This window comes from Anoplophora glabripennis, unplaced genomic scaffold (assembly GCF_000390285.2).
Source record: "Anoplophora glabripennis isolate ALB-LARVAE unplaced genomic scaffold, Agla_2.0 scaffold71, whole genome shotgun sequence".
Classification (NCBI taxonomy): domain Eukaryota; kingdom Metazoa; phylum Arthropoda; class Insecta; order Coleoptera; family Cerambycidae; genus Anoplophora; species Anoplophora glabripennis.
In genome coordinates, this window is record NW_019416239.1 from 1,412,801 (window position 1) to 1,553,038 (window position 140,238).

The 140,238-nt window shown below is 31.6% G+C and overlaps 2 protein-coding genes and 1 non-coding gene across 3 annotated transcripts; 1 reads left to right on the forward strand and 2 right to left on the reverse strand.

Moving 5' to 3' along the window:
* Positions 1-42,047: 42,047 nt before the first annotated feature.
* On the reverse strand, positions 42,048-50,106 carry LOC108917621. Its single transcript, XM_018724327.1, has 2 exons — positions 49,978-50,106; positions 42,048-42,965 (listed from the first exon to the last, which is right to left on the reverse strand). The coding sequence occupies exons 1-2, from the start codon at positions 50,104-50,106 to the stop codon at positions 42,048-42,050; spliced, it is 1,047 nt and encodes a 348-aa protein (XP_018579843.1).
* Positions 50,107-50,344: 238 nt separating this feature from the next.
* Positions 50,345-119,699, forward strand: LOC111692097 (piggyBac transposable element-derived protein 4-like). Its single transcript, XM_023455820.1, has 2 exons — positions 50,345-51,767; positions 119,611-119,699. The coding sequence occupies exons 1-2, from the start codon at positions 50,345-50,347 to the stop codon at positions 119,697-119,699; spliced, it is 1,512 nt and encodes a 503-aa protein (XP_023311588.1).
* Positions 100,970-101,041, reverse strand: Trnae-uuc. Its single transcript has one exon. It is a non-coding gene; the product is annotated as a tRNA-Glu (tRNA).
* Positions 119,700-140,238: the final 20,539 nt, after the last annotated feature.

The window sequence follows — 140,238 nt, forward strand, 5'->3', positions numbered from 1 at the left end:
CAACCATAAGCTTTCTTCTAGAAAATCTACTAAATCGTTTGGAGGCAATTGTAAACAATGGAGGGCAATATATCCTTGACTAGTTCATGTATTTTGTTTATCAAAAAGAAATATACTTTGAACTCAATATAAACGCTACGAATGTATGCGTCTACACAATAATCAAATTCACTGAGAGTGCAAAGCCGTGTGTAAAATCAACAATAATCAAAATTGTTAAAACTGATTGAGAACTTCTGGAATCGTTTCAAACACAAATAGAAGTACATAGCTGTGACCGTAGATAGTATGCCTGTTTTTGCAGTAAACTGAAAAAATGTTTAAGTGAAGTCTTTATGAATGAATTAATTAATCTTTATATATTACAATTTGAGTAAGCACTTGTAAAAACAGCCACCTGAATTTTCTATGGAGTGGTTCCGAAAATGTTTCTTCATATTATTGTCAGTCAGTAGGAATTAACGGAAACATAATTCTGCTTGCAAAAAATATTTCTGCCAATTCAGATTTCGCATCTTAATTTATTTACACTTCAAATATTCTCTTCAGTGTAAATACCCTGTACCTATAACTAAAAAAAATTAACATGCATTTGAGTCACCGTCACTAAAAATACAACACCATCTTCGAAGTGTTATTATCATCGGAAATTTTGAAGAGAAACGCATTTCTAGTATTTTTTTTTAGAGGTATAGTCTGTGTGAAACAAAGCACTGAAATGAAATTTATTAGACAAATTAACGATATGGTAAGATGTAAAATGAGGACCGATTTTCACGAATTACAAACTCGAACAACTTTTTATACGGTTAGATGTAGCTGGCGAGACAGGCGTTGCCCTACTTTCATGGGTGAGTAAATCTAAGACAATTGAAATAAGACTTAATTTGACGGTATCTGTCAACCGGTTGATAAAAAATTGAGAAGGTTTGTCGCTGGCGAGAATAATTACCGCTGTGATATAAGTTCGATGATTGGCGGTAAAAAAAATATGTATTTAGATTTGGTGTAATTCGTGAAATCAGAAGTTTACCACAAACTTGACTGATTATTTCCACAGTGGCCAAATAAACTACTTATCTCAAAAAAAATATAGGTTGATTGTAGCAATAAGCGGAATTGGGAAAGTTTATTTAAGAAATTTACGTCTGCAACTGCAAACTTCTTCTTTACGAGGGATTCGGAAATAACGTCAGAAAAAATAAATAATATTCCTTTCTTCGAAACAAGGTAAAAACTTCTTGCTTCTAAGAAGAAGATTTCTGAAGGATGACTGAGTTTGAGGAATAGTACCACCCAAATGAGGCCCACATAGATACACTTGGAAGTAACCAATATTCTTTTAATTGCAGCATATTGTATAGACAACTTAATTCTATACGGATGGTTTGCAAATTTAATAAGAATTAAGAATACAGTAATAATAAACATAATAAATAATCAAAACTGTGTTTAAAATTAATAATAATAGTCAAGATTGTTAAAACTTATTGAAAACCTCTAGAGTCGACCCTTACATAAAAAAGTTGAATAGTAGAGACTGCGGATGACACACCGTCCACTTCTTTGTTCCCTATTTTATAGAAAATAAAAAAAATGTTATTTCAATTGTATGTTATCATCATATATTTTTTAGCATTCAATGCAGATCTGTGTCTTTTATTGTTTAAGTTTTTTAAGACTTTTTGTTTCGTTAAGCACTATAGATGCTAAATGTTATGTACAATAACATATTAGTTTCAACAGTCATAAAAATGGGGCGAAGATTGCTTACAGGGTGGTTAATTGTATAATTTTATAAATTTATATATAATTTTTTTTATAATTGTATAAAACAGTAAAGTACTTTTTTTTTCGTTTTCAAAAGAACTACGAAACTAGCCCTTGAGCGTCAAAAATTATTGATTAGATCAAAAGTTATAAACAGAAGAAGTTTATTTATGACTTTTGAATTAAACATTTATAAACTGCGTTATTATTACCAGAACTTTTTGGCATCGCATCCTTATTACTGTCTAATAACTCACACGAAATCTGGATTTTTTTCATGGTAGATTTCATAATAATACATTGAAATCTATATATTTTTTTTATTTCAAATTTGCGTGCGTCGTATATTTCATTTTGCAACTAAGGCTAAAAAATTAAAAAAAATTCCAGAATGCAAATTTGAAATTAAAAAAAAAATGATAGATTTTAATGTATTATTATAAAATCTACCACTAAAAAAATCAGTGCGATTGTGGAAGATGCTCGGGATCGTCCAGACTAATAATAATTAGATAATTTGTTTATAAGGCCATATCTTGTAAACTATTCAACTTACCGATTCCAGATTTCTTGTGAGTTATTAGACAGTTATAAGGAATGAGAGCATGCGATGCCAAAACGTTCTGGTAATAATAACGCAGTTTATAAATAATGTTTAATTCAAAAGTCATAAATAAACTTCTTCTGTTTATAACTTTTGATCTAATCAATATTTTTTAAGGCTCAAGGGCTAGTTTTGTAGGTCTTTTGAAGGCGAAAAAAAGTACTTTACTGTTTTTTCCTGGAAATGAACGGAAAAATTATACAATTAACCACCCTGTAAACAATCTTCCCCCATTTTTATGACTGTGGAAACTGAAATTGTTGTACATAATATTTAGCATCTACAGTGATAAATTCAGCTTGCCTAAACGAAAAGTCGCGAAATGGTTTCCCAGCTCTTTTTCCTGGCCTATGTTAGTAAATGTCAGTCATATATTTTTCTGGATTTTTAGTTTTGTTAAAACTAAAAATCCAGAAAAATATATGACTGACATTGAAAACACTGACTGAAATATGACTGAAAACACTGTTGTGTTTTCTGCTTGCAAAGAAAAACAATATATCCGGGATATTTGTCTCTGTGTTAATAAGTGCGAATAAACATACAAAATGGATGAAAATTGTGAGTTTCCTGCACATTTGTATGTACAACGATTTGTGTAAAGACTTGTAAATATATACCTATATAACCGAGCTATCGATGGAGTCAGAGGTTCCAAAACTTCTTCTTTGTATTATTGTGGTAAGTCTGTAAATATTAAGAAAAATATTCTATTAGCAAAAAATATTTCTGCAAATCGACTTTTCGGCGACGTCAAAATATCTATTTATTACGTTGACCAAACATTGTTTTCTTGTATATTTTTAAATAAAAACAATCGAAAATGAAAGAAAAAGGGTTAAAGATCGGACGCTGTTCATTTTATCCATTAACTACTGCAACAAGTTTTAAGCACATGTCTTTAACTAATTCTTCAGTAATTAATTGTTTAAAAACTGTTATCACTGAAGAACCGCAGGATACTTAGGAATCTTCGTGGGAAAAAATGTTATACTTGTCTGTTTTTTCCAAATAAAATACACACAAATAAACAATTTTGGGTAAATGTTATAAAAACGTCGTTTTTATCTTACATTAACTTTTTCCATGTACAAACACTATCATTTCCATATTTAGTTTATACATGTCAATTTCTTTGGAAAAAAATTGCATACTCGTATGTAAAGAGTTATTTCTAGTTTGTAATTAAACTATTTTAAGGTACATCGTCACATCACTGCAAATACCGCCTGGTGAAAATATTCTATTTATATAACAATATAATCAAAGAAAAGAAAATGATTGTGTGTATGTGTCAACGCTAGAGTATTTATGCAAAATCGTTTTTATTACTAGTGTTTCCTAATTGTTTAAGTTTTAGAAGTGTGTAATCGGTTGTACTAAATATAAGTTGCGTTAAATTTCCATTATCACATGTAATAATTGATACAAAATGTGCTGTGAAAACAAACAGAAATAACGAACTTTTCTCACACAATTAGTCCGTCAGTAATTTCTTGGAAATAGCGATCTGGCGGTAAATTTTGTGATAAAACAAAGCGCGTACACAAGCTAAGTAATATTTTTGATACTAATGTGTTTGCAGCGAAAATATTAACGGCTTCATTAAAATAAATATTATTTACTGAAATTTACTTTGACCCTGTTTATTCTGGGAGAATTTGCATAGGTATTATTTTTAGGCAATTTAAAAGTATACATACGTATGCAAAGTCTGTTTCCTATACTTTATATGTTAATGGTAACGAAAAAACTTAGATTTAGTTCACAATTCGCAATGCATCATGACTGTATATTTGAAAAAGAAACAAGCTTTAACAAAGAGCAAGCAGAGTTAGTAATTTTTACTGCAAAGCAGATAGCTTCTCAAAAGAATTTTAACAAACGGTCTCAATGATGTGATTGGATATTTTTATTACTGTATATTTTAAATATCTTCGTCTCTACTCGCATCCGCGCCTCAGAGTGTCGAGGCGAAATGTTTAGTTTTTATGTACTTAAGGATATGAAATATTCATAAATTTAATTACACTTCCATTTATATAAAAATTAATTCCTTTAAACATAAGGTAGTAAGTGCATTCTGTGATATGAATAATTAATAGAATGGGAAACTACAATACACTCAAGCGTGTGGCTACAAATGAAGTATAATTTTGAAGTTGAAGAAAAAATAATTAAATAATTAAAATATTTACGTAGGGTGGTATTACAAAATAGTCTCTATAGTCACAAAAATTATGTTGTAGTTACGAAATAAAACTTTGTTGAATTACCGAAAAGCGATATAAAGTTCAAAAATGTCTCTTTGGTATGTCTTTTCTCAGTGTAGGTAAAATATAGGGTGGCCAAATGAAAACGAAACAGAGCCATTTTCAGGAACTGCGTCAAGATTGTAGAAAAACGCTCGGACCCATCGATTTTATATTAAAGGGGGACATTCTTTGCTGGTATTTTTGACTCCGCCACTTTCACCCCCAACCAAGGGTAAGCATCACCCCAAAATATTTAAATGGCATTGGGGGTTGAGTAATATTTCTTTTGAAAGCTCTTACAATTCTCTTTACAACAGACTTTAAATTTTATAATTCCGCCCAATACTTATTAAGAATTTTGATTTTAAAGTTGAAACTTATGTACAAACAATTAGTAACGGTAAAAATGTCAGTCATTCGAGTTAAGTACGCCAATGGTATAAATTTAGTATTTCTTGCGTTACATTGGTTTTTGGCGATTTGTTATCACTTTCGTAAAAAAAACACAATTGTAAAAAACAGAAATGAATGCTATACACACACAATGAACGTAAAATTAGTGGATTCCAAATTATTTTCTAGTATTATTTGGAAGCGTTGGTTGGTAGTTTATTTAATTGTGTTTTTGAAAATTAAACACTATGGTTTATTCCATTGCGGAAAGGGTAGATATCATTTCGCTTTACTTTATGAACAATAAATGTGCGAATAGAACAGCTCAGCTATTTAATGAACAACATCAAGATCGACATGTCAGGAGGAAGTATGTTCTAGAGTTAGTAAAAAAATTTCAAGAGACAGGGAACGTAGCCAATAAAAAACGAGAAATTGAAAAACCTATAGTTAATGAAGCTAGTGAAGTTGCAGTTTTGGGACAAGTTCATCTTGATCCTACATTAAGTACGAGGCAGCTGGCATCTGTGTCTGGGATCAATCGAACTAGCATACAAACCATTTTGAAGAAGAATAAATTCCATCCATACAAAATACATTTAGTCCAGGAACTTCATGAGGATGATTATGACCGCCGTTTGCAATTTTGCGAAATAATGAGTGAGCGAGCAGGGAACGATCCACAGTTCCTTTTTAACATCTGTTTTTCTGATGAATGCAGTTTTTTCTTGAACGGGACGGTAAATCGTCACAATTGCCGCTATTGGTCCGATTCAAACCCAAGAGTTTTTCACGAGGTGCATACACAGCAACCGGAAAAATTAAATGTATGGGCTGGAATTTTCGGTGACCGGCTGGTGGGTCCTTTTTTTCTACCTGGTAATTTGACTGGCCAAATGTATTTGCAATTACTGGAAGACGCTATTGACCCTGCCTTGACTGATATTATTGAAAATGTTCCAGAGTATGATGAAGATCATTTGATTTTTCAACAGGACGGTGCTCCTCCGCATTATGCGTTAATTGTCCGTCAGTATTTGGACCAACGTTTTCTACGGAATTGGATTGGGAGAAGAGGCAGCATTGGGTGGCCTCCACGATCACCGGATTTATCGCCCCTTGATTTCTTTTTGTGGGGATACCTAAAAAGTAAAATCTATAAAACACAGCCAGCGTCGCTGGAAGATTTGCGTCAAAGAATCGTCGAACATTTCGAGTAAAATATTTATTCTTGTATGGAAGCAGGCGGTCATCAGTTTGAACATTTAATCAACTAAATAGTAAGTAAGCAACTAAACATAATTTAAATTTTAAAACGTAATTTTTTTTTTCAAAGTATTGGGCGAAATTATAAAATTTAAAGTCTGTTGTAAAGAGAATTGTAAGAGTTTTCAAAAGAAATATTACTCAACCACCAATGCCATTTAAATATTTTGGTGTGATGCTTACCCTTGCTTAGGGGTGAAAGTGGCGGAGTCAAAAATACCAGCAAAGAATGTACCGCTAATCTAAAATCGACGGGTCTGAGCGTTTTTCTACCATCTTGACACAGTTCCTGAAAATGACTCTGTTTCGTTTTCATTTGGCCACCCTGTATAATAGAAGTTTAAACATGGCCTAATCCTGGCTAACATTTTGTGATATACGGTTTCCAACGGTGATGAAAGAGTGAATAGTTTTAAAACTGTTCAATATTTTTTCAATTACAGGTGAGTCTAAAAATAAAAAGATATATGTATATTTTTTCTCATTAGGGCAAAATACTCATTTACAAATTTCTGGTGGATGTTTATCTGGCTCGCTTTTTGATTTTTTCATTGCGGTGAAAGATCCATTTGCAAGTACAGGATCACCTATCTACATATTTTTCCGCAACTAAATCGTGATGAAAATTCGACGTTATTACAAATAATTCACTGCAAGATCAAACTAACGACATTCACATTGGCTTTTATTAATGCATATCACATCGTGTGTAGGTTACACACCCGTATTATTAGCGCCTCAAGGAATTCGGAAAATCTAATACAGATTATTTTTCTATCGGCTTAAAAATAGCAGCAATAAAATAGATGTAGTTAAAATGTAGAGATGTAATCAAATATTGCGAGTTGTGGGTACGATATGTTAATAAAAATTCCTTAAATATTTCGAACTACAAACTATTTGTTTTGATTGGCCAAAATCTTAAACCTACAGCTTTATTTTAGATGTCAAGTTTAATTATAATTTTATTTCGAATTTTTCCTCTCAGTAAAACTATAACTCCAGATTAAAGCAGGGTAACAAATAGTAGGAAAAAATGGCTCCTCAGCGACCCCAAGTCAATTTTCTAGAATATATATTACACTGAGAAAAAAATAACTAGCAGTAAATTCACTTGCCTCAGCAAAATTGTTGTATACAACAGAGGACAGATAAATAATTCAAATTTCAGTAGCTGAAACAGGAGTATGTACAGGCTGTTTGTTAAAATAACTATAGCATGTGATATATTGCTGAAAAGCAAACAAAAATCTACATTTTTTTAGGTCATGACCAGCTACGATTTCCATTTAAAAAATTATGACTTAGAGTCATAACTCTGGAATCTTAAGACCTACTAAAAATCTAATACTGGCATTGAATTCTACGCCAAAGAATTAGTCTTGAGCAGGTTTGACTTCAATTCTAACTTATTTAACAGCTAAGATACAGACACGTTAAAAATTGTGACAATAACAAGAAACACCCTGTAACTCAGAAACAATTGAAGATAGCTAATTTCCGATCTGACAATCGAGTTTGCCATGAAAATCGAGCTCGAGAACGTGGTGTCAGATTTATCATATCTTTAGTACACACATTTTGAGAAAAAAAAAACATATACCTTTGTGAGTAAAATATAAATAAAAAACACAAATATACAAATTAAAAACCTTTAGCCACTAGGTCTAAAGTGAGTTTTTAAATTATTATCGTATAAGACATTGGATATGTTAGTACTGTTTTCCTGAGTTCTCGAACAACTTTGTTAAATACAGTTTTTAACGAAAACAAAAATTAAAGGCACTTTGCTTAGGGAAAATTTCACATTTTGAAATTCTTTGGAGGCCCTGTATGTTTTATTACATTAATTAGTGCCCATGACTTCCCAAGATCAGCAAAACTTTTTATCAAGAACAACTTTTTCTCGAAAAATCAACAATAAAAAAGTTTATAAAAGTACGGTACCCCATCAGGGGACACACTGTATAAATAAAAATAAATATAGCAGTGCAAAAAGGTATTTTGTAGCGCATTCGATGTTTTTGAGTTGACATGTCTGAGATATCTAATCTACGAAGAGTGAACAACCGTATTGCCACACTAAAATAAATAATAATAACAGGAAGCTGTTGTTAATATTAAGACCATCTTTTCTAAAAAATACATAAACCTTCTCAACTATTAACCCATTACTTATCTTTTTTACGACTGCTGAAGTGGTGACATTTATGAACACCTCCTGTTTCAAGTACCTTCCGAGATATAATTACTACTATTTCTGTTTTTTTATGATCGGCTCATTAGTGTCAAGGATGCAGAAGTGGTGCTGATATATTGATTACGCCCTGTAAGTGATCTTTCTGATATAACACATATATTTTGAAAGCAGAACACATAAAAGCGGAAGGATAAATATTTTTGTTTAATATTACCTAATATTTGTGTACATGGGAAACATTTTGAAAGTTATCATCAATGTAGTTAGGACTAAGTCTTTACTATAAAACTAATGTTCAGCATATGGTTAAAAACTATGGGCATTCTATGCAAGTTAGAATATAAAAACCAACTTGTTTGCGGATTTTACGCCAATATATTTATTTCAGCCTTTGTTTAAGAGCCAGTACTAATAGTTAGAAAATAGACATGCCTAATCCGGCTCAATTGATGTCTAGAGTTATTTGTTTTATGCTATATTAATTATAGTGCGAATTTCAGTGAAATTTATAGGTAAACGTTTATTTTCAGTTTACATTTACCTACTGTCGACGCCTTGGTATTTCCTTATTCTAAATCATAATAAATATTGTTCTAGATATACTTACTCTATGTATATACGTATTAACTTATGTTGAGGATTTAATTCATTCTACGATGAATTCTATTTTTAAAAAATTTTAGTTTCCTTTTTCAGTTTCACACGTGAAAAATACGTATCTGTAGAGTTGTACTTACTTTACTATATCATAAGTACTCTTTCAATGAGTTTTTACTTTCATTTAAATTCAAAATATATGAAATCAAGTTAAATTTACTTAAGTAGTATTTTAAAAGTTCAAATTCCATTTTTTGAATGCAAATATACATCACAATTATTAATAGTTGATATGATACTGCATTTATTATGACACAATGTAAATTGAATGTATAGGTTTTGAAATACATAAGAAGTTATTTTTAAACACAAAATTTTTCAATTTTGATATGAAATTTCTGCACCTTCGGCTCTAATATAGGGTGTAAGAAGTTTGACTGCCATTACTTCAGCATAAGATTTTTCAATCATAAATGAAGAAAAAAGTTGTGTATTAGAGAGCCGTAAGATTAACAGTTTTCAAAATACAGCGAGTATTAATATTGGGGAGTTTCATTACAACGTGACAATTGCGCTTAACCTGCTGATGTACATCACGTGTACACGCGGCAGACTTGTCCTACGGAAAAAATGTAAACAACTATTATTGTGAAACATTTAGTAAATTTCAAGACAATTGTTTTCCAGTTTTTAAATAAATAAAATAAAATGTATCGATTTTGTAGTACGAAAATAGTGTTGTGCTTAAATTTTAGTCCGAATTTTAGTAATTATGAGTCTCTTAAAACAGGAACTTAACTTAATCAAATTACGTATTTGAAAAATATGAAATTATACCCAAAGATTCACGTCCTCCAAATAATCATACGTATTAAAAATAATTTAGGTACTTACCAAAACGCAAAATTCAGTAATTTTTAAGCGCACGACTACAAAACAATCTGCAACATATGCTCAAAATGTCCACCACAATTTTCGATAGATGCACGACACCTTCGAATCCAATTTTCCGGCACTCGGAAAACACCACAAGGAAAGGAAATAGTGGTACGCAAAAAACACTCCGACACAGTCGAATCCAGATACCAACTGAACTGCATATTGGTGGTTGCTGGACACCTTAGTACCTCGTGTTAATAAACCGCCGCGCCGTTGTCACATTGCTCGATATGAATTTTATCGAATTTTAAATTTATTACAACGCTAATTATTTTTTAGAATTAAGCATAAATAAGTTAAAAAAAGTGATAATCATTGTATTTTGTGGTATTCTATGCACGCAGTTATGTCAATATTCCTTAATTAATCGAACTTTTGTACATCAAGTTGGAGATTTTGATACTTTTTTTCTTGGAAATGGTTGAGTTTAGGGCCCATGTCATATAAAGTTTTTTGTATATTTTGGGCCCGGTACTATGAGTCTCGGTTAAAGCTTGATTAACTGAGACTGTACATACTGAGTTATTTTATAAAAGATAATCATAGTCTAATCGCCTGATTAGTTAATCAAGCCTTAACCGTAACTCAAAGTACCGGGCCTTAATATATTCTATCGTCTGTTAAAAGTAAGGCAGCCAAACTTTTAACACCCTGTATATCACGTTTACATAAAAAGTGGGCTTCTCAAGATTTTAAACTTATTACAAGTTATTTCTAAAAATATGTATGCTAGACTGTATTCAAACTAAAGTTTAGGACAAATGGAAATGATTTACCGCAAACTAATGTTTCTCTCAGTGTAACTATAAAATTACTTAGGTAAACATTTAGTAATAACTACATATTAGATATTAATTCTGCTTACTGTAGCTATATATTAACAACATACATGTAATGATAATTAAACTTTATAATTTCTTTGTTTATAAATAAATACGTATTGATGACAATACGCATAAATATATCTAGATGTCATCCTTTGAATTTTAAACATTCATTTCATTACTTAAAATATGATTTATTTGATTAAATTAATGTCCTGTTATATTACTTCTAAGTTACTTACTACTACTACTACTTACTACTAAGTCAATTACTTAGTAATTGAAAATATATCAATGTAATTACTAAAAAATTGGGGGAATCGATAAATGATATTGATTTAGTCGACGGTAGATATTATTTTTTGGGGTTATATGAAAGATTTGAGTAGTTATTTATTTCAATTCATTGAATAAATGGAAATAATCAGCGATATTTAATTTGAGATAAATCTAACATCTCTAAAAATGTTGCAATAACAGCAAGCCCCAAATCAAAATTTTACACGAGTAAAAAAAAATAGAATAAAATGCCGCTTTATCTAAAAAAATATTTTCAAAGCATAGGTGTACTAAAAAAATAGGGGTTCCATGGATACTGCAACCCCCCTCCCCTCTGTTCGCGCTTTGATATTTTAAACCAAAATTACACAAGTGTGCCGACTTAAGATAAAAATTTGTGCTAAATTTCAAATAAATATCTCTACACTGGAGTTATCAATAAAAATCATTTTTGACACCCTGTGACATAGGAAAAATCCCATTATTTTAGACCAAATAATATGTGGTTAACTAACCTACTAATTTGTAACAACCTGTATATCGTATAATTGTTTCAAATTATTCTTGCAGTTGCCAATGTTTTCTTTATTATTTTTCTATTCTATTTACAAAAAAATACACAACTTTTTCCAGAATTATCATATTTTTAATATTCTCTATTTCCTTATATTATTTTATTTTTGTTTTACATTGATGGCAATTCCTTCCTAAATAATGAATAAGTTGGAACTAACATAACATTGTCTGAAGTTATTTATTTTTGTCAAAGTTTTAGGTTTTCTTTTACTGTTTTTTGAAAAACTGTCAAAACTAATTAAAAACGAAAGTAGACTGATTTCGAAATATTGACAACTTATTGAGAATTATTCCAATGACCTTTTGGCACGAAGGTTTGTCATTAACTTTTTTTCACAGGTGGAAAAATACCCAATTAAATAGATAATTAAACTAAATATTGTTTACCAAAATAGTACATTCTATAAATCCACTTCAAATATTAAATGCCTGTGAGCCATTTCCATATATCGGGCCAAGCATTATGTAAAATTCAATGATCTAGGTCGTGGAATATGTTGGAAAAATATTCTATTCAATTGGAATCCTGTTTTGCAACGTATCTATTAACATCAACATACACCTATTTTAAGAGAGTCTGGTGGGACTCACAAACATTAATCTTACTGCATAATCTGAAACCTGATCGAAACTGGGAAATCTTATCACCATCCAACGTTTTGAGATGTTAGTGATGTTTCCGTTTATCTAAAATGTGTTATAAACACACTTTTTCTTCGTCGTCCTTATTTGAAGTTAAAATAGGGTCCAATTGATTTTGCTTTGCATATCCCTTAATTTTGTTAAATGTTGTGAAGGACCAGTTTCAATTTCCTTGCTCCGACATCAGTATTACACAGCCTACTAAACTTGGGGTTGAATTATTGGGAATCTCGAGAGGATTCGATGTAGCACGGAGAAAAAAGCAGCCGCTTGGCCTTGTGCCCATCCCAGCTGCCAGCCAACAGAGATCATCGATGTGTGTCGCATTATGTGCAAATCCAATGATGATTGGGACCATTATCCTAGATCGACGTACGTAAATATTGCGGACATAACATGAAAGACCAAAAGGTTTTCGGTGATGTACCGAATAAAAACACTACAGTAAATAATACGATTTAAAATTGAAAAGAAGACGCTTCTACACAAATAATGTTCCAGCAGATATAGACGCAAAATACTGTTTATACATTTATTAATTCAATATAAACATTTATTTACTACTATTTTCAGCTACTATTCCATCATCAGAGAAAGAAAAAAAATGACAATTATTAGAGTTAAGACATTGTCGAGACTACGCATTCGTGAATCTAAAGGATGCTCGTTATTTTCGAGGACACGTAAGTGCCAATAGAACCAATGAATCGCATTTTCGCGTACAAATTTACTTCAAAGTTTGCTGACCCATAAAAACGTCGAGTCGTCTCGTTTTAATGAGGTCGCGCCCTTAATAGTGTTTAAGTGAGCATTGAAAATTAGAATAGTAGATTGTAAATTGTGTCGTACAATGGTGATGAGTGTACAACTTTTGAACGACATAAAATTGAAACAATAAAATGCCTGTCTGGGTCCTAACGTCTAATTATCTTTACGTTGAACTTTTCTCGGTTATTTTAGGTCTGACGTAACAAAATCGTGATTTTCCTAAAAAATTAGGTGATTTAATTTATAACTAATGGAAATATTTTTTTATATTTGACAAATTTGCAATGTTTTGCACATAAACTAACTGTACACCGAAATGTAAGTTTTTTAATAAAATCATGTTTTATTTGTAATAAACACCCTACAGAATTCTAAAGATGGTAAATTTTCACAAAATTTTGATAAATTATATTTCCATAGTAGGTACATCCATAATAAATGCGATGCAAATAATCCATAAAAATGTTATTTATTAATTAGGGTATAATTTTATGCAACCAGTCATACTTAAATCGATCGAGATACATTTTTTAATATCTTGCTATGTATATAAATTTCGTTTCATTTTAATTCTTGTTTTAAGAAAATATTTAAATGTAGTGTTTCATAATTAGAAAATTGATGACATTTGTCCATTAAAACTTTTTTGTTTAATACACCGGATACCTACTACAAGAAAATATGTACAGGGTGTCTAGTGCTGGCGGTAAAAAATGAAATGGTGAATTCTACAACCGAAAATGTTACTTTTTTCTCTCTAAACACGGACCCTAAAAGCACTCCTTCCAAGCTACAGTTTTTTAAATAAAAAAAGGAATAATTTTTACTAGTCGTTACTAATTCTTGAATTATTTCGCTATCGAGTTACCATGTAAAATTATCAGTGATTAAATAACACTTTCTTATTTCAATTATGTTTATTTCCTTTCATTGAGGCATTTTTGAGGCAAATGGCTCTTGAGGCTACGTGGAAACTCTTTAAAATGCTTTGTCAGAATATCTCAACTGTTGGTATTTATTCGGATAAATAAGTGACTTTAAATAACACCAAAAATATAGGTCAAGTGGATTACGTTCCGGATATCGAGGGTATCCAAGCTACCGGGCCCCTTCTATTAATCGGAATATCGTTTATCAATTTATTATCGATATTCCCTAACATTATTCCTAAAATCTGCTGGGCACCACGTACCTAGTCCAGTCCATACATGTCTTTAATGAAGGTATTAACAAATTTAAAAACAATTTTATTCTTACCAAAAAGTAAAAAAATATTACTCCATATCAAAAAGTAAAAATGTGAGCTAATGATAAAACAAATGTTTTTAAAAATCTTTTTAATTACTTATCTTTGAGTGACATTTTAAATGGGACGCCCGTGATTGCAAATTTTGAAAATTTATATCTGGAAAGTACTAGGAATGACAAACTTATTAGTTCAAAAAACAACCCTCATACCCTTATAGTTTTTTTTTAAACATTCAATTATTGCAATTGTTTATAAGCGTGAAAATTGCGAAAATGTTTAAACAGTCACCACGGCTCACCTAAGCGTCCGATTTGAATTTTTCAAACACCATTTTAAAGCTTGAGAGCTCTTCTTTTTGTGGTGAAATTTTCAAGTATTCAAAGGCTTTAGATTTTTAGAAATTTGATTTTAAAAATTTTTGAATTAAAAAAAATTAATTAGGCATTATGTAAAAACTATAGAACCGAATTGGATGAAATTTGGTGTGATGATTCTATGCACTAAGAAGTTTAATTGGGAAAAGTATGAAGATCCTAGGTATTATTCAAGTGTCTGAAAAAAATTGACAAATAAACTAGCATTTTTTGCAATTTTTTAAATGATTTTTCCGATTTTTGCAATAACAATAATTATTTTTTCGAATTGCAACTAACTCTATCTTGTTCAAAATTTAATTACAAACCTTTCTTTCCCTTTCATTTTTGTCTAAAATGAATAGTTGCTAAGTTGTCGACGAGAAATCCAAGAAAAAAATTTGCTATTTTGTTATACTTTTTTTAAATAACAATCAATCCCACGTTTTTTTTATTTGCATAGAAAAATTATAATTTCTGATGTTATTTAGAAATCGTTAGAGCAAAAATCTCCGATCATATGCGTTTTACCCAACCCGAAACAGATACCGCCTGGACTATTAATGTTGTTCTCAACAAAAATAAATTATATTCATATATTTTTCTGTTAAGGGCTAATATTATTTTAGGTAAACCCTATAAGTTGGTTATACATATTTTGCAGTTACTAAAATTAAAAACAAAAATAACTTAACTTTGTAAACTTTTATTTAAATGTTTGAATAAAATGTTAGTAAGATTAAACACTATTTTGAAGACGAAAAATTACTCCACCTAGCGGTAGAACTGTTGCACATATTTTGCAGTTGAAATTGATATTTTCCACAGGATTTAATATTTCAATTACATACTGCGCACTTACAGAATGGTCATTTATTTCACTTAAACCGATAGCATTAACAACTATGGTCAAATGTGCCGTACTGGAAATGTATGTCATCTGTGGAGTGTTCTCTCCTCCGTACACACTTTGAACACGATTATTTGACCTAGGCATTGAAGCGCGAACGACACGGCATTATTGTCTGAGCATTATATGCCATTTTGTCTTAAAGGCAAATTGATTCGTCTTAATACATCCGTTAGTTAACAAAAACGATTACATAAATTTTAAATACTTACACTCGTTTTCCCACGTGCATTAGAGCCGGTTTAATTTTGGATTACCGACAATTATGGTGCAGAAAGTGAAGAGGTAATCAACCTGTCGGTGTTTTATTCATTTCAAAAAATGTCATTTTTATTTGATGCCGCTCCACTGCAGTGCAGTCCATACTTGTATTTATGAATGAAAAAATTCAACGACCTTTTGAAATAAATTATTTAATTTTTAATAATGTATCAGTAAAACTTTTGGTTTTGTACAACTCGAATATAGTAAAAATATGTACATTTTTGATTTTTAATACAGAGTTTTAATTGTACACTTTTTAATTTCCGAGGAAGTGTTTTGGATAATTTTTTATCAAATAGATTCAAATGTTTAAATTAAAAGCAAAAATTTGAAACAAATATGTAAACCAGGGTCAGAGCTCTGTTATTAAGCACACTGAATTTCTACTTGACTGATTATTTTAGAATTTAGAAAAGGATCATTATTTCTAAGAGGAAAGAAGGAAAGGAGCTATTTTCGAGTTACTTTCTGAAGCAGAAGTATTGTATAGTTAAAATTCAAGTAATCTAGTTAATACATAAAGTTCCAAGACTGTGGTTTGCAAAATAAATAAATAATCAATTTAATATATGTTGGTTGGTATCAAAAAATACAAATATTCCTCATATTTTGTCCCTACAGAATGTTTTGTACAAAGTTTAATTTCTTAACAAATATATGTATGTATTTTTTGACATAGCATAACGCTATGTCAAAAGTAATGGTTAAATCAAATAATGAATTAAGTATTGAATTTATGAACAATGTATACAGGGTGTCCCGTTCAGGTTTCAAAAAAACTTGTGTGCAAGTTCCTCATGGGGAAATTGGGGTAGTTCATGTAAAGTTTTTTTCTTAGATGCCCTGTTTTCGAGATAGTGTGTGAAATTTGTACACGAGTAAACATCTACTGTGCGTTAAGAATAATGTGCAAACGGTTTCTTTCTGAAAATCAGTGTCACCGATACAGGTAATTGGAGGGCTACAATCGAAAAAAAATTTTAAAAGTCAAAATTTATTACATTTCTAAATGGTTCTGTAAACTCTAAAGCATAGGTACTACAAAAAATGGTATACTTGTCGAAATTCGGTTTTTATTTAACTTTTTTTCGTGGATCGTATTTATTTATCGTCGTGAATATGCAGTCAAACGTTGTCGGTGAAATTTGCGGACACCCTGTATAATAATATATTAGAAACGTATTTAATATTATCTCCTTTTTATATAAATTAGGCGCATACTCTTGTATGCATTTACTCTACCTTCCCCTTTTTTAACATATATCTTTTTGGACTTTTCCATTTTTCCTTTGATTATGTTTGTCAATCACGATTATTGTTGAACGGTGATGCCTTTCTACAGCAGATTTGTTTTTATAACAAAATATAGATATTTGACTACTAGACAGCTTACGCCATATTCGGACCTACCTCCATTTTTCCCTATGTTCCTCAATTATTATTATAGCGATTAATTATTATGAAAGGAAAACAATACCTTTTATAAGTTTACAAGTAATTCCTATAAGATCTCAAACACATGTTCACAGGTTAATAATTTTATATCAGTGACGTAGGCATCATATTTTTAAAGAACAATAATCTGATTTTAATTTATATAGGTAGTTGAATAAATTCTGAGAAAAATAACTCGGGGAAATTCCTTCTGATTGAGCTATTGACACTATAAGGCGCCGGTAAGTGGAATTTCACGATTTAATTGATAAATTGCATTTCACACGATAAAGCCTATATGCAGTTTACTAGGTGACGCCAGGATTCCTGTAAAAAATGCATTTGGTATAGAAACAAAGCTAATTAATGATAAATGTAGGTATAATATAAAGTTATCATAGTAAGTTAAGATGTCGGCGATAAGGTACTATTAATTCGGCGCCTATACCGATCGAAAAAAACAACTGATAAATAATTCCGGCTATTCTATAAATATTATTATATAAAAATATTTATATCAGTGCTAATCTAAGTATGAATACAAATAAATTATTGGAGTTTTACGTAATGTCAAATAACAAGAGATCAATAATTATTACACGTGAACGAAATCGTGGAATCACCTACTAGATATTATCTTTTATTGTATTTAATTGTCAAATACAGAGTGATCCAAGTATAGCTCAGACTGACTGCATTGGAACTCGATGATTCAGTAATATTTTTAATAGGTTTAAGATCAGGGTAATCCATACATTACTGAGTATGCTGTCAATTTGTCACCCCTATCACCAAACCACCACCTGTTTTAATATAATGATTTCTCCTAAGGTATTCAGTCGGAAAAAGACAGCTTTTGCATTAATAAATTTCAGTTTCATTCCTCCTATCTCTTGTATTCTGTCAAAATAATATCAGGTACATGTCAAAACACAATGTATTCAATTAATTATCAAAATTTACTTTGACTCCTTCATTTGAAGCAGTACACTTTTTTCAAGGAACAATCCAGTCGTCAAAGCACTTTTTAAACGCATGTTTCGGTAAGGACCTGTTCCACGAAGTGGTAATTTGAGTTTGGGAAAGAGGAAATGTCAGCAAGAGTTTTATGCGGCAAATATAATGGCTAGCTGATGAAATTCGTCGAGCTTTTGGTCAAAAATAAATTCACAGTTATCCGTTTGTGTAATGGTGCCGTAAAATCCGAGAATCGTCTTTCCATCCTCTCTGATCTTTTGCGGTGGGTACTCTATCTCAAACGCCTAATAATGCTCAGATAATATTCTTTGTTGACTGTTTCGCCATCCACTATGGTCACAGAAAACAGTTAACACGACTTTGATTTTTGAACGACCTTGACGTGTTTTTTTTGGTTTCAGCTCATTAGAAAAGCAGCATTCGGAAGCTGGTTGGTTTGTTTGTATATCAATCTCGCAACCCTATGTCTCGTCATCCGTTACGATGCGTTGTATGAATGTAGAAGTCGAATTAGCTTGTTCAGGCATGTATTCAACAACTTGTTTGGATGCACTTTTTGAAAAAAAGTCGGCTCTTTTGGAATCAGCCGTGTTGGGATCCGTTTTATACCCAAAACATCAACTAAAATGGTGCGAACTGATTCGTGAGATATGTTTTAGTTGATATGCCAGCTATAATAATGGCACCATTTCCTTCGCTTTATTGATGTTTTCTTCAGTTGAAGATATTGGAGGAAGACCAGAACGTGGCAAATCATCAACCACTTCTCGACCATGTTTGAATGCTTTGTACTATTCGTATGCTTGAGTTTTCGATAACTCTGAATTACCGTACGTCTTTCCCAACATTTTCAAAGATTCAGTACAAGAAATTTCATTGGTAATTTTAGGCAAACTCTTTGTTCAATAACATTATCCATAGTAAAAACCGCGGAACACACTTTAGGTGGAATAACAAAACCAACAGCTGTAGACAAACTACTTGACAGATCGCGCTCAAACTTCGCGTCAAAGTCATAGACCCTATAAACTACACTAAGGTCTATGGTCAGAGAAGAGTAGTACAGTGCTACCAACTTTCCATTAAAAAAGAAATTTAAGTCTACTTTACGCGGAATTTTTAAATGACAAATACCGGATATCTTTCTGATAGAATGTAAAGCGATTGTTGAAAGAGACAAGTTGGTAAAATATGACCTTATGAGATCTACTTTGTTTATGAAACAAAACTTGCTAATATTTCAAATTTGCAAAATTTAGCAAAGCTTGAAAATTTAGAAAGATCTGAATTCTTCACTACAACAGTAGAAAATGTTATTAAGAAAAATCAAAAATTAAGAATGAAGTGAAGAATGGATTTTACGGATTTGAATTTGAAGTTGAGTCACAAACAAGCAGAGACTCAAAAGACTTTTGCGAGAACACTGTATTTTCATATAATATTACATTCAATTGTACTTTACACTCTTATAAATTGGAAATGTAAATTTAGATGGAAACATAATTGGTTTTATAAAAAAAATCATATACAGGGTGGTTCAAATTTTATGCAGGAAACTTCGAGGACAGATAGATCTCTTTAAAATAATAGGTGTTTGCCTTATAAACATTTTAAAGATACAGGGTGTTGAAGTTGTTACAAAAATGGATTTATTGATTAGGTCTCAGGAATCTATTAACCGATCTCAATAAAATTTGGTACAGATAATGTATGATAGCAGGCCTTACATTCTCTAAAATATGAGCTTTAAAGGTTCAATCAGTGGTGTGCAGCAAAATGAAAAACAGATAGGATTAATACATTTTAATATATTATTATGTATAACAATACAAGTGAAGTGTAACAATACCCCGCAAGAAATAAATAAATATATTTAAAAATACGAACTGGTATTTTTAACTGATGATATTGCAATAAAAAAACTACTTTGTGGACTAATGCCTCTACCAGTATTAAACTCAATATCTAATAAATATCTAGGATTATTCGTCAGCAAAACCACCAGACACGTACATATATGTAGCACGAAATTGTGTATTCGAACGCTGAATAATTTAAGTGCGTATCTACACTTTATTTACAATTTCTATGTAAAAACTATTTCAAAAATGTAAAATTTAGTCATTCATAACTTTTATTATCGTATCTTTAGCATGTAGCTAAACTAGTTCCTTTAAAGACCGAATATGAATAAATTACATTACAAATTACACACGATCGAAATCATCGCCAAGTACATACCAATTAAACATTAAATTTTATAGTTGTTAATTTACATTTGTGCAATTAATACTACAGATGTTTTATTTATTGAAACACGTAGCATAATTTGCAATAAAATGTCCATTATAAGCTTTATTTTACATTCGAGTTTAATAATACGCACAAGAAAATGATTAACACTGAAAAGAGAGAATTTCTAATTAAAAAGAATGAAAATATTGTCAGGACGCACGAAGTACAAAACGCAAATAAGTCGAAAATGCTGTCTTCGTGTATATTCACACTCAAAAGTGTAATAAGTACTGCGCTTAAAAGTAGTAAAAAATGAAACTAATTTAACCTATTTCTCATTATAATGCTGCAGTAATATTTTATTTTTTAGGACGAAAAATTATTTTAAACCAGTTAGGAGATTATAGTATATATCTATAGAATTACAGGCATCAATTTTAGTTTATTTTATTTTGTGAAAATGATGTTTATAGACTAGATGTTAATTTTAGTTATTCATTTTATTCGTGAGATTATCAGGACGCACGAAGTACAAAACGCAAATAAGTCGAAAATGCTGTCTTCGTGTATATTCACACTCATAAGTGTAATAAGTACTGCGCTTAAAAGTAGTTAAAAATGAAACTAATTTAACCTATTTCTCATTATAATGCTGCAGTAATATTTTATTAATACATTTAGGACGAAAAATTATTTTAAACAAGTTAGGAGATTATAGTATATATCTATAGAATTACAGGCATCAATTTTAGTTTATTTTTTTTGTGAAAATGATGTTTATAGACTATATGTTAATTTTAGTTATTAATTTTATTCGTGAGAGTGTAAAATCTTACGAATTGAATAATTTCACCGGTAAATTGCCCCACCATCTAATAATAGGTGTTTGTTTATTGTCATAAAAACAAACTAATTAAATAAACCGTGGAACACTTAGCCTGCACTTCATAAAGTTCGTATAAATATTGTGTTTGAGTGTTAAAATATGATTTATTAGTAGGTGCGTTAACCTTAAAGCTTGAATATTTAGCTCTTCATTTTTGCATAACTATACTTACTACTAAGCCGATATGATCTGCCAAATAAAATGTTGCCAAAATTACCACAAATAAATCAATCTCCTTTACGAGATAAGTTTGGTGCGATGTTATCGCTCGATGATTGTCTCAAAATTAAATGGTTTTTGTCTTTCAATATTCACCAAGACTGTCAAGAACGAAGACTATGCACAAAATTGAATTGTAATAAATGTAGCTGAGTTGGGAAAATTAGTGACTGTACCTACTGTATTTCTTAAACTTCCTGAAAATTATTTAAATTTAAAATCATCTGAGCTGTTATTCAAAGTGCAATATTGTACTATCAGTCGTCCTTTATTTTCTAATTATAGGAACATAATATATCTTTTAATTGACTTTTTTTATATCTAAACGTCTTATACACATAGGCAACTTTTAAAAATTTAAAATGTATCTTTCTTCAAGAGAGACATGTATTTCATTAGTATTTGTAGTAGTTTGAACCAAGTAATCGGTATTTCATAAATACCCATATATCTATTCAAAATTTTAGACCCATAAATATCTTGACAGGAAAATAAAAAGCTGGCTAATAGTCCCGCTGACACCCAGTACATGACCCAAATTTCCTTTGATGGTATCAATTTTAAACATAAGATAATCCAATTTTGAGATATTTTATTTGGAATTATATTATAGATGATTAGAAATATGTTACAATTCAAATACGCGTAACAATCCTAAATACAGATTAAGTTCTTAAATTCCTACAGGATTTCTAAAAAATACTTAAAAAAATACACAGAATCACACAATCAATCACACAATCAGACAATCTTCACAGAACTATGATTTTCCGGTTCCCTTCTGTAAAACCCCCAAGTTCGGCTCCGTATTGATGAAGATAAGATTAAAATTAATTAACAAAATTTCAATCTCAGTTTAATCAATCCATTTCTGTAGAGGCATGCTGAATTGTTTTATTGTAATGTTTGTGTGAGTCTAGAATGTTGAAAATTAAAATTATCTGCACACGTTTTTACATACGTCACTTTGCGAAAAAACTGATGACCTAAAACAGCACCGTTATTGAGATAAAATTATTATCTATTGGAAAATGATACAAATTGATTAATATAAATACACAAATACTCGTTAGTAATTGGTATTTTTTTCATACTTCGTACGAACTAATTAAAGACATGCAAAACCTGCTGAAGTCTGTTACAAGTTTATTTCTTTAAGCTATGGTAAATTTCATAATGTTGGTACCAGAAGACAATTCAATAAACATTAACACTTTTAAGGTTATTTATCTGGTTATTTTAAGTGGCCGCTCACTTGGAAGCAAAATTCAGATAAAGTCTCGAATAAGCAAGGTGTTAGACGTTTGACTGAATTAATTTTAACAGACTATAGAATATATTAAAATAAACAAAAAAGCCTTATATGACATGGGTCCTAAACTCAATAATTTCCGAGAAAAAAATTGTCAAAATCTCCAACTTGATGTATAAAAGTCCGATTAATTAAGGAATATTGACATAACTGCGTGCATAGAATACCATATATACAGTGTTTATCACTTTTTTGAACTTCTTTATGTTTAATTCTAAAAAACAATTAGCGTTGTAATAAATTTAAAATTCAATAAAATTCATATCGAGCAATGTGAGAACGGCGCGGCGATTAACACGAGGTACTAAGCTATCCAGCAATAAGCAATTCAGTTGGTGTTGGTATCTGGAATTGGATCGTGTCGGAGTGTTTTTTGCGTACCACTATTTTCTTTTCTTTAGTGCGAGAAAATTGGATTCGAAGGTGTCGTGCGTGCATAGAAAGTGGTGGTGGACATTTTGAGCATATGTTGTAGTTTGTTTTGTATTTGTGCCATTAAAAATTACTGAATTTTGCATTTTGGTATATAGGACCTAAATTATTTTTAATACGTAGGATTATTTGGACGACGTGAATCTTTGGGTACTTACTTTAATTACATGTTTTTCAAATTTATAATCTGATTAAAAGTTAAGTTCCTGTTTTAAGAGACTCATAATTACTAAAATTCGAGTTAAAATTTAAGCACAACACTATCTTCGTACTACAAAATCGATACATTTTATTTTATTTATTTAAAAACTGGAAAACAATTATCTTGAAATTTATTAAATGTTTCACAATAATAGTTGTTTACATTCTTTCTGTAGGACAAGTCTGCTGCATGCCCACGTGGTGTGCATCAGCTGTGTAGCGCTGTTGTCACGTTGTGCTGAAACTCCCCAATATTAATACTCGCTGTATTTTAAAAACTGTTAATCTTACGCCCCTGTAATATACAACTTTTTTGTTCATTTATGATTACTTTATCTCATGCTGAAGTTATAGCAGTCGTACTTCTTATACCCTGTATTTAGTCATTGCATCAAATTTTACCATTTAAGCCATATAAGTTTATTGTTGTAGTAATGAAAAAGTATTGTAATTGTATAACTAAAATTTTTATATATTTAGGAATTTCTTTACTACATTCTATGGTAAATTTGCAAAAATAGTGCAAAATAATAATAACAACATCTACATAGGTTTTGGTGATTATTAGCAAAATTCTAAGGGCACAATGATTATTATAAAATGTTCTTTACTAAAAACGATGGCAAAAGTATCAGCACATATGCCAGTATACTTCAAAACATGAGGATATTGTTTGTTATGGATTAAAATAATAACACTTCATGGTATTGTTGTAGTAAATTTTACTAAACAATAAATAATGATATGTGGACAGTTTTGTCAATTATGTCTTTGTAGAATTATATAATATTTATTATTTATTTATACATACTGGCGCTCTAGTTTTACTTGTTGAACCAATTACAATGATCTAGTTGGTGTTCTATGACTTGCTGCAATTTCTTTTTATGGCAAACCTCCTAGGTTTTTCTTTTTTATAAATGTTCAGGATATGTTGTCAATTTATGATGTAGGATGATTTTTAATATAGACCTAAACTTTATCAAGTTTATTCTTAAATATCCAGGAGGCTTTAGAAATGCCTGAAAATGAAAAATATCCAGTTTTTGGCAGGTTCCATTTTACAGACAAATTTTGTGAAACGTATTCACAAGCGTTATGATATAAACAAAAGAAAACAAATCAGTACTTTAATTAATTGAGATTAAAATAATTTTTTACCAGCGTTCTCTTAATTTTCAGAGCGTTCAAGTGCTGTAATTTTTGTTTGTTGGAATGTCACAGCAGAAAAATTCTTTCCGCCGGTTATTACGTATTATTAGAACCATCCTTGAAACCATATATCAATCAAGTCACCATTTTAATTTGCAATTGTTTTAACTTTGTGACAGCTGACATTCGTTTGTCATTCATAGCGTCTATTAGTTTGCATACACACCTACGTAGCGAGGCATTTAAAGCATTTATGTAGATCAAAGCCTTGTATGCATTTTGATTGTTTACGTTGGACATAATGCCGGATTCTAAGGGAAATGCACGCGAGGCGGTGCACAAAAGACGCTTTTATATCGTCTAATCTATAGTTTTTCGAATGCATCTGTACTGCTTCATTTGCACTCGCACCGCGCTTGTCGGTGGAATATTTTGCGACGAAATGTTGAGAGCGCGCGTTATTCGTGTTACACTAAATAGTCATAAAACAGACATAAAAAGTGTCATTGTGGGATCTACTCTATTTTATTCGTGGAGGAACTTATTTTAGTGTCCCCATATAAGTGACTTTGTTCAGACGTTAAAATTAAATGTTTTACTTGATGTGGTGCATAAAATTGTAACTGTAACGTTTATAATATTACAAATTTATTGTCTTTAGCAATACAGTAGTAGATGGTTTCTATTTTGAAGATTATCCGTTTTAATTATTACCAAATAACCTATGAAAAATATTGATGGCGTTGGTAAGATACATAATTTCAGTTGTTCCTCAAGGAAGCCTACTGAGCCCGATCATATTTTCTAGGTACATTTTAACGTATAGGTATTTGAATCCATGTTTGCTAATGACCTAAAATGAATTAACAAAAGATTGTTAAAAATAATTATAACTAAAATGCTTGCTAACATTTTAGTTATAATTATTTTTTGAAAGTGCTTATGTTTGACAATAGTTAAATAGTTTTTCTATTCACCGCACTGTAAATTAAAAACAAATTGTAGAAATCAAGAATTAGTATCAAGGATCAAGGATAGTAAAACCTGGTTCTAACAAACTTATTTTTCAGTATTTTTAATAGTCAATTTTCCTTTTTAATGGACAATGTTCGAAAGGTTTTTTTCTTCTACATAATATTTTTTTCATTTATAGATTCGTTTTAAGTTACTATTGAATTTCCTTATGTAACCCTATGCGTAGACGTTCGTGTATATACATTTTTGTCTGTCTATCCGTCTGTCTTTACACATGGTGGGTCCTAAGTAGGTCTAAAAATTTTAGCCAAAGCTTCCTTCGATCAAGACAAAGCAATTAACCTAACAAACCTCAGTTTTCCAATATATTTTTTTTAACGCGGCAATTTTTTTGGGATCAGTGACAACTATTTTTTCATATGAAATTGCTAACTAAACTTCACTTTTTTGATAAGTTTGCAAGTAAATTAAATACATACTTTCTAGAATTTACACCAACTTACTGTTATTAAATAGTCATGTTTATTAAGATACGAAGGAAAGGGGGTCGATGTAACTCCCTTAATTTAATTTTTCTAAAGCACGCCTATGATTATGGATATTATTTTGTTAAACGCCCATTCAGTTCTTTAATCTTTCTTTTCCTTCTTGCAAAATTTTGATTTAGGGCCTGGATTTCGAGATACCTATATATGATTGGAATATTGGAATTTTATTTTATGTCGCTCTTAAGCTAAGCATTGTTAAAAAAATTAACAAACGTTTCGGTCAAACGTTCATTAATTTCACTTGGAAATTCAAAAAACAGTACAACCATAAGAATTTTAATATTAATAATTAAGATCAAAATTAATTTACGATCTCTACCATTTCCACAAATCAACACTATCGATTAACGTTAGAGAACAAATATGCTAGGAATTTCATTGTTTTAGCTTTGTACGATTTGTTTTGTTGACATTGTCAAATTGAGTCACATATTTTGTGATAGACAAATTAATAACAAAAAACAGCTAGGATACAAGGGAATACAAAGATAATCTGGCTTTATACGATAACAGGAACATATGCCAGTCCATCTCAGTATAAAGCAACAAGAAAAGTGTTGCAAAGTTTTCAATTCTTCTTGAGCATTGCTTAAAAGAAATTGAAAAATTAAAAGATAGTAGATGACACATTTAAAGAAGCTGTGACATCTCATAAGTTAAACCTTGTATCAAAATTTTACAAGAGTGAAAAGTGCAAGAAAGAAACACAATAAATACGTCTGCATAATAGGCGTGTGCAAAAAGGGAGATAATGAAAACTGCCCCCATTCAATCAGTTCACGTTTCGATCCTATGTTATTCAAAATTGCACAGAACTATGCCAGCATTGGATAAAAGTCCATACCAAGCTTCAACTAAATATCTTAAAGAACATAGTTATTAAAATACTCTTTTTTATTATATTGTTGACGAAAAAGTGACGTCTTAATGGAAAATGTCACAAAGAAAGTCTCATTACTTCCAGCCAAAGACTTGTGGTTAACGAGTTGATGTGCTTTCTGTACCATCATCTAATTTATACTGGAGTTTTATAAAGATTACTTGGAAGGTTAATCAAATCTGGCTAATATCTGTATTAGGTCAGTTCTTAGTAAATGTTTACTTAATTAAAGTTAGAAGAATTTGGATTGTCAACTTATCAGAAGTAGGTATATCTATCTACTATCTACTACTAGTACTATCTTCATTAAATTATCTTCAGTCATATAGCCGCATATTAAAGAACATTAATTTAAAAAAACAATCAATTAAGAATAACGCCAAACATATTTTAGAAATTTACAATACAGTACAATATACATATAGAGGCAGATGTTAGGATGTACACAAGTGTTTTATTTTAATATTACATTAAAATATATTAATTATATGTATATTAATCTAATCTCGGAAAATGAAAACTAGTACAATCTGGTACGCCTATGGACAGAATCATGTCTAGGTTAATGTGTGAAGTTTGAAATCGAGGTTCTCTTTTTACGATTTTTTGAAAATATTTCGCACAAAGCACTCTTGAAGACAATTTAAAATAATCTAATAATATAATATCTCCTGATATATTTAATTTCACAAAACCAAATTTACTGTATTCTGCTATAAATTACTTATGAAACAGTACTGAACCGTTTAAAATCCGATATCACGTCAAGAACATACCCTTGTCCTTTGAGTGATGGATTTATTAGTTCCGAAACGTGTGTTCAATAAAACTCTAAACAGTTAAGCAGCGTTCAACGTACCCAATAAAAATTAAAATACAACGATTTCGACGATTAGGTAAGTATAAAAATTCCGACATGAGATAAGTATATATTTTTCATCGGTTCGTCTAATTGATAAGCAAAATTTCTGTGGCGCTCATTGTTATTCCGCTGGCTATGACAAGCCAAGACTTGTTGCCATCGTTTCGGCGACCCAGATGAAAAAATAATATATTCAATATGAGTAATAAACTAGGTGTAAACGACTACAACAGATAAATTAAATCTAATGAATCACGACGAGCATCGCACCTGTTTATCGTGACATTGCCATATTATGTGCTACTCCAGAAATATCTCCGTCTGATTTAATTTTAAGCTATTTGTCAATTTTTATTAGTAAAACACAATTAACTCGTTCGCTATTACAACTACTACCATGGCCTTGACGCATTCAAAACTTGTACGAAAAGGAACCACAGCGGCTGGGTTTCTATAAATGCAGCTAACAGGTACTGTCTAGATAATTACAGTTGATTTCACAAAATCCTACCAAAATATTTCTAAGAGTTTAAGATTTTAATTACTGTGCTTTCGTGATCTTATCACTGCCTGATATTAGGGATAAATCGTTAAAGATGAAGTATTGTAATTGAAGCTTACAGAAAATATCGTATCATCACTATTTAAAAATAGACTTGAGTGATGTAGCTTTAGAATTAGCTATAGGTATCATGAAGTTTTAAGTACGTATACCAGGTGTCCCGTTTAAATGGAAAGACTTAATACACAGAAATTGTTCATTACACAGGGTGTTGTTAATTAAGTATGTCAAATTTTAAGGAGTAATTCTTGTGTACCGTTCATGTTTCAAAAAAACTTGTGTGCAAGTTCTTCATGGGAAAATAACGTGACATGTAACGTTTTTTTCTTGTTTTCGAGATACAGGGTGTTGAAGTTGTTACTTTCCAAATGGTTTTCCTAAATTATCTTTAAATCGTCTACAGATAAAATTCTCAAAATTTGTACACGAGTAAACATCAACTGTGTGTTAAGAATAATGTGCAAATGGTTTCATTCTGAAAACCAGTGTCGCCGATACAGGTAATTGGAGGAGCACGATCGAAAAAAAATGTTAAAAGTCAAAATTTGTTACATTGCTAAACGGTTTTATGAAGTCGCATTTTTTTTGCTAACATAAAGCGGCACAAGTACATTAATAGAATATTAAATTGAAAGAGAACGTCGCCACTGAATGAGCTGAAGACATTTAACTACCAATAGTCTTTGCATTTAAGAATATAAGTTAAATTTCTTACATATTACATAAAACAGTTAAATTGTAAAAATGTTTATTAACTAAAATAAATAAAAAAATTAAATTTTATTTAAGTTTAAGCTTGTTGTAAAGTAACATTTAAAATTGTAAATCTAAATAACAAATTATGATAATTAATTATCTATTAATAACTAATTTTAGATTTTGTAAAATACTACGCGACCACTATTAAAATAAACAATTGTTGATGGACATGAATGCTTAAAAAAGTGATAAGAACAGAAAAATATTAGGAAACAGACTCGGAGACAGACAGGTACAGTTAAATAAATGAGCAAATCTCGAAATACTACAGTAGATGCTGAATTGTCCCCCATTTACTTCTCTGCAACTTAATTTTTCTCTTTTGTTGTATGCTTTGGAGTTTATAAAACTGTTTAGAAATGTAACAAATTTTGACTTTTAACATTTTTTTTTTCGATTGTACCCCTCCAACTACCTGTAACGGCGACACTGCTTTTCAAAAATAAACTATTTGCATATTATTCTTAACGTCCAGTTGATGTTTACAGGTGTACAATTTTCGACATTTTTATCTTTAGCCGATTTAAAGATAATTAAGAAAAACCATTTGGAAAATAACAACTTCATCACACTGTATCTCGAAAACAGGGCGTCTAAGAATAAAACGTTATATGAACTACCCTCATTATTTTCCAATGAGAATCTTGCACACAAGTTTTTTTGAAATATGAACGAAACACCCTGTATAGTGTGTTGAAATTTTAAATAAATTTCATCTTTCCTAATATGTCTTAAGACAGTTAGTAGAGAATGACGAAACTTAGGTTAATAATTTATCTAATTAAAATTAAAAAATACATTAAATTTATACACTAGAAGTTCGACGGCACTGAATATTTTTAAAACTTTATCACCTCTAATGTCCAAGAAAAAGGATATTTTTCATTTTATTTGAAAAACGAACTATTTTTAATTGAGTAAGTAGATACTTTTTTAACTTTCATTAACACTTCATAGAACTTGACTTAACTTTAGAACTATTTCTTTTACACAAATGGTTGGCATTTATGAGTTTTTTTTATAAAACAAGTTTAAATACAATATAGTCGTGAAATGTCTAGGAAACTATTTACCCCTTCTTACCTTTAACAAAAATTCAAAATTTTGCACCTCTGATTTTTTTTTGGTACTTGTCACAATTAGTTTGTATGTAAAATTGTACTTCTAGTAAAACAAAAATCCCATGAACTTTTTTTAAGAATCGAATAACTAGTATTGTTTGACTTTTTGTGGAGTATTAGAAAAGGTTAAAGAAAATAGAAAAATAAATGTAATAAATCGAAAATGGTTTGTTTTTCGAATAAAACTGACACACATATATTTATACTCGTATTCGAATTCAGTGAATACATATTTACATTTAATTAGATAAGTCACTACCCTAGGTTTCATCATTCTTAATCCAATGTCTTCAAAGATATTTTAATTTCGAAAACTATTAATTTTTGAACTCATTTTTATAACTCTTCGGCTTAAAAGCACGTTTAGAAGATTAATCTTCAAATTCAATCTTATGTAGTACGGACAGAAATGAGTTTTTAGAATCGTGCGTTACATATCTTGGAATCAACTAGCGTTTTTTTATATATTCTTAATTCACAAAGTAATGTCAGTAACGTGTAAACGTTGCAGGTTAAAAAAATTAAGTAATTCAGTAAAACACTTTTTTAATAAAGATTTCAAACTTAATATTCCGAAATTAAATATAGCTATTGCTACTTGAAAAAGCGCAATTGCATTTAGATTGTTTATTTATTTATTTATTTAGTTTGCACCATCCAACAGTACTGAAAGCATTTATAGGATAGGAAAAAACAAACATAATTGTCCAGATATGAGAAGTTGTGAGTTTTTAAGAAAATTACGTACCATACTTTCTTGTCCTGACGAACGCTGCAACATTTATTTGAAACATTTTTTTATGTACAGAATAATAATCTCAGATATAAGCTGTTTCCACTAAAATGAAACACCTGGTGTCTATTTTTAAAGCGTAATTTCAATGTCCCTAATTTTTTAAAATGATCTATTTATATTTTATTAAAACAACACACTTGAGAAAAAAATATTGTCGCAATTATTTGCTTATTTTAGACTTAAATGCTTAATAATTACCACATTTTCTTTTTGTTTGATAATACAAAATAGTTAAGAAAATAAAATGAAAGATAATAATAATAAGTATTGTAAGTTTTTTTCTAATATGTTCATTTGTTCGTAGTATAACACTATTAAACTATGTTTACATATTTTTTAAATTTATCTCCTCATATTGCTTATTTCCTTGTGTCAGCCCATTTAAACTTATTTTGAAAAATTGTTATTCTACTGTAAAACAAAAAGAAAGTGGAGTGATCATTATGCAATTTTACTCAAAAACTTTATAGGGATAACTTTTTTGCAAATGCGTTATTTTAGCTAGGTATATTTCAAATAAAGTCATAGGTGTAGAAGGCTTACTGAAATGCAAAACCATTAGATTGCTTTTTCACATAAAAACTAAATATAAGAACAACAGTATCAAATTTTAAGAACCTATTATTGGGCATTTTTGAAATATTTTTATTCCAAACAACTTCTTTGTGTGGTTTTATTTGAGACATGTTTGCTTAAACTTTAGTTTTCCTGCATACTGAAATGAATTTACTCAGTTGTAAGTGTGCTGGAAGGTAGCTACCTTAGAAAAGAGACACAGACAAGTATTTGTATGTATATCCGTATACCATGTTTCCAATTTCAAATTTCACAATATTGTTTCTTGTTAAACAATAGTACGACATATTAGTCTCAAATTCTAATCAAATGTATTTCACATCTCTTTAATATAAATAATTAAAATATGTAGACAAATACAAGGTAGTATAGCGATAAATGGTAAGATAAAGGGAAAAAGGCGAGGATTAAAATATTAATTGTTATTACATATAGGTACAAAAATTAGTGTTATCTGGAATTCTTGCAAATACTTATTCGTTGGTTTAACAATAATATATTGTAGCTTTGTGCCAAATCTCAAGTGTTTTCAGTAATAACTTAATTTTGAACCAAATATCAGATGAAATAGTAAAAATAAAAATGTTTATTTAATAGAATTTCTTCATCAGATGATCACATTTTGATAAATTTATATATAAAATCAACTTATTCATATTTTTGTTTTGCAATACTTTTATCTTTAACATTTTTAAGATTATTATGAATGAATTTTTCCTGTTTTTCTTATTTACAACACTGATGACATAAGTAAAACATTTCTACCGTATTTCTGAAAAATATAGTAGTTGATAAACCTGGGTATTTTTTGAAAAGGAAAGGTACTTACCGAATTTTGTTTTGCAAACTCTCTTAATGACCTTCTCAATCTTCGCTCTCTTAATTGGTCTAATCATTTTGGGAACGTCTACCGACCAATAGGTATGGGCATTAGATGCGTTGAGGAAGAGAATGTAACTCTTCCCCAACTGGATTTTGTTTCTGACTAGGTTTTTGGACTTGGGAGACTTTTCGTCTTTATCGCAGGGGATTTTCAGCAGGATCCGATCGTTGACCGGAAACTGCTTGGTATTTTTAAAAGTCGTGTTGACTTTGAAAAAGCATTCGCATGTGGAACCGCTCTCAGCCTGGGCGAGGACGACGATTTCGGCTCTGAAGGCCTTCCTGGAAATGTCTTCCTCTTGGCTGTGCTGCCATTGATGGCGCTTGTTGTCGGAGGACCGCTGGGAGCGGGTCACGATGGGTCTGGTCGGGAATAGGGGATGGTGGATGTCGGTAGATGGAATCTGGGCAAAGTGTTCGCTGGGATGTGTGGTCGGAGGGAAGCCGGCCGCACGAGGCGGGAAGACCTGGACATCTATGTGGCCTGTGGGCGGCTTCTGCGGGTCGTAACGTCGGTGCGAGTTGTGAGCTTGTGCCCTCAACTGCCTGTGGTGTCTGATCTTGTGACGATACGTTGGAGTAATTGTATCAACACTTGGTGAACTACGAACGTTAAAAATCCTATCGAAAAACTCATCAGAATTTGAAAAACTACTTGAGGTATGGAAATTTCTTTTGCTAATGTCCGTCATGGCTAAATTATCTATGCGGAAACCAGAACAACTTAAAACGGCTAAAATCACTAGAAATATAAAACATACACATTTTTCGTACGATATTCTATACATGTCTAGCGCGAAAATGAGTTCCTCAAGAAGACTTCACGGCCCTGAATCTGCGGAGCAATGATATCTGGTGTCCAGGTGCCGAATCTTTAACTGCTTCACCGTCTGGTGATTCTTCATCTTCCCAGCTAAGGCAGCTGGTCAAAACTCCTTTACGAACAGACATCCCTCACTCACATTATCACCAAGAGCGTTGAGCACTTCATCATATCCTCGAGGAACTGACACTGCGACTCGACCTCACTAGATAGATGGGAATCGCGTCGCGGGGTTTCCGCACCAATATCACTGGCTGCACGGCTACGCAACAGAAGAGACAGACAGATCGGGAGAGTACTAAACCAAGTACTAGCTAGGCACCGTACAGGCCACTCGAACGCCGTTGAGGGCGATGTTGACGGCTGAGAAGTTCAAGCTACACTGAAGCCGACCCCCACCAGACCATCTGCCGGCAGACGCCTGAACCGCGCTGTCGACGGTGACGGCGAGCGATACGGGAGGATCTGAGACCGACGTCCGTCGCTGGTGCAAGGAATCGCGCTATGGACGACGTCTTGGGCACCGGCGTCCGCGCTTTCATTATGTTATTTTGTGTGCTGTCTCGCCGTTTATAACCACTTGGGGCACACGAGCACTCAACCACTCGCCGGCGCGTCGCGCCTAACTTTGTTGCTCGCATATCGCCTTGCTGATTATCTCCGTCGCTTATCGCACCTACCTTCAATTTTTATATATCACGATAAAGCGAATCATTTCGCGAATACTTGTCGCTGCAAGTAGAAATTGAAACAATCACCGAAGTAAAATCCGGATACGATTTTGATTTTATAATTCATAGAACCAGATTAATGATAATAATACAAATAATAATAATAATAACAGTAATTGTTAGTAGCCAGTAAATTTTTATTTATCGACGTTTTATCACCCTAATAATCAAAACACATACATTAATTACGATACGATGACAAAAACCATTTAGTTTGTTTGTCACGCTTCCGTCAACTTTCGAGTTAACAGCGAAATTACAGTTTTTTTAATCTGTTTGTCTATATTTGTTTAACAACGAAAACAGTTAGAATTAATATGTTCAGTATTAATTATCATATCGGCATTTCCTATGTAATTCTATCCAAAAATTAAAAGATGTTAGGTTATAAAAAAACTTTTGTTCACTTTTATTCACGTCATAGCGGAAGCACTTTGTAAAATTTCCATAAGATAAACAAATTGGTTTTAGTTAAGAAGTCTATAAAATAGTCCAATTAAATGGGCATTTAGATCACAATTTTGTCATTTGAGGTATATAATAACAATACAGTAATATTTTTAGTATATTTTAATAAAGGTTCTTTTCAAACTCAAAAGGGGTAAGAGGTAAGAGCTAGAAAAAAATTCATATAAAAGTTGTACAGCACAAAATTCTACATAATAATGGACTTTTTTTTATACTATTAAAATGAACAGAGTTAGGGTACCTTGAATTCAAGGGATGATTTAGCACGTGAAAGAGCATAAGAAACTGTGTTTGGCTGTCAAATAAACCCATTTGCGTAAAAAATGGAGTTAATACAGTTTAGCTCTGAGGTACAGATATATTTTTTCATTTTTAAAAAAAAAGTTATAACAATTTCACAAGGCGAACGTTTTTTATCTTTGTCGTAAAACAAAATTTTGAAAGCAACTTTTCATTATTTTAAATATAATCAACCGAGTGGAATAAAAAAAATTGTTTTAGTGTTAAATCATAAAAACTAAAGATTATAAAATTGAAAGATAGTTTACATTTTTTAGAGTAAATTAAAAAAATATATGTAAAATTCATTCATTTTTCTGCTTGTTCTGATTTTCTAAATTCCTGAAATCATCCCTTAACTTCTAGTCTCCCTAACTCTGTTAATTTTAATAGTACATACAAGAAAAAGCTATAAAAACAATTACTGTCACTTATCGTTATTATATACCTCAAACTAACTTATATAAAAAATTCAGGCAAGTTGACCAAAATTGCGATTTAAAAGCCCATTTAATTGGACTATTATAGACATTATTAAATTTTTTGAGATTAAAAAAAAACTCACAAATATTTTTCTTCTCTATTTTAAATGTTAATTCGAGTTCCAAATGTTTCTTTTCTAAAAGATCTTATAGAATGAAGTCGAACAATACTCTTCGATACCAGTAACTTTGGTAAGCAGAAGATATCTAAATGTAATCCCACAGACAAGAACCCTAAGTGCTGAACAACTATTCTATGGACTACGTGCCTCAAACGCCATTGAATTATACCAACAATATCGAAAAACATTCTTTGTCTTCATTAAAAAAAAATAGTGAATTTGAATTAATAATAATATTTATTCAACTACAAAAAATACGTCCATACAAAGCCAAATGTTTTGTAGTATATTGTAATATTATACTGTAGTACAACAATAGCAACAAAAATAAGAGGTAATACAATTTGTATTACAATCAGCTTAATATTTTTAAAACAGTGTACATAATACGTAAGCTAACAATAAGTTTTAAAAAATTAAATTCAGTAAAAAGGACAAATATTGGTTTATTAAAAAGAAACAATTCACATCTAGTCACATTTAGCGCTTTTGTCATTTCGAAATGTCGTTTTTTCTAAAAGTTCAATATTTATATATTAATATTATCTATTAATTACATACGAAAGGGGTCTATCTGATGAAACGATCCTAAGTAAAATGTATAAACAAAATGATCTGTTTTTAGAAACTGTTTTTTTACGTGCTCATATGCACCCTTGTTAAAGGTGATCAGAGAATAACGAAAATACGAAATGCATATTTCAATTATTCAACAATTTCAGTATATCTGATATGAGTTTTTATATTAATTATACAGGGTGGTTTCTTGAAAACGAAACAAAGAGAATAACTTTTAGGAAAATTATTTAGATAAGATAAGAGATAGGTCGATTTTTGATCTAAAGGGGACATCTTTTCACATACGTTTCTTGTTACAGACTCTACCCCCTAGGGGGGGAGGACCCTCCAAAAAATCTTAATAGGGAAGTTTGAAAGCTATTCTAATTCTCTACACAACAGTGTTTTATTTTTTAAAGTGAGTTAGATATCTTTTCCATACCTAAATTTCAGATTCGACTTCATTTGATACGATTTAAAAATATATACATATATGATTTTTGGTAACATATTCTTTTTCACTAAAAAGTGGATGACAAAATTGTTTTTTTAGAATTTCTTATGTTAATTCAAAGTTTAAATATGAAAGTTTTTATCATTGGTTCAAATCCCTTCAATAAGCAGAATGAAATAATGGAAAAAATATACAGGGTGAACTCTTTAGTGGTGGGAATTTTAGAATTTGTATCTTCAATAGCGTATTACCTTTCAAAGGTACATATCCTGTCCAAAAAAATTATTTATTTCCACAACTGATGTAATTACCTACATACATTTTCTCCTAGGTTTTTTAAATGGTTACTCTTATTCTTCTGGTTATACTCTGACATCAGAGTATGTACGTACTTTTTGTCGTAAATTACCCTATATTGGTGATAATTCAAGTTTTAGTACAAAAAGGTAATCAGACAATTTACATGTGCAATAATTATAAAATAAATGGTGACTCAGTACAATTCCTATTTCTCCATACTAAGAATCTCATCAAAATAAAAACGTAAATCATCAAGTAATGCAGAACTGCATACTAAGTGCATAATTTGAAAGTATATCGGCATATAAATGCACGAAGTGGGATTCATTCTATTATAAATCAATTTTTATCTAGATATTTTTTCTTTACTGTACTTTTTCGAATAGCTTTCATGTACCGCACAAAATGAATAGTAGGTATAATAATTTTCACACAATTTGCAATTTAAATGAAAAAATACTAATATGGTGTCATATCTTTATCAATAAACACCTACCACTTATTCTCCTTACTACAATAAGTATGATTTCATACGTTGGTATATTTCAAGATTCAGATGATTTGTAGATAATTTTTTAAAGATAAATATGGTTTATTTATGTGAATTTGTTCAAATAAACTGAAATGAAAGACGTTTACTATGATATTAACACTGTAACCGACTTGTAGCATATATGAAAACTTTTAATGCCTCTAACGAGTTCTTAGTTTCATTTAAATATACTCCTAAGAAATAACTTTAGATAATTCGTAGAATATCATCTACTTCAGACTTAGACCCATTTATTTGTTGAACATGTAATGTCAATGTTCCAGTTAAATCAGACGTGGGTGTAGTGTAGGGAATTAACTAACCATCTTTAATTTTTGTTAATTTAGTTCAATACAAAATTACTTGGTCTAATTACGTTGCTTCCCGCAAGTAATGAAATTTTAAGAGCAGTCGTTGAAACATATGGCGAGATATCTTTAGAAGTTTTACAAAAATTATGATTAAGGTTCGAAAGATAAGACTAGGATATCTATACGTTTTTGGGGGCGCTGAATCCGAATGCGGTGTCCGTTTGTCCCGATTAACTTAAGGTCAGTTCTAAGGTCAAATGTAGAGAATCAATTGCCAACAAAGTAAACCCATAGATTTATACGTTTTTGGGGTAGCTGAATCCAAATCCGGTGTCCGTTTTTCCCGATCAGGTCTGGGTTAAGATCAGTTCAAGGTCAAATGTATGGAATCAATTGCCAGCTAAGTAAACCAATTTATCTGTACGTTTTTGGGATCGCTGAATTCGATTCCGGGGTCCTTTTGACCCGATCAGGTTTGCTAAATACTCTCAAGTTGTAAACTGAAAGGACTCAAGTTAAGCAATTATACATATTAAACATTGAGTAACAAATAAGATTAAAGAAAGAAATCTTTAACTCTGAGCACGTGACTCTCGATTTAATTGTTTAGACATGACAAAATTCTAGTATCAATAAGCCTAGTTCAGTAAGTTTTAAATCAATGTATCCGTTAATGCTTCAATGCTTCATACACATTTAAACAGTGAGTCCATGTCGATTGAGATTCTTGAAACCATTTTTGCAAGATAAGTGGTCGTTTGCCTTGATGAATTACTTGAAATCACTATATCTCAATGTTATGGTATCAAGACTACTACTTACACTTGCCGTATCCAACTATTTTGTTGTCAAAAGATCTGCGAAGTGAATGTCTTTGACGTTTTCTCGATTTCACTGGTAAATCTCGTTTTACCGTCCAGCAATAATCGGCTCACAAGTTTAAATCCCATCTGCCTTGGTACGATGCTCCATTTACTTAATATCTTTGTGAAAACTTTCACCCTACTCCTCAAACTCAATCAAATTCTCCACTTTGTGGTTCAAAACCAAATAAATTTTTACATGCATCTTTCGTATGTTGATTGATCTTTCTCCTAATTTTGCATCTTGATCACATAAAGTGTCTGCCACCTCTACGTGATGACGGCGGGCAACGACTTTTTGTGCATTATTTTCTCAATTAACTCGAGAGTCATGTCAAGGTTAAAGTTTTTTTTTTATACATCTTTAGTAGATATTTGAATTTTCTCAAAAAAACGTGCTAATACAGAATCCTTGCATCTAAGATGAATATAATCATTTTAACACTAGTTTAATTTAAAATGCATTATTATTTATTTATCCTTAATATCAGGCGCCTGTTCACTTCAAGAGTTCAGCTAACAAGGTCTTCTTTTTATCTCAGACCGCTACTTAGAACAGTTACACTATTTGTATAAATTTATCAGGGCTTACTAAACAATAAAATAGATTACCTTAAGATTATTTCCTAGTTTTAAATCTTGTAATATTTCAAATCAAGATAATTGGGAAAACTGAGGCGTCCAGGATTTTCTTTTGTCCCTAGTACGTGTACTATCACTTCAAATGAAGGTGACCGAGAATAATTATCAATTCAGTAATTAAAACAGTGTAATCAGACTCGTGACGCACTTTGGCGCATTTAGATTTAATTATTAAAAATATACCTTTGGATCTTTTCTAAATATATTTTCATCTTTATCAGCTTTATCTGGAAATACTAGCATTTTGTTATAATTATTATATTGGTGTTCACATAATATCTGCTCATTCAGTATTGTTTATCATGTACCTGTACCCGTACTAGTACGTATGGATAAATTGCTTTTTATTTTATATACTAACGGAATATTACTTCAGTCGCCCAAAGCGAAATGATATAGTGCCACAGACTTCCAAATTTGCCATTTTTTCTGTTTTTAATTTTCCAGATTTAGACACGTTTCCTCAAGTTCAGACGTATTTTTTTTATAGTGTACAAAATAAATAATTTTTTCAAATGCCATTTTTCAAAATACTTAGGAAATAAAATTACCTTATTAATTTTGAGAACGGCATGACCATGGTCTATGTAAACAAAGTTGAGCGCGACGTAGAGTCTATGTCCAATTTTTTGTCTAGCAATTTAGAAAATCTAAGCAAGTTAGAAACAATATCTCTTTACTGTAACAGTTATACAAGTGTTCTTCAAGGTATAAAGCAACTGATAATACATTCAAAATAAGTAAAAAAGGCATATTTTTACCTCATATGTTTATTTTACGTTTCCTGAATTCTTCACGCCTGTTGAACATACAGAAAATCGCATACAGTACTATAAACATAATCACACCCTGCAGAATGCTTTTAGGAAACTATTAACAGAAGCATTTATCACGATTATTTAACATCTTTACAAATTTGCTTGACAAAATAGGAAAGGTACATTTTCTGATATTTTCATTTCTCCGTGATCTTTCAATGTGAACAATCAAAGGAAGTTTTATAGCGATATGCTTCGTTACTTCCTAGATCTATTTGTTCTATCATTGTCTTACTAAAAGTGCGATTTCTTGTCCATGAAACGCCAGCCTCTTAAGGATAAATATTTTTCCCAAATGAGGTGTTTGCTAGCTTTTCAGATATTAACAGAAAATGAAATAATGTGATATCTATTAATAGGAAGCTCAACTCAAACCTCACACCACTGTCATCCCTTTATTTTGTAATAGAGATACAGAGAGGACTTACTTAAATAAGATGTCCTCTGTAATGTACGCTTTCAATTAAAGTTTTTAAAAGCATTAGCATTTTGGCGACACTCAAGCGAAATTATCATCATAAGTGAAATTATTTAGTGAAAATACAAATACGAAAATTGAAACATCCGCAAAGAAAAGCGATAGACATTAGGTTTCTGCACCGTTTACGTTGAATTGACTTACTTGCTTAAATTTTTTGCAAGGAACAGCTTGAGTTTTATTACAGCTATGGAAAACTGTAACTGCCTTATTGCGGAGTTATTTGAAAATATAAATTGAAAAAAATCTTGTGTTGAGTATACACGCTGCTAAAAAAACAAGAGTCAACTTCGAAATCACCCTGTATGATATGTAAGTAAAAGTAATAATTACAATTAAATGCCGCCAATAGTTCTAGGAAGGAAACATCATCGATTTAATCTTTCAAAAAATATATTAGTATAGTCAGTACAACTGTGGATTAGTCTTATCAAAAATATTATATGAAAAACGTGCTACCTTAAAATTATATACAGGGTGATTCCGTCATAATTTCATTAACTTTAAAAATTCTTAAAAAATTAATATTTATTTGCTGTTTAAAAGATTTAAATTTCTAAACTGGAATAATGTATTGACTTAAATGTAACTAGAAATATATTGAAAAGCATACTGAAAAATAGTAGACACTCAGTAATTAAAGATATTGTGAATATATTTACTTACGCAGGTTATTAAACCAAAGCTTCCTTCAAACACCTTCTCTAATTTAGCTGAAAATTCGTTACGTTGCACTCGTTTTTCGATAAATATTTCTTGTTAGTAGTAATTCAATCGTTAATTTTAATACGTGGAAGTGTATAAATATAAAACGCCTCCGACAAGGTAAGAACAATAAATAATTTAAATTGAACGGCGCCGCAGAGCGCACAAATACCTGGCGACTTGATTTTCAACTCTGTTTAATCCGGAATTCTTGGTGGGAAATTTTCTTTCCGAAATATTGGAAAATTTTAATATGTTTATTTGACGCTTATGTAGAAGCTTCATATTAGATATTCTACCGTTTCAGAGAAATAAAAATATTATACACGAATATATATAGTTTCCCCAGATGGGGCTAGAAAAGCGTCAAAAAATATTTCAAATTTATTAAATGAATTGCGGCTAGAAGTCGATGATTACAGAACTTAATCTCCCAATGAGAAAATGAGAACACATAAATTGAATTACTAGGTTTAGTAACTTCTTTAATAGAAAAAGAACATAAGATAATGAGCAAAGCCCCATGAGAGGCTGTCAACGACATTAAAGTTTCTAGATACTGGTCAAAGTTTTAATGTTTTAAAATTGTTACTTTTATCCATGTATTTTTTACTTTTGACACCACTTTGATGCTGAATAACTATTTGACAGGTAAAATCTACTTATGCCACACGCTCTGGATTCTGGAATAATTTGGAGGGTAACTCATATTGAGTTACAGCACTTAGATCCCATTGGGCTCCTTGTGCATCCTCCCAGCGAGAGATCAGCTCTCCTGGTCGTCAACCAACCAAGGAGAAAAAGGTGATGACGTTGCTCGGTGGGATCTCTCTGATGGAGGCCATAGAAGGCCACCCTAGCACGGATTCTCTCGTTGATGAGCCACCAGTGCACTCGGAGAGTACATGGAAAACTGTCGCGTCTTCCTGTTCACTACTTCTTTCCTTAGCCAACAGTGTCCGGTCTGAATACGCTTCACCAGGAAGGCTTACCCTGACCATAGCCAGGTATTTTTTGGCTGTGTCTGCTAGGTATCCTAAGAACTCTTTAGCAAATCGTAAGCTGTTTATTTCATCCCATCGTGTTCTAAACTCTTTGTGGGTGTTTTCCTTAATCATTTCAAAAAGTGTTGACAACGAGAGCACACTGGAGGGACCGTGTCCAAATATAGTAAGATCCGATTTCCTCCTCGCTAGCTTGTCAGTTTTTTTATTGCCATTGCACCGGTCGTGTCCCTTGACCCAGCATACAGATATGATGTTGGTATTTGAGGCCACCACCAGCGTTTGGTGGCATTCCCAGACCGATCTGGACATTATGTTTCTACTATGCAAGATCAGTATTGATTGTCTACTATCTGTGTAGATTCTAATACTTTTGCCCATTATCTGCCTACGGGCAATTTCTTTAGTAGCTATGGTTATACCTGCCAGTTCCGCTTGTATCACGGTGGCACGTCCATTCATAGCCCACTGATATCGGATATGTAGAGATCTAAAATAGATGCCACATCCTGTACTTTCTTTCCTTTTTGATCCGTCAGTGAAGATGTTAATTACACCCTCACTGGCGGCATCTTCCTCATTTTTAATGAGTACTGTGTAGGGTCTGTCGAACACTGGGAAAAATGCTGTCAGGGTCTGCTTGCAGAAGAGGTATCTTCCTGAAAGAGGAATCTTTCTGATATGCCACACGTAGACCTGACAGAACCATCAGTTTTGTGACAGAAGGTGTTCTTTAAACGCACGCATTGGCTCTTTGAGTAAATGTGGCAGATTTGCATCATCGTGTGTGTGTTTACATTCTCAGATAATGCAATCATATCAGGCATGTGTTTTTCTATTAATTATTATTTAAACATATTTTTTTTATTATTTTCTTTACTGTTTGATGAGTATTTGTGTGGCGTAACACAGTGCCAGGTGGGGATGTAGCACATGGAGTAGTTGTTTCCCTCAGTACCAGCAGTAGCAATCTTGTCTGTGACGTTTGACGTTTCTTGCATACATAGATTTCTGGAGACTAAGAATGCTGATTTCATTTGAGAGTATTTCTAGGACGTAATAAAGTTTTATTGCAACTTCCTGCTCATTATTGGATGTAGATTGGAAGGGATCCGTTTATATTTTACTGTTACTTGCGAAATGGAACACTCTGTATACATACATATTTAGGTATTTGCATAACTTCTTTATAACATGTACAGCATAAATTTAAACGCATCTCGTAAAATAAAAATATTTATTTAGTTTGTTAAATATATTTGTGTATTGTTGCACTGAAAAACCCAAATAAATTACACTGAAAACAACTGTCTTTCTTTTTAGTGAAGAATTATTAACTATATTTTAGACCCTGTACTTCAACATAGTTAAATAAAAATAACTAATTTGAATGTGATTTTCAGTTACTGTGGCCACTTTATTTGTCTTTCCAGCCAAAAATTTATGTAGGCTAGACATCTTTATCACGACACTAACCGTCTCTGTATCAAATAAACGAAACCTAAATGACAATTAAACGGGATCAAAATAATTCAAGTCCAGACGAAATATGTTGATAGTTGGCACGTTTTTAAAAGAATCTACTGAATTTCATGCGTCTGCGGTTTCACAAGTCTAGGTTCTGACTCCTCCAGTCTGGCGTTTTGGCTCGATTTCGGCGCACACCTACAAATTTCGTACAGACGGAATAATTTGGGATTTGTTCAAAATACTAGACCGGAAATTCATACATTGAAACGGAAATTATAACGTTTCTATAAGAGCACCGTCACAGAGTGACTTGCAGTTTGTGTTTTACATTCGATTCGAACTGTCAGTTTCGGGGTGAAACAACATGTTAACAGGAACAGTCGTTAATTTCAGTGTAATACAGGGTGTTAAAAAGAGTGTAAAATATTTTAGGAGGTAATAGTATGAACCAAAATAAGCAGAAAAGTCTTAATAACATGGGTCCGCAAAGTATCGGTTGCGGAGATATGGACCACTATTCGTTTTTCAAACATTTTATTTTATTAGGAATAAACCGACAAAGGAAGCTTTTAACAAACAAAAAACAAATTTACAAAGATGTTCAAAGTGCCCTCCGTCCATTTCCAAGCAGGCACGACATCTTCGTCTCAACGATATTCGAACTCTTTCGAAAACACCCTACTTGGTTTGGATTTCTTGACACTTTTGATTAATCCGTAGCTGCAGCTCTTCCAGGCTATTTACAGGAGTACCATACACTAGTGTTTCCAAATATCCCCAAACAAAGAAATCTAGAGGGTTCAGATCAGGCGATATTGGAGGCCATAAAACAGGTCCGGCCCTTCCTACCCATCTATGCGGAAAAGTTTGATGTAAATGCTCTCTAACGGCCATGGAAAAATGAGCTGGAGCACCGTCATGCTGGAACCACATTTGTTGTCTCTGATTCAAAGGAATGTCTTCCAAAAACTCATACAGTGCAGAAAGTTGAGGTAAGCAGCGCCTGTTAATCGGTTTGGTAAAACAACAGGATCTAGAAACCTGTCACCTACAATACCCATCCAAATGTTTTATGAAAAACGTGCCTGATGTCCAGATTCTATTAGAGCATGAGGATTTTCGTCGGCCCAAATATGCGTATTGTGAAAATTAAATACTCCATTTCTTGTGAACCCGGCCTCATCAGTAAAAAGAATGTTTGCAAGAAAACGAGGGTCTTCAGCATCATGACGTAGAAACCAGCGGCAAAAAAACAAACGTGCTTGATGATCATTTATTGGATTTAAGGCCTGTACTCGTTGCTCATGGTATGGATAAAGCAGTTGCTCGTGAAGGATTCTCCAAACAAGAGGACCACTAATTCCTACATCGGCTGATATTCTCCGCACACGCGTACCTGGATTCTGCTCTACCAGTGCTAGAATTTCTTCTTCTGCTCTAGGAGTGGATACCGACCTTGGTCTTCCGGATAAATGGCACTGTTTGCTCAAGGAACCGGTATCACGCAATCTTTGGTGAATTCTTCCAAACATGCGTTGTGAAGGAATCTGGCGATTTGGATAAGCGTCAACATAAAGACGTCGCGCTTCGGTGGCGTTCCCATTAGCACGACCATACATGAAATGCATGTCTGTTAATTCTGCGTTAGAGTAACCAGCCATAGCGAAAGAAAACTTGTGCACTGAGAACAACTGTCAAATACGTACTGTTTATTTCACTAAACATCAACCAACTATTATAAGGAAATACACAACGTTTTTGCAAAATAAAAAAAGGGCAACCGTTACTTTGCGGACCCATGTTTATCGAGACTTTTCTGCTTATTTTGGTTCATATTATTACCTCCTTAAATATTTTACACTCTTTTTTAACACCCTGTATATTCAAGAAGAGAAGCTGTTACATTCTAAAGACAAACTGAGTATACAGGGTGAGTCTTGAAAATCACACCAAACTCCAGGAATGGATTCTACACGTCAAAATAATAAGAAAAAACTCAAATGCTGTTATGCGATTTTCATTTGTTTTCAAGTTAAGTGTCATTTTATGTTGCAATAATTTAACATTTGATTACACGTTTGTATAATCAAAGTGTTACAAAATGTACTTATTCAAATTGAGATTACGCAAATGTGGTGTTTATTTATCGTTTTTGTAATGGGAATGCTAAAACTGCTGTTGAAGAATATCCTTAACGGTTTCTACATCACAGAAATCATGATAAAAATGTAATTACCAAATTTTTCAACAAACTGGGCTATTACCAGATCATGAAGAATTGCTACTCAATTAGATATTCCACAAAAAAGGGTAATAAAAACAAGCCTTACAACCGGAAGGTTATGCTAAGCGTACCGAGTTTTGTCAATAGATCAATAATAAACATCTTGTTGTATCCCGCATACTTTTATGGATGAAACTACATTCACTTATGACGGCATAACTAATACTCGGAATTCTCATGTATGATCAGACGAAAATCGTCACGCAACAGTCGAAGTAAGTTTCAGCATAAGTTTTCGGTAAACGTGTGGTATGGTATGATCGATAGTTATCTAATTAGCCCTTTCATTTTGGAGAATCCACTCACAGGAGACCATTACTTAATTTTTAAACACAATGAATTACATGTTCTAATAGAGGATGTTCCTATAAACATACTAATGCGAATGTACTACAGCACGATGGAGCTCCTGCACATTTCGCTCGTCCAGTCAAGCTACATTTGAACAGAGGTTGGTTCTATTAGTTGGCCTCCGAGATCTCCAGATTCTACAGCACTAGATTACTGTTTATGGAGCTGGTTCAAAAATGAAGTATACATAGTTGTAGTGAACACTCAGGAGGCACTAATTCGACATATCAATACCGCAGCATTTATTAAAGAATCAGGAGAGGTACGTAGACGAAGCAGAAAGTATTTAGAGGTGTTTTTGAACATTTAATCATAGAACGCTATAATTAATAGAATATCAATACATTAATTTTTTTTTGAAAAGTACGTCATAGCTCGAAAACAAAAGAATTTGGACCATGACATACCCTGATTTAATATTTTTAAAATTTGTAATAATTACGCTTTAACTTGAAAACAAATGAAAATCGCATAACAGCATTTGAGTTTTTTCTTATTATTTTGACGTGTAGAATCCATTCCTGGAGTTTGGTTAATTTTTTACGCACCANCAAATAATGCTGTGATCAATAGAATATCAATAAACTATTTTTTTGTATTCAAATGTATGTCATAGCTTGAAAACAAATGAAAATAGCGTAACAACATTTGAGTTTTTTCCAGTTATTTTGACGTGTAGAAACCATTTCTATAGTTTGGCGAGATTCTCCCGACTCACCCTGTATAAAAAACACATAGTTCATTGACAAACAATGTTTGTCGTTTAAAGACTAATTTTTTACTTAAACAAAGATAACTCACATTGGAAAACAGAAATATTTTTATAAATATATTACCTATAACTTTAAAATACTTAGAAAAGTGTTTTAAATTATTTATCTTGAACATACCTTCAAGTAGGTAGGTATTCTGTGTAAGAATTAACCACCCCCATAACTTTTTCATTTATTACCCTATTTTATCGTTTTTTTTTTTAATAAAATAAAACTCATAAAAGCTTGTGGGAGGCATGTCCCAATTATTTTATAATTCAAAGCCATGACCAACTGCGATCACTTATTATGCAAATTATCTGTTTTCATGGATTTTTTAAGAAAAAAATCCACTATTCAGAGTAACCTGAAACATAAATAGACAAATCTTTGTAGTGCCGATAATAAAGAACACATTTTTAAAATATTTTTAAAGGACAAACATAGTTTTTGTTCCTTAGAATTTTTGCGCAACATTTATCTACAGTCTGACTTTAACAATAAAATTGTTGAAATTACGTAAGTGTTGCATAAATATTCGGAAACATTACAAACCTGTTATGCCAAAAATATTCAAGAACTGAATTCACTACTTAAATATATGTTGCGATTACCTAAACACCTGTTCTTAGTTATTTTCAACATACTGTATCTTAAATTTTGTGTCAAGTCATTCTAAGTAAAAATCTATTGGAATTGTTTTGTTAAAAAGTTTTTTAATATCCATTTTATAATCGTTGCTAAGGATAAACATCTGGCATGAAACTAGCAGGAAGTTTTGGTTTTTGAAAATATAAAGTATTTGTTATTACGTATTATATTTACCATATATTATTATTAATTTATTTGCATGATTAAATAAATATATATTTTCAAGAATTAAATAATTACGTACATATTTTATTTTTAAATAAACTTATTCCCTAAAAACAAATTATATTATATTTCCTAATGCGCAACCGCGAACAGACAACGCAGCATAAAAGTAGAACAGCATCGGCCATTATTGTACATGCATGGTGTGAGGTGTGACTGCGCATTATTATGTATTACATAGATATTCTATTCTCCAAATAAGGTTTGGAAAGCCCCATTGAAATATTATCCACAATTTAATTGCCCTAATTAAACATTAAGTGGGTCTCTGAGTTATAATAATTAAATCCTAATTGAATAAAAATAAAATTAATAATGAATAATAGTAATACATAGTAAATGAATAAAAAAAGAGATAAATAAAAAATATATTTAAAAGGCAGATTAAGGTAGTTTTTTCTACAATGAACGCAGAAAGAATACCAAATAAATATCCAGGAAAAAATATCACAGTCCCACAAAAAAAATACCAAATTCGGATTCAGTGACCCCAAAAACACCAGGGTCTTGTTTTTCGGATATTCCATTTTTTTTGTGTAGCTGTGAATATTTTAATTAATTTTAATACCCTCAATAACTATACAGGGCATTAATTAAGTATGTACAATAAATTCAACAGACGATTATTTGAGCTATTTTAAAACCAAAAGTTCATATAAACATTGGTCCGCAGATGCTTCGATTTTAAGATACAGGGTGTTAAACTTTTGTAAAAAAATTGCTATTTCGTATAAATACCTTAAATACCCTTTACCCAATTTTATTATAATTTGGCAGTGTCATTTGTACTTTATGTTATTTAGATGTTACATGTTATTAACAAAAAATTATAAAAAATAATAATTTCCAAAAGAAACGTTTTCCCATGTTTCTTGTGTGATCTAGGAATATGCAATTAAGTGGATTTCATTTTTTTTCTACAAAAATTAATCAAGATACGAAAAACATTCAGGTGATAAAAAAGTTGTATTTTTAGTTGCTTAATTCAAAAAACATATAAAAATTCAGTGGCGTACATTTTTTGTCAAAAATATTCGTTAAGGTACCGCTCGGGACGCCACTGGTCTTAATAAATCTAATCAAGTTAGGGTTAAATTATCCCTTTAATACTACAAATAACACTGCCAAATTACAACAATATTGGATAAAAGGTATTTAAGATATTTCCGAAATAACAATTATTTTACTAACGTTTAACACCCTGTCTTCAAAACGAAACATCTGCTAACCAATGTTTATATGAAGTTTTTGTCTTAAAATCACTCAAATAATGGTCTGTTGAATTTATTGTATATACTTAATTAACGCCCTGTATATAATTTTCCATTTTATACTGTAGTATAACTACAGTACCTTCGTAATAATTAAAATTGAATAAATTCTTTTGTCAGTGTACCCCCATTATAAATTTTGATGCCCATGTATTCTTTCCGCTTGACTTGTTTTTCAATTTAAAATCCATTTGATATGCACCGAGTGTTGCATGGAAGCCGATGTATTTTGTACCATTAGTTGGTCATGTTTTAGAGTGCTTAATCCGCATGACAACTGGCACGCGAGCTGTTTTTTCGTTAACGAGACGAAGATAGGGACGTGTCTGTTAGGCGGTAGTACGGGGAACAGACATATTTACTCAAGCGAGGTAACATGAGACATCAAAAGTTTTTCATTAATAAATGCTAAAGACCAGTTAATAAATAATTTGAACGTGAGTCCTGTTGTCTTTTCACAAAATTGGTTTCAGATTTTTAATTTTGATCTGTTTTATTAACGTACTTTTAAAATATTTTTGTCAACTTGTGAAAAGTACTATTGATCTCTTTAACAAAAACTGCAATAAAACACAAATGGTTGAGGTTGTCCGAAGCTGTCTTACGTTGAAACGAAAATATAAAAACTACAAATAATTTCAAATGAAAATTTTTAAACATAAACAATATCATAAATAACAATATTTATAAACAATGTAAGTTACCTGAAGAACTAGCTTTAACCCGGCGACTGTGTGGTGGGGTGAAAAATACCCGAATGTATCTTCAGCAGTGTTACAAATAGCCACTTCCACTCCCACACCCTCCCCACCCTTGCTAGCTTCCTCTCTCATAATAGTGCACGCATTCCTTGACAAATTTCAGTATTCTATTAGGTGTTCATGAAGTAGTGTCGCTTTTATCGATTTTTTGGGTGATTTTAACCCCACCACACTGTACCAGTTCTAAATTTATTTCATCGTTGGGTGATTTTTACCCCACCACACTAATAGATTTCTTCATAAAGTAAGTACAAGTTTTTCAAATGTTTTTACCATTTTCCTGACGAATTTGTATTTTAGTTGTGCCAATATGAGCTCTTGGGAAGAAGAACAAAGTAGATTATTGAAGCTGTGGAATGAAGTATCTAGTGATTCTGATTTGGAGGCAGGAAGTGAATCTGAAGATGATATAGTTCAGCAATCAGATCACAATTCCGCATCTGAAGAAGATGCAGAAGATTTGGATACAAACAAAGCGGCGGATAAAGTAACTCCTGAATATTTCAATGAACCAGGAACATCTACATCTTCTGAACCATCGGAGGCATCAGCTGAATCATTGCGAGATCTCGATTCTTCAAAAAGAACGGGAAAGTCCAAGTTCTTTGTAGGAAGAGATGGAAAAACCAAGTGGGCAAAGGAGTGTCCAAAAAAATCCGTTAGAACTCGACAAGAAAATTTAATCACTCTTTTACCTGGGGTACGGAATAATGCCAAGCATTGTAAATTGACTAGTGAATGTTGGGAGCTGTTCATAGATGATTTGATGGTAGCTGATATTGTAAAATATACTAATATAAAACTAAATGTAGTTGCTGAAAAATATAACAGCCAACATAAGTATATCGTCAAGCCAACAGATGTAGATGAAATCAAAGCAGTGTTTGGACTGTTGTACCTGGCGGGAGTTTATAAAGCCAATAGACTAAATCTAGAGTATCTATGGGCCACAGACGGAACGGGAGTAGAGGTTTTCAGACTAACGATGTCTATGCAAAGATTTGTTTTACTTTTACAATGCCTCAGATTCGACAATATCGAGACCAGAGAACAAAGAAAGCAAATAGACAAACTTGCTGCCATACGTGGTATATTCGACCGATTTGTGTCGAACTGTCAGCAGTACTATATTCCCAGCCAATATGTAACAATAGATGAAAAATTGGAATCATTCAGGGGGCGATGTCAGTTCAGGCAATATATGCCAAATAAGCCTGCAAAATATGGCATTAAAATATTTGCATTAGTCGATGCCAAGACTTTCTATGTGCTGAATTTAGAAGTGTATGTTGGATCCCAACCTGAAGGCCCCTTTCAAGTAAGCAACAAGCCATTTGATTTAGTTGTCAGACTTGTTCAACCAATAAGTAGAACAAACCGAAATGTTACGTTTGACAACTGGTTTACTAGCATACCTCTTATGAAGTATTTGCTAACTGAACACAGGTTAACCTCAGTTGGAACAATTCGCAAAAATAAGAAAGAGATACCAGCTGCTTTTTTGGTGTCTAAAAATAGGGAAAATAGCGAGCCGATTTTTGGGTTCCAGAAGGATGTGTCCTTGGTTTCACTCGTTCCAAAGAAAAACAAAATTGTCTTAGTGGCTTCTACACTCCACCATGATGATACATTCGATGCAGATACAAGAAAACCTGAAATCATACATTTTTATAATCAGACAAAATGTGGTGTCGACGTGGTTGATGAAATGTCTGCATTGTATAACGTTTCCCGTAATAGCAAGAGGTGGCCTCTTACAATTTTTTTTTCTTTATTGAATAATGCCGGTATAAATAGTTATGTCGTGTACACTCATAACAATCCGACGGAAAAACTTAAGCGACGAAATTTTCTGAAGCAACTTGGTTTAGCGCTCATAAAACCGCATTCGGTGAAACGAAGTGATAACCTTCGTGTATTGACTGACATAAGAAGTNTATCTTGCACTGTAGAACGCGGAATTGAATGAGAAACTGATATTCGGCGGGCCGAAATACCTTTCTCATGGGCTTTTATAATAGAAACTCGTAAATCTTTACTTAGAGGTTTACCACGAGGCATTTTACGTTAAATCTGAAGCAAAACGTGGGTAAAACTAATAATGACAGACCTTTTGTTGAATTATTCAGTATGTGTTTTGTTTTGGAGAACTTATATCAGTTTCATGGCAGATATGATAAGAGGCCGAACTATAATGACCCATTGGTTGGATTGCATTTTTGTTAACTATGTTTTCCTCAATTTGAATTTTGTCAAAAGTGATTAAATTTAGTAAATTGATAGTCTATACTTTATTACAAGTGAGGTAGTTTTAAGGAAATCTTTCATCATTTTGGTAGAATGTGTAATTTATTCAAGTATTTAATTAAAAACGTTGGCTGGCCGAACTATTATGAGCCTGGGCTCGTACAGGTCTGGTCGAACTAAATGTGGAGGTGGTAGAAATGTATACGCCCAGTTGAAGAATGCGAGCGCGGGCAAACGAAATCCAAACACAGCTCCATTGGGCCCCTGGGCAATAAATCTCAGCTGTTGACAAGGGGTTGACAAATTGCCCAGCGATGCAGTGCAGCAATGCGGAATTTGTGATTCAAGTAATTTTAATTTATTATAGGCACCTTCTATTAATCATTCATAGATATTACAATTGCGAGAGGGAGAAATAAGAAGGATATTTTGTTTACTAATAATATTACAACATGGCATTTTGGAAACCTTTTGAAACGGAATGAAACGAAATTTACTTCAATATAATAAAATTGTTTCAGGACATAAATAATTAAAATATGTTGTTGGACAAATGAACATATAGGTAATAGAAATTTTCTACACGTTATATACAAATTATTATAATTTTTTATCTTTAGCAGAAAACTTTTTTAGGGACGCCTATGAAAATCATTAAATTTTATTACCAGGCGTTTTTTACATGTTCAACTGACTTCGGAAAGACTATATCTCTCCTGTTCTGTTGAGAATTTCGTAAAAATAGGTACTCGATAATTAATTCATCATAAAAGTATTCTGTGGTGTTTCCTAAGTGCGGTCCATAACTTCAGAACACAATTTCTTATGGTATTCAAAGAAAAAAAGTTCCTATAAACATGTGGTCGGCAACGCTTAGATTCCGAGATACAGGGTGTTGAAAATTAAAAAATATATATTAATATTGGAAATAAATTAGGAACAGTCAATGTTAGATTTTTAAAATTTGGCAGCTGTTGTACGTTGGTAAAGAGTTGCATTTTTAGTATAAATTCAATTTTTACCTGCCGCCAGTGGCGTAGTTAGACGTGAGTTAGTCGACGTTTTCGTCATAAAATATAGAACGCCAACGGGTTTTTAAATCTTTGTTATTTTCGAACTCGTCTAATATTTTACAACAAAAAAGGTTTTTTTGTTGTCTTAGTTACTTGTTTGGTACCCAGATTGTTGGCATTTTGCTATAAGTTGTCAATCAAAAATGTGGCTTAGATAATAAAATTCGAAAATGAATAACTTTACAAACGCTGAAATGACTCGGATGCAAAAGACTGTTTGGAAAGTTTTGAAAGTTTGTCAGCTATTACCATACCACATCCAACGGGTACAAGCTTTGCTGCCCTGTGATTTTCAGCCAAGGTTACATTTTAGTAGGTGGTTCCTCCATACAGTGGCACATAATAACAATTTTTTGACGAAATGGATGCATGGGGAAGATTCATGACTATCTCATTGAACCATACTTTTTACCAGCTCGATTCACCGGTGACTCGTATAGGCAGTTTCTAGCCGAAGAACTAAACGTTTTATAAGAAAATGTATCTCTACAAGTACGGTGTCCCAGTTCATTTCAGCTCGTCAGTACCTCGACAACATTTTCGTAATTCCTGGATTGGACGCGCTTGGTCTCCAAGCTTGGCCAGCTCGCAGTCCCGATATGAATCCTTGCGACTTTAATGCATGGGGTCACCTTAAGTCTCTTATGTATAAGACATCTGCACTAAATGAAAGCGAGTTACGAAAGTTAAATAGGGTGTTAGAGAAATAAGTATTAGTTTGATTCAGATACAATAAACCCAAATAAGAGGAAGTTTGTTGATTTTTGAGCAATATGAATCTTTTTGGTTTTTATTTTGACAGTATGAATAATAAGTTTAGAGCTAATACTTTCTTTGTATAAGTATTTGCTTAAAATATCATATTATCGTTACTATTCTGATGTTAATTTTTTAATAAAAACAATTTTATTCTGGTCGAATTTCATCTCGTCGTATTTATAATTCCTGCCTATTATGTTCTCACTTGAAAACTAGTGGAATAGAAAAAACATTTTAGCTAGACTCGTATTTCCAAAAATACTTCCCCACCTTATTGAAATAGGTTTCTATCATCTATTTTTAGAGGACTAACTTGGTTCTCCAAGTTCTTTTCCGTTACGTTTTGTTATCTTCTAGTTTTCAACAAAACGATTATTTGTTGAGATAAGTTACTGTTTGATGCTACTGTTCAAATTATGTTTTAACATATTTAGCTAGTAGTCAAAGTTTTACAATTTGTGGAATGTAAATATTAGTAATCGATAAATACTTTCTATATAATTTTAAAAAAATACGATATCTAATTATTTGCGAAGAAGGAAATGGAGTATATAACAATTTTATGAAGAGTATTCCAACTAGATATTCTGCAAACTTAAAAGTCCTTCGTTAATTTTACATTTTTTCCCTTTATTTACTGCTGACTGTAGGAAGTAAACGAAGAAAAAAAAATAAAATGATTGATTTCATCTCTATACAGGGTGGTCCTTAAGTAATTGAACATAGAAGTATGGTAGATTTGTGACTAGAAAATTTTACGATTTGAGCCAACTTGCCTTAATAAAATATTGATAATAAGAAAGATACAGGGTGTTAAAAGCGAAATTTCAAAATTTATTTTTCGCAATAACTTGAACGTTTTTGGACATTTATACAAAAAAATTATTAACTGGGGGTTTCTTGGTATGAGAAATCATAATTTGGTATCTAATTTAATGTATCTTTTAGAGGGCGCCACATAAGCCACATGTGTGGCATAAATGTACACTAAACTTTCTTGCCCATCAAGGTAGCGCTCTTTTGGGTAAAAAATATTGAAAGCACGGCATTGTAAGAACAAAAATGTATACTTGTTAACAACCTCTAAACTTAACGGTTTTCGAGATAATCAATTTTTAAAATCGGTTGCATAATTCTGCTTTAATTCATTACGAGAAATAATAACGTAGAAATCGTATACGCTTATCATGTTTTTACATCAACAGGATGAATATTAACGTAATACTAGGAGTTGACATCAAAAATTTAAAAAATTTTCAAAATTAAATAAAAGCTGTTAAAATATAAGCTAAATAATCATAACTAGAAATGAATTTTACACATATTAAGAAAAGAAAACACTAAGCTAACTAACATTACAAGTTTAATTATGTCAAAGTAAGTATTCGATATGTCAACCATTCTCTTCGATGCATTTATCCATACATTCCATAAAAGATGGCCTCATATTAAATAACATGATTGGTCCAAAAGAAACTACAGTTGCATTTATTTCTTCCCAAAGTTGGTTGCGAGTATTTATGGGACTTTTATAAACAAGTTGATTCATTGCGCCCCATACTCCAAAATCGAGAGGATTAAAGTCTGGGCTACGTGCTGGCCAAGGAAAATGACTACCACGACCAATTCAACGTTCAGGAAAGTTGGTATTTAGATATGTTCTGACTTCTATCATATAATGAGGAGGTGCACCATCTTGTATAATCCGCATATTTTGCCTGAAATTTAGTGGCAATTCTTCCAAAAGATCAATGAAGTCATTTTGTAAGAAATGTAAGTAGTTCTCACCATTCAGAGTATGCGGGAAATCGTATGGCCCTAAAAAATGGTCACCAATGATCCCACAATTTTGAATTCGTGTTGAAAATATCTTTCTCTTTTAAAATAAGGATTTTCAATTTCCCAGATATGATTATTTCTTAAATTAAAAATACCACGGCGGCTAAATGTTGCCTCGTCCGTAAATAATATTCTATTAATAAAGGTCAAGATTTTGCGTTTTTCGGATATCATTTGCAAATTGGTATATTAATGGTAAATGTGCTGGCAATAAATTTTGCACAGGCGTAAAATGGTAGGGGTGATATTTATCGAGATGTCTTTTTAAAACTGAAGTTTTACTGATTCCTAAGGCTGAAGATAACCTTCTTGTACTAACTTGAAGATCATCTGCAACGTGAACCAATTTCATCATCTTGATCAGGCGTAATGATTCGGTCGGCCTAAATTATCACGTTTAGGACGAAATGAACCACTTTCGCCTAAATTCCTAAATAGATTTTCAAATGTTTGGTGATTAGGTTGCAGCCTGTTTGGATATCTTCTGAAATATTCCCATTTCGTAGTACGTCCGTTGAAATATTGCTGGCAGTAAATAGTAACCATATCTCTCATTTCTGTATTAGAGAAATTATTGTCTCGGCATTTTCTGTTATTCCTTAATTATCATAAATACTCAATTAAAACTTTTTCAAACGTCATACATTATGAAAACAAGAATGTTTAGCTGTTAAAATCATTCGTGACTTCCGTCTACTACGTTACTATTTCTGGTAATGAATTAAAGAATTATGCAGCCGATTTTTAAAATTCGATTATCTCGAAAACCGTTAAGTGTAGAGGTTTTAACAAGTATACATTTTTGTTCTTACAATGCCGTGCCTTGAATATTTTTTTCCCAAAAGAGCACTACCTTGATGGGCAAAAAAGTTTAGTGTACATTTATGCCACACATGTGGCTTATGTCTCTCTCTAAAAGATACATTAAATTAGATATCAAATTATGATTTCTCATACCAAAAAAACCCCAGTTAATTTTTTTTTGTATAAATGTCCAAAAATGTTCAAGTTATTGCGAAAAATAAATTTTGAAATTTCTCTTTTAACACCCTGTATCTTTCTTATTATCAATATTTTATTAAGGCAAGTTGGCTCAAATCGTAATATTTTAAAGTCACAAATCTATCATACTTCTATGTACAATTACTTAAGGACCACTTTGTATATGTCTGAACTTAAATGAATTGAATTATACTTCTCGTGACGTGTTTCTAACTTTAAGAGAGTTATTTGAAAATGTTATAAACGAATATCATTGTGACGATAATTTGACGTCATTGACATAGTAAATCAGAGTATATTATTTTGAATAACACAGCCGTTAACATGTCATTATAGTATCCATAAAAATTGAAATTTAATTTGTTGTCTTTTAAAATTAATAGAAAAAACTTCTTTTTTATGTAATTTTGTGTAGGTATAGTCTCCAAAATTCATAAATATTTGTATTTGTATCTGTGTTAACTAATACCGAAATGTTGAGAAAAAAACCAACTTCCAAATGATATTTCTGTTCTTAAAAAATCGCATTCGTTTATAACACCAGTACAAATTTTTGGGTGTAATTTTGATAAAAGTTTCACGTATAATATAAATCACTATAAAAAAGTTCATATTATGTTGTACACTTCAGTAAATAAGTGTGAAAAAATTAAAAAAAAAATCTCTCAAATTCACTCAATTTTACTCAATAATGTATCAATTTCTGTCACATTCGATTGAGTGAAATTTTCACTCTATTAGTATAACTACAACTAAAATTTTCTGATTGAAACTATTGTAACAAAAGTGAGTGAATTTTATAAAATCCGAGTTTCTTCTATCAATTGAATGACTTTTAATTCTATTCCGAGTATGTAAAACCAATTAAGGGGGGGGGGGCGCCCCCCACACCAGCACCTTAATATCTGAAGTGGTTTCAAACACTATATATATATTTTTTTAATTTTATAATTTTAATTGAAATATCACTACTACGTATATCTAAACTAATAAGTGGTTTCTACACAGATCTGTATTAGAGACAATATTTTAGGTCTCGATTAAAGGAATTGATTAACTGATCGGATGAAAGATTGCCATAACCTATATTGTACGTTACAGATACGTAAGTAACTATGAATAGCTAACAATTTAACTATCCTTTTACTTAACCAAATATTGATCGAGACTCAATAAATCATTGTTTTTAATTATTATAATCAAATTAGTGCATTTACACGTAATTTTCATCAAAATAACCGCATTAAAGGACTCTTGCCTAGCACTACACACCGTACACCACGCCACGAGATGACCTAACGGGGACGATGGTAATAGATAAGACACCGCACGACAACCATAGAATGGGGTGAGGATGAGGACATTTACTCCGATTTAGCTACAAGTGCATCAAATACGAGTTTATCTGAAGAATTTATTTAATAAATATACGAGTATATTGGTATCATAAGCTTAATGTAGGGTTAGTATAAACAAGCAAAAGAATAATACCTCAAGAAAGAATAAGTACAACATTTTATGATTTTTGTCTCTACTTGCTTTCAGAAGTTGTTCATTTACAGTATTTTGTATAGGTACGTAATAAGTGAGCAGTTTGTTTTGTTTTCTCTTCCATCATTCAACTAGGAGAAGGGTAGTTAAAAGTGACACAAGAAAAATCACGACATTCTACTCTGCCTACTGTCAATTTGTTTCCTTCAAAGTCTCTTTAATGTTAAATACTCCTCTGTCATTTTTAGGATGCCAAGACGATATACAAGAGGAAATAATAATTTGCTGTAACTGCGCTACATCAGCTAGACAATATGCCACGTATCCAAATACCGAGCCGGTAAGTGAAGGCGACTTTTTGTTAAATATTTTCAAGTTTAAACTGAATTTCGGCTATTAGCGTGCTAGTGTCTAGGGCGTATGTGACGAGGTGACGAAAGAAACTAAACACTTTCGATGTTATGTTAAAAATGTAACCAGAATTAGAGGAAACTTAAGTACATTTCATTGAATAACCTGAAAATAGATATCTATGTTTAGAGACTCACCGATTTAAATGAAACTTATTTATATCGGCGGTGTGAAAAACATAAAACTTAAGTAATACTAAGAACGTGAGTGCCTGCGTTCGATATTTGCCAAATACCTTTCTTGAAATTTAATATCTGATCCAGAGATTGCATTTTGCTGCTATCAGAAACCTAAGGAAATTTAAGCAGTGGATTTCCGTGGTAGAGCGTCTTAAAATAATTACTCAGTTCCGATATCAGTGGCGTCGATGAAATTTTTGTCTCGATTATCTAAAGTAAATTTAAAATTTATCGAGGGAATTTTTATTAGTAACAATAGGTTTTTTTTTATTTAAAAAGATACTTATATCTGGAGTGTTATAACGGCAAAATAATTGGAAAGAGTAGCGATAAGGATTTACCGGCGCCTGTATTGAAAATTGCAAAAAATTATGAATTAGTTTATGTGTAATAAAACCTGCACATATATTTTTTTAATTTATAAACAGGACTGGAGAGTTTTTACTAGAGAAAATGTTATTATTATACTTTTTAATAATCTCTAAATTGGTCTATTTAATTTTTTGAAATACCACGAACAAAAATGTAATGATCAATCAGAGCCATTTAATACCCTTTAAGGCTATAGAATTGTTATTATTTTTTTACAATAGTAGTGATAAACAAAACAAATACTCGGATCTTATGTAATTCCGTTAATATTGAGAGTTCAAAAATGTGTTATAGGAACTAATATTATTTTATTTAATACCAATAATTTCTACAATACATGTTTGTCGGAGTCAAATACATGCCTCAGGAAAACTTTCATGCATCGGACAATTGTTAGTGCATTTTTCCGATTTTCCATATTAGTCTTGCATGAAATGATAGGTTAGCCAACATACATTTTCTTCATTGAAAAGGGAAATGTATGTTTTTTAATGATATTTTTTTAGTTCTGATTTAATTTAAAAACACCACACCTCTTACATTTACATGTACCAAATCCAGCTGCAGTCTGGGCGTTATCGAAACAAATGTTGAGACAGGTAGTAAACACTCAGTTTTTTTCATATAACTGGATTTATTCGTCTAAGTTGAATTTTTCCTTTTAGCAAATCAATTGCTACTTTCAAGTATATAAGTTCACTTGAAAACAGTATTCATAATAATGAGGATTTTGCTTCGAAAATATGTAGGTAGTAAAAGCATTTGTTACCTTTTATTCATAAAATCCACTAAATAAAATCCCTGTTCACAGTCGTAATTTCCTTGTGAAGAATTTTTGGGTTATGTTGATTAGAAATTCTTCTTGTTGCTGGGTTAATTTATAGGACATCGTGTATTCTTAAATAATTATTAAACGTATTTAACATTTAACATAATAATCAAAGAAAATGAAAAGTAAAACAAAAATATATCTAATAGAAACAAATATTTTTATGCGGTAGTACTAGGTATATGTACAATATTAGGTACAAAAAATATTTATGTGAAACTAATGCGATCCATTTTTATAAAAAAAGTATACAAAACAGTAACTGCTGAGTCAACTACTAAATTGGATTAAGATTACGGATTACGGATTTTTCTTTTGAAATTTTGATAGAGAATTAAAGTATACTGTACAAAACGTATATTTCCCAAGACTCTATTGAACGGTGATGAAATTATCATTGTTTTATATTTTTACAACAAATCGTAGGTATACGTAAAATATGCAACTTTGTGTTTTGAATTGGCAAGGAACAAGCACATAATATTGGCTCCGAAAGCTCAGAGTTGTAGTGGGTTGTTTTTTTTTATCATAAAACACACCACATAAATGAGACAACCCCCAAATCCAAAAGCCAAAGGCTTGTGCGGAAGGGGGCTACACTTGAAAAAACGCGGACAAACACCCATTATCCATCGACATTGCCAGTGCCGACACCGGGGATCGAACCCGGACCAGAGTAGGAAGCCTAGCCGAGAAATGCTTGCCACCACACTCTCGACCGACTGCGCTACCGTGGCGATTTTTAAAATCTAACATTGTAAAAGATCGCCACTATATCTATTAAAATTAGACATATACGTTTATACGGTATACCGGGTGATTCAGTCTGATATTCGCGGTCTCGTATCTTTTTTATTTTAACAAATAGCTATAACAAACTATATATATTTTTAAATAGCCGCTCAAGCCCTATCAAATGACATTATTAGATCGTCTCCATGGCAACATATGTCAAAATTGCCATAGTCAACTATTTTTGTTCAAATGGCACACTATTATATTTTTTTATCAATTCTGGAAGATATTTTTTTCTGCGTTCAGCTATATAAGGAAGTCTATATTTTCATTAGAAATACAAGGTGTTCCTAAATAAGTGTCGCAACGGAAAACTGTAAATTCCTCTTGCAAAAGGAAACATTTTTTTCCTCTTCCATTTTTCTCTCCGTTTTCGAGATACACGGTGTCAAAACTTTAATTTTGTTTTAGTTTTTTGTCAATATCTTAGGAATCGTTTGAACTACAGGACTGAGCTTTTGTACACACATTACCACTATTAATAGCTACTTTTTCGCACCCTTCTCGAATTCATTGGACGTGCCAGTGGTGGAGATTTTAAGGTATCGTAAGGGTTTTTCCCCCCCTAAATTTTACGCCACTGGAAAAATTGACTTTTGACAGCAAATTCTAAAGCGCCAATGAATTTTACACAATAAGAGTTCTCTTGGTTCATTGCTCTAAAGTCAACCGTTTTCAAGAAAAATGACTTTTTATGAACAAAAGCAAACATTTTTGCTAACGTTCCATGTCAATACTATCGAAAAGTTGACCGATAGAGGTGAAGCCGCAGCGGCAGAAAGAAACATGATTAGAAGATGTAATGCGTGCATTCAAGCCAACGGACGTAATTTTGAACAGTTTCTGTAAATTTTACTCGCCAAATTGATAAAAAAAAGTTAAAATCCTATCTGTTGTTAAATTTCGTTAAAATTGTTAATTATTACTACCTATTTTTTGAATTACAAAAGATTTTCGAAACGTTAGCAAAATGTTTGCTTTTGTTCATAAAAAGTCATTTTTCTTGAAAACGGTTGACTTTAGAGCAATGAACCAAGAGAACTCTTATTGTGTAAAATTCATTGGCGCTTTAGAATTTGCTGTCAAAAGTCAATTTTTCCAGTGGCGTAAAATTTGGGGGGGAAAAACCCTTACGATACCTTAAAATCTCCACCACTGGCACGTCCAATGAATTCGAGAAGGGTGCGAAAAAGTAGCTATTAATAGTGGTAATGTGTGTACAAAAGCTCAGTCCTGTAGTTCAAACGATTTCTAATATATTGGCGAAAAACTAAAAAAAAATTAAAGTTTTGACACCGTGTATCTCGAAAACGAAAGCCCGGAGAGAAAAATGGAAGAGGAAAATAATGTTTCTTTTTTTAAGAGGAATTTACAGTTTTGGAGGTTATGGAGGTCATTTTGAACATTTAAAATAAGTATTGTTTTAAATTGTTATATTATTATCGTATTAAATATAACATTTGTTACTTTAAAAAACATAATAATTTGTTTCCGCAGCTGACTAAAAGTAGGGTACATCTTTTTTGCTGTTTTTCCACCAATATTTTTAATGAAACTATAGACTGCCTTATATAGCTGAATGCAGAAAAAAAATATCTTCCAGAATTGATAAAAAATATATATAGTGTGCCATTTGGACAGAAACAGTTGACTGTAGCAATTTTGACATATGTTGCCATGGAGACAATCTAATAATGTCATTTGATAGAGTTTGAGCGGCTATTTAAAAGTATATAGGGTTTGTTATAGCTATTTCTTAAAATAAAGGAGATACAGAGCCGCGAATACAAAACTGTATCACCCGATATATTACTTTGAATTTTGAGACACGAGGACAGTCAAATAAAAGAAAGTAAATTTAAAAAACCATTTAATACAAAAAAATTGAACATTTACTACACTCAGATAATTTCTACAATATTTAGGAAGTGACAGGAAACGTACATTAACATTCAACTCATCTGTACAATGGATAATGATGGAGAGATGTGGTGGTGTTGAATGGGGAGTTGCCTTGATAGACCTCGTTTTCCAGCGGATGTATGCGGTGTTAGGAGATGAGTATGTCAGCTTGAAGTATGGGTTTGGTTGGGAAACGTCTACGACTAACCTCCTCCAAAGATTATGTTGAGTTGCCCTGAAGAGCTCCTGAAAAACAGCCCTTGTGTAGAAGTCTTCCACTTGGTCAGTGATTGCAATGTAAAAAACGGGGTTGGATCAGTTCATGCCAACTGGATAGTAAATTTAGTTATAAAAGTAATGTTTAAACTGGGAAAAAAATCCTTCCAGCTGAAGACTTTGTAACCACTCCGTAGAAATCACTTCTGTACCGTTTGCCAAGGGCCTAATAATTAATTTGCTAACTGCAGTGAGTTTAGGGTTGATTATTATATAACTCACCACCCCAGTAAAAAGTTTTTATGTCTCACACCAGAGCTGAAAAAAAATCGGCAGAAAAAAACAAATTTTCTGCAGTACACAAAAAAATAAAGTTCCTTAAAGAATGTAAAGTGCTAATCAATTAGCCAAAAAACATGAAAGATATTAGCACTAAAAAGCGTTTATTAGCGAAATCCAAATAAACTTTAATAAAGCTGTTAAATAAACAAAAGAAATTAAATATTTAGCTAAGAAAAATGACAGACACACTTAACAATTTTCTATAGAACAAAGCACTAGTCTTTCCGAAGTCAGTTGAACATATATAATGTGTAGAAAATTTCTATTATATGTTCATTTGTCCAACAACATACATATTTTAATTATTTATGTCCTCAAACAATTTTATTATATGATGGTTTTCGTTTTGTTCCAAAAGGTCTCCAAAATGACATGTAATATTAGTAAACAAAATATCCCTCTTATTTCTCCCTTTCGCAATTGTAATAATAATGATTAATATAAGGTGCCTATAATAAATTAAAATTACCTGAATCACACCAAATTCCCCATTGCTGCACTGCACTGCTAAGCAATTTGTCAACCACTTGTCAATAACTGAGATTTATTTCCCAATCGCCCAGTGCAGTTGTGTTATACGCCGTTTGCCGACGTGTGTATTCTTCAACTGGTCGTATACATTTCTACCACCACGTTTACTTCGACTAGACCTATATATGGGCATGGTTAAATAAATATGGGAACAAGTTTTTCAAATATTTCACTGCCGAGTTGCTGTGTCAGCGACCGAACCTGGTACATTGTGCCAATCTCTACCATAGAGAAACGGGTAAGAGAGAAACAAAGCAGAAGGGAGTTGTTCTATTAGTTGTCACTATTTATACACCCGCGTAGATGGCGCTTCGGATAATAGTATACGTTTGCAATATAGGAGCGTTCTGCCATGTTATACGAGGTGCTTGGAGTACAATGAGAATGATATTAATATGAGGTTATAGAATTAGGTGAAATTGAGGAGAACACTGATGTTACACACGAATTTAATTATAATGTGACTGAAGTAACTAAAATTTCGTTATAAACTTTACCTTTATTATATAATAAATATAATTTAAAATACAATAACTAAGAGCGCCAAGAGAAATAAATTACATTAATCGGCTCATTAAATAACTAGTTATCATGTTTAACAACTGACTTCCACGTGGATAAGATTATTAGGGCCAATAAATATTAAGGAAATTAAAAGAATCTTTAGTGGCAACCGTGCAAGCGACACTATAAAAGTGATGTACGGCAAACACATGACTTTTGGTGTAAAAACGTAACGAATTTCTAAAACCGATTTGCTTATGTACAACTAGAGCGCCCCGAATAATATTTCCGAGTTTATTTTTACGAACAGAAATTATGAGGCATTAATTTTCGGCAGTTGAAAATGAAATAAACCTTACATAATATGAGGAGCAATTACATGTGAAGGTACTCCTTGCCAGTTTTGAGTACAAATATACAATTTGCGGCAAAAATTAATAGTCCGCAATTTGTCATATACAATGTATCTTGACTGATACACATTCTCAAAATAACGTTTCAAACGTAGAGACTAACGAGTTGAGCAATTATGAGTTTGAAACAGTGAATATACAGCACCGCCTCGCTACAATGTAGAGTGTATGTAATTGTTGCAATTGAATATATTTACATTTAATTTTAGTATTTTATTTAAATGATTAAAAACAGTTAAAAAAAATGAAGCTCAAACAAAATATAATATTTTTTATCAAAAAATTAAATATTGTCTTTATCATTAAAGATTTATACATATACATGGTGCCACCTGACGAATGTTACATACTTCAGGGTATAATCTAGAACCCAAATGGTGTCGATTTAACCAAACTTGCAAATTTTGCAAGGGTGTTTTTATTTCTTGTTTTCTCCTTAACTCAGAACCTAGTTAACCGATTTGAGTAAAATTTGCTTTTGCTTGGTTTCTCTTCATGAATGTTCCTGTTAGGTTAAATCATACAGGGTGTTCATTTTACTACAACCCTTTGTGAATATTCTTCTGCAACTCTTTTGTACGTTTAAATTTTTACAAGCAACTGTAAGAAATAGGTAGAGAATTTTATTCTACACAAAAAATATATGCTTATCAAAGGTCGAAATTATGCTCGGTTATGAAGATATTGCGGAAAATATTTATTAACACATACCCCATATTTTTTGGAAATAACTACGTATTGTATGTAACATTCGTTAGGTTTCACCCTGTAGTTATACAGCGTGTCCCACTAGTGCGGGAAAGTCCAATATCTATGTTAAAATGAGGAATATATGGATTTTTCTTTTTACTGTGTTGCCACATTTCTTGGAATGTACAAATTAAAAATATATTCAACCATACAGGGTGTTCCACTTTTCCTGGCCAGACACCAACTTTGGTTTTTCAAATGGAAACACGCATTTTTTATATTTTGTTCGTATTCTACATCAAAAATAAAGGGTGCTTTGTGTAGAATAGTTCTATTCAAATATTCACAGTTTTTGAGATATCTCGCTTGAAAGGTTTTTCTAGTCAATATTGGTTGCTTACATTTTCTGATACTTACAGGTTATACTAATAGCTACTAAGCCCATTTTTTTATCAGATGTTTAGTAAGGATGACTCTTCCGAATCATGCTCCAAAAACTGGCCTGCGTTACACAGGGTGACCAAAATATCATGTCAAAATTGTCAATTGAAAAATTGAAAAATTTCGATTTTTTTAGATGCAACGCCCTGTATATTTTCATACCATGCAGAATTAAATTCTCTACCACTTTGCTATACCTGCTCCTATACCAAAATCCATTAGTTTTTCATGAAATCTCATTTCTATGAAAAAATGCGAAGTTTACAAATATAGCTTATATGTAAAATAACGTAGTAGGCTCCTGTCAAAGTATAATCTGGATAATTTTCGATTGACATAAGGTTTAAGCCTTGCAATTGTCAAAAAACATGTAAAACCAAAGCATGTTATTGTAAATAACATAATATAATTTGTATACCACTATATGATATACAAATAAAATATACCTAGTGTTTGGTACAAAAGGTTTAAAAAAAATTTCTAGACATTTTCTATATAAATTATACAATCCTAATACCAAATACGCGTATGAATTTCAAATGATAGAATTATATTGCAATTTGGACCTAAATATAACTTTCTTAAAGTCGTAATAATTGTTAAAGTTTCTACAGTTCCTTAAAAAACATACGATTTTCCTATCCCATTTAAGGGTCTAAGGTCTTTAACGATTTCATAGCGGGAGAATGAAGTGTCAGTAAATCAGCAAGTAGGTAATACATATCTGGAATGCTTTGCTAATTCCCCTTGAAATGTTAAAGAATAAAAAAATTGTCAGTTTTCCGTTATCATGAAACACAACACAGGTGTAACATATTCGCGTGATGACCTAGTTCGAAACGAATCTTTATCGGAACTATAATAAACAATAATATTTGTCCATTCTGACATTGTATGTTCTAGTCTAAATATTGAGAGATTCGAACTTTGAAGGCAACTATTTGGATGAGCAAACTTTGAGTTCTGCAGATAATATATGAACACGATTATGTTAAAACTTATTAGATGTTACTTCTAAATTTCTCCCCAAGTTTTCCTCAATATAGAAGTTTTTATTATACTGTAAATGGCAAAAAATATATATTAGTTCAAAACAAAAGTGAGTGTTATAATCAAAGTTTTGTGCCAAAGTACATCAATGAATAACAGTAAAATTAATGGTTTGGGACACATAATCTAATTGGGAAAACATGTCATTTTTCTGTACTTCCAAAGCATCTTTCAGGGTCCAAAGAGACGACATCACAAAAAGGAAACGCAATATCTGAAATGTCTTTCAAATGTGTCTCTATAGGGCATTATAGGTATGAAGAATATATCACAGGATAAAATTTTATAGTCGTACATCGATTATTTATCAAAATAAAAAAACGTCTTTTCCAATGACATGCTATTCTTTGTTGAGAAGTGCTTTGTTAATTGGTAATGGTATTTTTGGGGAATAAATCAGATGGAGACAGACATAAAAAATCTAAAACATTTACTAAACAAGATGTCATAATGTTTTTGACTGAAGACGAAGACAAAATATTTTGTTTTGAAAGCAGCTATGAATATTAGAAAAAATCTATAGAAGACAGGAATCAACAGCTTTATTAATAGAAAATGTTACGGACGAGGGCTCCCTTTTCCGAATTTCATTACCAAATATGAAAACAAATGTTATGCGACAATATTTTGTCACATCTGAAAATATTGGATATGATGAACATCAACGTCTTTTTGCTTCCACTTGGAACTCATACCTTCGCGAAAATGCCAAAAAACAATAAACTCTTTCTTCAGTCTACTCGTAGTACACTTTTGGCAGATTCTGGTGCTGATTTGTCCACAGTGCAGGTTGGAAAAGTATTACCGTAACTGAAAGTTATACAGAAAATTCCATCGAACAGATGAAAAATATCTGATCATCAATTCTTGGAATGTTCAAAAACATCAAGGAAATAAAAAACAAACTATAGTAAGATCGCATTCGATGCAAAGTAGAGCAAAAAATTGTCGGCCTTTTATCAAAGGAAAATCGTGTCATCATTTTTAGGAGGCGTAAGTTGAACCAATTCAAATTTAAAATGAAATTGAATGTAAAATGAAATACCGCTGCATACGCACTGTGTTCTGGTACTAGCTGCAGTCGGCCAGGTGCATCGAGTGTACGAAGTGGTCGGTTATACGTCAAATACTAATCTGGCGAGTTTGATCGTAAAGCAGGGAACAATAAACAGTGGCGCGTACAGAGATGAAATATAGTACATATGTGGAATTTAAATAGCGAATTGGATTTATAATAAATTACATTTAAAACAAATAGTTTATGAGAATAAAGGGATTTTTGTAGGAACAGGGTTCCAGACGTGAACTGATCTCTTCATCGCACCCCATTACGATTCTTTTTTTTATAAGGAGAACGAAGTTTCAAAGCAAAAACCTTGTATAACAGATATACTATAAATATTTACAGAATGAAAACAAAATATAAATCCTATGATATGATTCTATCAAATGAAAACACTAACAACAATTCTCTACCAATCTCAACAAAATAAGTTATTTTTCTATCAAACAAGAAATGTTAACAAATTATAAACAAAATATAAATTCTATGATTTATGTACTGTACGCCAAACTGCATTTTTCTCATCTTCATTTAATATTAATTTCTTCTTTGCACCCCCTTTTTTAGGTTTCTTAACGTCTCCTTCAATTTTCTTCTCTCTTAAAATTTTGAAAACAGATAATTCGCTTACTCCAGTATATCTAGAACACATTTCCACCAAACCAGTCTTCAGTTTCATGGGATGATCCTTTTCTAAAGGGTTATAGACATTTAATATTATCGTTTTTTCTCTGTAACTTAATATAGATTTTTTTGTACCCACAGCAGTACATCCGGCTCGCGAACATCCAGGCACCGCCTCCATTTATCCATATAACGACAACAGAGCAATAATAATACAAAAAACTTCACTTCACTAGCACAGAAAATATAATAGCATTCACGATTCACAAACAACAGCCCGAAACACACACACAGCACACAAATAAAACACTAAAAACACTTTTGTTACGGAGCACAAGAAATATGATTTCACTCCCAAATTCTCAAATAATACCGCGAAACACACATACAGCCCGAACGAAATATAATTGCACTTATAACAGTTATAACCTCACAAATATCGCGAGCGAGAAACACGCAGCACCAATACAACCGAAACGAAACTGACAACGCCGGGCCGGCACGCGCGCCGCCGCAACAAACACAAGACACAAGTCATATGAGGGAGGATGAAGGGAGTAATAAAATAATGTATTGTTCTTCATAAATGTATAACTATTAATCCATAATGCATAAAGAAATTATTTAATTTCCAAAACCCCCTAAAACGTGTTGCACTGATTCCCTTGACAGGCAATGATTTATTACTTTGCATCGAATATGCTCCTACTATAGTTTACGATCAGCATCTATAATTAATTTAACAATCTTCTGCGTTTTTGCGGTCAAGGTCACTGAGGAGTACCATCAGGTATCTACTCAAAGACTGTTACTCCCTCTGATTCCGTAGTCAAAAATAAAAAATTACATTAAAAATCAACATTTGACCTTGAACTGACCTTGACCATTGACCTTGAGGTCACGGTCAATGTCATTTTCAGATGCAAAATTTTCTGGCTACCATCGGATGCATCGTGAAAACGAGACTTTTGTCCTCACCATTTACTGCAAACACCAAATAAATGAATTTGCAAAAAAAATATACTTGTGCATATAAAATTTAGAACTCTTTCAAATTAATTATAAATATTAATATGTTAATTATTTAAAATTGTTGAGTACTAATCTCACTGACTATAAATATGAAGTATTAACATTTACAGAGTGATTAAACTAATAAATATTAATCGTTCAGGTTTCTGCAGCTTCAGTAGTGTCGATGTCGGTTTAATATGTCTGCATTAGCATCGTTTTAAATAAACACGCGGTGGTCGGGGCCCTGGTCCAGTTGATAGTAATGGTCATTACACCGGCAGACAGGCAGTCTGGAAAGCTCGGTACTTTAATAATTTGACAGGGTCACTCATTATGTCTAATAAAACGTTTTATAAAACGGATATTCAGTTCGCCACTTTGCAATGTCACCGGCTCATAACTCATTGTTAACTGTTATGTGTGAAACTGCGAACAAAAAAGCAGTTGAACCATTCCGAGCGACGCGTACAGGGTGTATCACATTATAAGGGAATAATTATATTTCGTTTTTAGAGATAAAACCTACCAATAAAAAATATTGTATTTGGTAAGAACAATTGAATGTTTCATCTCAATGATGTAGTGTTATGTCTTAGTAAAAACCAAATTTTCCTTAACGTTTTCCATATACAGTGTGTTCCTCGATTGTGTACCGAAGAAGAAAAACTTACAATTTCGCATTTACGACAAAATGCAATTTTTCTTAAAAATTCCTCCTTATCCCTATTATACTCATGAAAGTGTTACTAGTTTTTTGATTTTATATTATTTGAAAATTTTTTTAAGCGTCGAAGTATCTATAAAATATTGTTGGGAAATTTGAGATCATTTTCACTTGTTCCACAAAAAAATTGCCTCGTTTCATATTAGTAAGATATCTTTCCTATCAACTGAAACTGATTAACAAATTATAATTAACTGAAATCTATTGAATTCAGATCCGCATAAATCGATCGAATAAAAAAATCGACTTTAATTTTATGAGCCCCTAGAAATTCCGATCTCAATTTAATAGATTTTTATTTTAGTTTCAAATATAGTTAAAAGAACTAAATATGTGTTTTTGCTATACATACAGGGTGGCCAAATGAAAACGAAACATAGCCATTTTCAGGAACTGCGTCAAGATTGTAGAAAAACGCTCAGACCCGTCGATTTTAGATTAAAGGGGGGCATTCTTTGTTGGTATTTTTGACTACGCCACTTTCACCCCCAAGCAAGGGTAAGCATCACCCCAAAATATTTAAATGGCAATGGGGGTTGAGTAATATTTCTTTTGAAAGCTCTTACAATTCTCTTTACAACAGACTTTAAAGACTTTTGCGTTGACTTTTCTGGACATAATCGTGGGACACACAGTCCTAATTCAATATTTTATGTGTATCGACGGGTACCTCTATAGGTATACATCAAACCAATTCCGATAATTCAGTTGGTAATTCATGGCTTAAAATGTTTAATGGAAACAATTTTTGGAACTGTAAGAATCATTTAAAATACTTTTCTACTAGAAATCTGACTACGTAATTAACATCATTTGAAATCTCAAATGTTATCAATTTATAACGTAAGATAGTAATTTTTCTAAAAACTTTTTTAAAAAAGCATTAATTTTCAATGCCTTCTAGACTCTAGACATACTAATGCCATTGGACACTGATCTACCAAACCCTGTATCACAGTATATATAAAATAATTCAAAATAACTATACTCAGTGAAATTCAGATAATGTCAGTACTACTCTGTTTGCAATGTCATATTCCTCTGATTAAACTCGAAGCAAATTTGCTAAAAACCATAAAGCAATAAAAATGTAAAGTAGATATAGAATATTGGCAAGGAAAACCAAAAGTATAAAATTATGCGCATAAGATCACTAACTTTAATTCCAATTGAGTACCATACCTAAACTTCTGAATTATTAAAACTGATTTACGAAGCTTATATTCTTATGAAAATATAATTGATTTTGTGGATCAAAAACAAAAATCCATCGTTTCTGGAACAGAATCGAGCCCGTAAATCATTACATAATCCATAAAATCCGTTCGTCCAAAAAATAAATGTCACGTCTGCATTTAACGATGGCTGGGCAGATAGGAACGATAAAACAATTTAACGCGAATATATAAAACTGTTTGCCTATTCTTCTATTGAAAATGATCGTGCTGTTGACCCCGGAGTCGGGAGAGGACCATATCAAATCTAAATTGCAGCGTTTCAAGGATACGCGCAGGACCGAGCAGGATGTGGTTGTCCTATCATCCTGTCGCCCCGGCATAACGAAGTTTTATAACTTTGTTGGGTTGGGATAGTCGTCCATTTGTCATATTATGTAATGGAGGTTGAAGGAACTTTGGCTACAGAGTGGTAGCGGGAAGCGACCGCCAAGGTCATGAAAATAATTTTCGTGATATACTAGGTAATTGGAAAAATATCAGTAAGTTCAATATGTCATGAAAGGGACAACCCTAACATTTGAAACTTACAAAAAATGTGGATGACACACATTCTTCTCCAATGAAAAATAGTTCTAGTTGTTTTGAAATGTATTGGGATGTTTATGGATCTACTTTGGGACGCTGTTAGAAAAAGAAATAAAATAAGTTACAAACTCTATGAAAACGTAAATCCTGATACTGTTATGCAATTTGTGTTATATTTGTAGACTGAAATGTACCAAACAGTAGCGTTCTTGGCGCTAATATTGCTTCTTTTGGCTTTGTACCTTTGAAAAATACTTTGGGAAGAGCAAAATTTAGGAACAATTACGAATTTAAAGAATTCGTTCATTGCTCGTTGAAGATACTTATACAAAGAAAACACATTTCTTTTCAGTTGATCGAACCGCATCTGTGTTACTGAATTATCTCCAACAATTTATTGCTAGTTTTTGAATTACTAACTTGGTTGATAGTAACGATTTCATAGTTAATTAAGAACCATGGAGTGTAATCACTAACAATGTCAGAGACGTGAAGAAAATTTAAAAGATGAGATAGAAATCTGTAAAAACAATATGTGGGCGCAGTATTCTAAAATACTTATCAGTATTAACATCATCAGATGGAGATGAGAATTTTGAACATCACATTTTTGTTTAGATATATGGTAGATTCTCTAGGAAACAGTTTGCCTGAGTTTAAATCCGTTTAACACGTCGTTGCTTTATTCTACAATTGGATAGATGGTTTCTTGTAAGAAAAGGAATTTACGATTCATTGATATTTATCCATAGAACTAGTTCATAAGAGAAAAGGTATTTAGAGTTAACAACATCTTTGAGATCTATCACTTCATCAATAGTGTCTAGGTTTCCATGTTATCTAGAGACTACCGACTTCTTGGGTGACTAGGCAAAGTCATTCAGGTACTAAGTTTTAATTTTGGTTTAGTTTACTAATGTCTACTGAAGCGGCAGAAGCATAGCCAGTGGTTGAGATTGGCTAAAGCTAGAAGGACTAAAATTCTCCTTCTCTGACAACTTCTCGGACCGAATAAGCATGAAATCATTGTTTAGTAACTCCGAAACACACATATTCTTAACTACTTAACTTTGAAGTGGAAAATATTTAATCCTTAATAAAGACATTCGACAACAAAATTTTTATCAATAAGTTTTAAGAGAAAACGACGATAACAAAATTGGTTAATGTCTTGTACAAAAAAGGTCCATGCCATTTTTTGGATTACAAATTGAAGATAACTGTAAATTTGAACTTAGGTGAAATATAAAACCTATCAATGAAATATTCTTTTGTTAAAACTTGGAATACCTGTTGACTAGAAGACAATAAATAAAAATTTTCACTTACTTTGTAATAAGTCCATGTTTGTGTTTCTTTTTGTTTCAAAATTATTATTTAGATTTTCTCAAATATAAAACAACGTTTGAAGAGGCATTAATAAATGATCATATTTAAGAACTCTTTCAATATGTTCAGCCTACTTCAGAGTAATCAGTTTATCGGGATTTAGCAGGTAATGATTACGATAGCCATTGGTAGTCGACTTTGTATAATTAGATAAGTTCTTCATGTTATCTAAAGAATGTAGTTAATTTTTGATACTGTAACTTTTTGAACATTCCGAAAATGAGACACTGGAGGTTGTAATTATATGGAGCGTTTCAATCATCTTACTTACCTTACTGCAGAAATTGTCTCTTCTCCATGATGTTAGAGTTTCTTAACTAATGTTAACCTTCTATTTTAAAAGTAGTTCCTTTACTTTCTTTTTATTGATATTGATATTATCACATCAGTTCACTATTTTTCTCTTTCAAAGTGTTTTGTTACCCTTTGTATGACTTAAATCGCCCTATTCATGGACTGTGGGTATCCTCTTTCATTGGGTGTAATCTACACAATCTTCTACTGGTCAGTAATTGATACTCTGGTGTTTCCTAAGTCGGCAATGCCTATTTATCAGTCATACTGTTTGTTATCTTTATTCATCTACGGCTTTTATTCTTGCATGCATGTTATGGTCCTTTGGATAATATTATTTTAATCTACAAAGCCTCTTGATGTAAAGGCATAACTGATCGCACGAAAGTAGTTTGGAAGAAACATCCAACCCTGTATCCAGAGAGAATCATGTTTGCGATGACGTCAACAACTTTTTCACCGTTTTTCATCGAAAGGTAATCAATTTATCGGGCTTCAGCAAGGAACAATTGTGATAGGGATCGGTAACTGACATTGTATAATCGGAAAAGTCGTAAATTGATGAAAAGCTTGGGCGCCATGAAGGTTTACTGGCGGCGCCAGAGGATCTCGTTGGAACCGGACGGCCGCCGTCGCGACGCACCACTCCACCGCCCGTCGCGGGACTCCGGGGGTCTGATACATGGTAGAGAGGAGTAATTATCGACACAGTCGAAGGACGAATATATTTTTATGAGTCTCGGAGAGTTTTATGTAGTTAGCTCGTTCTCGTTTTATGAGTTGGACATTTCTGGACCTTGGGCAAAGTTTTCGCAAGATAGGAATAAATATAAAAGGGTCAGTAACACTTACGCAAAAAACAAAGCTATATTTCAACGTTAAGAAATTTCTTACACTTAAAGGTTATGTTTCTTAATTTTTCTATTAAATTGTTACGTTTAACACACAATCAGATCAATTGAATTATATTCTGCAATGCATGCTACACTTTTAATCAAAACATTGGACAAGCCATTACCGAAGTTGTGTTTTATCAACGGTTACCGAATACTTAAGTAGAAATCTAGTGGAATCAGGCCTGGACACCTTGCAGGCTCACCACCACACCACCACACCATTGGACTCATCACATCCTATCCACCGTTAATAAAATAATTATTTCAGTGATTTCTTAAAAGTAAATCAAACTAAGCTGGGTCAGCATCACGTAAGAAAACATATTTTGTTGCTGGCGCAGAGGAGCATCTTCCAAAGGATCATTTTGCAAGATATGCAAAGATCTAAAAAATAAAAAATGATTAATCTTAAGTGCAGTATTTACCTGTAGATTTTAAATCCTAACTCATACATTAATACTGAAGCATTTCTTAATTCACTTTCCATTATCACATGAGAATTCTCGTCCGATTACTGCGGTGTGTTATTACAGTTCATGTCTTCAATTCTGTAGAGCTTGCCTCATCAGTTGGTAAAATCTTTGCCGAGAAACCCTGGTTTTCAGCAGGTTTGTCCAAAAACCATCTGCAAAACTTTATGGCAAAATCTACTGGACCAAGAGTCTAAATCCTTTGGACATAAGAAGGTTACAACAGCCGTGCACGAAGCATGATTTGGGGACTGATATGTTCCATTGAGACTATTATTCCATGCGAACATACTTGCGCTAATATTAAAGATCTGGTTTCTTTCAGCTATTGGTGAATTCGGTTGAACATGATGAGATGGAACCCTACAATTTCGCTAAAGTTTTAAATATAGACGTCAACGTTCTTGTTCTTCCATACATTGATTTGATCTCATATACATAAAATATCCGCCATTTCAGTGATCCTATTATAGTTGTTGTTGAAAATAATAAAATTTAACGCGAAGTGCACCGCAACAAAAGCAAACAGCACTAAAACTATCTAATGTACCTATACAAAACTCATACAATCGTAGAATATTCTTTAACGTTTTATTATCGATCAGTTCATCATTTCGGTTCAGGTCAACATTTCTCGAAAATGCATAAATTTGCCAAATTGCTTTTTACACGAACAAAGCTAATGTTTTACAAACTTTAACCACAAATGTTTTAAATAACGTTCACTCTAATGTTAAGAGTTACATAAAAATTAAAAAATTTCTATATCTTAAAGTATGTTAAAATGCCTTCATTACTTCACTAAAAAAAAACACCATCCTTTTCTAAATATGTAATTACCAATATTTTGCTATCGTAAAGTATTAGAGTTTTCGAAAAGTAAATTGGTGATACGTAGTAGCTAGTGATTTTTGTGAAACTAAGAACTTTGAGCAACTCCCTTGATGAGTGATGATGATGATTCTTCTATAAGTAATTGCTATTTCTTGAAATCTAATAAAAGAGGTGTTAACGCAAAGAGCATACATGCATTATTATTATTACAGAGGGAAGACTATTGTGTGCGCATAAACAGGGAATACAATGCGTTTTCTCTGCTGGCTGTCATCCCGAAAAGAAATATTGGTAGAGTGAGAAGGCGCTCCTCATTTTTTCTCACGCGTATTCCCATTGAACAAATAAATATTTCGGGGTTTTTGAGAAGCTCGGGAGGCTCTTCAGACCGGCCGTGTTCACTAATATATGGAGCAAATATTATTTTTAGGATTAGAACGTGACAATTTATTAATAAATTTGGAGGCTAAGCGCCATTCTCATGCGGACACGTTACCAGATCACACTTATTGTAATTGACGTGAGAATCGGGAGCCTGTTGAAGAATATTTAGCGCCATTATTTGGTAAACAATAGGCTTGTACTACCTACAAGAAGGATAATTTAAAAGTTCTCAAAATAATTTAAAACATTTTGATATATTTCAAATTATTTGTACTTAAAAAGTTTTGGTTTCAAATAGCTCAATCTAATACGTATTTATTAATATTCATATATTTATTAATTCAATTTAAAAAGAGGTCACTCGAAATATTTTTATATAGGTAATACTTTTTAAAATGGGCAATCCCTTTAAAGGAAGATAACAGATATTATATTTTAAACAAGGACTAATTTACACAGTATTGTTCAAATGCCATATATTACCCAAGAGGGTGGTTTTGGTAGCTGACTATTTCACTTCCAACTCTTTTATTTTTATTCTTTTCTAAAAAACGTGTGTAAAATAATGATCTTTAGGCTATTAAGGAAAAACGTACCCTTCCTCAATTTTGATAAATTGGACTGTTTTCGATAAATTTATGTTTATGCATGAGAGGGTATTGGTAAAATGCCATAATACCTATGTATTGTGTTTATCATTTCGAATAATTTCCATAAAACTGTTAGTTTAGTTATGCTATAGCTGAATACACTTTGAAAAAAATAAACAAAGCAGTTTTAAGAAAATATTTAAAATAAAATTCGTTGTCTTGTACAATTTTTATATTTATTTTAAGTTCCAAATAAAGTACTTTACTGAAACCGTGCATAATGTGCAACAGATGTTGAAAAACTATATTATATTCAATTTACCTATCCAAATTAAAGAAGAAAATCTTCTGAAAATAAAAAAAATGGAGTAAAAATAAAAAAGTTGCTGATAAAACAATTTTAATTAAATCCAGACGCCTTGTACTTATCGAAAATGCTACGTACCATCCCATTTTAAACTTTATCCATTGGTGGAAAATAGTTAAAGAAGTGTTTGTATAAGAAGGTGCACTTATATTTTGATGACTCGATACAATTTACAGGAGTTGAATTCCGTGTTTGTCCAAAGTTACTTTACCGCTGTTAGAAGCAAGAACAACAGATAAAGATTCCAACATTATTTTTTACTTTTCATATATCAGGTAGGTAGGAATTTTTTTTAAATAGTTTTTTTGATAGATTCGATAGATTTGATAGGTATCTTAGTTTAGAAAGACTAGCACTTTTATGTAAGAGTTATTTCTTTAGTATATGTATCTAAATATTTGTTATCAAAGATGATTGCAATTTATCAGAATTTAAGAAAATTTTTAGAATTAATTTGAATTAACATTATTATTGAAGTAATGTACAAGTACAGCAGTTAATAATAAAAATTAAAAAAGCTGTACAAGCATTTATTAAAAATTTGGTACGCTTTTGAAGTGAGTGCTCTATTACATATACTGTCTATGCATCGGACCACCCACGCTTCAATACTAGAACTAGAATGTGTCGTTTGGTGTAATATTAAGTTTTTGTTTTATTTTTGACTTGACATTCATCAACAGATATTTCTCTTATTTTATTGATTTATTTTAAACTTCTGTAATAAATGTCAGTTGTTTTTGGTTTTAAAATAATTCTTATTTTGCTAACTACAAAGTAAAATATACGTATTATGAACATAGGAAAATTTATTTATTTTTAATTTCTGTGTTTGTGATTTTATTTATGTATGTATGAAGCAAGTAATCGTTAATATTTTCTTCCTTTGACAATTCCTCATTTCTCATTGTAGACATATCTTTTTCAAATGTATTTCAGAAAGCCTTAGTTGAATTCGGGTTAGTTAATTTTATTTCAGATTAGTCAAATTTGAAAAAACTGTCAGTTGTGTTTCAGTATAGTTGTAATTCGGAATTTCGGAATATGTATTTCAGAAAATATGAATTGAATTCAACTCAAGTATTTCAGAGGAAATTTATGACTAATTTGAAATACAAATAATGTCTTCTCAAATAAAAATTTCTGAAATTGACCTTTCGTGGAAAAGGTGTAAAATCAGCGATGCGAAGTATTTCTTTAATAGTTTCATAATTTTATTTTATTTACATTTTATTTTATTACATTTTTGAATTTGTCTTGATAAGAAAAGTATTGATGTATTAATTATTATTGTCTTTCAGTGAATACAAAAAAAACTCCGTTTATGCGTATAAGACATAAGAGTTATTGTACTGTATTATTTAAATTATATTTCGCTTTATTAAAAATTGCCAAACAATAATATGAAATAAGGACAATTTTTGTTTATTTAAAAAAAAAGTTAATGTTCATATTGATGTAATAACTGGGTAGGCACTCCTATGATATTGATTATTACAGCGTGTATACGTATTATGTCAATCTAGAACAGTACCTTTGTGATGACAGTGATAAGTCATGTCTCTTGTGGTTATAGGAAACATTTATTTTTTGTGTGTCGAATTTTTTATGTAACTTTATACTTCTTTTTATTTATCAGAACTTTCTGAGTTAGCAGACATTTTATATCATTTTTTATTGGCAACGGTTTTATTTATTTACTTATTGCTTCGTACATTGATAAAAGCTACCAAAACATTTGTATTGTATCCACAAACCTATTAGTCATAATTATATTTTAAACATCTGTTAATACTGAAGTTTTTGCAAAAGTTTTTCTAATTCAATTTGGCATTATCAAAAAGTTTTCTATTGTTGAAACTAAAAATGTACTAAGTTTGTTACAGGGAAATCAATATTTACTACAAAATTACCAAATTTATCTAATATCTCATTCATTTGCTGCAACTACATCACAAGCATCAAATATTTTTAAATAATTTACATATATCCACATTAGCTATATAATTTTTGTATTTGAAGATACAAGAGGGCGAAATATATATCCAATCTGCAACCAATAGAGACATAATTTTTATAAGTTCATAATAATATGCCACAATTTCTCCCACACAAGCTATCTAGTTTAACGCTAGTCCTAACTGGACTTCGCTACAGAAAATACAGTCCGTTTTAGAAGAAAAATAAATTCTTAAGAGTGTATCTGCTCATCAGTAGGTTTTACAAGATTCGTTATCTTTTAAATTGCACTGAAATCTGTTATTACGAGTACAAACATTAGAGGCGATTATGAGAAATTTGACTCCATTTTGCAGATTTGAGGCCAGACTACAGTACAGGATGTTCTGCAGAATCGTTGACAATCGTTTACGTCACGTAGTCAGAACTGAATTAAATGATAATAAATTGATATGTCACAGTGAATGAGTTCAGATGAAGTTACAGCTTGACCAAATTCATCTTGCCTACGAGTTTTAGATGTCATTTGCTAGATGTCAAAGGTTTACCGAGAGTGAATCCTGACCTACCATATTATTCGGTCACTAACCTACGTAGTGAACAACAAGGTGTAAATGGATCTTTTTATATGAATGATTAACATATTTTTTTACATTCTAAATATTAACGATTATTATTTATTTGTTAATAAAAACAAATGTATAAGGATAATAATTGTTTTCGAATGATAGGTTAACACAAATCAATATTTTTAATATTGTTATGTAATTTTTTGATTTTCTGAATCACCCTGTATAATATAAAACATTTATGAAACAGCTATATCTACAAGATTTCTTTCTAAATTTAAAAGACAGTAAATATTAGGGGAGTAAAATATTACGTTAATGCTATTCAACGAACAATTCAATTAATCCGTCAGTTTCTTTCTTGAGGCTAATATAATTCTACAATTTTTGGTGAAGATTTTTTAATACAGTAGGCCATGAAATTAAAATAAAGAGCGTTCAAATAAAAACGTGGTCGAAGTTGGCTCTGACACATTGGACGTAGGGAGTAGCTTACAGCGACCAACTTAACCTCATTTCTCAACGAGCTGTATAGCAGCTGTCAGGTTCAATAACGTTAATGACTATATAACTTTATTTTAAAGAATAATCGTAATAACAATAACAAATAATTAAAGGAGCTGCGGAAAGTGTCCCCCTCCTTGTTATAACAATAAATTAAAGCAGCTGCTGAAAGTGTCCCCCTCCTTGTTCCAAGCACTTTTCACACCTGTTCCTCAAAGAATTAAAGACATTTTCTAAGATGCTCGGGGTATTGTTAATTTCACGAATCTTGTCTATAAGTCGAGCCTGCAGATGGTTTAAATCAGGAATAGGCAGTTCAAAAATAGTGTTTTTAAGGTAAGGCCACAAAAAGAAATCACACGGCGTAATATCACATGACCTCGGTGGAAATTCATGTTCAGCATTGAGACTTATTAGTCGATTTTGGAAAACTTCCCTCAACATATTCATCGTCTCGCCTGCCGTATGTGCCCTTGCGCCATCTTGTTGAAAGTAAAAGTTTGTAATTTCGTTTTCTTCCAGCTGGTTAACAAAAGGAGCGATAATTTCTTCTCTATACCTTTGCGCAGTAAGAGTACCATTAAAAAAAATAGGTCCATAAATCCTCCTTCGATTGAGAGCACACCAAACTCCAATTTTTTGAGCGTGTAGAGGGCCCTCGACAAAAAAGTTATCTGGTTTTTCAGAAGACCACATTCTCATATTCTGTGAGTTTACGTAACCACTTAAATGAAACCAGGCTTCATCAGAAAAAAAGGTGATATTATGAAGTTCACCGTAGTTGTTTAAAAACCATTCACAAAATACAGCCCGTCGCGGAAAATCAACTTCATGAAGTTCTTGCTGACAAGTTAAACGATAGGAGAACAAACGCAAATCTTTTTTTAACACTGTGTGGCAGGTACCGACTGATACTCCCACCATTTGTGATAAAACACGTACAGAAGTTCTTGGCGCATTTTCCATTATTTGTTGGACATTTTCTTTTAATTCTTCAGTCCGCTTTTTAGGTCGGCCGCTTCCTTCTTTTCTTGTTACACTGCCCGTTTCACGAAAAACATTAACACAACGCTGAACTGCACTTTGAAAAATTTTGTACTCAACAACGCCGGGAAATTGATTTTGAAATTCTATGAAACATTCCTCAATAGAATACTTCCATATTCCATCAATCTTGCGTCCATTTCTAAAGTAGGACTCTATGATAAACACTTTTTGTTCTTGAGAAAACACCATTTTAAACGCTTTTTAAAACGAAAATATTCAAATTGATAGCGGCGATATAGCGCTTTGACAGATGACGTTTAAGTTCATTTGCTATACGCTACGCCCTACGTCCAAATTTTCAGAACCAACTTGACCACGTTTTTATTTGAACGCTCGTTAGAAATAGAAATGACATATATTGAAGTTCTAAAGTAAGGTTGGTGCGTGCTTAAAGTGGAACATTTCTATAATAAGTGATAATGGACATTACAATAATTATTATTGAATCCGAATGTAGTGTTTTGCCAAAAGGATAAAGATACTAAAAAATTGTAATTGATATTTCAGGATTGTTTTAAGTCTTGTAATTCTTAATTTTCAAAGACAGAGAATATCAAGTAATTTTTCTATGGACATTACAATAATTATTATTGAATCCGAATGTACTGTTTTGCCAAAAGGATAAAAATACTAAAAAATTGTATTTGATATTTCAGGATTGTTTTAAGTCTTGTAATTCTTAATTTTCAAAGACAGATAATATCAAGTAATTTTTCTCTTTATATGATATTAGTGGTTTAAAATCTAATATTACTTATAAAAATATGCGGAAGATATCGACCTCTAGATGCAATAAATTAAATTACGTTTTTATGTGATATTTATGAATGAGGCTGCGATCCTTTCAGAAATTTAAATATTGTAAACAGATGGAACTAAAGTGACACAAATTTAGGAAATCAGCGCTCTCGAATGTATTTTAAGTGATCGACCGGAGACATCGTGGCGAGCCACAACATGTGCCATAAAACGTGAGCCAGCCACTATTTGTCCCATATAGTCCTGGGACCACGGTAAGTAAGCCTAATCTTCGTTTGAAACGGCATATTTGATTTAAAAATTGCCTTGTATCGACACAACACTTGATCATTTCATGAATTCCGTATGAGTAATGTTTGCGTCAGTGTTAAAATTAAGTTTCTCCTACGAGGATGTACAACTTTGGACAATAAAAGTGTCCGGTGTAAAGAGAGGAAGCAACAGAGTTTACGAGATCAACGATTTGGTACAGGTAACTTTTATTGTCATCGAGAGAAATCATTGATTCAAACGGAATATTTAATTCAAAGATTGGTTGGTTGATCATTTCATGCATTTCGTTTGAGGAGCTTTTAGTCGGTGTTAAAATATAATTAGACTGATACTTTTTATTTAATGGTGGTTGTATGTAAAATGTTACTTTTCTGGCATATTCCACAGTAAATAAATTGTTTTGGATGGACCTGTTTAAAATAAAACTTTATTGTCTCTACAGAATTTTTTTTTCCATCATTTTCAAGTATTTCAAAATTCTGATAATAAATGTAGAAGAGGTGTATTTCCTTTCATCCCTTACTGTAAAACGACAACGAGGATTACCGTACTTAATAATAAGGGATAACTTTTATTGTCCACGAGTTGATTCTTGAAATCTTCAAATAATGTATTTGATACAAAAATTTCCCTGCATTGAAATGTTGAAATTATTTATTTCCTTCAAGGGTGTACAGACCTATTTAATAAAAATGCTTGTGTTTAAAGTGAAGAGCAACAAAGTCAGTTAAACAGTATTAGGGGATCATAAACGATTTAATATACTCGTTATAGTTATCCTTTGTTATTAACTAGTGTAATCTTCATTTCAAACGGCATATTTGAATCAAAAACTGATATGTATCAATAAGGCACTTGACCATTTTATGAATTCCGTATAAATAATATTTGAATAAGAGCTAAAATTAAATTTCTTTTACAAGACATACACTCGTAGACAATCAATAAACCCTTTTACATCTATTTTTTATTGTCGACGAGATTATTCTTGTTTTTCAAAATTATATTTGATTTAAAAATTGCTTTGACTTGACGCAACATTTAATAATTTAAATTATTCCGTATGAATATTATATGTGTCAGTATTACAATTACAAAGTTTTTCTACAGGTATACAGTTGTAGACAATAAAAACTATCTATTCTGAAAAGAAAAAGCGAAGAATCGACTTAAATACCTAATATCATTGAACGATAAGCGGATTGGTACGGGTATCTTTAATTATCCATGTGTATACACTCAGTTTGACATGTTTTATTTTCTCCAAAACTGTTATATTTATAATAAATGTCTTCTATGTTTTTATAAACATATAGCATAATTTACATAAAATTTCTTCGTTCGATAACTTGAAAACAAGAAGCAAATTTTGTATTTTATAAAAACAAGTTGATAAAACTCCTTGATGAATTATGAATTCTAGTAGAATTGTAGGTGGCTCTTTTCAATCGAATCGTGTTCTATAAATAAATTTTGAAAATTCAGTAGTTTCGGAAATATCACGTGAGTCAAGTTAAAGATGTGGGAAACTCGTTATAAGTTTAAAAGCTCAAAAAAAAGATATGTTAAAATGTTTACATGAGATATGAGGATCATCTTTAAAATGTATTTCATTTTCTTAAAATATAATGGTAATGCGGAAAAGTACTATCCAAAGTTTCTGTGAAAAAAAAAAAACAATATTTGGATACAAGCGATATGTACCTACAGAAAGTTTTTACGTGTATCCTAATTGACGTAATCCAAAATCTCTATCAACTGGCTCTTATAAAATCAGTCTATTTATTTCCGTTATAAAGTTACCGGATTGGAAACTTTTATGAAAATCACCCTGTATAGTTTTTCAGAAAAAAAAACGGTTTTAAAACAGTTTTTTGTAAGTAGTTTTTTATCATGATGTCTGTATTTCTTCCAGAGGATATAATATCACATCTGTCACGCCGTCTTTTTAAAAAAATTTAATTAAAAAAATATGGAGCCGCTTGGAAATATTCTACAAAAATAAAAGTAACTGATTTTGTAGAGGATTTCTTGTTGGGTATACGTTATGTAATACACTCTGTATTAAAATTGGGAGGTAGATATTTTCTGAAACAGTTTTGTTCATCCGAACACATACACAACACAATTCCGACTCGGGTAATGTGACAACACGAGATAATCTGAATTGCTAATTTGATAAAACCTCTAAAACAATAACATAACGGTTCAGTGCCGTTTATGACGTTTTTGGAGCTGCAGATTCTCGTTTGTCTGCTCTATGTCTGGTTTTCTTTATTTGGCGATTGAATTTTAATAGTCTTTTACGGTCATCCACTTAACAAAGATAGCAGATTTTAATTTCTGCGTTTCTAAAAGTTGGCTTCTGTCGAGTTTACAGTAGGAAAACCATGTTTAAATGTCACGACGTGAAATATGGGGGGTCATTTATTATACAAGCAGGCATAAACACTTAGGTATATTGATATTTAATCAGCTTGATATTTTCTTCTATATAGTATGATTGCCTTACAATCATAGTGCAGCAAATTGCTGAAAGTAAAAAAAAATAAATTAAAAAGTAAGTATTCTTTCGTCAGGCAATAATTAATTTTATTACACAAAAAGATTTATGAAGAAAACATTTTTCCTGACTTATGAAATACCACACGGAGAAAACTGTAATTGTATTTCCAATATTTGACTGCTATTTATTTAAATCAATATTAACTATAATTGATTATATTAGCTTCATTCAAGTAACGCGACATTTATGTTTGATAACAAAAATGAATATTTGATTAAAATATGATTGTATGCGAAATTTGCTACAAACATATATACCTTAATGTCATAGATAGGTAAGGTTGATGATAAAAATTTGCTAGGAATATATTCAATAACGGATTCGATGATCCCTGTTACTGAAGCGAATATGATATAAATTTGACTTTGTATCAAATAACATTATAAACATAATAATGCATAATAATATTAATATACTCGTATTATTTTCTTTTTAAAATTAAAAATTAGATAAGTCTACAATGTAGAAGCAAATTGTTATGACCCTCACTAGATGTACATAAATAACTACGTTTCATAATATTAGAGTGAAAATTGAAAGTTTGGTGCACAAATATTCAGGTGCATATGCAAGACAAAAATTTTATGTACGAGGTAAAGATTATCGACAGCATACAGTTTATCAAGCCTATTCCAGTTAACCACTGCAATTATTATTGGTCACATCATCAAATGTACTCAATCCTGTGGAAAAACGAAAACATGAGTTTTGTAATAGTTGCAGTCTAATTTTGAGAAAATGAGTACTAGTAGATTCATTTAACAATTTGAGTTAGATTGAAACACTAAAATATTGGAAAATAAATTTGTGGAACGACCAAACATAAGCATGTTAATATTAAAGTGGCCGGTAACACAAACATGTCATATGCAAGTATAACAAGCGATTTATTATTTTCCAAACAGTAAACTATTTGGCTTGCTGATATAAAACGCCAAATACATCAGCACTACCCAATGAATCCACTAATCCAAAATTTTTATAAAGCTATTCAGGATTATGGAATAATTAATATTGTTTTGTATATAAAATACTAATATATCACTTCTATCATCGCTGTTTGCATATACACCTATAACCAAATATAAAAATAATTTGTGGATCAAAGTCGGGGTTAACCTAAGTTTCATCATCTCTGTTTGCATATTCTAAGCTATAACCAAGAATAAAAATAACCTGTGGATCAAAGTCAGTATTAAGACAAATTTTCGATACGGCAAAGGTGTTAATATTTTCCCTATTTCCATAATCATAAAGTATTCAAATTATCGAACACAGATCTTTATCTTTGACTAATGTAGAGTTCGGGACTCTGTCGGATGATCATAGCCGTACCGTCGGCCTTTCGCTACAGCGCACCATACGAAACCAGTAATAACGGCGATTATTGGTTTCGCGTTTGCTTCGTGTATACGTGTTTTAATATTTTCGATGATTTTAAATAACACAGCTTACAATATGTATTATTAGTTGTTCGAGTTTTTGTTGAAAACGGCAAAGTTTTTTGAAAACTAACAAGATTAAGAAATGTTTTAGAGTTAAATTCCCCGTAAAATAAAGTAATAATAACCAAATATGGTTTTTCTAGGTTTAAGTATAACCGAGAGTATAACTGAGATATTCATTTTTTCGAAATTTGACACTTTTCTCTGAATAAATATTCTTGTTGTCTGAGGATGTGAAGCACTATATTTTATAGTATACTGTTTGTAGCAGATAAAACAAAATTATTTTTTATTTGTTTCAGTACGAATACCTAGGAACATAGACTTGACCCTTCTTTATAAAAAAAATGTATAGTTCGTGCTACAAAAAAATTGGCATAAATAACGTATGCGTCATATCAGTGAGCAAAAACTAGATAATTTCTTTCGGTCTCATGTAAATACGAATCGTAAATCGACAGTAGATTTGCTTTGTGGGCACCTGAAACGTTTTACACTCAGTGTTTTCTTTTTGTCATTTTCGATTTAGATTCTCAATAACAGTTTACAAAAATAGTTTATAGTAATCTGATCAAATTGTATCATCTTCAACTTAAGAAAGATGTACTCGTGGTTGAAGAACGTTTTACTCTTATTTATTAATACTGAATTTGTTTTTCATGGATGACTAATGTGTAGTGAGTAGAAAATGTGATTTCATTATAAGGAAGTGCAGTATTACTTCATAGGAATTTTTTTAGTTTTATGGTTTCATGTTGGTGAAATTAAATTAAATATCATTTAAAAATGTAAATAATGTATGTCATGCATTAAAAAAGATGTGTTTTAGAATTCTCTAAACAAAATATTACTTATCTGCATCCTGTGATAAATATTGATCAGTTTAAGGAGAACTTCATTTTAGGTGCCATCAAAATATTATTAATATTAGTTAATAATCTATATAAAAACGTAGGTAAATTTTGGAATACGAAAATCAATTTTATTTTCAGTGATAAGTAATTTCTTCATTTTTATTATAAAGATTAGATTGCATGTTATCATTAAAGTCAATGGTTATTAAAGTGTGCTAAAAAACTTACAATTATTAAAATTGTTCTGTTTGAGCTGTTAAAGGATACTATGAAATAAATGTTGATGTTATTTTGTAGTCCTAATATATTTTTCAATGAGATTTTTAAATTTTGATACAATTTAAAAATTAGTACTCTTACTATTTGAAAATATTCTCGTTGAGATATTACTTATAAGTTTACGTTAACCAACAATTAAAAACACGAAGAAAATATGAAAAATATGTTAAGAATGTATAAAATAGAGAAAGTTGTGAGCATTTTTCTAGAAAACTAATACTTAGTGGGTATTACAAAATTAATATTTCTAAATTTCCCTTTCATGTACAGCGTATTTCTATATTCTGCGCCACAACTACCAATTTTGTATAAAAAAATAAATATGAAGTTGAATGAAACGCAAGAATTTTGTTTTTTAAATTCAGCGTACAAAGATGTTTGATGATTCAAAATCTTCCTTATGTCATATACTTTCGAATGCTTAATGGCATGTTTTGGAAATTTAGTATTGCGGCCGTATATTGCGCCATGTTGGTGAAAGGGGAGTTGAAATTCACTTTGAATTTTCGAAATATGAGTACCTATATTCATCTAGGTAAGGTGTTCTTTCGACTAGATATATTCAAAAACCCACCGGTACTCCACAATTATTAATTAGCATTGAACCTAGAAACGCTGAACCTAAAACCTTGGTATATAAGGTTCATAATAATGATCAGAGTATAGGGTTCATTGGGGATCTTTGGTTATCATTTTTGCTGGCTACAGAGAGAGTATAAACGATGAAACCTGAATACCCTGATCGTAAAAAACTGAAATCTAAACTGTAATATCGGATATGTGTTATATGGAAGTATGATCTAATGCATTTTTTCTGATTTTTTCCCCAAACATTTTGACTTTCTGTGCGGTTAGATTTAGATTTACTAGGTCTAATATTATTTCCTGTAGATATCTTTTCTCAATAAAAAATCTTTTTTTCGTTTTTTAATAGTATCTCGCTTATTGTTAGAGATGCACCCAATAAATCCTATATGACTATGCTCAACAGGAAACGATCCATCCAAATGTGTAAAAATATACAGGGTGTTCTATTTAAATTAACAAAGTTAACAATTCGAGGCCATTTTGGTACATTTGTTTTTCTACTATCATTTTCGAAAACTTTATAAAATATCTAGCAACTTTTGTATTTCACATTTTTATATACTTAACTCTAGAAACAAAAAAGTTAATGGGGGGCGTCAAAATATAGTGAATCACCCTGTACGTTATCATTTTTTTTGTATCTCCGAAAATAAGGATGGGATGTAAAATATACAAAACCATATACAAGGAATGAAATGCATAATCTAATGATACGTATCTATAAATCTGTCTTCATTTGAATTTATTGGATTGTCTTTATTTTCTAATCTCCGTAAATAACTTACTAAATAAGTTAATAACCAAAGTATTATCCCCAGTAGGTAAACACATTCAATGTAGGGTGCATTACCAAAATACCATGTTAAACACCGTCAACTGCACCATAATAGTTTTAGAAAAATTCACACGACTGACAGGTGAATAACTGATTTCCATATTTAATCTTCCCGAACGTTTTTCTGACAAATTTCTCCAGTGCAATAACAATTAACCGACGGTTTATTTAACAAATAGAGGTAGAGAGTTGTGCCGTGGTCGTTTTGTCGGTAAAAAGCAAAGGTGTTTTATGTGCCTTTCTGCACAACGAAAACAGGTACGCATCTATAATCTCTCTCCTCCTGTTTCTGACACGATTTCCTAATTCCCACAATCGGATTTATAAAAGGTGTCCGTACAAATATATTTCACACCCACTTCTCCCACATTTTTTCTTCGAGCTTATATCAATTTGAAAATATGGTGAACATTAATAATTATTCAATTTCAAATTGGAAACTAACAAAATGTATTCTTTTATTTTTAAGGTATTGAGATTAGAGAGATAAAAACATTGCATTTTTCTTTCGATTAAAAGATAATACATTAACATTTACTGCTAATAGAAAATAATTTCTTCGTCTGCTTCTCCGTCTCATACTGCCAGTAAAAATTGAGAAACGATATTAGTTGGAAAATGAAGGCAAGACAATATAATATTTAATATATAGGGTGTAACAAGTTTGACTGCCATTACTTCGGCAAGAGATAGAGTAATCATAAATGGACAGAAAAATTGTATATTACAGGGGCGTAAAATTGACAGTCTTCAAAATACAGCGAGAATTAATAGTGGGGAGTTTCATCACAACGTGACAACAGCGCTTAATCTGCTGATGCACATCACGTGTGCACGTGGCAGACTTGTCCTATGGAAAAAATGTAAACAACTATTATTGTGAAATATTTAGTAAATTTCAAGACAATTGTTTTTCAGTTTTTAAATAAATAGGTAAAATAAGTGTTGTGCTCAAATTTTAGCTCAAATTTTAGTAATTATGAATCTCTTAAAACAGGAACTTAACTTTTAATCAAATTATGTATTAGAAAAATATGTACTCAAAGCACCCAAAGATTCACGTCGTCCAAATAATCATATGTATTAAAAAATTATTAAGTACTTACCAAAAAGCAAAATTCAGTCATTTTTAAACGCACAAGTATAAAACAAGCTACAACATATGCTTAAAATGTCCACCACCATTTTCGATGCATGCACGACACCCTCGAATCCAATTTTCGCGCACTCGCTGTAAAACACCTCAAGAAAAGGAAATAGTGTTACGCAAAAACACTCCGACACGGTCGAATCCAGATACCAATTGAATTGCGTATTGTTGGTTGCTGGATACCGTGCTACCTCGTGTTAATAAACCGCCGCGCCGTCGCCACATTGCTCGATATGAATTTTATTGAATTTTAAATTTATTCCAACGCTAATTATTATTTAGAATTAAGCATAGATAAGTTCAAAAAAGTGATAAACATTGTATTTTATGATATTCTACGCATGCAGTTATGTCAATATTCCTTAATTAATCGAACTTTTGTACATCAAATTGGAGATTTTGATATTTTTTCTCGGAATTGGTTCAGTTTATATCATATATTTTTTTGTTTATTTTAACGTATTCTATCGTGTGTTAAAATTATGGCAGTCAAACTTCCAACACCCTGTATTTTTATATTGAACATGACGAACAGTGCGAGTTTAATATAAAGGTTTGCAAGCGTTTGTCTATAATAATTGACCACTTGTATTTTGACCCACTGACCCAATAACGTCAAAATAAATCTTTTTATTTCTGTACTTTTTTCTCTAAAATGCCTCCTTGTCCAGTTACAGCCATTTTTAACCAATTTTGAGCATTATTAAAATGCCTATATAACTTCTCAAGAATGCATTTTAGAGAAAAAAGTGCAAGAATAAATGTTTGCAATGTTTTTTCCCTTCTTTTCCCTTTATTAGTTTACGGTTTCCATTAATTGGATCAAAATAAAAACTTTTTAGTGTTGTGGGGAGTTATAGGCATTTTCAATAACGCTCAAAACTGGTTAAAAATGGCTGTGACTCCACAAGGAAGCATTTTAGAGAAAAAAGTTCAGGAACAAAAAGGTTTTTATTTTGGCTCTATAACACGTCTGTGTTAATTTCAAAATCTTAACCATTTTACCAAAAAATTGAGATTTCCACTGATTTTGAGCTATTTTTTGAGGTTAAGGAAAAATCCTGACGTGATAGGACATTTCTGATGGTTCTATCGTCTTCATTGAGCCAAATTCTGTTAGAGTACATGAAAAAAATTTTATTCTGTACTTGTGTAATTTGTATTGTCTGAAGTTACTTATTTATGACATTGTTTTAAATGAATAATTTTGAATAGTTTTTTAAATAAAAAATGACAATCTGTTAGACAAACGCTAGTTAGAAATTAGAAAATTTCTTTTGGCCATATCTTTACTTGTTTTCTTATAAAGAATTCTTTCGTATAAGAAGTTTTGATTTGAAATATATGATAGTTTGTTGTTTATGTTGAAGAATTATTTGATAGTATTTGTAGCATTTGTGATTTTGTTTTTGATTAACAAATCCTGGGATAATTACAAGTAGTAATAAAATCTGGGTATAAATTTCACAAAAAGAAAAACTGAATAAGTTCTATAATGTAGGTAAATAATAATAATAAATAAATATATAAATATACTTACAGATGTTTTATTACATTTATATTCTTACTATAGAAGTTTCTTGGAATCTACAGATTGAAGTTTCTTTATTTGTGTGTTTCTTTGAAATTCTTTGAAGTAAGTTTTTTAGTTAATGCCTATTAGTAAAATATATTAGATATATGAGTAAATATTTTAAAAAAAGTCCGTCAATTTTTTTTTTTTTGAAGTCACATTTTTATGTTATTTGTCTAGATAATGTAACTCTTATAGAAAGGCAGTAAATAAAAATAAAATAAGGTAAAAAATAGATATATTTTATGTCTATTTTATTTGCATTTAAAAAATGATGTAAGTAAATGTTTTAAGTAGATATTTAAAATATTCAGAAAATTGTTACTGTATTTTTCTTTAGATAAAATAAATAAAATCCGTAAATGATTTTAAAGTTAATCTACAGTATTCTGTATCGCACTGTATCATCGTTGTAGCATCTATTGATAGGATCAAATAAAGGCATTTTGTAATTTAAACGGATGATAAATATTCTGTAGATTCTATGACAGGTTGATACTCTAAACACTTGTCGTTTCATTAAACTTGGAATTCCCAAAGTACCTGCTCAAATTTAGTCCCGAGGGATAATTAGGTATAAATAAGGTACCATGAGAATTATTTCAGAAGCAGTTTTACTACCACTTTTACTATTAACAGGTTGTGTAAATAAGACATTAAAGTAAATCTTAACAATTTCTATACCCGTTTGATGGGTATCAGTCATATATGAAATTTGATTCGTCTTTGTCACATTTTCTTTCAATGTTGATATATAGTCAACGCTAATAACTAAATGATCTACATGTTAATTAATCTAAGTCCACTTGTAATTAAATACTTTAATTTTTAATTACAAATTGTACAATAATCCATGTGTTAAGGCGCGGCCATGCGTTTTGAAATTGAAGTTTAATTTGTTCACATAAATTCTTTATTACCTCCAATTTAAACCCTTAATGTTCCAATTAAAGTGTCTTTTTAATTAATTAATTCCTGAGCATGTCCTATAATGTGTATATTTTTACTTATCAAGTGTATTAAAACGAAATAATTCCGCAAACTACTTTAATTGAGCAATTATGATGTAGTAGAGATTCTCTGAAGTACAAGATGACCAAATAATTGATTTGTACATAATTAATCACAATTTATGTTAGGTACTAGTAGGACTAATTAGTGTGTGATACATTACGTAATTATAGTCTTTAATGAAACCTAATATAGTAACACAATTTAAGCAAATAGTTTTCTTAACACTCGAGAAAATTACTCGTTCCGTATGTTTTGGGAACAATTTTTCTTCTAATTTCCTCGCAAGTTAATATCACATACCAACTCAAGGCAGTAGATTTAAGGTGTGGATTGACTGGAAGAGGATGGAAGATTTGAAGATGTTTCGCTGTCTAACTCTAACGAATTTGACAGTATGTTGATGGACCAAGTTTCATTTCGTATGTCTTTTTTGTGTTTAGAATATCCAAAAAATAAAGTAAATTTGTTTAAAAAGTAAAAAATGTTTATTTTTACTTCCAAATGAATTTCGTCACCATCAAAGTATATTTGATTTGTATAATGCACTTATGCCAACGTTTTTTCCAACTCTCGAAACAGTCTGAAAAGTTCTTTTCCGGTATAGCCTTCACTGCTTGCGTCGATTCGGCTTTTATATCCTCGATCGGTGTCCACGGAGTGGGAATAAGTTCAGGGAATAATCAGAAGTCACTCGGTGCTAAATCAGGCGAATATGGTGGTTGCGGAACGATACGAGTTGAATTTTTGGCAAAATCGTCCCGAATTATCAATGTTGTGTGAGCCGGCGCATTATCATGACGCAAATGCCGTGGTCCATAATTCCTGCCTTTCGCGGCGAATAGCATCACGCAAACGACACATAACACTCAAATAATTTTCCTTGTTAACAGTTTGGCCGGTTGGAAGGAATTCATAGTGCACTACACCACTATAATCAAAGAAAACTGTGTACATGATCTTGATTTTTGAGTGACTGGCGGGTTTTTTCGGTCTTGGTTCATCTTTTGCACGATATTCACTTGATTAATCGGCTGTTTTCGAGTCTTAAGCATAGATCCAATTCTTGTTTCCAGTAACGATGCATTTCATGACGTCTTGGTAGTCAGAAATCATTGTTTCATAGAGCGGTTAGAGAGTTAAGCGGTCGATAGCCGCACGGTTTAAGGCGTCAGTACTTAAATCGATGTGTGCTATCTGCCCGGGTTTCGAATCCCGCGGCCGGTAGACCGTAGATTCGCTATGCTTGTACGGAGGATTGGCACCCTCTGTAAAGGTATGGTAGGGTGGAAGAATGTTGGCTTGGGTCAATGTGAGAGATTGACACCGGTTGGCATTTGACCACCCTCCTAATTAATGAGGTTCTCCAGGTTTCCCTCATTCCTGCACTGAATGGTGGTTAGGGCCTACCAACATAAGTCGTTCCTGGGCGCAAATGCGGCTTGCTTAATAATAATATGCCGCCTCCTCTCCCACACAAGTCTTCGACTTCTGGGCTAACTCTCGTAGTTAGAATGAGGAGTAGAGATATGACGCGTGTAAGGCGAACCTTTTGAAATGCCAACAGTATCAACAATGTCTCTTATTGTTAATTGACAGTTTTCGAGCACAAGATCTTTGATTTGATTACGTGTTGTTCATCAGTTGACGTTGATGGTCGTCCGGGAGACTGTTCATCCTTAACGGTTTCCCTGCCTCCTTTAATGTCTTTGTACCACTTATAAACATTTTTTGCGACATAACCTCATCACTTCTGTAACATCTTCAACGTTTCCACGGCGGAATATTCATTCCGCAAATTTATTTTCGTATGTTTACAAAAACACGAGTAGTTTTGCAGCATTTGAATATATTGACTTAAAACTCTGCATAGATATCAAGGACAGTACTACCAACCTACAAACAAGTAATTGCATGCTTTCATAATACTCGTGTATTTTAAATAAATAATTCACCTTTTTTGTGGGATACAGTAGTATATTGATTTCTAACCCCTAAATGGTTTTGTGGTTATTCCAGAATAAGCCAATATTTTTTCCTAAATGTTTTGACTCTTTCATGCTAGAAAGTACACTGGTTGTTTTTCTGGTATATCTATAAAAAATATTTATGGGAGTGTTGAACTTACGTAAACTTATATATTTCCTATATAGATGTTGTAGAAGTGTGATTTTTAGAGTCAAGTACCATTCTATCCGTAAAAGATACAGATTTTCGTCACCGAATATACTTCATCTGATGCCCCATCAAGAATATCGCTACTTCAATTTCATGAAAAACCTTTGCCTTTTAGGATCTAAATCCTACATCTTGTCGGAGTTAGTTTAAAAAATTACTTTCATCAAGATAATTTTTCGTATTCTTACTCCTTTTTGGCTTCAATTCATAAATAGTGCATATCTATGGGTGAGATAAACAAACTGCAATATCCATGAATGGTCACTACTCAATGCCTGGGCCTTCGATACGGCCAACTGACAGATAACAACCTGATACTTCGTGGGTACTATGAAAGCAAGATCTATGTTGCCAACAGGCGAATCAATTTTATCAAGAAACTACTCTGCGGACTAATGTCCCGATCAGCGTTATTGTCATATCTATGAAGATATAGAAGGTCATAATTCCAAATTTTCAATCTTTGCTTCTTTCAGAATACATTCTGGTAGGTCTTCATCGCAACTCTCCGTTTTAGAACATTCTTTTTTTAATTACAAAAGTCGCTTTATTAGGTTGTTACTGTCTATCCTGATTTTTGTTAACTGTTAAAATACTTAAAATGAGAAATTTCCAAATTTAAGTCATGGTTATATGATCGTTCGGTATTTAAAATTATAGTTATCTCAAAATGGTTGAGGTAAATGAAAATTTCTTTATTGTTATTAAATATCGATAAAACAGGCAGACATAAAAAATAAATGTTGTAAATGATGTTCTCTTCAATTGAAGTCAAATAGACCCTTTGATGCCAATAGCCTATACTAAAGCTACTTCATAGACAAGCTATTGATTACTAATGATCTAAAGTCAAAATAAAATAGAAACTATAAGAAAATTATTAACGAAAAAACACTTACCTGACTTATCGAAATGGTTAAATAATATAAACTTTCGAAGACGATAACTTTTTCCATGTTTTAGTCTGATTTGAATTAGCTTACCTAATATTGTTTAAAATAAAAAAGCAAGTAATAATAAAAAATTATTTATTATATAACTTATAAATTACCTTTTACCCTGCTGTAAAAATGTGTTGGCAAATATTGAGCCTTTAATCATTATTTTCAAGTTAATTAAGTCAGACATACAAGAAACTATCCTACAGAAAGAACTCAAAAATAAAAAATAATCAGTTTCTTGGGCTTTCACACTTATTTATCACATCATGCCATTCATATCATTTAGTTTTGACTTATATTTGCCATATGTTGAGACAAACTTAAAATTTCCCATATCGCAAAATGGGAAAGCAAAATTAAATTGATACAAATGAATTACGTAGCAGAAAGTATAACCTGCGATATTAGAAACAGTTGTACACAAAAAAGAGTAAAATTTAACATTGTTTACAATTTCTTAGGACAAATTTCACATTTTTTTAGTAATATACCACGCCATGTGAGGGAAAATAATGTACATTTTGTTTAGATTCAGTTACAGAAACTTTCCGTTTTTTATTTTCTTATAAGTAAATAACTGAAAAGTTATTTTATGGAAAATGATTTCATATTCTCTTAATAATACATATAGAACCAGAATTGAATACAGTTATCCCTATTGAATCTATGCCTAATTATTTTTTTCTTTATCTAGATTCTATCTTTAGTTGGTTTTTGGATTATTAACTGTTTAGTTATTTTACTTTCATTGTTCTATACAGTTACTTCCAAAAACTCTTTTCTAAATTTCCTCTGTTCTTATTTCTCTACCTTTTTTTTTTTGTTTTTTCTTTATAAACGAACATCTTATATATTATTTTTAAAGTAACAACTCAATTGATAGATATACCTAGCTTGTCATTACAGTTTTTTATTCCTAGTGCATTTGTCTTTATGTTTAAAAACGAGATTAAAAATTACTTCAAAATTGTAAACAAAATAATGAAAATTTCTCGTTTTTACTTTCAACAGTAAAATTAAATTAGGTGAACTAAATTTACGTCGTTAAGGCTATGAACTTAGTGAATACTTAAATCTAATAACAATCGTGTCGACGCTGATGGAAGGAGTACTACAGACGCATGAGTTCTTGAAAGCCTCTAAACTTTATAGTCGAACCGATGGGATAATAATTCATACAACGTTTTACGAGATGACAAATGTTTAACGTTAACAGTTACTGGAAACTTAGTTAGCTTTATTTTTCACAATAGTTTATTCGTTGCTAAGTACGCCGTCACACTTTGGGTGTCATAATGTACAGTGTGTCCGCGTTAACGTGGATACATGTTGAAACATTTGTTTTTAAGATATTTCTTTATTACAAGAAAACCATGAAAATCGGCTCTTGTGAACATTTCGATGCTGCACTATGGAGCAAACAGGACTCTAAATGAAACAATGTACAAAATATTAAAGTACTCATGGCTCATGATAAAAATGTACAAAAATATTATACGTTTTGCAGTTACTTATATGAAATTATTTTAACAGTCTGTATCTCGGAAACAAAGCCGCTTAAGACAATGCTCAAGTGACTTGCTCTATCGGCTGTTAAAGTTTGCTGCATTAAAGTGGGGACTCTCTGTATATCACAAGATTCAATAAGTTGCTGACATTTCGAAAATCTATCTGTTCTTGTTTTCAGAGCCGAGAATGACGTTTCGTTTTAAATTATTTTGAAAAGTTTAAAGTTTTGTAACGACAGTTTAAATAAAAACTAAATTTAAAACAAGTATTTGTCATGAATGAACCCTTCGAGGGTGATTTCTAAAGTACTTATTCATTTCGATTACTTCAAAAACATAGAATTATAATTTTTTATTAGCTCACAGAAATGTTGAAAAGATTAAGCAAAACAACTTAAAAGAAATGCTGTATTTCTCTAAAATAAACTTATGATTCTATGAATAAAACAGTATTTATTTTATTAGGTAGTGATTTATTTAGACATTTGAAAATTATAAGAATATTGACAAATGACAACTAAATAAAAGATGCTAATCTGTCAAAAGTATTAATGAAAGCAGAAATGTTCAATATTGTGTCAATTTACTTAAAATAGGTATTATTAAAATGCTTCGAGAGGTAGATAATTATATTTTTATTCAAATCTAGTAAAATAAAAAATTTGGAAAAAAGCTATTATTAGGTATATCCCCACAGAGCATTTCGTTCAAAACATAGATACACCAAAAGGAGGTATGTAACAAAATTTTTAAAAAAAATTGGAATTTTCAGGAAAATCCAAAAACATGTTTAAACATATATCGATTTTCAGCATCTAATAATGGATTGATATTAAGTATAACTTTTTGTAGGTACGGCTGCATTTTGCAAAGAAATAATATGATACAAATTGTTTACAAAATATAGTGGCACGATATCGACTTTGCATAGAAAAAGAAATAAACTATTTTCAGAGTTTCATTTATTGTTATAATTAGTTTACAAATTGATGGTTTAACCAGTAAAACGTAAAAAAGATTTCTTCTTACCTACCCAGATTATGTAGTATTTATTATCATTTGCTTTAATACTTCATTGTTTTTTTCTAGTTAGAAATGAAATATAGATATTGAAAAATCCAAAACATGAGCACAAATCTATTTATAAGATTATTTTCGGTAAATTCGTAGAAGAAAATTGTTGTATGCGGTACACATGGCAGGTTGAGATTTTTTTTCATGAAACCCCGTTTAAAGATAGATGTAGTTTATACGGAACTGACTGCTGGTAAATAAACTTTAATTTCTAGGAAAACACTATTTGAAAAAATGAACTGAAATAATTCAAACAAACAACCACCGCCATCCAAAGTTGATTATTTTGATATGTAACAGTTCCTTTTGAGCATTCCTTAAATATACACATATTTTTAAATTTATCTGCGATGGGCGTTAACGACACGTTTGTGAAATGTTTTAAATATTTCTAGACCACATGTAAATATCCCATCTAAATAAATTTGTTAAATTAACAGAAAACAGAGTTTAGACAAGTGTGTGTAAAAAGTAACTTACTTGTCTTAATATTTTCCAGAACTGCTTTACTTTATTGTAACAAATTGTTACAAGATTATTTGTACAATTTGGTATATTTATTAATCGGTCTGTTTTTTGGAACATGAGCGTCCGCGGAAATTTGCCATTTACCAGCGAGTAAGGCTAAATACAGGCAATTAATTGTAATGAAAATCAATAACACTTAATACCTGGTATGGTACCTTTGTACATTAGTTGGAAAATTTAGGCCAGGCAAGTGCCCCTTTCGGACGCCTATGTTTTGAAACGTCAATAAATTCAGGATTCTAAAGTTTCTTTTGGTCTTTGTGCGCCATCTCTTATGAAAGAGCTGCACTGTATTGGGAGGCATTGTCTCCAGATTTAGATTTCGTCTGAATCGTCTGAATACTTCAAATATATGTATAGTTTACTTACAACCTTCAAAGATGATAACGAAGCTGGTAGCGTTAGTTCTGGTTGACTGAAACAACGAAAGAAAGTACTAGGGAGAAGTTAACTTCTTCGATGAATATAAACTACGCAGCATAACATAAACTGGAGCATATTTTTAAAGTCTTGCTCACTTTTCATAAAATGCCGATAGAGCTGGTATCGGATCGAAAGGGTGGCGAATTACATTTTATTTTATGTTTCTATTAATTATTTTCACAATTCTTTATTTATTAATCTTCATGTAATTTCTTGAAGGGAATAACATGTTGAGAGTCGTTAATTGATATCGATATTTTAAAAGGTATCTTGTTTTTATCAATTTCATAAAGACTGTGTTTAATTTTGCGACGGTAGAGGTCACTCCGCTACAGGATTAACAAGATCGATGGACAGAACCTTTGTTTATACATATAGGTATAATATTATATAGGTAGACGACCAGTCAAAGTTGGGTATTAAAGAACTAGATGGCGACTCTCCCATTAAATCTTTGTCACCCTGGTTCCTCGTTCTTAGCACAAATATGGTTATGGATGACAATGATTTTGTAGAAGAGTCGCAATCTAGAACTTTAAAACCCAAGTTAGACTGGTTGTCTGACTATATTATATATACAGAAGGGTATAATTAAAGTCCTTAGCCTTGTTCCTACCTAGAGCAATCCAAAACAGTTTCCAATAGTCAGACGCATGCGCATTCCGATATAATAATTACGAAAGGAATTATTCACTGAAAATTATTTAAACAGAAGCATTTTCCAACTTAATATTTTCTATTTTAATTTTCCAACAATAGAATACTGTAGAAAATAATGTACAAAACATATTAAAAAAAGTTTTCTTTAGTATATAACCAGTTAAGCTTTTAATATGGGATGATAGTTTAGTTGTTCAGAAGGCTATACATATAGATAGACTATTGGGTACAGAAAATGCATAAATAGGTCTCTTCATGTATTTCTCTATAATCATGTCATAATTCCTTTCTGGTTTGATGTCATTTCATATAAATCTGTTCAGTTGTAACATGACATATAAAGAGAAACTGCATGAATTTCTTCACAGGTAACGTGAATAGGGATACAGTTTTCTGTAGGAAATACATGTAGTTTAACAGATGGCGCGGTGTATAAGTATAATCTCTATATCTTTATTGTATCTAGTTATAATTTTATCAGTATTTTTTAAATTTTCATCATAGTATAAATAACTATTTAAATGTTGAAAAGTTTTATGATTATTCAAAAAGAAATATTTATATTAAAACAGTGATGAAACTATTTCAGAAAGAGAATTATAAAACGCCTACAAACTCGAAATAAAATTCCATTTTTTTAATTTAATAGTTTTGTAAAATATAGGTTGACAAAGAGTTCTTATACGATAGATGAAAAATAAAAAAATATATATTTCCGATACCGGGAATCGAACCCGAGCCTCCTGGGTGAAAGCCAGGTATCCTAGCCACTAGACCATATCGGATTGTACTTTAGCGTATGTTTATATATATACGTCCAATTTCATGCAGTTTTTAAGATGTGAGTATTACATACAGGATACCTAAAAAAAAGATAACACTTATCCATAGACTCTTAGGATCAAAATGTACGTCTCTCAGCTATATCTACTGAAAATAAAAATCTCTAAATGTAATACCGCTAAGCTGAATTTATTTTATTCTTCTGAAAACAAACTATAAGAAGTGATTCCTCTTGTCAAAAGACACAAAAAGGAAATAGGAGTAACATTTTTCCCAAAAACAATTACTAAGGACTTTATGAGTAATTAAAAATATAGATTACCTACTTGGCATAGTATACAGTGGTTATACAGGGTCGGAAAGTCCCCATGGTTCATCGGCCGTTACGTGAGAGCGATAAAGTAAGTCATAGAAATCCGTGCGATAAGAAGTGGATCTTATTTGTAGAAGGGCGAAATGGGCGGTGACTATTAGACGCCTTCATTATAGCCATCTTTCTCTATCGCACGGATTTCTATGACTTTCTTTATCGTTCACACGTAACGGCCGATGAATCATGGGGATTTTCCGACCCTGTATAAGAACAGTGACAACAATAGAGGTCTGAATGTTGTTAAATAGTGACCTGGTAATCGAGCATATTGTTGATTTGACACAAAAGTCGATATTAGCAAAAAATATAATTGTATTGTATAAAGGGTAAGAGCTACGAAATAGTTTAAATGGGGGCAAAGTTGCGTTATCAGGGTACGAACATTATGCCTCTAAAAAATCAAGGCTAACATGATTAGTTTTCGAAATATTTGAAAAGAATTGAAATTTTGGAAATCCGTTTTTGTTTAATTTCAGCGTTATTTGAGGTGATATTGAAAAAAGAACACTTTCTCATGGCCACTTTTTGCCCTCTATCGAATGGTATAATCAATTTTTGTATGTAACGTTTCGTCTTCCCAGGACCATCATCAACTTCATTTTTTTAAATACGACCCCTGAAATTTTATTACATTTTTTGCAAGCTTTTATGATCCCCAATACTGTACTGCCTCTGTCCGCACCAGATTCAGACGTTTTGTCTCGAAAAAATCATCTTCAGTATTCCAAATTTATCTAAATTTTTTATTTAGATTTTTTGTTCATTGAATTATCGTACACTGTAAGTGTCGTTAGACCCTGTGAAATCCATCTAGTTATTTAAACTATTACCACCACGCGCATAAAACATTTATTATTATTAACTACTACCATTACTTGGTCATACATAACTCAATAAGTTGTTGCGTCAAAATTAAAACATTATTACAATTTTAATTTTATTATGACAAATTAATTCTTAAAAATGCATATGAACAACAAAAACGCCAACTGAATATTCTTCTTTAAAAAATTTCAGTAAATGTTCAAAAACATTTTCGTTTTGGCAAATGTTGAAAATGAAGATCAGCGTAATATTATCGGAATTTATTATATCTGTAACCGCAACTGTGAAAGAGCATGTCAGATGTATTCGTATGAATATCCTGAAAAAAATAGATCGGAATTTGTTTGAATTTTGAGCACTCGAGAAGCCTAGAAATGACTATGCACATGGGAATAAAACTAATAATGATATTATTTTAATGCGTGGTGGTAATAGTTTAAATAACTAGATGAATTTCACAGGGTCTAGCGACACTTACAGTGCACGATAATTTAATAAATAAAGAAATCGAAATAAAAATTTAGATGAATTTAGAACGAATACACTGAAGATGAATTTTTCGAGACAAAACGTCTGAGTTTGGTTCGGACTGAGGCAGTACGGTATTGGGGATCATGAAGGCTTGCAAAAAATGTAATAAAATTTCCAGACTCGTATTTAAAAAAATGAAGTTGGTGATGGTCCTGGAGAGACGAAACGTTACATATAAAAATTGTTTATGCCATTCGATAGAGGACAATTTAAAAACTCCGACACACTGTAAAAACATATATCGAGCAAATATAGCTTTAACTTTCGTTTAAAAATATTTACAAACAGTATTTAACGTCATTTGGTAAACGATTAAAATATTTTGGACCCAAGCAACAAGGAGCATTCAGGGCTAGTTTTAGTTTGGCAAACGGCACTCTAAGATCACCAGCATGTCTCGTGTTATAGTTGTATTTATCTTTGATAATGTCAATGCTTTTCTTATTTTTATATACATAAACACATAATTCGTATATAAACAAACAGGGAAGGGGTAAAATGTTTAATTCCTTAAAATATTGTCTACATGACTTTCTGTCTGAGATTTTTAACATGCAACGGATGATTCTTTTTTGTGCAATAAAAACGCTAACTGAATTGGTCGTATTGCCCCATAAACAAATTCCGTATCTAAGTCTTGAATCTACTTGGGCATAGTAAACGTGTACAAGCTGGGAAAGGTTCAGCACCGTTCGCAAATTTATGAAAAGAAACTTGAGAGAATTCATTTTCGAAATAAGTTTATCACAATGTAATTTAAAGTTCAAGAATTCATCCAAATAAACACCTAGAAAATGTACACTGGCATGTGCATTAGTCACAATTTTATTATTTACTTTAATATGTAGATCTTCGATAGTTCTTTGATAATTATGTATTCTTAAAATATCAGTCTTGTCCAAATTCAAAAACAAATCGATACTGTTAAAGTACTGTGAGACTCTGCCCACTGCCTCTGCGGTTCTACTATTCAATGCTTCTGAATCCCTTGACGATAAAACCATTGAAATGTCATCAGCATAGGCTGTATAGGCGATATGTTTTGTGACACTTGATGGATTGTTGACATATAAAATGAATAAAACAGGTCCTATTATTGAGCCTTGATGTACACCTACATCCGAATTTAAACAACCGGATTGCATAAAATCTATAGATTGTTTAGATTCGACCTTTAAAGACACATACTGTTGACGACCCCGAAGAAATGTTGATACCCAGTTAAGTGCCGTTCCTCTTATGCCATACTTTTCTAAAATAGATAGTAATAAATTATGGTTTAGTAATAAGTAATAAGAAAATACAGTTTGTAATATAAATAAAAAAATATATAAATACAAAATTGTATGTACACCAAATTTCAAAACAATTTGTTAAGCTATTCTGGAAATATTAAGAAAATACTATTTTTTTAAAAAGTACTTCAACTCCAGTACCTTTGTAAGGCGCCATTTTGGAACAAAGGTATATTTGACCAAGTATTTCGTTTTGGCGAGAAGGTTCGGGTAAATTTTTTACACCTAATTATAACCAACCCTGTAGCTGTAGGCATTTTTGCACGCTGAATTTAAAAAGAAGTAAAAGGTGCTTGAGGCTGATATTTTTCAAGGTGTACACTGCAAATCTTTTGAGAGAACTGACGCTGTTTAGAAAAATGAATCATATTCAATGTTACAAATATTTACGTTTTCCTAAAATGTGCTATTCTTAAGACAAACTGTTTTTCTCTCAAAAGCGCATCCAAAATCAATTAAGTTTTATTAGTCTGCTTGGCTTGGCAACATCCGCTAACATTTGATGCGGTCGCGGATGGCTTTATGACGCTATTCCCTTGAGACCAATCATGTTTAAACTAGACCAGTCGCCATATTGAGTCATAAACCAATGACAATTAGCCATAAAACGTTTATTGCGCCACGAGCGTATTCAAAAACATCTTTATATTGCTTTAAATGTCCCGGCAATTTACTCACTATGTGCACTAGTTCGCGTATGGGGGAAGGAGAGGGTGCAGTGGGCCGTGAGGCAAACTTAAGTGGATACGAGGCGTATCTACAAGATGTTACGACCTCGGGTTCTGGTAAGTTTTATTTAACCATCAAGCAATTTAAACTGCAAAAGTTTGATGAGAAAAGTAATATTATTTTCCCAAGAATGTCACTAGCTTATATTGTCTTAAAGCGGAATTGTCAACATTAGATCAAGCAGGAGTAGTGGTATAGAAATATTTGATTTAGCGAAGGTGTCATTTTAAATCGAATGAACTGCATTCGTTCTTTAAAAAAAATAAAATACGAAATAATGAAAATGTATTATAATAATAATAATATTTATTTATTTTATTATTTTTATTTTGTGTGAGTATTTTCGTGTTTTGTTTGTGTGTAATGATTAAATATTATTTGTGTAATTTTGAATATTCATTTGGGCGCCTTTTGTTGTATAGAATGTTATTTGTGTGTGTTTAAATCAAAATTTTCTTTGAATGTAGGTTCTCTTAATAAAATTTAATAATTACAATGACAAATATAGACGAATTGTACTTTCTTACCTTCGTTTTGCTAAACTCTCCTCCGGCAGCTTTACCTTGCATGAATAATGTTAACAGTGTAGGTTCATTTTTAACAGTGTAGATAGGAATGTTTATTGATAATTTCTACACTATCCCTCAAAAACACTTGTTCATTTAACAGCATGAGATCTTACCTCAGAGAAGCGGTTCTATGTTGTTTTAAATTTACCTTTACTATTCATTTTTTTGTAAGAAGCATTGAATAAAAGCAAAATTTCAACTATTTTCACAATATGACATTTATTAAGTATTAATTTTTAAATTCCGAACAATATGGTGATAAACACAGAAACTAGATTTTTTTTTATAGACTTTTACATGACTAAATATCGGAGAAATTCCTTAACTCTATCTAACATGATATGAAAAGTATTTGGTTAACCAATTATTAATGTTTTAAAAGTTTTATGAAACAAATTAACTTATATTACGAACATCGAAACTAAACTAATTCTTAAACTAGGAAATGTTCAAAACTGTCATTTTTAATTTTACCCACTGAAATTGTTTATGGTTTGAACTGAAGTTTTCTATTTCACAAACTGTTTTTAGTTCAAATTCGCAACACTTTACTTTATGTTTTTGGAGAATACGCTTATGCTTATGCAACTGGACTTACGTTTATTTCTGTCTGCTTCTGAATTTTCGATCGTCACTCTAACCTCACATTAGTTGTGGTTTGTCAGCTGTACTCGTTCATTGAAGATGGCTGTTGGGTCTGAGTGGATTGCTTCCTGGTGTTTTTGATGTTATTTTCGGGAGCCACAGGACAACATGCACCCCTCACCAGTGTCTCGGACCAACCTCTCTTTTCCACTTGTTTACTTCCCAACGATACTCTTTTGTTTTCCGGTACAAGGTAAATCTTCTGATTTGTCCCTTTTTAATTGGTCACTCGTATCCATGATATTATTTTCTAACTGCGCAATTTCTCCCACATATTGCGATGAATTTTATTTTAATTAACTTACGGCGTAATTTATATTTTATAACTGCGTAGTAAATTTTATACATCTTAAACTAATTTACAATAAATTTTTATATGACATTCTGCATGACAAATTTTTATAACAAACTTCTAGCCTATGTGTTTTCTGATACTATAATATTTGAATTTTCTTTTGTACTAGATTATTTAACGTTTAGTTATTCGTAAAATTGTTAAATTGGCCCTTCTTGTGGCATTTTTCTTTTACTTTCATGCTTCTACTTCGAACCTAAACTTTATTTTCTTGACATGCTTCTCGTTTACAATGTATTAGTTAAATTTTGACTGATAATGTTTTAGTTTTTATATGAAATAACTATGAAAGGAGATTTTTATTTTTCTTTAAAAGTAATTTATGTCTTTCTTAGAGTCTACATTATAATTTCATGAAATTTTCTCTGCTATTACTCTGTGTCGTTTCTTGAGATACAGTGTGTTGATTTCAGTATATATCCAAAAAAAAACAAACAAAATAATTATATGTACAGGGTGTTTTGTAATTAACCATACGGTGACGGGAAGTTACTGGAGTCAAAAAAAGCTAATCTAACTCAATTTAATTTGGTGCAAAATTTAATAGCAACAAACATACAGGGAATCAAAAAATGACTTTTATCAATATTTTTTTGACCCAGAGTAGATATTTGGACAAAATTTGGTCTATGGAAGTACATATATCGTGACGCAGAATTCAAATTTGATTAGTAATTTGCCATATAGACGGCCCTACGTTTGGAATACCATGTATATGTAAAGGACAACTTTTTTAGTCCTCACAGTGTGTGATTTCTGATTAAACACTAGTCCTTCATAGTTTTCTACGCATTAAAAATATTCTTAATTGACATCTCTAGGAACATTATTTTTGCAGAAAAATAGGTTTAACTTCATACCCCACATAAGGGATAAAGAGGTAAATAAAAAAATTATCTACCTATGTAATGTGAGAGTATTTATTTGAAAAAAAAATGTGTTGGCATATAAAATAATTAAGGAAATTGTATTAAAACAGTTAGATAAAGAAACAGTTTAAAAGAATTAAATATTAACAGATCATAATTTACAAATCAACGATTAATTATAGTTAGAATAGTTAGAAAATATTATTATGTGTTGATGTATAGAAATTATAGTTGGTATGTTTGAGTAAAATGTTCAGTGATCTTCTTCCATGCATTCTCTAAATCACTAAATTTCTCTCGTTCAAAAAGTTCGGATGCAAATTTTGAATTGCATGTGCAGTAGCCACAATTCTTTACTATAACTCGTTCCTAATGTTAATTACAGCTCTATACGTAGTGTTTGATGTAGCCCGAAAAGTAAGAGTTCATTGGATTTAAATCGGGACTACGGGGTGGCCATAGATTGTCGCTGCCTCGTTGACGTCGATTGGAATACACAGTATTCAGGTGATTCCGTACTTCCCTCGAACAATGAGGCGGGGCTCCTTGTAAATACAAGATTTTATGACGAATATTTAGTAGTACATCTTCTAATAACTGGCAAAAACTGTTTACGAAGAAGGTTGAAATAATTGTTCTGCGTTAAGTCTCTCAGGAAGATCAATAGTTAAGTTAATTAAATGATTGTCAACTCTTCCAAAGCAAACGCTCATTTTAAGTTAACGATGAAAGTGCCGAACCTAAATTTTATTCGAATTCTCATCCGACCAATTTTTGAATTTCTTTTCGTCTCTCAATCTTTGAAGCAACCTTGAAAATAATTTTCTTTCCGTTTGACTTATATTGGAATAAGTTTCTGCATAACTTTTTGCTGCAATTCGTTCCTCCAAATATTGACAAATTTCTAATTATTGACCTAAGTTAAACCCGTTTTTTTCTAAAAGACGAGTGATCTTAGCTATATCGTAGAAAAGTATGAAAAACATTTATTTAATATCAGAAATTACATACTTTAAAACTGAAATCTTATACATGTGTATGTGCACGGCTAGCTCTAAAAAATGGCAAAATACTTTGAATTCTGCATCACGATAGATGTGAATCTTGCGTAAACCGAATTTGGTCCAGATATTTACTATGTATTAAACAATATCGAGGAAAAACATTTCTGTTTTTTTCATCTTTGTTATTATTAACTTTTCAATTAAGGTAAATTGGGTTAGATTGGCTATTTCTACATCAGGAACTTACCATTACAGTATGGCTCACTCGTTGCAAAACACCTTTTATACAAAGAACTTCCAAGGTGTAATACTGTAAAAGATGGTAGAATAATAGAAGAGAAGCTAAATTAATCACCAAAGAGTTCGAAGTCAAAATATTTAGATAACCGTATAACAGGATGAATTCTGTTATACGATTAATATAACGAACAAGAACAAATATGAGGAAAGAGAAGTAAAAAATCTTAATAAGGTAACAAAGAATACGAAATTATAAATCAGAATATAAAACAAAAATGTGTAGTAAAAACATATCAGATCGTTAGCAAACCCATTACATTTGACCAGAATTATGATATATGTTTGGGCATCCAGCTAGCGTTTCTATTTATCTAAAGAGAATAGTTAAAGCAATGGAAAATAAGATACTAAGAGGAAGAAGAGAACGCAGAACAGGTTACACTGACAAAGATTAGTGAAAATAGTAAAAGTATGAACCAGCATATTTATAATAGATTGAAATAATAAAATCATTGAGAGATAAGATATTAAGAAGAGGAAACAAGTAGGGTTATGAAGTGGAGAAGTAATATCGGATAGAAACAAATAGACACTTAAAGGGTTGAAAAATGTGAACCAAGGCGTTGGTAACTGAATATAGAAAAATTGATCAATTTTATTATTAGAGTTGTTTCTCGCGCATTGGAAAATCAAAGAAGACAAACAAGTTGCTGATGGCACATTTCAAATCTCGGATATTTCTCAAAGAATATTAAAAGCAAGGCTATAAAATAATATATTCAGTTAAGCGTAAGACGGAAATTTATGTAAAACCGTTGAAATTCGGCGCTCCACCTCTTCATTGGGGTTTCCGTTTCACAGAATTGAATTAGCAGTGTTTGAAACAATGTTGTTAAGCAAGTTAGATTAGAGAAACAGTATTTTAATTGTACATTAAAAGTCGGTACATGCAGGGGAGTTTCGGGAAATTGAATCAGAGTCAGATAGTCACTTAACTGGAGCGTAATTCCGTTAATACTTCAGTTAAATGTTGCGCTATTTATTTTACATTTCTTTATCGTCCGGAAACTAAAGGAAAGTTGTTAAAGTAACACTTTTGTTTAACTTCTGCCTTTTGTATGTGATGCAGTAGATGTTTTGCTTGTTAAAAAAATTGGAAAATATATGCGTTGTAGTAAATGTTTATATATTGAATTATCCAAAAGGAAACAGAAAAACATCTTTACAGGTCTGTGAGCCTGTACATCGAAAATAATGTAGCACAACAGTTTTTTTTTTTAAGAAAACTTTATATTTATAGAATAACTAGCTGTAGATATCATTTATTTAACGTCATATTATGGTGTACTATTCATTACACCACAGGAAAATTTGTTAGCAAATACGAATGTTTCCTTCTATAGAACCATATACTTATGATTTAATTATTGATGAGGATTCCAGGTTTAGAACATTAATAGATAATTGACTACAAACCAAGCACAGGTTGACCTTGAATAAGTATACATAGCAACTACTGTCCAGAGGCCCTAATTTTCAATAATAGATTGTCTTCTAGAGAAGTAAGTGATAAAAGATTAAAACGACAAGTCTAAATTAATTATGTGGCAACCAACCAGGAAACTGTTTAACCTCTAAAAAATGGGCGGTTCAAGGACGCATATCTCAGGCACTGTTCCAATATCGGCTCTTATATGAAGCAACGACTCCTACATGCGTGTCATTGGAATTTAATATACAAAAATTGTAATTAATTAATGAATTAAAGTTGGTCTCTACAAGCTCGATTTTTAGAAACCGCGAATATCTGAGAGGCTGTTTGTTTGGAATTACGCGTCCCGAGCGTTGACTAACCGAGTTAGGCGCGTGTCGTGTGGTATTTTACTGGAGCGAGGCTGCCAACTGCCGCCCCGGGACACTTTAAATAGCTTCCATTTCAACCCAATAAACATGTAAAACACCTTATTATTACCGGCCTAACCTCATGTAAACGCTGCAACCGCTAATATTATATTAGGTGCGCTCCATGTAAATGCGGCATGTTTATATTCATGTGGAGGAGATACCCCTAGAAGTTATGGCTGTTTTCCTTTAAAAAGATACATGTTTCGTTAGTTTAATATTTCCACATCGTACATTTACAGGGTATACATAAGAATATACCTGGCTACATGAAAAATGTAAAACAAGCAAATAGTCGCACCTGCTATAATAGAGACACATATTCTGATGTACCAAGAGTTGAGAATGAGATCAAAGACATTGGCACTGTTCTCCTGGTTACTATTAAGAGATAGAAAGTTATCCTCGTTAATGTATCGAGTACGTATGATGACTTGCTTCCACTTCTACTGATGAAAAGTGAATCGCCGTCAACGTTCACAACTTATTATTTCAGCACAACTACTGTAGCTGGTAATATATAAGCTGTCTTCCAATTAGATTCCCCAGTTTTGACAGTGGTTCCTTAACATACATTCCAGCTTCTGAGGTTTATCTTCTACTCGACCAATACTACTTCAAAGTTTTCTGAATTTGTAATGTCGGATTGGTAATCTACTTTTACCTTCATTGATTTAAGACTTTGGTTCAGTATATCTGCCATTAACCTTTATGGTCCTTCAGAGAACGTTTTTGCTTACTTCTATCCAGGAAGTTCTTGCCACCATTTTCGAGGCTTATTCTTTATCCATACCTCTTGTAGGTTATAACCCAGGAGGGTTCAACACCGAAAAGCTATGGTTAAACCTATTCTCGCTAGTTGATACGTCTTCTCTTTGCCCAGAGGGTAAATACCATGATAGAAAATCTAATATTATTTCGTTGTACAGCATTCTATAACCACAACTTCTGCCATTTCCTTGATTCCATCTAAGCATCACCTCTTAAAGAAAGTATTTTAATGCCCTATAGCATAAAAGTTTCTAAAAAATCGAGAGAATCCAGACTACATTCTAATGACGTAACATCGTTGTTTATAAAAGTATCAGTTAAAGAAACTTGGTATTGGTAAATATCAGATAAACTTTCTTCTTTCTTTTTAAGGATCGATTTTATATTAATGGACGGTAATTAGTTCAGTTTTGAGAATTCCAAGAGGAATTAAATAGTTGAAGCACTTGTTTGAAACATTAGCAACTAACCAGCTACTGACAGTATTTGTTACAAAGGTTGCCTATAAATAGTGTTTTGAAATATCAATTCCATTGCATTAATCTTTTTATTTAATAAAATTTATTTAAATAATTTCATTTAATACTGTTAAATGATTTCATTTAATAACAGTGTTAATTGGTTTCATTTAACAGTGTCTAATCCAATTCAATTCATCTAATAAGAATGTCAATTTTGCCTAATAAGATGGTTATTTCTTTTATTCTAAAACGTAAGAAAAGTGGAAAGAGAGAGGAAACTGTTATTGACACATATCCGAATTTGTGAACTCAATAATTATAATTATTTAAATCAAATCATTAAAAGGCTCTGTACTTTGCATGAAATAGAAAATCTTGTAATAAAAAGCCAATCTAAAGCATTTTGCTCTTATATTAATCGTCTTGGTAAAATCATGTATATTCAAAAATACCTAAATATCACCAAAAATATCGCTTTCAAATCATATTACATCCTTAATTTCATTCATTAAAGTTCCAAGGCATAATAACGAGCGTTCAAATAAAAACGTGGTCAAGTTGGTTCTGAAAATTTGGACGTAGGGCGTAGCGTATAGCAAATGAACTTAAACGTCATCTGTCAAAGCGCTATATCGCCGCTATCAATTTGAATATTTTCGTTTTAAAAAGCGTTTAAAATGGTGTTTTCTCAAGAACAAAAAGTGTTTATCATAGAGTCCTACTTTTGAAATGGACGCAAGATTGATGGAATATGGAAGTATTCTATTGAGGAATGTTTCATAGAATTTCAAAATCAATTTCCCGGCGTTGTTGAGTACAAAATTTTTCAAAGTGCAGTTCAGCGTTGTGTTAATGTTTTTCGTGAAACGGGCAGTGTAACAAGAAAAGAAGGAAGCGGCCGACCTAAAAAGCGGACTGAAGAATTAAAAGAAAATGTCCAACAAATAATGGAAAATGCGCCAAGAACTTCTGTACGTGTTTTATCACAAATGGTGGGAGTATCAGTCGGTACCTGCCACACAGTGTTAAAAAAAGATTTGCGTTTGTTCTCCTTTAATTGTTTGTTATTGTTATCACGATTATTCTTTAAAATAAAGTTATATAGTCATTAACGTTATTGAAACTGACAGCTGCTATACAGCTCGTTGAGAAATGAGGTTAAGTTGGTCGCTATAAGCTACTCCCTACGTCCAATGTGTCAGAGCCAACTTCGACCACGTTTTTATTTGAACGCTCGTTAGAACAAAACCTGCAAAAACTTGAAAGTTGTTATAATTATTATTAAATTCTTCCTGATGCAACAGGCTTCATGTTCGTTAATATGTACAAAATTAAAAGATATTTTACAATAGAAGTTTACAAACAAAAACACTAGGTGATAAAATAATAGTTCCAAAGTCAGTTTGAATAATATATTCCGATTACTATTCAAATACCAATAACAATATTGCCTTTCAACAAGAACAAAATATAAGTTCAAGATTTTGAACTGAACTATCTTACAATTAATACACAACATGCGTGCAATAATGACTAGTTTGCATATAGTTTATTTATTACAGACCACAAGAGCCTACTGAAATTCTGTGAGAAAGCATTCCGATTGGATTAAATGATACAACAGCTTGGATCTATATAATTCTAATGGGAGAGAGAGAGAGAGAGAAATCTACAAAATTTAAAATTGGATTCGAACTTTTCGCAAAAATCAAGACCATAAACTTCAAATTATGATTGTATCGGTCTTTGACCCGTGCACAGAGCAAATACAAAGTGTTCTGACCTGCTCCCACAGTCTTTAGTGCATCATTTCGTATACTTCGAGAAGAAGGTAACCCCACTCCAAAAAAGTCCATTCGTCCTACTGAAGTGAATGGACAAAATGAGGAAGATATAATAGATGCTGTCATTAACAACTCTTCAATTAATATAATATGATCCTCAGTGATTACAATTTTGTGGCTGGTTACTTTAACAAATGCACAAAATGATAAGATTAATTTCGTTTGTCATATTGTTTTCTGAAGCGTGTTTTACTAGGGAAGGCATAAGTAATAATCATAATGAACATAACTGGGCGTTACAAAATCTGCTTGCAATTAGATCAAGATGATTTCAGTAACGTTTCAGTGTCAACGTTTGGGGTAGCATTTTCAACAATAATTTACTGCCTGTACATGTTTTAAATAATCATTTAAATGCAGATCTGTGTAGAAATTTCTTGGAAAACAACCTTTTTGATTTCATTGTTGACGTAGGGCTTAATATGTTTGTATCAGCACGATGGTGCACCACCACATAGAGGGACACAAGTAACTGCTTAGTTAAATGGTCATTTCCCTAATAATTGGATAGGTCAACAAGGTTCAATAGCATGGCCACCGCGATCCCCAGATCTAAGTCCTTTGGACATTTATTTACGAGAAAATACGAAACCTTGTCTACCATGTTGAAATCACTACCCGCAAGCAGTTACTAGAATTCAGGATGTAGTTAACCAAATAAGAAATGATCCAAATCTCATCCGTCAAGTGACGGAATCTTTGGTTCGCCGATGTGAGACTTGCATTCGAGCCGAGAGTGGATAATTTGAACAATTTTTATAGTCTTAAGATTTGTTAATTTAGTTAATAGAGGTTAACTAATGTTTAAACTTTAAACACAAATAATAATTATTGTTATAGCAATATATATTTTATTTATCAGGCTACTTTGAAATATGAAATTATACTTTTTAAAATGCTTGTAACTTATAAACATATATATAAGCGCCAAATTAAATCTTGAATTTTGTTTTAGTGTGATATGTAATTTGATTTTAGTGTGATGTTGGTTGTATAACTTTTCCCTGCTAGCTTTAGACTCTTCTCAATAGTCGGTTCAATTCAAGATATTATTCATCAGAAAACCATACACAACTCACAACTCTAAACAACAGATGTTGTCAATAAATTAATTTATTAATATTTTATTTTGTATATCAATAAGTTTCAAATAAGAAATGTCACACAATAGCAAATATTTTGAAATCTTTCACAATATCTTGAACACTTTAAAAAAGAATTTATTTCGATATGGCTACTTTCGTGAAATTAATGTATTACTGGTTGCTTTCAATAAGCAATTTAAATTTTCTCGTATAACTTCTTGTTTAATATGTTATAACTTATCTCTAATATTAATATCTAGAAATTTAAATTACTTGGCCAATTTTGATGATGCTTTCTATATAGTTGAATTAAATTTGTTTAAAATTAAAAATTTTGAATCTGAAAATTTTTAAGCGAATTTTAATTTTAATTTGTGCACAAATTGTCAACGAAAATAAAGGTACCTTTTTATACGTCTTATTTGTTTAATTCCTTGTCCTTGTCTTTTCTGTCTCGATAGATTTCTGGAAACTGTCTGCTATACCGCTTTCTTACGGACTCTCTCTGCTTCTGCTGTTGGTATTCCGCTCTTGCCATATTTGCTTGGTTCACTTTTCCACAATTTTTTTTTCTGTTCTATATTTGGTTTCTCCTACTTTGTTACTTTAATACTCTCTCGATAACTGCTTCTATTTTCTCTGGTTTTTCAATCTATTTTTTACAACATCTAACTCTTTACAAATTTTCTTCGTAACTAATCAATAATTAATTTCTTTTTTCCCTTTCTACTATCTTGATTTTTTTTCACCCTTGTTAACGCCTTTCCACATATCTGATTTTGCTTTTTAAGCGCCGTTTTTCTTTTGCAACTCACATCACTTCACTTTATCCTTTGCACTTATATACACCCTATTCTAGTTTCTTTACAATCAAATTTAAATTATACTTCAAAATACTTCTTATTCTATAATCTTATTTGACTTTTCTATATACTACTTTATTCCTTGTGGATCCCACTTTAATTTTGACATTTCTATGACATATTCCTTTTATTGATATACAAATTTTTCTTTAAACCTTAATATCTTTTACTAATTATTATTTTACCTTATATTATAAGTATTTACAAAAACTCTGATTTTAGCTTTTGTTAGATATCTGTCTCTTATTAATTTTAATTAATTTCAATTATGTTTTTCTAATAACATCTTGGCATATGCTCTATCTGACCAAAATGATAATAATTTTTATACTTGAATTTTGAAATTTATCCTGTTCTAATAATCCGACTTAATAATCCTAATACTTATTCAATACTAACAAATTTTTTTTTAATCAAATATTTTTCTTAATTTATAATAACCATTTCAACCATTCTCTTTACCGCGTTGTATTTAAATAGAATTTTAATTTAATTTTTAATTTGCTCTCACACATCTGATTTCATGTCAATATATAAGAAAAAATGTGCTATCATCTGTCAAAGTTTCTCATAGGGCTTGTAGAGCAGCCTGTGTAGATATAAGCTAGGCGACTTACTTTCATGTTTCAGAGTCTCTTCTAGTAATGTCTAAAAGTCCAAACAGGGACGTGGTGACTTGCTCAGAAATACTTCAGCCGTTCACAGTTTAGATCCATGTCCAAGTCCACAAATCTATAGTACATTTTCTTCTGTTAGTATAAACAGTTGTTGACTAAATTGCAGACCCTGTATTTGCGTTTTGATGTGCAGGGTGGTTGATTTTCGATAGTTTTATAGGGTACAGCCAAAACGGTGATAGATACAAAAAATCTGATATCGATGTCCCGTCCTCTTTTTTTGAGTTTACTTCGCTGGTAACAAAAGGTCTTGGCTAACTTGATTGGTTTTAGATATACAGGGTTTTTTTGAAAAATGGCCCATTTACATTAACCTCTCTATCTCCGTTGTCATTCAATTTAGAAGAAAAAAGTGTGCACGTTATTTGTTCTATTTTTTATTAGGAAGCCATTGGCGTACTCAGATTTTTTTACAAATCGCACAGTTTCTCCGATATTGCATAAACATAGGTTTTTTTTAAATAGAACACCCTGTATTTGGCCATCCCGTTGAGTAGCATTTTTTTTACCTTTTCAGCCATATATAATAATAGATACTTTTTATTTGCCTAAATGAAGAAAAATGCAAAAATGTAGATATAGATATTTTTTCAGTTGGCCATGTTATTTATTTATTCGTCTTTTGTTGTTTAATATTGACAGTTAGTTTATTTTTGACTGATTGAAAGCTTGTTAAACGTCTATTACTTGGTTTTAATTTTGAAAAGAATAAAAATGGTGTACGAAAATCTTCACAAAGTTCAAATGTTAGAGTGTTACATTGAAAGTGAAAAAAATAGTGACACAGCTTTAAACTTATATTTGGAGAGATACCCAGAGCGTCATCAGCCAGAAAAGAGAATTTTTAGCCGACTCTATGATAACTTGTGTGAGTTTGGTTTTTTTCAAAAACCGAGAGCTAAATCTTATAATATACAGAATAGAGAAAATGATGAAATCAATACTTTAGCTTTTGTTGTCGCAAATCCCAATGTATCCAGCAGAGAAATTCAAAGAACGATAGGAATTGGTAAATTCAAAGCATTGAGAATTTTAAAAAAACACAAGTTTCGACCATATACTATAAGAAAAGTCCACCATTTGCATCCAGGAGATGAAGAGAGACGCGTCATTTTCTGCCAATGGTTTTTGCAGCAAACTTATGTATACCCCATTTTTTTTCTAAAATGTTATTTGGACCGACGAGGCTTTTATAAGCAGCGAAGGTATATTCAACCGGCATAATGCGCGTTATTGATCAGATGTGAATCTTCACCAAACGGGGGCCAGAATTCAACAAGGGCGGTTTGGTTTTCATGTATGGGTAGCTCTCTTCCACAATAGAGTGTTAGCTTACGAAATGTACGATGAAAACCTTAACGCTCAGAGATATGTGAGAATTTTACAAAAAAATATTATTGAACTGCTGGACGATATATCACTAGCTCAATGATATAATATGTTCTTTCAGCATGATGGTGCGCCTCCACATAATTCCCACATAGTTAGAGAATTATTAAATCATAATTTCGGTGACAATTGGATCGGTACGTACGGACCAAACAGGTGGCCGCCTAGGTCACCAGACCTAACCCCTATAGACTCTTATTTTTGGGGGATGTTAAAGACAAAATTTATAAGTATAGAGCTAATAATGTCGAGGAGCTAAGGGAACATTTTGAAAACTATATTCAGCGGGTGTCAAATATTCACATTTACAATGCGACCCGTTCCATTGCCAAACGTTGTCAGTTATGTATCAAAGAAAATGGCCGACAATTCGAGCACTTGTTGTGACTTTGTTATGTCATTTTTGTTTTATTGTTGTTTCTGTCATTTTATAGTTGTTATTTTTGTTTAGTTTATGTTTAGATAGTTATAAGTGTACCTATAATTAAACCTATTAAGTAAAGATATATGGATAATCTAATTTATTTTTTCTTTTAATTTTTTAGTCTAAGTTAGGTGCTTAATATAAAAATAATAATAGAAAACGAAGAAACCAATACTAAACAAATCTCATGGGCCACTGAAAAAATATCTATACATTTTTTATATTTTCTTCATTTAGGCAAATAAAAAGTATCTATTATTATATATGGCTGAAAAGTTAAAAAAAATGCTACTCAACGGGATGGCCAAATACAGGGTATTCTATTTAAAAAAACCTATGTTTATGCAATATCGGAGAAACTGTGCGATTTGTAAAAAATCTGAGTACGCCAATGGCTTCCTAATAAAAAATAGAACAAATAACGTGCACACTTTTTTCTTCTAAATTGAATGACAACGGAGATAGAGAGGTTAATGTAAATGGGCCATTTTTCGAAAAAACCCTGTATATCTAAAACTAATCAAGTTAGCCAAGACCTTTTGTTACCAGCGAAGTAAACTCAAAAAAAGAGGACGGGACATCGATATCAGATTTTTTGTATCTATCACCGTTTTGGCTGTACCCTATAAAACTATCGAAAATCAACCACCCTATACATTACTTTTCAAGATAGAGGTATCGGCGTAGACTGTCGTTAATCTTAAGACAATCTCAGCTGCACGGTGGTATGGCAATAAATAGTACACAACCGCATCCAGCTCAGGTATACGCGCCGGTATAAATCAGGGCAACCGTTTAAGGAGAATGCACGTACGCGAGATGTTCACGTTCGCGTTCAGGCAGCAGGATGTAATAAAGTGAGCGGCCAATTAGCATGTTAATGTTCAGATATGAGCAATTAGTGTAAGGAGACGAGCCACTTCCACCTCGGCGGAGCCGCGAGACAGCAGAGCTAAGCCCCGCACAAGCTTGGAATATTCAAACAGGCAAGAACAGACACTCGCATCACGTCTACACTGTTAAGATAAGGCCTGACATGCACTACCGTGAGATATATTCATTTGTTCTTACACTGTTAGTGGGATTCAGAAAGAAAGAATGTGATCTACATAGAAATAATAATAATAATAATAATAATAATAATAATAATAATAATAATAATTTTAACAATAACAATAATAATAATAATAATAATAATAATAATAATAATAATAATAACAATAATAATAATAATTATGGGTAACACCATGTAAAATAACAACAATAATAACAATAACATTAATAACAATAATAGAGTATAACAGTATATAAAAAAATCACTTAATGTATATGAATGATATATAGGATGTCTCGTGACTCGATGGCCATAGCTTAAGGTCGTATTCCTTAGACAATTTTAATTTTATACACTTTGTCCAAAACTCAATAGTTAAGGAGTTATGGACAATATTAAATTTAACAGTAAATAAATCTGGTAAAGAGCATGTTGAATAAAGTAATGTAATATGTTATTAATTACGAATTTTTTTATTGCTTTTATTGCTTTAATTAAAGGTTTGGTTGAAAATGTCCCCCGCTGCCTCACAACACATTATTGCTCTTCTAATAATTGAAGATGTAGGTAGCTCTCTGAAGAGTATTTGGGTCATCTTGTATCAATAATGTTTTGAATTAGCTCATCTCTGGCTTGTGGTTTATTTGAATACACTAGACTTTTCAGGTGTCCCTAAAGATAATAGTCAAGAGGCGTTAGGTCTGACGACCTTGGAGGCCAGAGAACTGGACCTCCTCTTGCAATCCACCGATTAGCAAAGTTGTTATTTCTCTCACATTTACACCAAAATGCGGTGGTGCTCCATCGGGCTGAACTCACATATTAACAACTCTATTCTGAAGTGGAACATTCTCCATTAATCCTGGCAACACATTTTGTAAAAAATTTAGATAATGCTTGGATGTTAAACGTTTTTGAAATACGAATAGCCCAATAAGAAGGTTATTAAGAACACCACACCAAATATTCACCAAAAAGCGATGTTGAAAATGCGTTTCCCTGATTTCCAAAGGGTTGTCAAGTGCCCACGAATTTGAATTACTGGTATTCGTAATTCCATCTCTTCAAGGTGGCTTCATCCGTAAACATAATTTGCCCATAAAAGCTATGGGTGTGCAATGAACCAACGACAAAGGTCAACTCATGTAGGTGATATGGGTACAAACCAAAATTGTGTAATGTTCTCCACACTTTCATTCGACTAGCTTGAACACGATTAGATGTTCTTCGTATACTAGTTAAGGGACTATTTTCGATCATGTTAAGAATAGTTTCTTCTTCGGCAAGTTTTTGATGCACGGGACGTTCTGCAGTAGCTTTAGGAAACATATATGTTTCTGTCAATTGACGATGCACATTTATCAATACTTACTTATTAGGTATTCTTCGATCAGGAAACCTCCGATGATATTCCCGCACTGACGCTCTCGCATTTCCGTTACAGTGTCCGTAAAGTGAATATCGGAATATTCTTGATTTGAAAACATAGCCATGTCAAATAATCTAATTACAACGTCAAAGAATAAACAATGTCACCAGATTTATTTAGTGTTAAATTTAATATTGTCCGTAACTCCTTAACTATTGAGTTTTGGACAAAGTGTATAAGGCACTTTCGACTTAAAATTGTCCAAGGAATACGACCTTAAGCTATGGTCATCTAGTCACTGGACACCCTGTACAAATATACATATCTAGACACAATTACAGGGACTCTTAAAAACAACAGAAATTATATCCAATGATACGAATGTAGGTCGTCAGAGTAAGTAAACATAAGACATTACATATAGAAAAAGGAAAATGGAAACAGGCAAACACTAAACAACGAAAAAGTGTCTCAAATAGAAAAACATGAATTACACTGTTATCTGGGGAATTAATCAAAACAACAAATTGGATCAAACTACAACAAAACAAGATCTTCAGCAGCAATACAAAAATCTTAAGTCAAAACCAAACTGGACAAACCTGTTTTAATCCTTTTGGGTCAATAAAATGGTCCAAAACCCACTTAGAAAATATTAATATATTAATCAGAACACAATTAACGAAAAATGGAAAATTATACCTCAACTCATGTAAAGAAAATAATTCTATTTCCATAATAAAGAACACCGATTACATAGGGCTATAGTACAAATAGGGTTGAGGGTTGCTTTCGGTGTGCAGCAAAATAAAACTTTATCAACGGTAAGAATCAAATTATTTTCATTGAAAACCAAGTTAGTGAAAAAGAGGTGTTGTCGGGGCAAGAGTCTTGGTGTGGAGTCGCTTGCAGGTATAAGTATCTGGTCCTTGGCGCCAATCTGCCGTGGACCTTTTCCTGGAATCCTGTTGCATCCCGCGTCTATTTTTTGTCCTTGCAGCTGTTAGACCGTCCCGGGCAGCGTCAGACTGGCACTCTTGACGTAATACTTAAAATGGATCACTTGTAGACATGTGTTCCCACATGTTTAATAAAGAATCTCTTGTAAATCAATTAGTCAAAGAATACTCATTGCATTGATAATTTTTAAAATTGTAAAAGAAATTTTCGAAATATCCGCGAAAACCTTATTGGGAAGAGGATAATAACTTTTGTCTGTTAAAAGTGAAAATAAAAATAATTTTCGAAGCATCAGAGAAGAACTGAAGCCTAGTAAAAAATTGACAATTGATTATTCCTTCTGAGGCAGAGTATATCACATTTAGTTCATTTGCTGTTAAAATGATATTTACATCCAACCCTTAAGTGTTGAGATCGAATTGTTAATTCACCACATATATGAGGGTTAAATGTCACAATCGGATATTTTACCACAATAAAAATATTTTTCCATATATCACTCTTACTTTGCATTAAAAATACACAGACTCCCCTTTTATATCTGGCGAATTTTACAGTGTACTGGTTATAAGTGAATCCTCAAAGTAAGAACGGCACTCGATCTGAGCGTGAGAGGGGGCAATTAAGCATCTCATCTTAATTAAAGCCAGAATGGCATTCTTAATGCGGAGTCCTCTCGGTATCACTTAATGTCGCCGATAGCATCGCCTCGCGGTATATATTTTAACACACTCCGCATTGAATTCCGAATTAAGAATGAAAATCTTAGGGGTACGTCAGATCCTTACCCCTTACCAACTTCTTTCGATTACGGAAGCCTACTGAAATTACATTTTATAGAATCCATTTCCGTAATAGGCGGTTTGTATTAATGAGCTCTGCCTTAGAACATTTTCATAATTTCAGTGAAACACTGTTTGCTCAAAATGATATTAGCTTTGTTGCCAACGTGTTTAATCGAAATAGTAGAAAAACATTTAATAGCTTTTAAAATAGTCAAATGCACTACTAAAATATGTATGCACATTTTTCTTTTGTTAATTTCTTACACATCTACACTATGAGGTCCGTTAGAATAGGAACTATTTTTTTTAGATATCAAAAAACTATTTTATTTGCTTTTGGAAGTGCGGTAGTGATGTTACAGCAAAATTTTAAGGAATGAAACAAACATATTTAAATGAAAAAATATGAAGAACAGTTTCCTAGTGCTTGAAAAACATATTTGAACAATTTTGAAGTAGTCATTGGTTGATTGAATATGGAAAGTTTAACTGGAACAAATTCTGTAACTTAATCAATAAAGATTTCTCGTAAAATTCCTGAAAGACGTCAATTTTTATTTTCAATGGGGCATATTACAAAGAGGTTTGTTAATTTTTTTAATTATGTTGCTTAATTTTTTATTTTAAAGCTTTTCCAATTGCAAATACAATTACTTATTCTTTGTTACTTTTTGTAAGCAATGTCTGACAAAAAAATAATATAAGGAAACATCTTTAATGTATACATTTTTTTCTTGCTTGATAAGCCATAAGTACACTGTTGGTGGATATGGTCAAAAAGTAAAAGAAACTTATCTTTCTTACCTATTCTCCCACACGGCCTGAGTGGCTTAGGGCTAACTTAGAGATTTTTAACCCTTAGTAGTGTAGTGTAGTTGGGGTAGAAATGGTAGATCACTCAGCTGGTGTAAGTTCTAGTATGTTTCCTAACAATTCTCTGAAACAGTATAGAGGCAGAAAAATATTCTAGGAAAAAAAAAGTAACGTTCGTCTGAGGGATAAAATTAGCTAACCAATTGGCCCCGAGTTAAAAAAAAACAAGAGATATAGGGTTGATTCGAAAGGATGATGGTTGAGTAAGAAATACGATTTCACAGCAAATTCTACAACATCTAAATCTAAATAAATTTTATTACAGGCATTCAATTAGCAAGAGCAATAAGATCTCTGGTAAAAATCATAGACACTAATACTTACAGCTTTTAAAAATTCTCTCGAAATATGTACGTTCTCTGGTATTAGACTTGTAGCAGCGTACAGAACCCAAAGAAGGGTAGCAGCGGAAAATACTCTGTTAATTTGTTCCTATTTATTTATACTCCGCAATTGGAAGTTCCCTGGATGTTTGTGAAAATAATTAGAGTACAATGAAAAAAAGGTATTTGGATCAAATGAGCAGATGGATTTATTTGCCGTAAATGTTATTTTATTCTATTCAAATGTATACATACTTTCGTCAAACTATGTGAAATATTTGCTGTAATATATAATTTTTCTTAGACTTTAGCTACAATATCTCTTATAGTTCATCATAAACTGCTAACATATTTGTTTCAAAACTAGCAGTTCCTTAAAATAACTTATTTAAAATTTAGTATTAATGTCGGAATTATTCAAGACAAATGTAGCATATTATAATCAAACTTATGTTCCCTTGAAAGAAAATTGTAGGTCACAGAATGACATAGGTGGGAAGTAGCACGATAGATGGAGCCAGCACTTGCTCTATGTATACACATCTCTTTGTGAGTAACGAAACTAAAGCAGCTGGATCCTTCTAACAACATAATTATGAGGACCAAATACACCAAATAGTGTCGTTTTAAATGGAAAGCTCTAATTTAGACTATACCCTCTGGATTAAATCTTATATTTAGTTACAGTTTAGGTACTTAATTATAGATGTTTGTAAAATAATATTAACATACGAGTACCTATTAAAGAATATCCAACTGAGTGCGTTCAAAACGAATGAGCACACAAAACGGACCAGAAATAAAGATATTAGTGAAAAGCAAACTTATGTATTCTCGTTTGATAAACATATTGAGCGAAAAGTTGTTTTTCTCTTCGGCCAATCATAATCAGTATTTAATGGACAGCGGTTGGGATGCAATCAATATTAGGAGAGTCTTCTAATAGATAGGGATAAGTCTAGACCAACATCGCAGTAAGTAATATGCTCAGAAAATACATTGGATGCCTGAATAGCAGCGGCTACCCTGGATGAATGGCGGTAAACAATCTTTAACTCTTTTCCACTAGTTTGTTCTTTTGTAATTAATGACATAACTTTACTAAAAGCTACCAAATAAAGAAATTCTCAGAAATACTAAGGTTGTAGTATAACAACCCTAGGTTCGACAAAAAATAAGTAAACGTAGTTGTGGCCAGAAATATGTGATCGTCATAAGGAATACCTACGTTGTGTGTATCTATCTTTGTTTAATTGACCGGAAGGCGCTGGCTACTAACTTTGTAGAGGGGATGTATGGTTTAATTATATAAAACAAAAGCAGAGTAAATACACCTAACCTTTATTTACATACAATTCAAATTAAACATGTGACAAATACAAAGAACAACAAAAACATTAACAACCATTAAACATAAAATGAGAGTGCCAGGCTCACCTAGAGCTCCTGTGGGGAAAGAGCATGGCAGAGAAACCCACGATCGTTGCTCTTACCACCCAAATATATTATACAAAAACGACCACTAACCAAAGGAATAAATGAAGATCCTTTGCTAATAATAAATAAGACCCGTTTCATTTAATGTGTCACTAAATGTCATCTGTTACCTCATATTAGTCATACACACTTCCAAGTAAAACTGAAGAGGTTTGGTGTTAGTTAGCCGGCAGAGCCGGAAGGTACTGGAGTCCCATACGGGAGGCAATCCAGCTATAGTTGAGATTTCGGAAGATCCTTCATAACACTGGAGTCCCATACGGGAGGCAATCGAGCTTAATCCAGATTCGTTCCGCACGGGCGAAAATGTTAGTAAACTCAACAAGGCTCGTATAGACGTATGACATAAAGTGGACACAAGAAATCAAAGAACAACCTGATCTTGTTTAAAACAAGTTAAATGTGAAATAAAGAAGTCGTTATTGTACTATCTGGGCGGTCTCGACAAAATACATATTTGAACATGTCATAAATAATGAACAATCTTAAATAATAATTGTAACAATTTTATATTAGAAAAATATACGCCCCTAAGCGTAAGACAATGAAGGTTAAACATATACAGAATTATTATCATGAGACATCTATATTTTACGAACAACGTCATCATTACAAAAACAAGTTAGCTGTAAAACAAAGGAGTCATTATTGTAAAGTCGGGGGCGCCCACGACGATATACATATTTTAACATGAAATAAATAATGAGCAATCGTTAATAATATATATAACAGTATAACAATTTTACCTTAGAAAAATATATGCCCTTGAGCATAAAGCAACGGAAGCTAAACATACAAAGAATTATTATCATGAAACATCTATAAACATTACAATCATAAGATTACACAGAACAATTAACAACAAAGTACTTAAAGAATATTATCTGCTAACTAATGACACTTTAACCAATTAACTTTTCACTATTTTGACACACTGCCCGCCGATCGTCTTACTGCCGATCTCTACACTGTTCGCACTTCAACTGACTATCTTCCACTAACTATTTAGGCTTCCTTCCAGAATTTCCTACCTAAGTGCTTGTTTTTTGTGCTTCCTTCTATCGACCGTTAATATTACTTTTTCATTGTTATACAACACCCATGTAGCAGGTGACGTTGAAGTTGATAAGATAAGTACGGTTTTGCACAAGGTTGACAAAAAAATGACGTATAAAATAACTCAAAAAAGGCCCACTATGATTTATTTATTTTAAAATACACTTTTTGACAAGTGAGAACATAACAGAAGGGTGTAGATGGAAATAAAATGTTGAAAGAAGCAATAAACCATAAAAACTAATATAACAGGAACTGATGTTTGAAATATAGTTACAATATTAAGGAAGCAACTACAAATGTCAATATCACGGCAGTATTTATTATGAATTCTGCACATAAATTGTCGTGGACAATTTTGTAACAAGTTCGCTCGCGCTTTCTTCGGGTGAAATGTTCGCTATTTGTAGAGAAACGTAGGAAAATGTGCAATAAAAAATTTATCAAGAAGACTACACTGATGATATTCCATGAGTTTTAAAACGAAGTGCTTTCAAATCCCTACTTGAACATATTCTAGCGTACCTACAAAAAGAACTGAACAAGTGACGTACATATGTTCTAATATGTATCTAACAAAAGCCTAGTAAATAATTTTCAGTGTTCTAATGTTCATCGATAGGCAAAGAAATAATTAGTTACGGATAGGGAATAAAATCGAGATCATGCAAAGTACGTCTGTTAAGGGGGCGATTTAGTATGTATATTTTTACCATGTAACAGAGCTTCAGATGAGGACACAAATCATCGAGGAAACTAACATAATTGAATATTATTATATATCAATGTATTCGCAATGGTTCCCGCTAGTGAGTGAAATAAATTTCAATGCTCATGAGAACAGAAGAATAATTTAAATAAATGCCAAAGTACCTCAATTTTAACCATACTGTTAGTCTGACAATATATTGCATTTACGACGGAACTAAGTCAGGCACAATAACCAAACTACTTCACTCACTAGAACGGACACTTAGGATCATTTGTATTTAATTTTCAGATTAATATTTATTAACAATTCTATAATTTGTGTCCTCAAGTAAGATGACAACATTTTACACACGACTCCATGTTTATTCTATACTTAAACCAGAATTTTAGCGGTTTCTATCTTCTACAAGAATTTGTAAATATAATTAGTTTGTATAATCTGTCACAGGTGTCGCTACCCTTGAAAATGAAAGCGAAAACACAGAGTTGGTTTATTGTAAATTGTATTGGCCGAGAAATAGTGAAATTTCTGGCGTTTTTAGGTACTGAAATCTTTAAAAGTAAAACGTGTAGAACAAAAGTAGGGGTAAGCACAAAAATAAAATCCTTGATGTTTTGTTTATTCATGGTTACCGTTTAAATTTACCCAAATAAAATAATAACTAAAAAAAAGCGTTTGCAAAACATGCGTTTGCTATTATCCTAACCCCACATTTTAACAATTATTTTCACGTACTTATAAAAAGTAAACAATTTTATATGTAGGACTAAGCAAGTAAATGTTATAAGAATATTTACATGTGGAATTATATATAAAAAAGATAGTATTTTCGTAGATTTCAGTACCTAAAACCTTAATGGTTTGATCGTTTTTTGCACCTGTTTATTCGTTTTACTGCGGCCGGCGTCTTTGAAAATACTCAGGTGGCATGACATAACATTCCTATTATTTGATAAGCTTTAGATTATTCAGTTATTAAATGTTTGAAATTATTTGTCTTTGCGGAAAACACTATTTACAGAATATGGGACCCATAATGGTCTGATATTATCTTTGATATATAAATATGGGTAATATTTTAAAAGTAGGTAGGTACCTAAGTAATAAGATTTTGTAAAGCTTAAGTAGTACGAAAATATAACGCATAAAAAACCAATAATATGTACTAATTTTTCTTTATTAAGAATAAAGATTAAATTTTACGTACAGGGTGTCCCACATAAAATCGTTATTTATATTGTAGCCTTGGTAGTTTCAAAATAAATTTACAGCTTAAAAATTGGTCTGGCTCAGGTAGATTTCTGTTTCAATCTACAAATCAGTAGCTACTTACCGATAAGAAGGAAACCACTAGTCTAGTCGAGAAGTGAGTTTTTTTTGCGAAAAATAGTTATTGTAATCCTAAAAATATGGTTGTTAGTACATTGGATTCGGAATTATATTCAGAGAAAGAAGTATTTTTAAATTTATCCGCAATTAAAAATAGCAATTGTTATAAACAAAAAACGAAGAGAAAAAAGGGAGTCTCCGTTTTTTAACTATAACTAAAAAAATATTGAAGATAGCTGAAATTTCAAAAAAGATCCTGAAAGAGGAGAAAATTTCAGCAAAATAAGTCAGGAATTGTAGCTCCATTATTTATAATTTTAATTTGACGTTGAAAATATAGCTCCGCGCGGCGGCGGCGGTTTCCGCGTCGTCGCGTCGCCGCCAAGCAAAGTGTGCAACACAAAATAATTTTTTTATAGTATTCAATATTAATTTAAAAATCTAAATAAATTATAGTGTCATCTAGACACTTGAAGGAACACAGCCCAGTTGGAAAATAATTTTTAACTTGACTTATGTTAAAGTTATTCAATTGTTAATGAACTAATTTTTCGTGGTCCTAATCTTTCATAAAACTTGTTGTAAAACTTTAAATAATGTATCTAAAATTTTTTTTCTTTCTGGGAGGTCTTTTTATATACATAATAAACAAGATTCCGTTGTAAAAGTTTATAAAAGTTTTTTCATTTGTTTATAATGATTTTTTAAAGTTAACAAAAAATGAAAAATCCGGGAAATGTTATAAATTTTTTTTTTACCAAATGTTTGATTTTAGTTGTTTTTCTATTAATATATTGCGTTTATTAGCTTAGCTAAAAACTTTTTAACGTTATTTGTTTATAAATTTGTTATAAACAAATGGACAAGTTTAATATTTTTGAAACATTTTTTTTGCCATTTTATTGTCTTGGTAATCTGTTTTTTAAAAACAAAAATTTTTCTTAAATAAATTTTTTAATTGTTTATAATCGTAATTTCCCTGGGAACACGATGGTGCAATTATTTTTTTGCTACTTGCCGTAGTTTACGAGATATTTGCGAAAAACCTTATTTTTTACGGGTTTTTTGACCTTTTGACCCCTTGCCTGATCACCTAGGTCAAAAATGTTTGCGGATTCGGATTCCTGAGGGTCGAAAACATATTTGCGCCCAGGTTTGATCGACAGAGGAAAAAATGGAGGTTCAGCCTTCATTTCAATGGACTAAATACATACAGTAATATTATATATATATTTTATGCCTATACATATTATTCTCCAAACGCAATTAGTAGCAAGATTCTATATATTTTAGTAATTAAGCAGTGTTTTTAAGTTAAAACGACTCGTCAAAGTAAAAAAATATTTCAGGTTAGGTATATATTTTTTTTACTGAAAATAGCAGTTAATTTACATTATCGGATTGTTAATGTGAAAATATAAACATTAGACTGTTGACTATTCCATGTTATACGTGTTTTAAGGTCACTTTTGAAGAAGAAACTACATGTAATTTTAAAAACCGTATTTCTGTTTTTATAATGAAGGAATAGTAATTATAAGATTGTTTAAGCTTATTAACTAAAAATTATTGCCTACTCAATAAAAAAATATTATTGTCCTCGATAATCTATTACTGATTAATAAAATATTTACTCTCTTTCCTTATAAGATTGTATGTACACAAATTGGAGCCGTTCCTGAAAAATCGGACGAATATCCGGTGCAGCGGAATTATTAGACTTGAAGCGTTGGCCGCTAGAACAGCACCTGCCGGGGTCCCGTTTCGTGACTCACGCTGGGCGATATTTTTTGTACAAAATCCCGTCCTTAAGTAAGAGAAGGAAATTTGCAAGTAAATGGCATAACGTTACACTTTTGAAGCATTGAGATGGTCTAAATCTACTGAAGTCGCTTACAATCTTTTAACAAGTTGACAATTCACAGCCGCACAAAAAGAGTTGTCTGTACTTTTCATGCGACATTTGTTGTCCGAAGTATTTTTGCCTCCTGATCACGAATCCGGTGTCAGAATTGAGCTATCACATCACTGGAATTTCCTAACCTCAAAAAACAGGTAAAAAATAACAAAAATTCACGAAAAAGTGCTAGGAAAAATACAAAAATTTTTATTTCTATATTCAAATGTTCATTTTTATACATAAAAAAAATTATTCTTTGCAATGACTATTTAAGAAAAACTATATAGATTTTAGTAGGTGTTAGGTTACATAATTTTTGTAACAAATTGTAATTACTTTTGTGTGTATACTAGAAACATAATTATTTCACTTATTGCTATTTAAAATGTATTACTGATTACAATTAACTTTCAAGTACAGGTAGTTAAAATACTGTATTGAGAATTTAAATTTGTTGCTTTTATCTTCATTGTAGAAATTGTTACTTTTTTTTTGAGGAAGAAGCTTTTTTTTTAGTTTTTACATATTTATTAAAACGTGAAAAAGTTATTAAATAAATCCTTGTGCCAATTATTTAAGCCTAATTTGTCACGCTGAAGAATTCAGACTAACAAAAAATAGAAAAGACATCACTAAATTATCAACTTTAACATTTCAAAAATCATTACGATTTATATTTAAAGCAATAGTTTTAATTTTTTTTTCGTAATTCCTAAATAAACAGAGAAAACTGTGCCGCAAATAAATAACTTTGACAGGACCAAACCTATTATTAATTTTAACATTTTTTTTAAGTATATTTAAGAATTGTAGTATGTATAAATCAATGAAAATTGATACGGCTATTTTTTTTACTTAGTTCTAAGTTCCCACTTTCTTTCGGGGCGACTACTAAAGTACTTCACAAAAACTTTGAGAATTTTCGTCCCTCGTATTCAAAACGAATCCGATTTACATTTTTATATATTTATTCCCGTTATGTCGAATTTAAAATCCCACATTTTCAATTTGTAAATGTAATTTAGCGTGGGCAATCGACGTAGACAGTAGCGCTGGTTCAACTTTATTCGAAATCAGTTCCGGAACGGCAATCACCGATGACAGATTTATGAAAATATTTGTTGGGAACGGCAGTTATTTTAAATATTCGCCGGCATCATTCGATTATGCAGATACTCGCATAAAAACAAGATCGTCGTCGGATTTGTTTTGAGGTTTTGTTTTCCCGGGCGGCAGATGAAGAAAATAAGGCTGGTAATAAAATAAAATAAGTTTGGTTTGGGGATATTATTCAAAAAAAAAACTTCTGAACGATACTCAAAAATACGCGTCTGGTGTGAAATGTTTAACGATTCATAAACAAAAATGTCGTCATATAAGTCGTATATTTTTAAATGTTGCTACTATATGTAAGTTCATTTATTTTTTATTTATCCCCGAAGTCACAGTTAAATACTAGACACGTTCAACAGAAAAAAAACAACAGAGAACAGTAAAAACATAATACAAAAATAAGCACATATTGTAATAGAATGAGTTGCGGCAAAGATTTTAAAATATCAAAGAGAAAGGCAAATTTGGGAAAATAAAATTGGTAAAATTGATTTTAAAGAAATGAATTAAATAAGTGTGACCAGGATTACAGTAGATGGTTGAAATTGAGAAAGAAAAGATAAAATACAGAAAAATTTGTATATGATCAATTAAAAATTTTAGTAAAAAATGAATTTCAAACAAAATTTAAAGACATATAATGTAATAAAATAAAGTATATTCAAAATTGAAAACGTGATTGGTAATAAAAATTTGGATTACTAGAATTAGAAAGTGATTAAAAAAACAGTGGGACATGAAAAGAAAAAGAGAACTAAAAAAGAATAATAATAAATTGGGAAGCTGACAGCTAAAGTTTTGAAGATAAAATTTTTAATTAAAAAGGAAGATAATTTGATTGCCAGAAAAAAACACATGCTTTCAATAAAGAAAAAACCATTTATAAGGAGTAGAAGAAAACAGTCTCAATAACTAAATTAATTGAAGATTATGGGCAATAGAAATTTAAGTAAGTCCAATAACAAAACAAAGTTAACTGTTATGGAGTTTCGAGTCAACACGGATCTAATACAAGTCACCGACAGGGAATAGTAATATAGAAATATCAGCAAGGAGACAAACATCAAGGAGTTATATGACAGATGACAGGTCAGGAACAGAAGTTGTGCTAACAGGCACAGGAAAGAAATAGAGGAGATAAAGGACCAAGAAGAAAAGAAATGATGAGTGTATTAGACAGTGGCCAATAGGTATAAATAGGGACTTGGGTTAAATTTAATATTTAAATCCAAATTTTGTATATTGTTATTTAGTTTAAGTTAGAGTAGAGAAAGTGAAGTAGGTTTAATTTAAGAATACTTCTATTGATAGAAGATTGAAAAGTTTTGGATAAATAGTCAAATAAATTAAGTGTTAGCCAATCACACAATTTTTATTTTAATTTGAATTATATTGGAGAGTAATTAAATGAATTAGAAATTATTTTTACGAGAAATAGAATAACTGTGGTTAGTTAAAATTCAAATATAATTTTTTTGTCTTTTCCTTCTCAAGAAGTATCTAAATTCATTAATCAGTATAATATTTTAAAATCAAAATACTAATCTTCTCAGAACCTTACCCTGAGGTAAGAATACTCATACTAGATAAAAATTTGCTTGAATCTTAAATTAATTTTTATTTCTCAAACAAAGACTCTCTATAAACATAACAAACAAAATTTGAATTAAATTACAACTATATGCTATATAAGCGAAGCAGAATAAGTAAATACAGGTAAGAAAATTACCATCTCACAAGAATTTATAAGATATACATAGAGCTCGTAAAGTTTGGAATAAATTAGAAAAATCGTTATTGAAGGGTTTTGACAGGAAATCCTCGGACACGTCAACTTTAGTTTATAAAATGTCACTTTTTTCGGCCATCGACTTTTTTTTTTTTTTGTTTGTTTTTGATGTATGACGTCATCGGCAATTTTTTTAAATGGCAGCCCATATTTTTTTCCACGGATTTCGATAGAGCACATTTTTCTGAGTACGAATATGTCAAAAACGTATGACCTTCAAGATGGAAGTTTTCGAGATATTCGGTTCCAAAGTTTCAAGAATACATTATACAAGCGATGACAAAATACTAATCATTTATCAAGGAAGCGCTGGAAAAATTACAGTTTTGATAGTTGAAGTTTGTCCTCGCAAGTTTGTGTTTTATTTTAAGTTGATTAATCATTATTCTATCAGAATTCATTTTATTTGAAAATGGTCCGTCGTTTGAGTGAAAGGGAAAGAATCGAAATTTTTATGATCAGTTACGGAGCATGAATATTATGTCAAAAACGTACGACCTTCAAGATGGAAGTTTTCGAGATAATAGACAGTTTAAAACACAAACTTGCGAGAACAAACTTCAACTATCAAAACTGTAATTTTTCCAGCGCTTCCTTGATAAATGATTAGTATTTTGTCATCGCTTGTATAATGCATTCTTGAAACTTTGGAACCGAATATCTCGAAAACTTCCATCTTGAAGGTCATGCGTTTTTGACATATTCGTACTCAGAAAAATGTGCTCTATCGAAATCCGTGGAAAAAAATATGGGTTGCCATTTAAAAAAATTGCCGATGACGTCATAGATCAAAAACAAACAAAACAAAAAAAAAGTCGATTGCTAAAAAAAGTGACATTTTATAAACTAAAGTTGACGTGTCCGAGCATTTCCTGTCAAAACCCTTCAGTAACGATTTTTCGAATTTATTCCAAACTTTACGAGCTCAGTGTATATACGCTGTTACCAGTAGGAAAGAAACAAAAATATAATTAAACATAATTACAATAGTTAATTTTAATTTTTTTTTAAACTTCATTATTAATTTTATAAAATATTGGTCCTTATGTCCTTCAAAGTACTCCCCTTTCCTATTGACACACTTTTCCCAGCGGTGTTTCTATTTCGCGAGGTAGTCATGTATAGATGCATTTGAAATGGTCTTTAAAGTCTGTGACTAATATGTTTTGATGTCACCAATAGTCTAAAAAAGCCGTAACTTCAGCACTGATTTTAATTTAGTAATTAAGAGCCAGGTCTGGCGAGTAAGGAGGGTGTGGGAGGACAGTAATCTGATTTTTGGCACAAAATTGACGAATTGACAAAGGTGAGTGTGGGGGCGCATTGTCATGGTACAAGAACTTTGATCTCTTTTGCAGATTTTTCACGTAACCGTCGTAAAACGCCTTGATAGTACACACGGTTCACTGTTTCACCTTGAGGCAAGAATTCAAAATGCACAATTCCATCAAAGTCGAAACAAAATAATGAGCAACACTTTGACATTGGATCCAGACTGACGTGCTTTCTTGGGACGTGCAGATCCATTGCCACGCCATTGTGATGATTGACCTAGCTTTCGTCTCCCGTTATGATCTTTTGAATGAATGTTTCATAGTCATTGGATTATTTAAATAGTTGCCGACAAACGTCCACGCGATTTTCTTTCTGTCGTTCGGTTGTCAAACGAGGAACAAATTTTGCTGCAACTCAATGCATGTTCAATTTTTCATTCAAAATTTCATGGAACGATCCAATGGAGTTGCTTAATCTCTTCTGCAATTTCTTTGACAGTCAGTTGGCGATTTTCATGCACCAGATCGTGAAAGCCGATTCGTAACGTTGCGAACGATCCAGAGTATCATCTGCGTAAGCTTCTTTCAAAAGTTGAAACATTTTCGTGAAAGTTTTCCCCAGAATTCTACATTGCATCGTTGTTCCAGAAAATCGCACATTCCAAAAACCATCACTAAAACTTAAACACGTTGCACAATGTCACCAAAACTAAATCAAATGTCAACATCCCAAGAACATGTGGTTACAAAGGTTATGTGCAATGCAATGCTTTCAATTGTATATCAGTAAATATTTCCATTAGCGCGTAAGTCAATAAAGTTCGGTTCTGAACACGTACTCAAGGCATAGGACATCAGTACGTCCAAACTGACAAAGAGCAGCCTGTTATTTCACAGGTACTATAAAAGAAACTCTTATTTTTTAACTGACGGTATTACTGGAAACAATTGCTCCGCGTAGTATCTAGAACCATGTGTCAGCAGAACCACCAGACATATACCTACCTACGTCGAACTTATATTGATTGTCATTATTCTTGCTTTCATATAAGTCGTAGACATTTTGCAGCAGATTCATAGATGAAATTTATTTTGATTTCCTGTTATTTTCTTCCATCTTTGATTTATTATCAGGCCAGTAATGGCAATTACGAGTATTAAATAAGACTTCAACAACCATAATAATTTTCGTCATTCCATAAAATTCTCATTTGAATATTCTCATTTTTGTGTAAAATGAATAATGGCTGAAAACAAATTAATCTTCTTTCTGAATCTTCCGAATAATGGGCAATGTGATATTTGCATGGTTCAAAATTATTTCTGACAGGATGAAAAGGATATGCCAATTTCTTGTGCAACATTCGTAACTGAAGTGTGAGGACCATGTTCCATATGTTGTTAAAGCTTCAGCTGTATGATGATTATTTGTAACTGATTTTGTCTGTTTTCATATAAAAACTTCCATTTTGCAAAAGACTCCTTTCAAGTTTTCAAAAGGTTTCAGTCTGGATGTCATCGGTTAGGGTAACGTATGCATACAATTTTACTGCAGCTCTAGCATTTTGCCTACACTCAGCATACATTACAGTCAACTTTTCTTCATTAGTTTATTGATCCATCATAAATGATCTTATTTTGTGACAACTCTTTTTTTGACAGTTTAGTATTCATTTTTATGAAAACAATTTTTTAAGTCTAATCGTAGTCAAACTAAGCTGCATTGCATATTCACTATTTTGTATAATAATAACGGGAATGAGGTCGTCCGGTATTGCAATCAACAAAAATGAGTGTTTTATATGAATTTTAAATTTCCACAAAATATGTTAATCTGTTTCATTCTTCGAAACAGTAATTCAATTCAATTTTGAGCATTTAAAACTATTATGACATTCTAGCAGGTATCTCCAAAATTATCTCTTTTATTTATACACGACTTGCTTCAAATTTGTAAGTGATGTGGAAAAATCGCTTGCTGTTTCTGCGAACCAAAATTTTCTTTTGACATCAGTGCCACCTACAATTTGCTTTGAAGAAATTCTGCTTGTGGCCACAATTGTCGCTATAAAGGAGTTCTGTCAACTACATATCACATATAGAAAAAATATCTTTCTATAACAATTTATCGCGCCAGGGGTTTTATATACTGAGTATTTTAGTGAATTTTTTTCACTCAAATTCACTCAGTTCTACTCAATTATGTCTCGCTTTCTGTCCACATCCTATTGAGTGGAATTTTCACTCTATTTCTGTTTCTATTTCTCATTTCTTTGGTGTGTTTTATGTTTTTATGTTTTATTAATATGAGTACAACTAAAATTTTATGTTTATAAAAATTATGAAACAAATATGTAACAGAAACATGATTGAAAATTTTAATTAATAAGTGAAACAGTAAAAAAATACCAAATAAAAATTTTATAAATATAAATAAATAATAAATTTATATTTATAATGTTGGCCAGTAATTTTCTGTGACAAATAAAATTAAAACATAATTCTGTGCCGTATTTACAAATATACAAAGTGGCCCAAATAAAGTAATTTTAGACGTCAAAGTAAATCCTGCCCAATGCAAAAAACAATAAAAATATTTACACGAAATAAAAGAAGGCACAAACAAAAAATGCATATACCTCTTGAGAACCAAAATTCTGTCGTCTTGAGATTCGTCTCGTCTGGTGTAGGAGGTAGAGGTCTATTGGGGGCACTGCCGGAACTAGAACCAGATCCCGCCGTAGCACCAGGACTCGATACACTCGCCGTGCCTTCAGGGACTACTCCCAGTCCGGCTTTATAAGAAAATCGGGACTAACAAAACAAAAAGGAAAACAAAAACAAATGGGCAACACAAAAAGAAAATTAAATGGGGAGAAATTAAGTGAATTGAAATTAGTGATGTAAAAAATAAAAGCAAGAATGAAGGAACATTTTATTAGTAGACAGTTTATTGCAATTCTATCTAAATCTGGTCGCTGTCGACGACGGTGTCAATGTTGTTACCTCCAATGTTGCTAGTTGTGTGATTAATAGCCAAGTAGATACATTATTGTTAGCTGCATACTGTGCCTGTTTACTATTCCTGTTGTTTCTAGGAGGTGCTTCGGGTTGGTTAATTTGCTGAACTCCGAGTTCGTTTAAGTGTGCTGCTAACGTGTCGAATTCCTATAACATAGGGACATTCATCCAAAAGATTGGTAAAATATGGTCATCATTATTCCGATGTTTGTTTGTCACAATGACGTTCTAATGCAGATTCTCGTATATTTCTTTACACGTTTTGCACTGCAAATTCAATTTCTTGTAGATCAAATTCATCCATTTGAAACTCGAAATACGGCCTTATGCAAATATATTTACCTTTCTGTAAATCAAATGTAAAGTTTTGCAAAGTAAGTATAGCAGTAAGTACAAAAACGAATTGTTGCTATCAAGTGATTGACTTTTGACTCTATTCTGAGAATGTAAAACCAATTAAGAGTTGACTTTTTTTTTAATGTGACATAAATTTAACTATTATTGAGTAATTTTGTACTATGGAAATTCCATTTCATTAATATCTGAAGTAGTCTTTATATATTCTCTTTAAATTTTAATCTAAATATCATTGTATTCTTATATATTAACATCATAAACTATTAAACTGCCACAGTTAACTATCTGTTTATTTAACCAAATATTAATCGAGACTCAATATATTATTGTTTTTAATTATTGTAATTACAAAAATAACCGAAATAACGGACACTTGTCCAGCACTACATGCCATACACCAGGCCACGAGATAACCTAATGGGGACGATGGGAATACACAAAGACAACACACGACAACCATAGAATGGGGTGGGGTCACTCCATAATGAGAACATTTACTCCGATTTAACTACAAGTGTACCAAATACGAGATTATCTGCAGAATTTATTTAACGGGTACCTATATTTGAGTGAAAGTACTCAGCTTTAGTTCAAATATTATAACAAACAAGTAAAATTATCAATATGCTCAATATTGACTGAAAAAGTACTCAATAATTTCACTCAGTGGATTCATTCATACCGATTTTTTACAGTATATGTTTTGTTGTTTCTTAAAACATAGATCTTTCGGCATGAACATTTTAATTGACTTTCCCTGGTTAAATTTTAATAATTTGGATATGACTTTGTAATCAGCAAGAGACTGACATTTTCTCTAGGTAACATCGATTTTATTTCCGAGACAAAAGCAGAGAAAATGGATTCATTCGGGAGCATCGAAAATGTATTTCGCCATTATAAATCGTTTAGCGATTTGGGGTTATGTGACGCGCTGTAATATAGCGTAAAGCAACCTCGGTGCAGCTCGGGGCTACCGGATAATGAACTGAAATAACTGTTCTGCCTGTTTCGCCAAACCGTCCATCCCCCTGTCTTTTTCTAGAACATCGGCGGGACCGTATGGCCCCCTCGACAACGTGCAGAGATTAGTATCAAGTTGCTGTGGATACTAAGATTGTTGCGAAACACTTGACAATCAATTCGACGGAACATCGTTCAGGTACACTCGAGGGGACAAGTATTTGTCAAATAGGATTCCGGTGGGTGCTTGCGAGCGAATCTGCTAATGATAATAACCAGTTATCGAGGATTAGTACCGTAAAATGGAAGGATTATTAACGTACAATATATCCATTCAACTAATACTTCTGTAGTTTGTTTTCACGAGTAGGTGCTTCCACTAATATTATTTTAGTTCTTCAAAGGGGTGTAGTTATTTAAAAATTAGGACAAATAAAAAAAATTACCAGGAACAGAAGAAAAAATTTTAAGCGGAAATATTTGTAATCGCACAATTAATAATTGTATCAACTAAATAATTAAGCTAAGTGTATCAGTGATCGTCAGATTAAAGAAAGTACCAACTTCGTTTGATTTGTTCTGCAAGATACATATTTTTATAATAGCTGTTTCGTCGATTATAATCTTTTATTGTATTTGCATTTTAGTGTATTTTGCAAAATTTTATAATTCTAGCTATATAAAATAGTAGAGAAATGTGTTATTAAAATAATGTATTTTGTACTAGGGACCGACATGATAAATATTTCTTGTATCAATGCTTCTTGTTACATTGAACAAAAATGCGATATCTAAACTGTTAAAAAAACACAGGGACACACACAAAGACAAACCGCCATTAAATAGATGTAGAAAATATGTAAAATTCTAATTTTCAAAGCTAGAGGGAGGTTACCTTCATCTCCCATCCTTTTTTTCTTATATCTATGGAATAGTAGATACAGCAATAATCACTAGGCACAGAAAGTAAGGCAAAAAGGAACAGATTTCCATCCAGGGTTAAAAACGTCATTCTTGAACTCTTAGTTCTTCCTTCAAATATTCTGCTTAAACTTCTCCGTGTCAAACTTGGTCTCACGAAACAGTTCTTTAAAGCTTTAGACAAAAATGGCGACTGTTTTGAATATTTAGGAGACAAGTTTCCGGAAATAAGTGACGCTAAACTGAAAGAAGGTATTTTCGATGGTCCACAAATTGGAACCGCGTTTAGAGATTAAAAATGTATCACATAAATTAGTGATATCGAAAGAGTAGCAAGGCTAAAGTTTAATGAAGTCCCTCAGAATTTCTTAGGGAATCAGAAGAGTGAGGACTACCAGAATTTAGTTGAGGAATTGTAGGAAAATTTCTGACTGTTGGGTTACATGATAAACTTGAAATTGAAACTTGAAATTGACGTTCATCTTGAGTACTTTCTGGAGAACCTCGAAGACGAGAATAACCGTTTCATCATGATGGAAGTAATATATGTAATATGTAGTTACCGAATAGGATATCCAGGTATACCTAGTAAAAAGCAATTTTAAAAACAAGCTATTCATTCATAACTAACAATATTTTAAAAACCAACTACTCTGCGAGTTAAAGCTCAAGCACAAAATTATTTGGAAATAGTAGGAAACGCATATATACTTTGATGGATGCGCATTTTTCATCGATAATTTTAAACTCAATACCTCCATTTTTTCATTGCTGTGTGTTTGGTTAATTATAATTTTTTATCTTGCTCTTTTTCCTTTTTCGCTTTTTTTCCTTCTATTTGTTGGAAACAATTTAACTCTTTTAATGTTGCCACGATAGTACCTACATACACATAGTACAACGGAAAATTATTGAAATACTGTCGTATTTTTTCAATAATTTTGAAGAACTTTATAGTGTAATACTGGGTATACCTAAATAAAAGATTGAATGCGGTCCTTGTAGCCTTCGTTGTTTAAATGCACAAAAAAAGATATTATAATAATAATAAT

What these genes read in the sequence shown, in the direction of transcription:
- LOC111692097 (XM_023455820.1), top strand. Translation starts at nt 50,345, where the DNA reads ATGAGCTCTTGGGAAGAAGAACAAAGTAGATTATTGAAGCTGTGGAAT. An exon ending in TGCATTGTATAACGTTTCCC is followed by an intron (nt 51,768 to 119,610) that starts GTAATAGCAAGA and finishes TAGACTTTTCAG; the next exon opens with GTGTCCCTAAAGATAATAGT.
- LOC108917621 (XM_018724327.1), bottom strand. Translation starts at nt 50,106, where the DNA reads ATGAGAGAGGAAGCTAGCAAGGGTGGGGAGGGTGTGGGAGTGGAAGTG. An exon ending in GGTTAAAGCTAGTTCTTCAG is followed by an intron (nt 42,966 to 49,977) that starts GTAACTTACATT and finishes TGGTTCTGTCAG; the next exon opens with GTCTACGTGTGGCATATCAG.